This window comes from Leguminivora glycinivorella, chromosome 17 (genome assembly GCF_023078275.1).
Source record: "Leguminivora glycinivorella isolate SPB_JAAS2020 chromosome 17, LegGlyc_1.1, whole genome shotgun sequence".
Classification (NCBI taxonomy): domain Eukaryota; kingdom Metazoa; phylum Arthropoda; class Insecta; order Lepidoptera; family Tortricidae; genus Leguminivora; species Leguminivora glycinivorella.
The window spans coordinates 18,101,816-18,245,994 of NC_062987.1; the positions used below are offsets into that span (position 1 = coordinate 18,101,816).

Consider the following 144,179-nt stretch of genomic DNA (forward strand, 5'->3'; position numbering starts at 1 on the left):
TTTGGTTTTAGACATTTTGACTTTTAGACATTTTGGAAATACGGTAATTTGAGAAGTAAGTTTAAGTCATTTCAAGTTTCAGACATTATGAGACTAATCTATTTTGACATTGCGTCGTTTTAGGAATATGGTATTATACAATTTGGTTAAGGCCCCGAAGCTACCAATAAGTATTGTCTATTGCCAAACCTGAATTCATTGTCTATGCATTGGCGTTTGGATTTGCGAAGCGTTTTGATCACTTTCGGATAGGACAGCCGGTAAATTGACTATTGCATTTGCATGTTAAGCTTTCAGGTCTATTGAATGAGGATGTAACGAGTAATGGTCGATTCTCCACACAAACGTAGTTCCCATTTTATTGACTTACATAAAACTCTGTCAAAATATGTTACGTAGGTAAAGACAAGAGTTTTAACCATGTCTATGCCTTGTTTGACCCCTTCCGAATTTACAATAACAAATTAAGTGTTAGATGCTAGTGGCATTTAAAAATGATTACGGTCAGTTTATAGCTCCTAATCATTAGAATTTAACATAATATAAATAGCAAACGTGGGAAGTACGGGTTATGATTAAAGTCGGTAGGTACATCAATTGAGATGTAAATATGATTTTTTTTCCAAGGAAAATAAGTATTTGTATAAAAAACCGCTTTCGAAACGGTCGTCTACTTTCCGCGTAAGTGCGTTTTCACATTATCCGATCCGATATCGGATGCCGGGCCGATATCCCATAGGTACCTTACAGGCGCCATCTTGGATTTTTTCCATTGAAATCCTTCCGACATCCGATATCGGATCGGATAATGTGAAAACGGACTAATGCGTCGTAAATAAATAAAATAAGTAAGGTACAGCGGGACAAATCTCGACTGGGGGGCCATTGTAACTAATCCATTTTTTCCTTTATTACACTGTGATGTTGAGTTCTACCTATTATGTATCCACTGAACACACCTACCATATATAACCGGTGGACACTCTATTTATTAATGCAGACATTGTAAAACATGGAAAAAATGGACCAGTTACATTTGCCCCCCAGTCGAGATTTGCCCCGCTATACCTTAACTAATTTTATTTTAATTAATATGACCCAATTACTTCACAAACATAAGATTTAATTACAGCCAAAATTTTCATCTTGTGTGTTTAAATTTCAATTACCTACCTAGTACGGCTGCGGATTACTTTGTATGTATGTATGTATGTAAACACTTTATTGTACATAAGACAAGTTAAGACATAGAAATACAGTATAGTTATGGTGTACAAAGGCGAACTTATCCTTATAAGGGATCTCTTCCAGTCAACCTTTGAGCGAACTTAACTTTGATGTTATTTTTTGCCCTAATGAACTCATACAGCTGCTGAAAAAATTACGACATATAATTTTCATACCACACAGTATCATAACTTAATTCATAGGTATTACAAATAGCTTACATATTACTTAGACTAAATATCTAATTACGTATGTACAGTTAAGTTTGCTTAATATTGCTTTATAGTTAACTAAGGACTAAGGAGTCACAACCACAGGGGAATGCTTATAATACAAGGTTTGGGGATGCCTCTATTCAACAAGCATGGAATCAAAATGGCGATCGGACCAGATGTAGTGTGAAAGGATTTGCCTTTGTACGAAAGTGTCATGCTATTTCAGTCAGTCTCAGTACAAGATGTACTGACTTTGACTGAACTAGCATAACAAATACGAACGTTTCCGGAAAAATACGAAAGAAACCCATAACGCACTACATCTGTCTATAGTATGGAATGTCAGAAAGCAAAGAGAGAAGTAGAACAATCTCAAGCGTCTGCTGTCAATTTGAAATTATAGTTCCAAATCTCTCCGATGGCGCTAGGAGAACACCAAGGGAATGGCATGAAATTAGACTTCATTGACGGAGTGAAGTTCGCTGCGAGCGATTTAAATAAATACCACGAGGGTTTTACAGTGAGTCAGTTGTTTGTAGTTTCATATGTGCACGTAATATCAGTATATCACGTAAAGATGTTCCTCCTCTCCTTTCTAAACTCTTTAGTATAAAGGATGAACTACACTGACGCGTGACTAGACTTGTACTTGTACCTCTAAGGTCCACTTGCACCAACCACTTAACTCTGGGTTAGTGGGCTGTCATCTGTCAAATTCCATATAAAATGATGGGTTAACCTTCGGGTTAACCCTCCATTTTCGTTGGTGCAAGTGGCCCTAAGTGCCACTTGCACCAAGAAAATGGAGGGTTAACCCGAGGGTTAACCCACTATTTTATATGGAATTTGACAGATGACAGCCCACTAACCCCGAGTTAAGTGGTTGGTGCAAGTGGGCCTAAGGGCTAACTCAAGGTTAGTGGGCTGTCAACTGTCAAATTCCATATAAAATGGTGGGTGGTCCATTTTCGTTCCAAAATCGTTGTTAACTTATCTTGGACTGACTATCTAACAGCCCATTTTAGCTTGAGTGAGTGAGGAAGATACACAATTATAATAACTCTTAAGTTTTTTCTACTGAAAGTATAAATTGGGACTAGAAATGCCTTACGTTTAAGAAGTTGGAAGTATTGTCAGATTCATATAATTAAGCATGATGTGAAAAAATGTACAAGTATAGTCAGCCAAGAAAGTAGTTTACCACTTTTCGACTCTTTAATAAACACATAAGGTCGAAAAGTGGTATACCACTTTTTGGCTGTACGAGTAACTCGGGAAAAAAATATCGGTTTTAATATGAATAGCAAAGGTCACAAAGTAAATGCCTTATTTAATTATGTAATAAAAATGTTTGATAATTAGTTAATAAGATAAAACCACTTTCATATATAAATGAGAATGTATAGCACAATAATATCGTCACTACTTTAAAAAAATCTCGTATCTCACGCTGCTTCTCAAAGTTAAAACGCAGTAAGTCTATATGCATCCCATACATACTTACTACAATTTTCTTTTCATTGACAGACGAAGATACAAGTTTTTTAAAAGTAGTGACGATATGGTGCATTTTCATTCAGTTCAAGCTGAGAACGCGTGTCATATTTACGTTCTCGATTTCATCGAGATAAACTGTTTTAGCAATTTAAACGAGAATGTTTTTAGATATACATACATACCTATAATAAAGATATTTTACATACATCATGTCATCCATTAATTCTAATGACTATACTCTGTACTTTTGGATACACAAAAAACGGTAAACAAATAATTTGTACACTTTAGTTACATTTGTCGGTTAACCAACCAAACACAAAACCAAGTGAATCTGTCACTGAGCGACGTGTATTTAACCTTCTTATTTGGTCGAGTAATGTTTTCTTTTATCCTCGATAACGAGTTATTTGAGAGTAGATTTTGTTTACATTTTTTTAAATGCCTAAAGGTACAGACTATAGTAACTCCAAACATCAAGTATCACATGGAAATATACTATTCTTTGGCAAATCTAAGGATTGTTACATAATATCTAAAATTACTACGACATTACTAGTAAAGCTCGAAAATTTTGAAGAACCACGCAAAAGTCAAGCAATTTCAGCTCTTATTGACAACGTATTAAGACTTAATGTACAATGTGTGCCTTCTGCAGTGGTTCTGCTTTTACAATTAAACTTAGAAGTTTAACCCTTCCTAAAAGGGATAATTATAAAGGATACATACATGCGGGTGCGTTAAACAACCCAAATGTCATCCGTAGATATTCATTGTGTCCGGAAAATGTTTGGAAAGTTTGAAATATTTCACATTTAGGAGAGGTTGTACAAAATCATATGTATTTCAAAACATTTATCCTTTATCAAACTTCAGAACAACGTTCGTGCGCTCAATATTATTGTGTAACTGGACATCAGTCAGATCAGATAAATACTACATATGTTAGATTATAAGAATTCGTATATTGACATAGGTACTCCAAAGCTATCGGCCCTCTAGTAAAGATTTGATAAGTACTGTGCCGATCTTAATACTCTCAACTCTCAATAGCCGCTCATTGGTACATTGACGATGATGTCAACAACAGGAATGGACTAGCTTTGGATTATGCATGGTATGTATGAAAAGGAGCCATCAGACCTTCGTTCCGTGTTAACAGATCTCGATATTCCTATATATGATCTTCCTCAAATTGAAATACTGAAGAACAGTATTTTAGTCTGCTCCATCCGGTCTGCAAATAAGTGACAATTTCAAAAAATCCAGACCTATTCAAAACAATACTTTAGAGCTTTTAATAAACGGTGGATTCAGAATTTAAAAATGGAGAAATTGTATTATTTCCCAGGAATTAAAAGAATGGAAATGAATTAGTCAAAAGGAAATTTTTGAATTCTAACATCTGACTTTCTATTTCCGAAGCCAGCGTTTTAAAGTTGCAAAATTCAGCATTTCAAGAAAGAACCTATTTCAGCCAACGAGTAAAAGGGGGAAGTTCTCAAATTTTATTAGAATCTTAATGGTCTCTGAATCGAAACTGACAGGAACGAAGGTACAACTACAAGGGATCTAATCATACACGACCAGATAGTCTATGGGCTAGGTGCCGCAGTGCAGGATCTTGCGGAAGGCCTTCCTGAACTCCGGATTGAAGATGGTGTAGATGACAGGGTTAAGGAAGGAGTTGATGTAGCCCAACCACGTGGTTAGGATGAAGACAGTGTAGCCGGGACCGTAGGGGAGCCCGAGCTTGGTGCAGAGCGCGTCGAAGACTGAGCATGTGAAGAATGGCGCCCAGCAGAAGAGGAAGACACCTGGAAATGGATATTGGATTTTAGATATTTTAATTATATATATTATTGATATGGAACAGAAGTGATGGTCTTGACAACGTCCTACAAGAATTAATAGGATGAATGCAAAGAATTTAATTGAAGAGGATTTAGTTATATCCTCATCTTGTCTATGTAGAATTTGTAATTCTTGACCGTTTTGGGGCAACAACTCAGAGAGTTTTATTAGGATGTAATACCGTGTTAAATTATCAGTTTTAATAGAAGATTGTTTTATCAAGTTATCATTCTGTTAAGTTATTCATTTACTAAAGATAGTTCACCTGGCTACGTTTATGATAATACCACGATCTTTACTTTAAAGGTGTGAAATACTACAGGCGACAGTCCATTTGACAGTTCAGCCATCTAAGGCATGAAGTCTCTAGAACTTAACCAGAACTATGGCTAACGTCTGCATAGCCTTCTTCTCTTTCATGGCAAAGCTCTTGGCCCGCAGCTTGCCAGCTCAATTGATTTGAAAGATGATGAACCAGGCTGCGTTGAAGGTTTTACTGAATTTATTTGTTTGAGGCAGGAAATATCTGGAACTTACCCAGAACTATGGCCAACGTCTGCGTAGCCTTCTTCTCTTTCTTGGCAAAGCTCTTGGCCCGCAGCTTGCCAGCTCGATTAGCTCGGAAGATGGTGAACCGAGCTGCTGATGCTGCAGACCTGAAGCGCCGACGAGGAGTAGAGATGACGGAGCTTTTGCTGAGGTTGCTTAGCTTTTTCCTGGGAAGGAATGCACTGGTGAGTATTTTGGATTAAAGAGAAAATGGAATAAAAATCTCCCATGATTAAGATTCATTTTGCATAGTTGACACACAGGTCCTATCGCTCTTGGCACTCACTCGCTCTACTAGACCTTTGTTAGTGTGAGATAAAATTCATAAAATCTTATGGAGTAAAATTTGTGCTGCCTATAATGTCTGACCTGGCCATAAGATTAGATTATATTAGATATATTTATTTCACAACATGATTACAGTACAAATTACATTTAAGACAATTTATAAGAATCTATATTGTGATCGTCAATTATAGAAAATAATATCAATATAATTAAAATAAGTTAAATTTACATATATGAAATGATCACCAAAAAAGGATCGTCAAGTAATATCAATAAAAATAAACACGACAATGTCAGAATACAATAGGATAGTGAGTATAATAAATTATGCAGTTATGTCGAAAAATTCACTTATTGAATACAGTGGGTTATCCAGTAAAAAGTTTCTTAATCGACGCTGAATGTTACATCTGATGTCTCTAACCTTATTTCTGCCAGTAATCGCTCATAATAAGTCGGACCGATGACACGCGGGTTCTACATATTATGTGTATTTGTGACAAGCAGCGCCTTCTTTTTTACTATAAATGGGCTTACTCTTGGCCACAGACTAGCTAAATAGATCAAGAGCCCAGGCCCGCCAGACCTTCCTCAAATTCTCAAGGATGAAACTCTGGGACAATGTAGAGTTCACATCGGCGTTTAATGTGTGCATATTTTCTAGTTCGGCCCATCGGCCAATTTTTTGCTATCAAGTGATGAAGTTGAAATAGAAATTGGTTATCATCAATGCCAGACCGTTTCCGCCGGCCATAACTTTTACCAGACGCGACAAAGTTGGCAAAAAACGACTCTAACTTACCTCATTTTCTCAAGCCTGATTTTGATATATGATACGCAGGGACCTGTAACTAGACCATTTGTAAGCAGCCAGACCAATCGGATGGACCCAACCATCCGCCAGACCGACTTAAAGTTTCGATATGAGCATTAGTAGAATTGAAATATTCCGGGTCTATAAAAGCTAAAAACTTGAATAACGAATTGAATTTTATATTATAAATAACGTAAACGCAGTGTAAATAAAATTCATAGCTTAAAATTAATCTTGCACCACATATAAACTTTCATTTTTTTATTTCCTTAGAAGTAAAATTTTTGAAAGTCGCTTATTACGTCAAGTATACAATATACACGTAGCTTAATGTAGAAAATTCAAGTTTTTAGCTTTTATAGACCCAGAATATTTCAATTCTACTAATGCTCATATCGAAACTTTAAGTCGGTCTAGCGGATGGTTGGGTCCATCCGATTGGTCTGGCTGCTTACAAATGGTCTAGTTACAGGTCCCTGCGTATCATATATCAAAATCAGGCTTGAGAAAATGAGGTAAGTTAGAGTCGTTTTTTGCCAACATTGTCGCGTCTGGTAAAAGTTATATTTATAATAAAATACACATGTACTTACGCAGTGTAAATAAAATTCATAGCTTAAAATTAATCTTGCACCACATATAAACTTTCATTTTTTTATTTCCTTAGAAGTAAAATTTTTGAAAGTCGCTTATTACGTCAAGTATACAATATACAATATACACGTAGCTTAATGTAGAAAATTCAAGTTTTTAGCTTTTATAGACCCAGAATATTTCAATTCTACTAATGCTCATATCGAAACTTTAAGTCGGTCTGGCGGATGGTTGGGTCCATCCGATTGGTCTGGCTGCTTACAAATGGTCTAGTTACAGGTCCCTGCGTATCATATATCAAATCAGGCTTGAGAAAATGAGGTAAGTTAGAGTCGTTTTTTGCCAACTTTGTCGCGTCTGGTAAAAGTTATGGCCGGCGGAAACGGTCTGGCATTGATGATAACCAATTTCTAACAACGTGCTCTAACACATATATAAAAATCAGCCTTGAGAATTTAAGGAAAGTAAGCACTTTTTTTTTTCATCTTCATCACTTGATAGCAAAAAATTGGCCGATGGGCCGAACTAGAAAATATGCACACATTAACCGCCGATATGAACTCTACATTGTCCCAAAATTTCATCCTTGAGAATTTGAGGAAGGTCTGGCGGGCCTGGGCTCTGGGTCTAAAAGGCAAAGATGTGGCCTACGATGGAGTGAGCTCGCCCAGAAGATGCCTGCCTGCATGTCTGCTTCACGCACGTACCTAATACAGTGACACGTTACATCGTACCTAAAGTCTCATAAACTAATTAATAGGTAGGTACCTAGGAGCCTAATATCTTACAACAACCGATACAAAATACGCCGCAAAATCTAACATTACCTGAATCAATTAGCAAAGTAATCAGCTTATCGGCCCTGCTGGCGCGGGAGCGATTTATTGTCCCTATCTTTTAATTGCACGTCAACGGTTTACTCGCTTCTCTTTGTTCAGGTGTACAGTCAGAAATAATGACAAATGGCATGATTTAGGAATAAATAGGGCGCTTTTGTTAATGACTATCCTGACGAATGGAAATAATTCTTATTAACGACTTATTTATTTACTAGCTTTTGCCCGCAGCTTCGCTCGCGTTAATTTCGAAAATTGCTGAATGCTCCATACAAAATTCCACCCCCCATTGTAGGAAAGTGGGGACTAAAAAAGAGATAAAAGTAGCCTATGTCACTCTCCACCCCTTCAACTATCTCCACTTAAAAAATCACGTCAATTCGTCGCTCCGTTTTGCCGTGAAAGACGGACAAACCAACAGACACACACGCTTTCCCATTTATAATATTAATATGGATTTAATCTTTATTGCACGAAAATCTTACAGTACAAAAAGGCGGAATTAATGATTTAAGGCATTCTCTTCTAGTCATTTACAGTGCATTATTCTTGATGGTTCTAAGTTCTAAGGTACGTTTTTTTCTAGACTTTATCTGTCTATGTCGGTGCAGGAAAACATATCGTGAAGAAACTGGATTAATCCCAATAAGGCCTAGTTACCCTTCGGGATGGAAGGTCAGATTCAGATGGCAGTCGCTTTCGTTAAATACTAGTGTCTACGCCAAATCTTTTGATTAGTTGTCAAAGCGGACCCCAGGCTCTTATGAGTTGTGTGTGTGTGTGTGTGTGTTTTTTTTTATACTACGTCGGTGGCAAACAAGCATACGGTCCGCCTGATGGAAAGTGGTCGCCGTAACCTATGGACGCCTGTAACTCAAAGAGTGTCACATGCGCATTGCCACCCCAGTAGAAAGTCCTTATCTTTGCTTATTTTGCTTATCCTTGTCTTTGTATTCGCTTGATATCTAATTTGGCTTAAGGCGGCTCCACAATGCGTTTACATATATACAAATCGTCTACGTCTACGATCAGTCATTGCAAATGCATCAGGCGAGTAATGCGATTAATCTGCTCTTCTGTAAAGTGCTGATAGAATTACCTAGAGCGGGTTCTACTCAAACGAGTGATTAACATAAATTGGGACATAATAACATGAAGGGTCATGGGCCTATGCAGTATAACAAAAAAATCTATGAAATAAGACAACTTTTTATCACATTCAGTATCGGCAATTCTCGACGGGAGCTTGACAAAAATCAAAAAGGTAATCACGGTCTATATCCCGGTGAGTACAGGGAGAAATGAAAAAGGACCGGCCATACTGTCCACAGTGACTTTTGAGGTCATAATGAAAAACTTTTATTACGGGACCAATGCTGAAATCGCGAAAAAATATTGGTTGTTCCATAGAAATGAGCGGAATCGCGTCAGTCGAAATGTAATGGAACAGCCAATTTTTTTACGATTCCAGCATTGGTCCCATAATAAGAGTTGTCTATTATGATCTCAAGTCACTATGCAAAGTATGGCTGGGGCCAATTTCTCAAGAAAGTTACAATTTACAAGCGGTAGTCAATTGTCTAATATGACAAGTTGGAAAGAGACTTCCGCTTGTAACTTGTAACTTTCAGTTTTGAGAAATAGGCCCCTGGGGCCCGTTTCTCGAAAGGTACAAGCCTTGTATTACAAGTGCGCGAACTGTCAAATCGTATGGGTTGTCATGGAAACACACTTGTAATACAAGGCTTGTACCTTTCGAGAAACGGGCCCCGGTCCTTTTTATCTCACCATGTATAAGTCTAATGAAATTAACCGTCAATCATTCAAAACTTATTGTGTTCTTGGCTACAGGCCCTGAAGGGACTGGAATCCCATCTAAGTTAGAAATTGTCCCTCGGTTGAATGCCATTCATTACTACTAAATCAGGGGCGAATTTATGCGTGGGCGGTGGAATAGAAATACGACTTTTGACCTTTGAGTTAGTTTTTGACGAAATAATATGATTGGGACGGTCGAGTAGGTACACACACAAACATAATTTACAAGCGAGTATTCTAAAATATATTTACACGTCACTAAGACAATGACCAAGACATCACCATCATCACAGACCTTTGCGTTTATTGCAGACGATTTACACATTCATAATTTTAGAACAAAACGGGACTTAATCGCGTAAACACTTACATTTATATTAGGCCCGACGTTTCGAACATCACATTATGTTCGTGGTCACGGGTAGACTGGCGAGGAATTGCATCAACATCTTCTAGCCGCGCGAGTTTCTCGAACTACCCGCACTTGTTCTTGATTATTCACTTTTGCGCTAGGGTTGTCACTTCGCCTACACACAACACTCACGACATCAGCCGGTGTGATTTACACATTGCTGCTTCGACAACGGGTTTGGTGACTGTGGAGGCCGATTCGTTAGGCACCTATCTATTCCCACTAATATTCCCTGTTGTGTATGTGTGTGTTGTGTGTGTGACTGTGTGCTGTATACATTGCCTCGCAACATGCCTTACTCGGGTGAACCCCGCCTTTTGGCATGACGGCCTGTCAGCCTAGCCGAAATTAAAACCGTTGACGCCAGCCGCTGATCGAAAGGCAGTCTGACTCTGTCGTGCACGATATTCACTTCACTTTATTTGTGGTGCGCGTGCCGCGGTCGGTTCCGGGGGCAACCTACCGAATTTATACCGAGACCGAGTCAGCCGAGCCGTTACGGTCTCCTGAGTCACGCTGGTTTTATGAAAAATTATGCTACGTAAACTATGCAAACATGCATTTTGCTGGTGTTAACAATTCCTTTCCCTTATTTGGCACCTACAAACATGTACTACATGCATGCTTGCTTAATTTCAGTAGCATAATTTTGCATAAAACCAGGCGTGACTCAGGGGACTGTAACCATGGCAATAGCAGGCAATAAAAAGTTGATTCACCCATTTTGTAGTTTCATAGTGCTTTGGTTTAAACTGTAATGCTGTGATACTTTTTGTGATTAAATAAATTATCGTAACCGTTTGTGCATTTGGCTACGTGACGTGGCTATCCTTACAGTTTCTAACATTAGACTTATATTGACCGGGATATAGACCGTGATTACCTTTTTGATTTTTGTCGAGCTCCCGATATTATTATTATTGTCGGTCAATATAAGTCTAATGAAAATAACCGTGAATCATTCAAAACTCTTAGTTTCTAACATGTTTAAATCCTGATAGTTAATGTATATAAATCCTTGACACAATAAGGAAGGTCTGGCGGCTCTGGGCTTCTTATTCCATAATACGCCGCACAATTTCAATTCGCAGATACATTCTGACATACACTTGTAATGTCGAACAGTAATAAATCGCCTAATATCACGTCGCTGAATTCTAGTGTCGTACAAAAGACATACATACATATACATAAATATACATATTGGGGACACCTTACACAGATCAACCTAGCTCCAAACCACAGATGTCATATATACCATAGATCAAGCAAACGTATCTACTTAGCGTGTCAAATGAACTCAGTGAAATCCACTGAGTTGTCCGTCTTTACTCGCAGCTTGCAGCTTTCGGGCGTCAATTTTTGTAAGTTGAAGTCAACCAAAACATAAAAAATGCCTCGTTACGTGATATTCAATTGCAACAACACAAAAATTATGAACAATCAAGAGCCTGAGACATATTTAAAATTACAGGCAAGAATCAACTTCAGTACAAAATTTGACACGCTCGGCCCCTATACAGTAACAAATATATGAATTTGTTTCTTCTATCTAAATTAAGTTCTGTGCTCCAAACTAAGCAAAGCTTGTACTATGGGTACTAGGCGACGATATAAATACTTATATAGATAAATACATACTTATATACATAGAAAACATCCATGACTCAGGAACAAATATCTGTGTTCATCACACAAATAAATGCCCTTACCGGAATTCGAACCCGGACCGTCGGCTTAGCAGGTAGGGTCACTACCAACTGCGCCAGACCGGTCGTCATGTCGCACTATCTAACATCGCACATTTGGTGTCGCACATTCGTGGTAAACCCATGCTGTGTTACTTTTTGTGATACTAAATTATCGTAACCATTTGTGCATTTGGCTACGAACCTGGCTATAGTGGCTATATTTTATAGATCGTGTCTGTCGAAACAAGTAGTGAACCAAAAAGTTTTAACGACATGGTTTGACCTTTGAGTTGCAGAAGTTCTCTCTGTTTCCGAAATAATTGTTCACTTTTGGATACACATAGAAGTAGTACACGTAACTTCCAAGTATTGATACGTTTCCTACGTTATATTCAATTGTAATAACCTAACCATAAAATCAAAATTTTCAAAAAACCCCCGGTCACGGCATAGTGGACCGATTTTCATGAAACATGGCTAAGAGCACTCCCGACTAACTCAGCTTTCAGACAAAAAAAAACTAAATCAAAATCGGTTCATCCGTTCGAGAGCTACGATGCCACAGACAGACACACACAGAGACAGACAGACAGACAACAGACAGACAGACAGACAGATAGACAGACATACACACAGACAGACACGTCAAACTTATAACACCCCTTCGTTTTTGCGTCGGGGGTTAAAAGAAAAATCGAGGCAAAGGTATTCTAGCGTCGATTTCCGCTAACTTTTTTTGTCAGTCCTGCTTTACATATTGATCTCGCATCGGTCTGTAAAGACATTGGAAGAGGTACTTTTCGAATGTTACGCCATAAATTATCGGCAATAGACGTTAAGGCCAATGATGATGATGACATAAGCTTACGTCTTTATTCCCTGTTGGCAGAGCACATGAAACTGTTCAAGTTTCAGTGCCACTCTTGACAACTACCCATAGGTTCAACGAAAACGAAATTGTGATGCAATGACAGATTGCCAGACCATCGCCCGCACCATAATGGAACCCATATACTACAGTTACCTGGGTACGTAGCAGAATGGCACAAACGCTCACGCAGCTTTTGTCCGAGCAAAAAGCGCAGTGCGCCTGAGAAAAGTGGCTCTTTATAAGTTTCTTTATAAGTATCATTGTGCCTAAGTATTGTTTTTTTAATTATAAATGGGCTTACTCTTGGCCATAGACTAGAAAAAGGCAAAGACGTGGCCTACGATGGAGTGAGCTCGCCCAGAAGATGCCTCCGTTCCGCCGGCTATGCTCCGTTCGTTCACTCTTGATTTGAAGGTTCACTCAAGATTTTATTTTGTATCGTGCCTTGCCTAATCTTCTTTTGTTTGCTATGCTTACTGTGCTGCCGTTGACTGTGTGTGTGTGTATGTGGTCGGTTGTCACCAACAAGGAGCAAGCTGAAAATCAGCGCTGCAGTCCCCGTGCTCCAGCACAATGCTGAGCTTGAGCCTTTTTGCTGACACACAAACATGGTCAATTTTTTATTTTCTTTTTTTATTTGTTTCAAATTGTTTGATGTGTGTTTTTAAATAAAATATTTTTCTTTCTTTCTTTTCTTTCTTTCAAATGCTCACGAAACGAAACGCTCGTAGATAGATATCTATCTCTATCGCTCTTGCGTATTGGCGCGACAGAGCCAGACTAGCGTCGCAGAAATGTCATTCGGCTACGGTACCTGGAGAATTCCTACCTAGAGATATTGACGTTGCAAAATAAGTTACTTGATTTGAGCAAATGTTACGGCAAATGAGTTTTGTATGAAGAAACTGAACATGACTAGCCAAAGGCAAAGACGTGGTCTACGATGGAGTGAGCTCGCCCAGAAGATCACTCTTGATTTGAAGGTTGCCGGGTTATATTATGAGCTCGGAAATACCTCTATAGCCGCCGGCAAGGAATTGCACTCCTTGGCAAAACATATAAAATTATGTACATTATCTGTGTTTTTAAGCTTTCGAGGTACGTTTTCCAAAACGGCAAAAGGTCGGGGTAGTGGCTAAGGTCATAGCAATTAACAACTTTCACACTATAAACAGAATTTGTAATTGTGTAAATCTAAAGTTAAAGGTCAGACTAAGTGTTAATTGGATTAACCAATCTGACCATCAGACCCATCTGATTGCAAACTAAATAAATAATAGTTATGTGACTGGTGCATAATGAGAGGCATTAAAGAAGTATTGTTTTATGAAACGTAACGAAAAAACTGAACCGAACCTAACAGATCAGGCCCCGGTAGCCGAATGGCATTTCTGCGACGCGAAACGAAATCGAAACGCCGCAGAAATGTAGTCTGGCTCTGTCGCGCCAATACGCAAGAGCGATAGAGATAGATACCTACGAAAGATTATCGTGAGCGTTTAGTGAGCGTTTGTGCATTCGGCTATGCGCACAGGCAACCTAAATGGTCGCGCACCGTGTGGTTTCAAAGGAATTTCTTCCCGAGGACGCTCCGGCGGCTGTGGAATGAACTCCCTGCCGAGGTATTCCCGATGAATTACAGTATAGGGTTCTTCAAAAAAGAAGTATACCAGTTTCTAATGGGTCGGCAACGCGCATGTGACACCCCTTGAGTTGACGTGGTACAAAAAGGGGGAAGGTGATCACATGTATACATAGACAGTAACTATAGGACAGCCCTAGTGCCACTTGGTACAGGCTGTGGAATAATTGCATTAATCCCTCAGTGCATCTATTTATAGCCTGATAGGACGATTTAACTGCGTTAGGGGACTGCCTATTTAATACTGTCCATCTACCATGGGTTTTAACGTTTTCAAATAAGTTTCTCTCGTAAAAGTTACGGAAAATGACATTCGTTGCATGGAGAAATAGATCATTTTGATATAAGCTAGCTTTTAAATTTCTTTAGTTTCTATATTTACATTTGTACGTCATTTTTAACCCCTTACTAAACGAACTATTTACATTCAAATTCAAAGTTCTTTATTATGATACTAGCTTTTACCCGCGGCTTCGCCCGCGTAATAAAAGTATTCTTATTGAAACGTTTACAAAAAATAAGATTTTCATTTGGATCCGTAGGTTTCTTTGTAGGTACAGATGTCCGCGATTATTTCGATTAAGGTAAAGCGGGGCAATTCTCGACTGGAGGGCCATTGTAACTGATCTATTTGCTGTACGGTCCGGTTTTGGCTGACTGTACCTTACACATATTACTATTGCTTTGAAATAAATTCTTGCAATGATTGTAGAATTGTTACAAAGCGACCACAGCGTAGGTAGTAGGTACGAATATGTATGTATTTTACCTATTTAAATATTTATACTGGGGAAACTTCATACAACCCACATAGCCAGTATCTCGACGCTATGGTCGGTAGGGTAGAAAGTACTTCCTTGCATTATCGCTTACAATTTTTTCCATTTTGCTTATACTTATTGCAAAATTATAAAAGGCAAGCAAACAACGATCTTCTTACAGCACATTGAATGTAATAGTTATTACGGATGCAGGATACTCGCCGATGCCTACTTACTAATACCTTCCCACTGAGCCACCTGCATTTTATCCCCGTCCCCTATTTCTATCCCTATCCCTATCCCTAACCCTATCCCGTTCCGTCCCTGTCCCTGTCCCTGTCCCTGTCCCTGTCCCTGTCCCTGTCCCTGTCCCTGTCCCTGTCCCTGTCCCTGTCCCTGTCCCTGTCCCTGTCCCTGTCCCTGTCCCTGTCCCTGTCCCTGTCCCTGTCCCTGTCCCTGTCCCTCTATCTCTATCCCTATCCCTATCCCTAACCCTATCCCGTTCCTGTCCCTGTCCTTGCCCCTGTCAAATTATCATGCTAGGAGGTGAACTATAAAAAATCCTTTCTTAGTGCTCCTCTAAGGAACTTCCGTGTTAATTTGAAATCTCTTGAACCAGAAGTAAAGATAAAAACTAAAGCTATACTTATGGCTATTTTGGATATTTTAACCTCATTGCACAACAACAGGGGAGAATATTTCTTTTCCACCTCATTAAATTTTAAAATCGTTGTATTTATCGTGATCAGCGACCCGATAAACCATAAAAACGATACCCATATTGTGCTTTTGACTTTACCCCCTTTGCACCCCTTTAGGGGTCAAATTTCTTTAGAAATCCTCCTGTGAAGTTTCGAATAAAATAGTCAAACTAATCTTGTTTCCCCATACAAACTTTGAACCCCCATTTCACCCTTTTAAGAGGAGAATTTTGAAAAATCCTTTCTTAGTGCTCCTCTACGCCATATAAGGAACCTTTGTGCCAAATTTGAAATCTCTAGGACCAACAGTTTCGGCTGTGTGTTGATATGTCAATCAGTCAGTCAATATCTTCTTTTATATATTTAAACCCCATTGCACCACAACAGGGGAGAAGGTATTTCACTTCCGCCTCGTTAGATTTTAAAAACGTTGTGTTTATCGTGATCAGCGACCCGATAAACCATAAAAACGATACCCATATTGATTTTTTGACTTTATCACCCCCTTTTCACCCTTTTAGGGGTTAAATTTTCAAAAAACCTGAAACACGTAGTCAGCCATATGTCTTAAGGAATCTTCCTGTGAAGTTTCGAATAAAATAGTCAAACTAATCTTGTTTCCCCATACAAACTTTGAACCCCCATTTGACCCCCTTAGGAAGTGAATTTTGGAAAATTCTTTCTTAGTGCTCCTCTACACTATATAAGGAACCTACTTGACAAATTTGACGTCTCTAGGACCAGCGGTTTCGGCTGTGCGTTGATATGTCGGTCAGTCAGTCAATATCCTCTTTTATATATTTTTTTGATATTTAAACCCCATTGCACCACTACAGGGGAGAAGGTATTTCACTTCCGCCTCGTTAGATTTTAAAAACGTTGTATTTATCGTGATCAGCGACCCGATAAACCATAAAAACGATACCCATATTGATTTTTTGACTTTATCACCCCCTTTTCACCCTTTTAGGGGTTAAATTTTCAAAAAACCTGAAACACGTATTCAGTCATATGTCTTAAGGAATCTTCCTGTGAAGTTTCGAATAAATTAGTCAAACTAATCTTGTTTCCCCATACAAACTTTGAACCCCCATTTGACCCCCTTAGGAGGTGAATTTTGGAAAATCCTTTCTTAGTGCTCCTCTACACTATATAGGGAACCTACGTGCTAAATTTGAAATCTCTAGGACCAGCGGTTTCGGCTGTGCGTTGATATGTCAGTCAGTCAGTCAGTCAGTCAGTCAGCTTCTTCTTTTATATATTTAGATAAACATACATTATTTAATACATGGGATGGGCAGTAAGCAAAATTGCTTGTGTCAGGAGACATCGCTCTTCCTAAGGTTACAGTTACAGAGGTAAGTAAGTACTTAATATGCTAAAAATGTATCTATCTAACTACATGAGGTCGGACCGGGCTTCCTTTTGGGGGGTCGCGATGGGGCTATGATCCTTGGTATTGGTATCCCCATCAACAATTTGAGGGCGCATATACCCCGAGTCATTTTCGGTGATGTCTCATGAAAAGCGACGCCCTATTAAGAATAAAACATACGTAGAAAGTAACTATTATTAAAAAAAGTCTTTAGCAAACTTCTATTAAGGCTAAGATAGAGTATAGGACTAGTAAGTAATATTTAAAGAAGTCTTACTATTGCGCAGTTTTTTTCAGTACCCCGTTTTCATTCTTTAACACTGTGACATAAGGTGCAGCGCGTGAGGGCCAGCTAACACCGTCTTGGCGATGATTGATGATGATGATGTAAATATAAATGTAAATTATTTTAATTTAATTTAGTTAAATTTTTTTAATTAGTTAATTTTATGTGTTAACGTTAATTTAATTTTTAATTAATTAGTTTTATGTTTAAATGTTAATTTAATTTAATGTAATTTAACTATAATTTTAATATAAATTTTGTACACATGTAATCAAACTGTATGAGCAATAATTAGCTTGAAATAAATGTTTTTTTTTTTATTTTTTATAAGTAGGATCAGTAGGATGTGACTAATATAAAAGTAAGTCTTAATTTAGCTCCGGTTTCTTCGGCGCCCCATTTTCTTTTTTCTCCTTAGGGGACGCTGGGGGGCTATGCTCCTTGGTTTCCTCATCAACGTTTGAGGGCGCATCATACCCCGAGTCGTTATTCCTGTTGGGGTCTATCAAGGGAATCGATGCTGTCTAACACTGATATATAAGCAAGGAAGGACTACTTACTTCAGTTCTGGTTTCTTTGGCGCCCCATTTTCTTTCTTCTCCTTGGGGGACGCTGGGGGGCTATGCTCCTTCGTCTCCCCATCAAGGTTCGAGGGCGCATACCCCGAGTCGTTGTTTGTGTTGGGATCCATCATGGGGATTGGGGACGCCAGGTTGGCCATGATCCTGCAGAGAGAAAGATGGTTAGACGGCCTGGGTGCTTGTTTGCTACGCCATGCCGAGGTTAAGGTTAACACATTGTAGTTCAAGATTTATCTAAGTTATTCGTTCCATATTATTGTTAAGTTTCACTGTCATATAATATAACAGTATGTAAGCAAATGCTAGTGTCCTTTTGAAATCCTATACAATCGATGGAGTTTATGAAACAGAGAAAAACTTGTATGTATGTACTGGTATCGTTACTGTTAGTGAATTTAGTGCTAATCAGATGGGTGAATATGTAATACCTACCTATTTAAACAACTTTTAATATAGAACCAATCAAATAAAAAAAAATAATAATTTAAAAATATTGACTTGTCAAAAATTTTAAATTTAGTCAGTTCATAAGTTTGTGGCAGCTAATTTATCTCTTTTTGTCGATCAAAGGTGTTCATTAGGAATAACATTTAATAGACTACTTTTAAGGCTGCTTTCAAAAAAAACGTCAAAAGAATGTAAAATTGATAGTTTTAGTCGGTGAAATACTACACTTTCCGTTATCCAATAGATTTATTTAATTCAAGTTCCAGTTAGAGCATCTTATTATCTTGATTTTTATAAGACTGGATTTTTGAAAACTATCTCACTAAATTAATTATGAATTTTTCTCTAATGCACGTTTAGAAAAACGCACGTATAGAGCTGAATCAGTCGATCTTATTTGTAAAATTTGGACAATTTTGAATATTAAAACGGGTAAATTTATAATTCGTATATCCTGTACCACAATCATTTCAGACTAGATTTTTATTTTAGGTTTTTGAAAAAGAGTAAACTAGCCTAAGGCGAATTCAATTTTTTTCAGAAATTACCTAAAATTAAGTGACAATTTCTTTGAAAATCTACATCACATCGAAGTAAGTTTTGTACTAAATTAATCTGCAACGTTTACTTAAATTGCTGTTATGCTTTAGTGATTATAAATTGCTATTATTGATTTTTGCCAATTTTTTGAAAACGAGCCTTCACCGGTACAATTATTACCACTTTTGGACATTTTCTTATATTTTGTTAGACCACGTAGAAAAAGTCCTTTAATGTGATATATATTTATAAACTACTCGCAAAGCCCTTTAATTTGATACCACACACGGTATGATCGAGCGCTCGGTTGCGATTTCACTATTTTTAACACGAAAGCCCTCTTAAGAACTGTCAAAACGAATTTGAAAGACTTGCTAATATGGAATTAATACGAAATCGAATTGAGTGACGTCAAGGTCAATTCAGTTACTTAATATATTTCTACCTGACTTACTCGTATTAAATAGAAATTGGATTTAAAAATAACTTCTGTCCATGTTTTTCTTATAATTATCTGATGCTTTATTTCGTGCATGGTATAAAATATTTTTCTCAAACATGCAACGAAATATTGTCTTTACGTTCCTTAAAATGGGCTGGGAAGTATCGCTTTTTGGGCGCAACAACTCGAGAGGACTGTAAAGGGATTTCATATTATTTTTCAGGCCTAGGCCTGCAAAGTAACTTTTTTATAAAATATTGTCCTTTAGAGCATTTTTTTTTCATTTCATTGTATGTTTGAGAAAAGCACTATACATGCCCTCGGCGTGAAAACAGATTCCCGGCCTCGTATCCCTATTTACCCACCTCGCTCGCACGCTCGCTCGGCCGTATATACCCACTTGGCCGGAAATCCTCATTTTCCCGGCCTCTGATGTAATGTACTATTATTTTAAAGTTCCCAATGGTATCTAAATATCGATGAGACAAGGGTTAAAACACTTTGACAACTTCTTAAAAGAAAATAATCTTTCGTAAATAAACCGAAAGTTCCTAACTATTATCCAAGTAAACCCGAGGCAGTGTCGAAAAGTTTTTTCATAGTTGTTTTTAAAGTTTTTCGACACAGTCCCCAACTATGTTAGAACATGAATGAAATCTTTTGAAAAACTTTTACGACTTGGTAAGATTTCTTTGTAACTTTTTTATGTGAGATGATAGAATAACTTTATTTCTACTTTTTTACGTGTAATAATTGTTTTCTCAAACATGCAATGAAATATTGTATTTACGTTCCTTAAAATGGGCTGGGAGTATCGCTTTTTGGGCGCAACAACTGGAGAGGACTGTAAAGGGATTTCATATTATTTTTTAGGCCTAGGCCTGCAAAGTAACTTTTTTAAGTAAGCTGTCAGTAGTGTCAGTACTGTCATGTCACTTTTTTTTTTAGTTTATGTGTGACCTGGATACTTGTCACACTTGACGTTTGAGTGTATTTGTATTTTGTCACTTAATAAATAAAATATTGTCCTTTAGAGCATTTTTTTTATTTCATTGTATGTTTGAGAAAAGCACTATACATGCCTCGGCGTGAAAACGGATTCCCGGCCTCGTATCCCTACCCGGTATATACCCACTTGGCCGGAAATCCTCATTTTCCCGGCCTCTGATGTAATGTACTATTTGTCACTTTCTGCAAAAAGACACAATGGCGATATTGTCTCCTCGGCGATTGGGTCTCAATTTAATTGTAAGAAATGCGGACGTTCATGTCGCTCTCGGATGGGTCTTTATAGTTACGAGAGGAGTCTCTCGCATTCAGACGCTGTTTAAATCATCTGTCAAGATGTACGAGGCCTTAAGATGATGATGAGTCATTTTCTATAGGCACTCTGTACTTTTGTACAGTCGAGTTCATAAATATGTGTACATTTTTTCACCTTATTGCGACGAGTTAAGGTGAAAACATGAACACATATTTATGAACGACTGTACCTATGAAAAAACGTAAACAAATAATCATTTGACTTATATTGACCGGGATATAGACCGTGATTACCTTTTTGATTTTTGTCGAGCTCCCGATATTTCGACGCAGTTGCATGCATCATGATCACGGAAAACTGACGAAGGCGGGTGGATGTTAAAGTTGTATAGACAGCGCGCGATCTACCCTCCTTCGCGCGCGTCGGCTGCGTTCACTTTCAGCGTTACCACTGGTCGCGTTCACACTCGATGGTCTGTCCAAACACACTACACTCACAGTGTCACTACGTTTGTTCAATTCTGACTTCACCGGTTTTTTACACAAACAAATCACTGGATTCCATACATTAGATAGTTTGAAGCCATCCTCACGATTGAAATTTTTATATTTGTGAATCTCAATGGCTTCTCTTACCAATCTCGGTATGTAGTGGCGTTCCGTCGAAATTACCTTAGGACTATGCAACTCGATCCAATCCAGATCCAGTTCTTACATAGGGCAGACCAAGCGCACTATTGCCTGCAGAATTAAAGAACACATTGCTGCAGTCAAAAAGAACGATACTCGCAAGTCTGCTATTGCTCAACATCTCATTGAGTCGGGTGCAAATCATTGGATCGAGTTGCATAGTCCTAAGGTAATTTCGACGGAACGCCACTACATACCGAGATTGGTAAGAGAAGCCATTGAGATTCACAAATATAAAAATTTCAATCGTGAGGATGGCTTCAAACTATCTAATGTATGGAATCCAGTGATTTGTTTGTGTAAAAAACCGGTGAAGTCAGAATTGAACAAACGTAGTGACACTGTGAGTGTAGTGTGTTTGGACAGACCATCGAGTGTGAACGCGACCAGTGGTAACGCTGAAAGTGAACGCAGCCGACGCGCGCGAAGGAGGGTAGATCGCGCGCTGTCTATACAACTTTAACATCCACCCGCCTTCGTCAGTTTTCCGTGATCATGATGCATGCAACTGCGTCGAAATATCGGGAGCTCGACAAAAATCAAAAAGGTAATCACGGTCTATATCCCGGTCAATATAAGTCTAATGAAAAAACCGTGAATCATTCAAAACTCTTAAATAATCATTTGTACATTTTCGGGTAGGTAGTTACATTTGTTGGTCAACCAACCAAATACTAAACCAAGCGGATCGGTCACTAAGCGACCTAATTTTTAACCTCCATATTTGGTCGTATAATATTATCAACCTCAACTGGTTTAATTTTGTTTACATTTTTTTTTAAATAGGTACACCTAAAGTTACAAACTTAAAGTTCGGCTACACATGTGCGTTTTGAGAGCGTAAGCATTAGCGGAGCGCAATGATAGCGGTGCGCCGCCTCCGGGCGCTGGTGTTGCGCGCAGCGGACGCTGGCGGGAACTAACGATCGCGGATTGCGAGCGGAATGCGCATTTCGCTCCGCTGACGCTACGCTATCAAAACGCTCTATGTTTGGCCAAGGCTTAGAATGATCAGCCCTGGCTTCAATGGGGTCACGTGGTCAAATTATATACGCAGCCCAGGGTCAAGGGAAGGTCATGACCCCTCCCTGGATCCGCCCCTGCATCAGATGCTGTCAAATATGGAAATTGTATAAAAATAAGGCTAGGTACATGCACACCTAGAATGATTTGCAAGTTTCACTATATGTTTGAATTTCATGGTCAGCCGGATATTACGAATGGAAGAACAGCTTTGTCTTATTGAAGCTGTGTGAGAGAGAAGGATATACCTACAGATCAGTTTCCCTCCACGACGGCAGTTAGCATGAACCTCGCGTCGTTGCCAGCTCGTCTACACCCATCTCTGTCCTACTGAAGCTGTGTGAGAGAGAACGGTATACCTACAGGCCAGTTTCCTCCACGACGGCCGCTAGCATGAACCTCGCGGATCGCGTCGTTGCCAGCTCGTCTGCGTATACGCCCATCTCTGTTCTGTCAGAGCTGTGGGACAGAGAAAAACAGTATTTATATAAAAATCCTTATGGTAGGTACTATCAGCTGCAGAAGTGCATGGCGAATTCATCAATTCATTCATACATAGTTTCTCCATGCACTTTTGGAGGTAACAGTACATAATAAGGTACAAATGGCGTACTTTATGCCTCCGTATTCTCAAAAGGGAAAATTAATTGCATGTAAAAACGCAGGGGAAAAATGACAAACTGGGTACGACTGTACCCAGTTTGTAATTTTTCCCCTGAATGATGCGGAAATGATTAAGTATTTCATATGGAAGGGTGAATAGTCAAACCCAATAACTTGAAAAAAAAATACAGGACATTCTTACAATATACATGAATGACTGTCCCACGGTAAGCTCAAGAAGGCTTGTGTTGTGGGTACTCACACAACGATATATATTATATACAAAATGTATAAATACATAGGCAACATCCATGACTCAGGAACAAACATATCCTTACCGGGATACGAACCCGGGACCGCGGCTTAACAGGCAGGGTCACTACCGACTACGCCATACCGGCGGAAATTGTTTTAAACCCCGACGCAAAAACGACGGGAATCAGGAACCAAATGAATTTATTAGTGTGAGTAGCATTCAAGTTAGTGTCAAGTAATTGACGGCAGCGGCACATGTCAAAACAAATAACATCAGGAATTGGTAAAGGCTGTCACACACGTGTTCAGTAATTATCTTTTCTCAAACATGGTATGAAATATTGATGTTATGTGCCTTATAATTGGCAGCGAAGTATGACGTTGCAGGTGCGGCTAGGACGATTGATAGATAATGGAATTTCATACAAACCTTGCAGGCCAAGGCCGGCAAAGTCTTCTTTTTTAATTTCCAAACACAGATAATTGTGACATAACATCCAGGTATTTAGCCAATTAAAAAAAAACTTTAAGGGGCTTTATAGACGTGCCAACTGCAACTGGTACGGGCCCTAGACAATATTTGATTTTGGGTGCGTTTTTATACAAAAAAAATTTTTTTCGTTTTTTTTTAACTTTTTGTTTTTTTATAAGCGTATACGGGGTATCAAAGGGGAACGAAAATTCGATTATTTTTGCGCTACGACGCACCGTTTAGGAGATACAGCCATCCAAAGTTACTATTTTCAGTAGACTTTATTTATTTCATACCATGTTTGAGAAAAGCACTATACATACCTCGGCGGGAAATGGGGTTGCCCTTTGTCCCGGCCTCTGTAGTAATGTACTATTAATTTTTTAATAACTCGTTAACCGTAAGAGTTAAGACGCTAGTTTCTTAGAGAAATTAATTGTATTTGATCTAAAGAACCTTCCCTTAAAGTGAACGGAATTCAATAAAAGCAGGGTGTATAACGTTATAGTTTTTCAATAACTTCCACCGAGCCAGAAACCGCAAGTTCCCGATCACATGTGACATCAAACTAAGAGCTTTTATCCAACTTTCACATTTGATAACTTCCAGGCGAGTGGCCACATTGCTGGCTCTTATAATTTTAGCTCAGAAAAGTCAAGCGATGGTAGAGTGAATAACTTTAAAATTCTAATTCTTTACATACATACATACAATCACGCCTGTATCCCATAAAGGGGTAGGCAGAACACATGAAACTACTAAAGCTTCAGTGCCACTCTTGGCAAATAAGGGGTTGAAAGAAAACGAAACTGTGGCATTGCAGTGACAGGTTGCCAGCCTCTCGCCTACGCCACAATTTGACCCATATCCCATAGTCGCCTTCTACGACACCCACGGGAAGAAAGGGGGTGGTCAAATTCTTAACCCGTCACCACACAGGCACCAAATCAAAGGCGTCAAATTTTTTAATCCTTCAAAATATAAGACAAGACAACGTTCTCATCACTTTTTTTTAAATCTTGATCGGGGTTTTGAATACTACATTAATTAAAATAGTACCAATAAAATACACAAACGATACTCTTGATGTTTCTAGAAGACTACTCTTGGTATAACTAGCTTTTGCCCGTGGCTTCGCTTGCGTTATGATTGCGCGATTGCATGTTCTGGGCAAAAACGAGCGAGAGCCATTGCCATGTGTCCAGAAAGTGAGGATGAACTTTGTTTCTTTGTCATTTTCCCCGAACATTAAAATCGTTAAATGTTTGACTAAAATAAAACCTCGAACACTAATATACATCTCATTCTCGCCAAAAGCTCGTGTTTAATCTAACTTTCACATTAAATAATTTCCAAGCGACCTGCCACGTTACTGGCGTGTATACTTTCAGATTTGAAAAGTTGAGCGTTCCGCTTACGAGAATGAAAGAGAGTATCAATGTAGGTATTTTCAAAGATGTAGCTCAAACAATTTTAGTCTAAGAAAGTGGAATATCAAAAAGAAAGGGACTGTTAGGGTTTCCCAAAACTTATCGACGCGGAATACTCATACTCATACTCATTTATTAGGGTTCCGTACCTCAAAGAGGAAAAACGGAACCCTTATAGGATCACTCGCGTGTCTGTCTGTCCCTCTGTCACAGCCGATTTCTCCGAAACTACTGGACCGATTTACTTGAAATTTGGCACACGTATGTAAATCTGTGGCCCAAAGACGGACATGTAATTTAATTAAATGAAATTTAATCCCAGGGGTCACTTTTGGGGGGTAAAATTGAAAATATAAAATCAAAGTTATTAAAACTATATTGTGTTACATATCAAATGAAAGAGCGTTTTATCAGCATCTGAAATATATTTTTTTTATATTTTTTGTTTTGGTAATTTAGAAGTAATTTAAGAAAATAAGCAAAAAATGACCATTCCCCCCTTATCTCCGAAACTACTTAGCGTAAAATTTTCAAAAAAATACACGAGATAGCCCTCTCCCTGTAGATTACAGGAAAACCTATTAGAAATCTACAGTCAAGCGTAAGTCGGACTTAAGAGAAAAAAACTCAGATTACGAATTTCACTCACTGCCGCTGCAAGTAGTTACTAAACGTCTTAAAATTGTGTAAGAGAGTTGGACAGGTATAAAGAAATTCATTTCTGTCTTTTTCTTTTTAGAACTTGTTCAATTTTTTTTTCATTTGTACAAAATGACTTAAGTTCCTACTAAAAAGGAGGCGCTTAAGACCGTTTATAAATTGACTGATCAAAATTTTATTCAAATCGGTCCAAAAAAAGGTGTCTGTTGACGAAAACATAGAATTTGTGCCACCGAAAGCCCAAATCTGAAGTCCATTTTGCTCTATCTCTTATCGTTTCCGAGATATATACGTAAAGTTTTGAAAGTGCGAAACGTTAACTTTGCCATCATAGTCGTTCAGGCGCTCATGAGTTCTTTGTATGGAAAAGTCGAAAACCGACTCGCACTTGACCAATGTTCATAGAACGTTGTGGTTTTTTTTTATTAGCAAAAATGACTTAAGCGCCTTCAGAAGTGCAGGTGCTTAAGGCCGTTTGTAAGTTAAAGTTAGCTGTGATGGCTCAACGAAGAAAGAAGATTTCAATATCCTACTTATACATATTTCATTAATTTAACTATACAGTTTTTATTTATTACTCAAGCCAAGCGTTACGTTAGCTATTGCTATTGAAAGGAAAACTTGTGTATGAACCTTGAAACAAATTATGGGACGCGTCTGACGGACGCGGCTGACGACCGCGACTGATAAGCCGATGGCTTGCGTGGGCGACGGTCGCGCGACGGCGATGCGACGCATACGAAATCAAACCTTATCGATATGGAAGTGGAAGAAGACGATGCGATGAGACGTGACGCAAGACACGGCGTAAGTGTGCACAGTCATGGGGTCTCATCCGGAACATCGTATAATTAATGTCAAATCAAAATCATAGATGGCGCTACGTGCCACGATTAGCCATTATGACCTATTTATTCAATAAATTTAAAGGTCTCAAAGGTATTATTTTAGTCTCATGCATTAAGAATATCATTAATTTAATACACAAATCCACACAAACACGAATTCAATGCAATATTTTTCAAAATTCGAATCTAAAATTTATTACACGACTGAATACAACATCAGCAAACTCGCATTGAACGTTATTGAGTCGTCTAAGTATTATTACCTCTCGTCACTAGATGGAGTGACTGTGCATAACGTACGTGATATAATTAGAATAGCCACTTGAGTGCGGGCTAGTCATACGCTCAAAAAACCAGTGTAAGAGCGCTCTCCGGAACCATGATCTTCTTACGCGTCTGGACGGCACATTTTAGACTGGTTACGTAGCCGTATTCAACTCGTGTGCACTCCGTAACCACATGGTATAGTTAATGAAACTTATGAATGAATGGCGTTGTTGGTAAAACGAAAAGCAATATGTGAAGCCTGGCGTCCACTAAGCGATTCGTCACTAATGCACGCACTTTCATAACAAATTCAGAAGGCGAATTAACCCTTAAGAGGATACGATACCGAAGCATGAATTCAAATTTGAGATTTTTAGGTCTTTATCGCCGTCGCGCTGACGGGGGTGGAACCCACAGAGAGGCCCTGTGTGCGTGCGCGTGGCGCACGCACACAACCGCGTCCGCCGCCGGCGCAAGTAGCTACTCGCGATCGAGCGCTCTCTATATTTCTCTAGTTTCGGACTTCTGCAGGGTTAGCACATGATTGCCGCGAGAGTATGTCGCCGCGAGATAGACTACCCGTCCTTATGTCATTAATACAGTTAGAAGAAGACGCGTCATCTATCTCGCGGCGACATACTCTCGCGGCAATCATGTGCTAGGCCTACTGATGCGACCGAGCGGCACCGCCCCCGACTGCGCGATGGCAATAAACACAAAAATCACAAATTTGAATTCGTGCTTGCCTACCTTATCGTGTTAGTTCTTCATTATTAATAAATCATTTTAATTGTTGAATGTTGATTAGAACTGTTATCTGGGACATTTTTATTTTTGTCAAAGTTGTACGTCCACCCGACTTTTTTTGAATTTGGAAATTTTTATGTGGTTTCCACTCAGAATCGTGAGCTTTTTCACTCTTAATAGGAAAAAAAAGACTCCCAAGTTTTTTCCCATTCCGTTACCATTTTTAGGGTTCCGTAGTCGACTAGGAACCTTTATAGTTTCGCCATGTCTGTCTGTCCGTCCGTCCGTCCGTCCGTCCGTCCGTTCGCGGATAATCTCAGTAACCGTAAGCACTAGAAAGCTGAAATTTGGTACTAATATGTATATCAATCACGCCAACAAAGTGCAAAAATAAAAAATGGAAAAAAATGTTTTATTAGGGTACCCCCCCTACATGTAAAGTAGGGGCTGATATTTTTTTTCATTCCAACCTCAACGTGTGATATATTGTTGGATAGGTATTTAAAAATGAATAAGGGTTTACTAAGATCGTTTTCTGATAATGTTAATATTTTCGGAAATAATCGCTTCTAAAGGAAAAAAGTGCGTTCCCCCCCCCCCCCCTCTAACTTTTGAACCATATGTTTAAAAATTATGAAAAAAATTACAAAAGTAGAACTTTATAAAGGCTTTCTAGGAAAATTGTTTTGAACTTGATAGGTTTAGTAGTTTTTGAGAAAAATACGGAAAACTACGGAACCCTACACTGAGCGTGGCCCGACACGCTCTTGGCCGGTTTTTTTATAATATTGTTACATATTACACGTCACAATTGATTTAGGTACATAATTATTATATGGTATATAATAAAAATACCTATTATTTTTATTTAGGCGATTAAAATTCGCTCGGTAGTATGAAGATGCTTACGCTAAAGCTTACGCGGAAGCGCTGGTAGCCTAGCGGATGCCTAGCGGTAAGTACGTGCGACTTTTGTTCCGGAGGTCGCAGGTTCGAACCCCGGCTCGCACCAATGAGTTTTTCGGAATTTATGGGCGAAATGTCATTTGATATTTGCCAGTTGCTTTTCTGTGAAGGAAAACATCGTGAGGAAACCGGACTAATTCCAATAAGGTCTAGTTTACCCTTCAGGTCTAGGTCAGATGGCAGTCGCTTTCGTAAAAACTAGTGCCTATGCCAAATCTTGGGATTAGTTGTCAAACCCCCCAGGCTCCCATCAGTCGTGGCAAATGTCGGGATAACGCAAGGAGGATGATGAGTATGAAGATGCGTACGCGTCATAATCGTCATAATTCGTACACATGTTCATACTGACGAGCGATTTTTGGTCGGCGACAGCCTATTCTGCGTCAATATGTTTGGAGAGACCCTTAATGTGCCCCCAGCAATCAGCAAGGTTTAATTTTTTTTGTGAATATTATTTACGTTCCTGTTGGCACTACGTCCGACGTATTGGTGTAATAGAAAGGGACAAACAAACTCCATCGGCTTGATAACTTTAGTGAACGTAAGGGGGGTAAGGGTTTTGAATAATTCAGGGTTCTAGTTTCATAGACCAACGAGTGTAATGCGCCCAGTGGTAACGTTGAAAGCGAAAGCATCCAGCGCGCGAATGAGCAGACCGCGCGCTGTCTACACAACTTTGACATCCACCCACCATCTTCAGTTTTCCGCGTTCATGATGCATGCAACTGCGTCGAACGAAATATCGGGAGCTCAATAAAAAATGAAAAGGTAATCACGGACTATATCCGGTAATCAGTTTATTTGTCTGTCCGAACATTTCTTTATTTTTAGCTAGTCTCTGGTTGTCTACACAATTATTGCTTCCCTTTTTGAGCTTTGTGGCAGTTAAATGCAAAGAAGTATTAACGTTAGAGAGTTAACGATTCGTGACTGTTGATTTCTGCGCTAATATCAACATGTATTTAATGTTGCGTAAACTGTGCAATTTTGCAATTTATGTAACTTTGGTTTGTTTTATCCATACTTAACATTATAAATGGGAAAGTGTGACTCTTTGTTTATCCGTCTTTTACGGCAAAACGGAGCGACAAATTGACTTGAATTTTTAAGTGGAGACAGTTGAAGTGATGAAGACTGACATAGGCTACCTTTTATCTCTTTCTAACGCGAGCGAAGTCGCAGGCAAAAGCTGGTTATATTACAAGTTATGTTTTATAGTACTGTATGTCCTGATTTGTGGTTTGTTTAATCTGTTTTAGTACATGTGCCCGTAATTGTGTCGTTTCCGAGCCACTGTCGCTTACCATAAGGAGTATAAGGACATTTTTCTTTACATATACGTAGGAAAATATTATAAGTAGGTACAGTCACCGGCATATATTAAATATGTAATGATTCCTATACCTTGTCACATTAACGTCTTGTTTGAAATGTCATACGAAATTGTCAATCAATTAAAAGTGAGAAGGTACCTACAGAAATCATCACTTATTTATGCTGGTAATACCTTAGGTAATAACGTAATATAATCAACGTCAACATTGGCTATTGGGGCTTAAAACAAGTACCTAAAGTTGACCATTCACGAAATACGTAAACTGTTTGCAGAGGGTGAATTTTCAATAAAATATTCGGTACTTACCATGATCCATGTGATGGATAGTTTTCTAAATAAGGCCTCTCCGTAACATAGTTTTTATCGCTGGATTGACTTGGTTCCCCATATTCTATTAAAAAAAAAAACAAAATATATAAAAGGTAAACAAATATCCACAAAAATCAACGAAAGTAAATAAAATAATAATTCAAAAATCGTTAGTCCAAAATTCAAAATCAATAACGTAAATGAAATAAATATGATATGATAGATCATAATTTTACAGAACTCCTAAACGCTGATGGGTACCTAGTTAAAGTTTAATAAAAACTAAATATCTTCATTTGTTCGTGGTTGCTTGGGCCCTAAAGGTGACGGATGAAAAGAGATTGCATGTAGCAGAGATGAGAATGTTAAGATAGATGTGTGGCGTGACAAGAATGGATAAGATAAAAAACGAGTATATCAGAGGAAGCCTGAAAGTTGCACCGATGCATCGCGATGATACAAAAAGTAAGAGCGAATCGACTAACATGGTAATTATGGTATGTATACATGCAAAGTGGATCGAATATTATAGAAAGTCACTGTCAAAGTAAAATGTATAATGACAGTGCATAGACTGCCATCTCTTGACACAAGCTTAAAACTTTTGAACCTCAGTTTTGACAATTTGGCCAATATTCTTAGCTTGATATGTTTTAAAATGTCAAATAACGCCATAATAATTAGCGCCATCTAGCCGAGCGTTCGAAAGGTGTAACGCCATCTTGGCCACCGTACCTTTTTCTGTATGGCTTTGAGGTACGTTTTTTTCTTAGACCTTATCCGTCTATACGGAGTTTTTGGTACATGTTATGTAAAGGGATGAAAGTCATGTGACGAAAAAGTTATTACAGATGAATGTGGAAGGAAGTAACGGGAGAGGAAAATCGAGGGAAAGGTGAACATGAGATACGTCATGAAACGAAAGCAAGTTAATGATGAGATGACGGCTGATGGAGATAAATGGAAGAGGAAGACATGCTGCGCCGACCCCAAGTGACTGGGATAAGGGCAAGTGATTGATAGGTTGACTCACTTGGTCTTACAGCTACTAAGATCCACTATCTTAGGAGAGAAAGAGAGACAGTGTATACTCACTTGTGTCCTCCTTATCTTCATTACTGCCCGACGCCGACGCAGTGTTTACTATTAGTGGGAGGTTCTGTGCTCTGTAAGTCTGTAACCTTGGCGTTTGCGCCAAGTTTTCAATAACTACGTCTACTCTAAGAAATGGAGAGAGAGATAGACTCACTTGTCGTCCTCCTCATCTTCATTACTGCCCGACGCGGAAACAGTATTAGTGGGAGGTTCCGTGCTCTGTAACCTTGGCGTTTGCGCCAAGTTTTCAATAACCACGTCTACTCTAAGAAAGAGAGAGAGAGATAGACTCACTTGTCGTCCTCCTCATCTTCATTACTGCCCGACGCGGAAGCAGTGTTAGTGGGAGGTTCTGTGCTCTGTAACCTTGGCGTTTGCGCCAAGTTTTCGATGACTACGGCCGCTGTGCCACTAGAAGCTGATGCTATCCCAGATGATGTGCTTTTGGCTGATCGCTGCTTCTTCGCTCGCTGGCGTATTGCCTGGACACAAAACAAACTGTTGGGACGGATATTTTACAGCACAGTAAAAGGTTGTACAAAAGGCGGACTTAATGCCAGAAGGCATTCTCTAACAGATGGGCCAAACAGAGATCAATAAGAGCCTAATAGGTGCAGTAAACATAGAAAGACTAGGGGTCACCAATTAGTTTCATCTGTGGTCCTGCGGGCATAGCACACTAGTTTGATAAGCTTTGTCACATCGGTGCATCTTACAAATAGTGCGAAAAGGACGGCCTGACCTACCCGCCTGATTGTAACAATAAGACGACATAGGTTCGTTTCGGACGCAGTTTAGGTAGGTCGGCGGTCCGAATGGTGAACCCTGCTCTAGTCCGTGCTTTATGGTGACAGGCTAAGAGCTTCAGCACCCCTTTCGTGGGTATCGTAGTAGTCGACTGTGGGATTGGGTTCATATGTGGGTGAATTTTTAAATCGTACGCCAAATTATATTTAAGAGCTATCAGAGTGTAGCCAGGTTGCTAAGCCAGGCAACCAAGTTCAGGATCTTCAGCAGGCCCAGGATATGAGTGGAGTTGGCAGCGTTGGAAGATGTGTTTGGTGGCTTTTCCTATTGGTGATGGGCCTATGTACTAACTTTTACTATTTTAGATGTTTAGTATTTTAGAAATTTGATCCGTGGGTTCAATTATTATTTCAACCTACATTTTGAAATATTGTTTTGACTTTGAAATTCTGCGTTTGAAACATGATTTTAGTTTTAGACGCTAAAAGTTATTTCAACCGAAAACGATAGGATTCACAAGAATCTACATTGTTATAAGTTAGAGTCTAGACAAAGAGTTTTCGTCTGGCTCTTTGAACGTGAAGAAAGTCTAGAGATCATCATTGAAAATTAACGGCTCTACCATAGTTTATTTTGAGTTTGTATGCCTAAGTACATATTAAAATAGTCTAATGGCGTTATTAATAAATGGTTATAAACCTAAATTAGTAACTAATAATAGGAAACTTGACTGAACTTAAAAGATAATATTTTATACCATGCACGAAAAGCATTAAATATTTAATATAAAAAAAATATAGACAGAAGTTATTTTTAAATCCAATATCTATTTAATAAGTCAGGTTACCGTGACGTCACTCGACTCGACTTAATATTAATTCCATATTAGCAAGTCGTTCAAATTCGTTTTGACAGTTCTTAAAAAAAGAAGCTGATTTGACTAGATGGAAAGTAGAAGTTGTTTGTCTTTAGATATCTATCGTACCTAAGTATTCTTAGAACAAATTAAATTATACTCATAGAAAATAATTTAATTTGTATTTTTAGTAGACACACTACTATTTTAACTATAAACTGAAATAAATGTCATATACAAAGAAAAAAAAAGGAGGCCTTGCACGGGAAGCATGGTCGCGCGATAGACGATAAAATATCAGGCCGTCCCTATCGCACTTACAAATAGTGCGATAGGGACGGCCTGCTATTTTATCACTTATCGCGCGACCATAATTGCCTGCCTGGTCATTTTTTCTTTGTATATGACATTTATTTCAGTGTACCTAAGTATTATAATAAAATTAACACGAGACTTAATCGTATAACATTTTACATTTATATTTGGCCCGACTTGGCCCGACGAATAAACTATGTATATGGTTATATAGCGAATGTAGAATAGAATAAGTACCTAAGTAGAAAGACATGTTAAACATGAGAACATGGCATGATGAAATCCAAAGCTTCACTTCACTTTTTAGGGTTCCGTAGTCAACTAGGAACCCTTATAGTTTCGCCATGTCTGTCTGTCCGTCCGTCCGTCCGTCCGTCCGCGGATAATCTCAGTAACCGTTAGCACTAGAAAGCTGAAATTTGGTACCAATATGTATATCAATCACGCCAACAAAGTGCAAAAATAAAAAATGGAAAAAATTGTTTTATTAGGGTACCCCCCTACATGTAAAGTGGGGGCTATTTTTTTTTTCATTCCAATCCCAACGTGTGATATATTTTTGGATAGGTATTTAAAAATGAATAAGGGTTTACTAAGATCGTTCTTTGATAATATTAATATTTTCGGAAATAATCGCTCCTAAAGGAAAAAAAAGTGCGTCCCCCCCCTCTAACTTTTGAACCATACGTTTAAAAAATATGAAAAAAATCTCAAAAGTAGAACTTCATAAAGACTTTCTAGGAAAATTGTTTTGAACCTGATAGGTTCAGTAGTTTTTGAGAAAATTACGGAAAACTACGGAACCCTACACTGAGCGTGGCCCGACACGCTCTTGGCCGGTTTTTTTAAACACTGCACTGGCGGTGTTTTTTTGCTTTCATATTTGCCCGAATAAATAACACGGTACAAAAATACTCTTTCAATATATTTTTCTGACGTTTATATCATAACATTCGTTTGATACAACGGAAGTCACGCCAGCCGGATTTCGATTTGAAAGCATGAGACTGATTTAAAAAAAATACGGAGGCATCACATTTTTAGAATTATTTTACAAAATGCACTGAGAGAAAATACAACCAGTTTTCATGTTCGTTTAACAAGTTTTTTGGTTAAAATAGCGCCTACGTGCTCTTTGGTTCAAACAACAAGCTACTTGTCATTTGAATCGGCAATATATTTGAATCAACAAGTCGATTTTATAAAAACAACCTGACACATATTGTTTTAAACATATGTTTGGCTGATTCAAACGGATAAACCGCAACAAGTCGAACTTGTTAAATTCACAATGCAAATTTCTCTCAGTGTGTCTTCCCAAGATATGTTTATATCAGTATGAGGTATACATCAGAATAACAGCACCTTCTGGACAATAGTTGGCGGTAAGAGCGTGCGACTTTCAATCCGGAGGTCGCAGGTTCGAACTCCGGCTCGTATGTCATTTGACTCATTTGATATTTGTTTGTTGCTTAAGTCGCTTTTCGGTGAAGGAAAAGATCGTGAGGAAACCGGACTAACCCCAATAAGGTTTAGTTATCCTTCGGGCTGGAAGTGGGTTGGAAGGTCATATGGCATTCGCTTTCGTAAAAGTAGTACCTACCCAAATCTTGGGATTTGTTGTCAAAGCGGACCTTAGGTTCCCATGAGCCGTGGAAATTCCCGGTATAACGCAAGTAGGATGATGAGTATAACGTTTAGAATAGTACGGCAAGTTGATTTTTCAATCTTTTGTAAAGTATTGATTTATATTTTTTGTATTTAATTTTTTGTGTTTGGTCAGTGTTTTAGATATTATGTACATTTTTGTTATTGTAATTTTAATTAAAGACAACTAAGTGAATAATTGAACGACATAGAAATGTTAAATGACGAACTCGAGATCAGTCTTTGCAATTTTTTTCTATCGAGCCGTTTTCGTTAAATCGTATATCGAGTACGGCTATGTTCGTTGAAATATAATGAATAATAACATATAATTTATTTGCCTTACTAAAACTAATATTTTGTCTTAAAAAACTGCGCAAGTAACATCAATTTTGCGCAGTTGGGTGTTGTCAGCCCCTTAAATCAGAGCAAGTATCATGAAATGTTTTAGAATAGGTACGTTACAGCTTGTCAGTAAAGAATATTAATGGAACTATTTTTTTAACTGTCTCTTAGAAAAGTGTCAAAATCTTTAACACAGACATTTACCACATGCAAACCGTTTTTCATTACCGGTGGCGCCCCCATTATTTTTTAATATTTTGTGCCAGGCTGTACTCAACAGCGTCACATGAACTGAAAGAGTGAAGTACTTCATTGTGTGGGAAACTGGGAAACATACATATCACTCTTTTTTTGGTGACACATTTTGCGCATGTCTAATATCTAAACCACATACCCTTTTACCAGGTACCCTCAGATTTCCTAAGACTATCACCTCACATACTTGTGACCGACGTGATGACAGCCCTCACAAATGCACGTCGGGCCTATTACATCACACGTAGAGGGAATGTGGGCCTTGTTGCTTGGAGTTACGGTATAAGGGGTGCACGGGACGGGCACGTCAAAAGTGACGGCTGCTACGTGACATGCGTGGAACAGAAGGATGATGGTGGTAGTATATCATTTGGAACAGTACGGCAAGTTGATTTTTAAATCTTCTGTAAAGTACCTTAGTAAGTACACTTTATTATACTGTGGTAATGCCTGACAAGATTTTATTTGACCCTGAAAGAGTGTCGCTATAAACTTCATAATGTGCGGACGTTATAAGTACCTCCCATATAACCATAATCGGTCGCCGTTCCTACGCAAATCCTCCTATTTTGTGTACACACAGGTCTTCGGGTCTCAATGCTTAGTCGCAGTACGGTCGACGTTTAGTCGCGGCGACCCAAATGGGGACGATTGGTAACAGGCACAAATGGTCACAGAAGTGACAGAAGTGTGCACTACGCGTGCACACATTGTTACCGTTTGGCGACTACTTTCCCAAAATCATTCGTTCATTTCATTCTTTTCAAATGGCGACTGTCAGAGACGTCAAAGTAAAAAAGAAATAAAATCATTTGACATTAAAATGTAATGGCGTAAGAATTTGTTAAAGATAAATATTGTTTGCATTTGTAATATAATGTGGGCTAATTACCATGACCAATTAAATTGCTCGAGTGATTTCATAAAATAAGTCTAAATTTATCAACGCGCCATCAATTTACCTCAGTTTAACCAGTAATAATATTATTGACTACTCGGTGTTTGCGTGTTATGTATATTGATTGGTGAAGTTTTAGTGCTCTGGTGCATATACTATACTGAAATAATAAAAATAATGCCTAGAAAACCAATAAAGTTGTTAAAATATGGATTAAGACGGTAATATTCCATGTAAAAAACAGTCGCCAAACGGTCACCAAACGGTCAACAAACGGTCGCAAAATGGTCGCAGCGTACACGCGTGACCGAAAGCAGAATGGCTTCTTGTATTCATTTTTTTCAGGTATCCTCAAACTTTATAAACAATTAAATATGCCGTCGTACTCAGTTGCCCTCACTAAAGAAGATTAAAAAAAAATTGTAACGTGCGTACCGAGCTGCTGGGTTGTAAAGGATCGGGGATCATATTATTATGGTCTTCTATAGAGCAACTAGTATTGTGCGGCATTTCACAATTGACACTTGTTGAAGTAGTCTTCATTAATATTACTATCAACATTAATTTCAGCGATCTGTACTTCTTTTGTCAAGATTTTTGTATAGATAAGTGTCTACAAATTTGTAATGTTAAAGAGACATAAATAAAACGTAGTAGAGTAAATAATGTGTTTTTTTTGTAACCCAAACAAAATACTTGTAGATACGAGTGCGGAAAAGAGGAAAATCGATACGAGTAGCAAAAAATTAATACACGAACGAAGGGAGTGTTTTAAATCGACACGAGTTGTGAATGTCCTTTTCGCACGTGTATCGTACGACGATTTTCAGTCCCTAAATCTAAGCTAAGAGTTTCGACCAGACAAGAAATGAATCATTGCTTGATTTGCTCGCACTACTGCGTTAAAAAAGCAGCATCTGTACTGAAAAAACTATCATTGCGCAACAGAAATTCTATTAATATCACAGTAAATACTCTATTTCATTTGATTCCTACTTTTATTGTGTAAAGCAACACTACACTTCATTTTTATCAATAAGAATAAAAAATTATATATTTAATACATTAAGTGACTATAAAGTGCTTATCTATTTGTATTATCATTCTGCACTTTTCTTAACTTTCCCACATTTCTATAAAATGTCGAAGAGTGCTTAAATGGTCGTCGTCGTTTATTATTATTTAATTCGCTCATATTTAAATGATTCAAAGCAACCAGTCCACAACTTCACAAGACAGTTTGAGAAACTTTCGTATTTCAGATTGTCATTTGCGGATACAGTGGTTTAGGAGCAGTTCGGTAATCAGACCTACACATGTGTGTACAAATTCTGTCAATGTCACTGTCAGAAACCGTTCTGACAGTGACAATGACAGCCACAAATTCGTCCACATGTTGTTACCGTTACGTGTGCAAACGTCGACTAATAAAGTGTCGTTAAAAGTCATTCTGACAGTGACATTGACAGCCACAAATTCGTACACATTTTGTTACCGTAACGAGTGCACACGACGACTACATTTTGTTATTGTATCAATACGGTCGCATTGTTTGCACGCCGTTACCACGCGTTATGTCACATTTGACAGTTAGTTACTGATTTGAAGATTTTGCGACTGAAATGGTTGTATGGGCTAATGGGGACAGCGTGTACTGGTTACTCGTTAATATTTGTAGAAAATTAAAACAGAGTTTTGGAGAATCAAAATTTAATAAGCAAGGTTTTAAGACTCGACTACTTACTTACTTCTTTCCGCACAGCCTAAAATCCATGAATCTTGTGCCTTAATCGAAGTCGTCGATGTTTATTTTCTTTTTGCGTGGGACCTTCTTTTGTACGGTTACAATTATGGAACGGCCTCTTTATTTTTTATATTTATTTTTCATGGCAGAGCTACAGACAACTTAAATAAAAACAAAAAATATATTAGATTAAATCGAAACCAATTAATCAATACAGGAGAACCGCACTATAAACTGTCAGTACCGGACATGTCAACAACCGATTTCAGAATATTCTTATAGAAATGCTGTGAAATCCTTCATCCTTTTTTGTTGTTAGTAAATTATCACGTTTAGCATATACTAATTTTCACTTTTATTAATATTATTTTGTGCAAAATTGCGATGAAATCATTAGAAATTTAAAATATTTACTTTTTGTTTACATCACTGTCATTCGACGACTTTGGACGACGGGTGTCAAATAGTAATCCTTGCCAGTAAAAGAAATTAGTTCAGCTAAAAATGCGCGACGTGGCGCGCAGTGCGCAAATGTATCGTTGTCTGGGTATCCACAAGTCCCACATCACAAGCCTTCATGTGCTTACCGTGGGACTCAATCAATCTGTATAAAAATTTGTCTATGTCTATCGCTCTTTCGTATGGCGCGACAGAACCAGACTGCCATTTGATCGGAGTCTAGCGTAGACGATTGTCATTTAGGCTTAGTCGGCTGGGCAGTTTGACCCAATTTAAAATTGCAGTACTGTTCCCAGACTATACAGTGTGGCATTAATATGACGAGGGCAACTGTCCAAGTCAGGTGCGGGTTGTTTTGAGTTTGAGGTGGGATTAAATTGATAAACACTTCCCTGTGGCCCCTGGTAAACTCTGACGGACTGTACTTGAAAATATCAGGAATATCTCAATATGCTAAGGTACAATTTTATAAAAAATATTCCTATTAAATCAATAAATAAATGAAAAAATACTTCAGGTATGGAAGCTTTTTGGACGATTTTGTTCAAGCAACGAAGTAAAGAATTTCTTAAACATGTACAATAGGTACCTACAGTAGCGGTCTATCATACTTACTGGTTATATATGGAAAACATACATACATACAATCACGCCTGTATCCCATAAAGGGATAGGCAGAGCACATGAAACTACTAAAGTTTCAGGGCCACTCTTGGCAAATAAGGGGTTGAAAGAAAACGAAACTATGGCATTGCAGTGACAGGTTGCCAGCCTCTCGCTACACCACAATTTAACCCATATCCCATAGTCGCCTTCTACGACACCCACGGGAAGAAAGGGGGTGGTAAAATTCTTAACCCGTCACCACACAGGCAACAACAATAAGTCAATAATCAATATCGAAAACAATAAGTCAAAAATTCTTAAAATTATACTTTAATATCAAGTGAATAACTAAAGGTTGAACACGCCAAAAATTTTGATTTAAATATGAGCAAATTTAATGTATTTTAAATGCAAACCATAATTAGTCAAGGTTTCTCGACGAATAAGCCCTCGATCGTACTTTTCTTCGAACACGACTTATAAGAGTTTGCACCATCACGTCAGGATACCTCTTTGTCGCCAGGTCCACAGTTTTCGCCGCTCCTCCGCGAAATTAACCTCCCCGCCTCTCTTTTTAAGAAACCCTTTAATTATACTCCAATATTCCTCGATAGGCCGGAGTTCTAGGCAATTTAGTGGATAGCTATATTTCGGTACCACGGCTACACCATTTGCTTTGTACCACTCCATGACAGGTTTCGCGTAGTAACATCTGGCAAGGTCTGGCCAAAATAAAGGTCAGGAGTGGTGTTTCTTAATAAACGGAAGTAATCGCTTTTGTAAGCACTCTTTTTGATAGATGCTGCCCTTTATTGTTCCGGTAGTGACAAAAGAGCTGCTTCTTTTCCCGCAACTGCTAATTGCCTGTCAAAGTAGGTTTTTTTTTGGAAACTTAGATCTTTTTTTATTTGACAGTCTTTGGGAGCCTCTGTGCTACTTTTGCTAGTATAAAACTCTTGGCCAGGGATTTCTTAGAAATCGGATTTTATGTAAGTTTCACCATCCATCAGAACGCAGTCAAATTTTGTTAATAAATTTTCGTATAGTTTCTCAATCGAGTTTCTGCTGCTGATTTCTGTCTTATATTCCGATATGGTGCCGTTCTGTGCTTTAAAACTTCTTAGCCCTGCTCTACGTTTCACCTTTTGAACATACAATTGGGACATCTTTACTTTTTAGCCACGTCACGAGGTAACATCATACAATTTGAAGCAAATATCCTTAAGATACGTTCCTTCTTTTTTTTATAATTTATACCCTGCAACCCACTAATTCCTGGCTTTCGTTTTAAAGTTAGGCGTTCCCGGAACCTTTTCAATACGCAACAAACAGTGGATTGTGGGAATTTTATTCTTTTACCCACATCCCTGTAGCTGAGTTTTGGATTTTTTGTGTTTTCGTGCAAAATAAGTTCACGTTGTTTCAGTTGCCTATTCGATATCGCTACATATATAAATCTTTCACAAAAGTAACTGATATATTTAAAAACTATACTTTTTTACGATTTATTTGGCATCAAAAAAAATTCTATACCTTTAATTATAACGAAGCAGCAAATGAATTTATATGCCTCAGTTTTGGCGTGTTCAACCTTTATTGTATCATCATTACAAATATGTATTTGAATACTTAGTCTTAGTGCGATTTCACATTATCCGATCCAATATCGGATGTAGTATATTTTTTATTTTATTTTATTTTTTATTTTTTTATTGATAATGGGAAACAAACAGCGAAAATAACACATATAAAAGAATTACAATTTAGATATACTTAGGCCAAAAACAGTTTCCACTACTGAATTTAACAATTATTTCTCAGGGAAGACATGATCTACGATCAAACGAATATCATATGATGTTAAACATAACTGATTTTAGATTAAATATCCCATATATTTAAGCCGCCATCTTTGATTTTTACCTTTGAAATTCTTCCGACATCCGATATCGGATCGGATAATGTGAAAACGGACTTAGGACTCAATTAGAGACTTAACACACACCAATCGTGTATGTTACTAATATTGAAATTCTTATTATAAAAACACAAAATAGCAAAACCTACTAACAATGTAATACATATGGATTGATTTATCAATCTCAGAAGTCGTTAGTATGAAAATTGATACGTTAGCAGAGAAATTGAAAAGGGATGGTGGAATTATTGCGTCACCATAGGAAACCTTTGTTGAGCCCATCCTTTTATCCTTTTACCAAGTCGACTGTATTGAACATGAAAGTGATGTTTCTAAATATGGAATCTAAACCCTTTCTATTTATATCTGCACGTGTTATTCTCACCTGTTGTTTACTGGACAGGACCTATTTATAGGGATATCATGAGTTGACAAGTAACTTTTACCTACACAGTGTAAGTATATTTTTTAGGGATGTACCGACTATTGATTTGGCCGACTAGGCCGACTACCGACTAGTCGGCGCTTGGGTGGCCGATTAGTCGGCCGACTAGTCGGCTAGTCGGCCAGAACATAATTTTCGAGTAATTTATCAAAATTTTTGAATGACATTTGTATTTAAAAAAAAATATTTTAATAAAAATATTTTAAGCGGGTTACTCACGTATTAAGTCGATATAGCGCTCTCGACATGTAAAGGCGGGGTTAGTTAAAATGACATTTGTGTTGGCGATTTTCATTATTTTTAAAGGTTCAAAGGTCAATGAGAATATTGATATACAATTTCCATTTTTAACAAACGGTTTGGCTTAAGTGGGTAGGAATCCTGCCTATGAAACCGATAGTCCTTGGTAGGACATTTCTTTCTGTGATTACCGCAGTTGTTCTTTTGACTAACAACATAACAAATAGGTTCATAATAATCATAATACAACAATATCAGCTGTTAATTTATGTTTGTACCTACTGTTTTTCTATCACTTATAATGTGCCGACTAATCGGCCTTTTTTGCCGACTAGTCGCCGACTAATCGCCGACTACAAATGTGGCCGGATAGTCGGCTTTCCCGACTAGTTGGCGACTAGTCGGTACATCCCTAATATTTTTGTTATTACCGCATATTTAAAGGAGGTAGGGCATAGCGAATGATATTCCGCTTTGTGTGGTAGGGCACAGCACAGCGGATATCATCTCGCTCGAATCTAGAGCAGAGCCCAACTGGGGAACTACCTCCGCCTTACAGAAGACCGCAGCCAAATAGCATTAGACCCTACTCATAATGTTGTGTTCCTGCCGGTGAGTAAGGCTGCCAGAGTTCAACGAGGGTGCGGTGTGCTGGCGGCGGAAGGACCTACGGAACTGATTTGCTCCATCTATTGTCCTTTGAGTCGTCGGCAGCCCGAACCCTCATTGGAAATTGTACATTCCTTTTTGCTGTGTACTTATACTTAACGCAGCAAAGGGGAGTGTACAAGTTTCTAATGGGTTGGCTACGCGCATGTGACACCACTTGAGTTGCAGGGGTCCATAGGCTACGGTGACCGCTTTCCATCAGGCGGACCGTATGTTTGTTTGCCATTGACGTAGTATAAAATAAGGGTTCCTTTTGTGCCTTTTTGGAAAAATTAAACCCGACGTTTCGAACAGTTTACAGCATTCCCATTTTCAGCATTTTAAGTGTCAATTAGTTCCGCGTCTTGCAGATGTCAAATGGATGCACGTAATACGCTGCTGCTCTCATTCAAAATCGAAAAAATTTTATCGCTGTTGATCTGAAATTATCAGTATATTGTTAGGACGAGAACTTATAATGACTGTTTTGTTTTTGCATGTTATACAATTTACTTTTAATCTAGTTCAAAATCAAATGGTCGAATAGCAATCAGAGGTCAAATAAAATGGTTTTTTATCGATAGTTAAAGTTTGCGACGTAGCCATACCAAAACTTTTTGTATATACACTGTATTGTATAGTGTATACGGCAGGATACGAAGAAACGGAATCATTTTAACAGCGTATTCCTGGCATGCAAGTATGGTCGCGCGATAAGTGATAAAACATCTGGCCGTCCCTATCACACTTACAAATAGAGCGATAGGAACGGCCATATGTTTTATCATTTATCGCCCGACCATACTTGCCTGCCTGATCACATTTCAAGCGGCTTACATTTCATGACTAAAATTTCGTATAAAATTTGGCGGATTTCGCCTAGTTTCAGAATTTATATCATAAAAAACAACTGCCTATTATTTACTTGCAAAAAACGGCTTTTTTGGTGGCGATGATGCCGTTATGAGCCAATTGTTAAACAGTCAATGGCCCTGTCTTCTATCGGGTGAGTTGGTAAGGCCCAGGTGCCGTAGCCGAATGGCATTTCTGCGACGCGAAACGAAAACGAAACGCCGCGAAAGATAATCTGGCTCTGTCGCGCCAATACGCAAGAGCGATAGAGATAGATACGGAATAAGGGGTAAGGCTCATGATTGGATATTAAGCTATCTCAGTAATAGAAGTCAGCGTGTAGAAATCCCAAGTATGACCGGTAGTGGAAAAAAATTAACATTAAAAACTTACGGCTCTTCTTACCAACAAAATGTTAATGGTGTCCCTCAAGGAAGCGTTCTTGGTCCGCTTCTCTTTTTGCTTTACGTTAACGACCTGCCTAGTGTCTCACCTGACAAATACATATTGTTTGCTGACGATACGTCGGTAATAATTAAAGCCAACCCAGGTGAATCACTTAAGGATAATATTAATACTACATTGGCGAAACTCCATCAGTGGCTATCTAAAAATAATCTTAAGTTAAATTTAGCTAAGACTAAAATTGTCCAATTTAAAACACACAAGTCTAATCCGTCTCCAGTTGACATTGAATTTATGCAAGAAAATATAGAAGAAGTCGACACTACAACGTTTCTCGGATTAAGGCTAGAAAACGTGTTAACATATAAATCTCACGTAAAATACGTTTGTGACAAACTACACTGGTTCGTTTATGCATTAAGACGCTTAAAACAAATTGTTTCGCAGAAAGCAGCTATCACCGCATATTACGGTTATGTCTATTCGAGCCTTACCTATGGATTAATAATCTGGGGTAACTCAACCGAAATTGAAGATGCTTTTAAAGCTCAAAAGAAATGTGTTCGCGCTATTTGTAGTGGTGGACATAGGGAAAGCTGCAGGCAACACTTCAAAACATTAAACATTTTGCCCCTAGCTTGCATATATATAAGGAAATCTGTATTTTTGTAAAACAAAACTTGCAATTATTTAAATTACAATCTCAGGTCTCAAATCGTTCTTATAGGTATACTTATAAACTCGCAGCACCCTTTTATCGCCTAGTATGTAGCCAAAAAAATGTATATTATATGTGCATTAGAATTTATAATAATCTACCGTTTGAATTTAAAGAACACTGTTTCCATGTCTTTAAGAAGAAAGTCACAGAATGGCTTCAGCAAAATTGCTTCTACAGCCTTAAGGAATATTTTAATTGTAACGCAATGTAATTATTTAATATTTAATTTAATATTGTATCATGTTTCAATCTTAATCTAAATTTGACATTAGTATATCCAGACATTAATAATTGACTTGTGTAGTAAATAATAATTCTTAATTTTGCAATATTTAAAATTCTGAAATCATGATAATATCTAGACATGTGTGTAATAAATAGTGTAACAATCTTTTACTTGTTAGGACCTTGTATATTTGTATATTTATTAAGTTAGATTAAGCACACCTTCTTTGCATGCTTTGATAAGCAGAATGTATTGGGTTGGTAAGAAAGTAATGAGCGAATCATAACCAATATTGTAATTTTTATTTAATTTATTATTTTAATCATTTATCAAAAATATAACGGCCTTCGTTATCTACTACTTGTCGCCCTCGTTCTGGTAAAGAATGAATAGCATCGGCGAAGAAGTTCTTAGGTTTAGATTCAAAAAACTCAGCTATGTACTGTCGTAGATGGGCTTGATCATCGAACTTTTTTTCATTCAAGGCATTGCTTAGCGATCTGAACAAGGCGTAATCCGTAGGTGCCAAGTCTGGAGAGTACGGTGGATGAGGTATCACTTTCCAACCTAGCTCCAATAGCTTTAGCCGAGTCACTTTTGCAATGTGTGGGCGAGCATTGTCGTGTAAGAAAAAAACTTTAGCATGCCGTGGACGATTCTGACAGATTTTTTGGTTTAAATTTTTAAGCTGATTACAGTATACTGATGCGGTAACAGTCATTCCACTTGGTAGGAGTTCCCAGTGAATAATACCATGAATATCCCACCAAACGGACAGCATAACTTTTTTCGGGTGAGGCTCTGTTTTTGGTGCCTCTATTCCTTTTTCGTTTGGAGCTAGCCACTGACGTTTGCGTGTGTGATTTATATATAAGACCCATTTTTCAGCTCCAGTGATAAGATGGTCCAACCAGTTGAATGTGCGGCGAAAAGACAGAAGTTGTATGCAGATATCGGCACGGCGGTTTAGTTGATCTCTATCAAGTTCGTGCGGTATCCAAACACTGTATTTGTAGTTTTTTCCCAACTCGTGTAAATGTGTTTCTATGGTGACATGAGAGCAGCCTAACTCGGTAGCAAGAGTACGACTCGTTAGCCTCGGATCTCCTTCAATTAAGGTTTTTAATTTGGCTACATCAATCTTCACCGGTCGGCCAGACTTAGGTTGATCTGATAATGAAAAGTCGCCACTACGAAACCGCTGGAACCATCCTTTCGCCGTGGCCTCAGACACAACTTCAGGAGCAACACGCTGACATATATTACGCACTGCTTCAGCGGCTGAATGGCCAGACTGAAATTCATATAGTAAGCAATGCCTTACATGCACTTTTAATTCGTCCTTTTTCTTCTGCTCGGCGACAGCTAGTGAATGACTGACGAGAAACTGTGCGACTCGCCCTTTATATACTTTCGACCATAGAAGATTCTAGAACTCTCTCAAAAATTTTATGTGGAATTCAATCGATCGCTCATTACTTTCTTACCAACCCAATACTATGGGACATAATGTATACTGTAAGAACTTGTTTTGTGTACTACATTCTTGCAAATGAATAAATGATTATTGATTATTGATTATTGATTACCCAGGGTACGTAGTCGAATGGTATAAACGTTCACGAAACGAAACGCTCGTAGATATCTATCTCTATCGCTCTTGCGTATTGGCGCGACAGAGCCAAAATACCTTTCGCGGCGTTCCGTTTTCGTTTCGCGTCGCAGAAATGCCAGTCGGCTACGGCATCGTCCAGTGCTCTTATGAGGCACTCTATTCACTTAAGAGTCTAATAATATACACATAATAATTGTTCACATGAAGTTTAAACGGACTTACCTTAAATATATTATAATACAGGAACATCATAATAACACATGGCAGGTAAAAACTGCCAAGCGACGAATATATGACGTAGTCCGTGTTGTTGAACAGACACTGGTTTTCTATGCGATCTGGCGAGTTGTTAAGGCCCAGCACGACGGGACTGCCGATGCCGCAAGAGACAAGCCAGGCTATGCAGATCATGGTCCACACTCGGGCGTTGCTTTTGTGTTTCGCGTATTTGATTGGTTGCGTTACTGCTATGTATCTGTGGACAAGAAAATGTGTCATTAATAAATAGGATTACCGATGTGCCGACGGAAAGTTTCCAGAATTCTGAAATCCAAATCGGTTCATCCGTTCGGGACATACAGATAAACAGACACACAGACAAACAGACAAACCCCGCCGTTTTTGCGTCGGGGGTTAAAAATAGCGAAACGGATTATATCGCGTAGGTATAGTTACACACACACTTACAAGAACAGAAATATCTGGACAAGCATTATTTCAGATATTCGAATATTTAATTACGCAGATATTAATAAATAAAGGCGTGTACGATACGAATAAGTTTATCAGCCTGAGAAACTTTTTCTTTTTTGAGAATAACCGAGACGACTAAAAAAAACTAATTAGTCCATCAATTACATTATCAAAGAATATTAGACACGTATTTTTTCTTTTTTCTGGTAAACGAAAAACAACGACGGTACAGTACGTTGAAGTTTCGCGTGACGTCACGTCTAGGTACAATTTTTACTTAGAAGTGACGTCACAAGCCCCCACTCCGGAACTTTGATGCTCTATATCTTTGTATTTTTTCATTAATTAGAAAAAGCGAAAAATACGTGTTCAGTATTTTTGGACGATCTAACTGACGGACTAAACAGAATGCCATTCTTTTAATGTAGTCGTCAAGTAGGTAATGTATTTTTTTCCAGAGGCCGTGAGTTCAAGTCTCACCCAAGGCAGACATTTTTCCACTTTTAAATTTATTCTAAGCCTAGTGGCATCGATTGCAGACGTTTCTGCTAATCAGAAGTTAAAATTTAGCATGGTTAGCGCATCGTAACTGGTGAATTTCCAATATGACTTGGAACTCCGGTTGCCGTTTAAGAAGTTTAACACTCTTACGGTAGATGTCGCTACGGGTCCCATTGACCTTAGTAGTGGAAAATTTCGCTGGCTTGGTTGAAGTCTTGGTGGCTCAGTTGGCAGAGCGCTGGAATATTTATCCAGAGGCCGTGAGTTCAAGTCTCACCCAAGGCAGACATTTTCCACTTTTAAATTTATTCTAAGCCTAGGTAATGTATTGTATGCAATTCATAGTCATATTGGGCACGTATGTTACCTATGTAAATTGCAATGGAGCTGAACTAATTTGTTTTCAGTATCTCCAGGTAGGTATAATAACACTAACTCACGATGAAGGAGAGTCCAGACACGTGTAATTGCTTTTTGCATACAAATGTGTTTCGTCTGGAGGTGCCTCTGTATTTTCAATCAATATTAGAATAGGTTTAGCTAAAGATACTTAAACTATAAATTTTGATTAATTGTCTATTGAGTTTTTTAGTTGCACGTTTAACATTAGGCACGTGCGTACGGTACGCAGCAGAGAACATAATATCCATACTAATATCCATATCCATACTCCATACTAATATTATAAATGCGAAAGTAACTCTGTCTGTCTGTCTGTCTGTCTGTTACGCTTTCCCGCTTAAACCACGCAACCGACTTTGATGAAATTTGGAACAGACAATCTTTAGACCCTGAGACAGAACATAGGCTACTTTTTATTTCGAAAAAAAAAAAGGGATGAAGGGGTTGAAAAAGAGGTTGAAAGTTTGTATGGGATTTCTTAATTTTAAAAGATAAAACCATGAAACTTTATATTTTAGCACTTGATAAGAAATCATTGAACATCTTGATAACGGATAGGGATAGGGATAGGGATAGGGATAGGGATAGGGATAGGGATAGGGATAAGGATAAGGATAGGGATAGGGATAGGGATAGGGATAGGGATAGCGATAGGGATAGCGATAGCGATAGCGATAGCGATAGCGACAGCGACAGCGATAGCGATAGCGATAGCGATAGCGATAGCGATACGGATACGGATACGGATACGTATACGGATAATATGGGTATCGTTAGAGGGATACGGATAATCGGTCGGCGGTCTCTTACAATCAATGCGCTCTAAGACGATCGTTGTTTGCTTGCTTGAAGATTATGTTTGCGATAAGTATAAGCATAATGTAAAAAAAATTAAGGGATAATAGAAAAAAGTACTTTTTACCCACCGATCATAGTGTCGAAATACGGGCTATGTGGGATGTTTATAAAGGTTTCCCCAGCGTATATAGAATTACCTACGCTGTGGTCGATGTGTAATATTTCTACAATCATTGCAAGCAAAAGTATTATGTGCAATCGAAATAATCGCAGAGAAATATACCTACAGAGAAACCTCCAAATGAAAATCTTAATGAATACTTTTATTACGCGGGCAAAGCCGCGGGTAAAAGCTAGTATATTTATAATTATCACAATATATCTATTGGTATTCTACTTATATGAATTGTATCGTATGTTCGGTTTAGATACAAATGTTTCATTATACAGTGGAAACTGTATAAGTGGAATCGCAAGGGACCGGCTGTTTAGTTTCGCTTATCTAGGTTTTCCATTTATCCAGTTTTCCACTTAACTAGGTTCAAATGAAGCGTTTTCTCACTTACAGAGGCTCTCGCTTAGATGGGTAACTACCCAGGTAAATACCCGACGGTGGGTATTTACCGGGTAAATACCCGATATTTACCTACCCGCGGGTAAATATTGACGATTTAAATTGGTGTTTGGGCTAAAATATATTCATTTAAGTCAGTCTTTGTAATTGTACATATAATGTTTATTCAAATTGAGAACAAATAGGTTGCTTCTTAGTAACTTAGATAAAATGTGATTTTAGTGTATCACTCCAACTATAAAAATCGTGTAATATCATTCTCTGACATACGGAAATAATTTCAAATGCTTTTAATATAAATTATAAGTCTGATAAATTAAAATTGTAAATAAAAATATGTGAATAAAAAATATTTTAAAAGTCTCTTTTTGAAGCTCATAACTCATACATAGTATGTTTTATGACAAAAATGCATATAAACTTTTTTGTAGGAAATTGTGTCTACTTTAGTTCGTAAATACAATACATTTCGATATTAATGATAGTTTCCATGAAATATGAAACCCCCCCCCCTAACCCCACCATAACCCCCTCCAACCAGTATTAGGAAGTTTATCGTTATCGTATAAATACGACTATTTAATGCAATCTAAAAAGCACACATAAAACATATTTTTTTTAATTATTTTAAAAAATATACATAAAAACTTCTGTAAACTTTATTGTATATTTGACTGAACAGTTTCGTTTTAAATTGTGTATAATAATTACAACCACTAACTTAGTATTTATCTCCATTTTAACACAAATCAGCATGTGCAACATGAAATGAATCTACCCATCAATTTGGGTAGATACGGGTAAATACCGGGTAAATAGGTATTTACCGGGTAAATACCTGGGTGGGTAGATTGGGTATTTACCCACGACCCATCTCTACTCTCGCTAATAGAGGTTGTCGATGCTAGTCATGTCGCTTATAGAGGTCACGTATATGGTCAAATAAATATGTATCTTTTATTTAATATGCATGTATATAAAAATTAACAAAAAACAGATATGTAATCCTGACTTCAAAAAGCAATACTGTAAATAATCCACAATACTGTCATACAAAAACAATATCTTTCCTTTTTTATGAAGTAACTTATATTTAAACAAAATCACTCCTAATTAATATTTATTTATGCAAGAGAAACCAGTATGGTTAAATAAATCAATATACTGATTGTACTTTAATGAAAAAAATCCGATTTTAATCTCAGGGTCGTGGGTTCGGGCCCCACGTTGGGCGCCAATGAAACGTTAGGTTCTTTACTAGTTATATAAATAAAACAATCTTTTCAAAAATAAAAATTATAATACAAAAAAATTACTTTTAAAAAAAAAAAATACAAATGTAGGGTAGGCAGCCGAAAAGATTAAAAATAGATCTCAGGAGTAAGTCCGAACAATTTAGATCGAGCTCGCATTCACTTGAAGACGCTTTAGAACGAGTGGCACTTCCCTGACTATCGCTCGGTGAAGCAGCGGAAGGCGGGCATGGCAAGGTGTGACGTCACTTCTTCCCGGTGTTCAGGGTGCGGCAGAGCAGTAGGTGGTCTCCGGAGCCAGTGTTGGGTGGTAGGTGGTAGGTGGTAGGTCCCCCGAGCGGGGGAAAACACTCACACACGAATTAAATTAGGTTCTCATGTTTAAATGAATGTAAAACCCTTCGAACGCCATCGTCCGAGAGTGCTTTTTTTAAAAAAATAAAATAAGTGGAGCGGGCAACTCGCGTCGCCGCGCCGATCCAAATGGACGAGGTCTATCCGTTAGTCCCCTCCGCGCCCCGCGGTGACGTTACATACTGGTTGTACGATCTTTAAACGCCTATATCGCCGTGCGTGTGGACTTACGTTTGTCATCAAGTAAACTTCAGTATTCGGTCAGGCGTTATTTCTATTGAAATTTATTAGGTTAAAAAGGAACTTCCTTTACGCCTTCCGTGACAGGACTGATTATTCAAGAAGCGTTAAAACGCTAACGTTACAGTACTTTAATGAAAAAAATCCGATTTTTTTTTAATTTATCCCGAAGAGATAAACACTTGATTGTGTGCTTAGGCATTGCTTATCTAACAGCACGGCACCGCACCGCAGCTAAAACCAAACTGAACGAAGTGTAATACAAATAACCTTTAAATAAATAAATAGATATAAAAACATTAGTAATACCCGTGAGATTACAAAAGACCTTTTGGTTTTTTAGTGATATCGGACGTAATAGTAAAATCGACACTGACTTTACTTATTCCCGTATTATTACGAAGACCCTTTTAAGGGATCACGCAGTATACATACCCCACATTATGGAGATATTTGAATTTGATTCCAGACTGTTACTATTTGACTTCACTTTAGCATTAGCAGCTAGAGTGTAGAATCTACGAACGAGAGTGCAGTGATTGCATAAACGTTCAGTAGGTATTAGAGTAAAATATGCAAAGCGTTTTATAGAGCTTAGGACTCTGCTAGCTACATCAGATTAGTGCAAATTCGCACTTACGAGATTCGAACTTTAAGGCGATGTTTTAAGTATCGTATACACGACCAACTGCATACTATTAGTCGCGGCTTTGGACCGCGTACGTCCGGCGGTTTTAGTGTGAGGACGCCATATGCACCTATCTTGGGTTTGCGTGCAGTGCCTTTAAAAGTATGTATGAGGGCACCGAAGGGCGCCGAAGGGCACCGAAGGACGGCCGGTTTTGATTGCGTGTAGTACGCCACATAACTCGGGCTACGCGGATGTAAGAACTCAGCTGAAAATACTAATCGCTGAGCATATCATGCCCACAGCATCATTAAAAAAAACAAGTGTTATTACATACAGAAGGGTGAATCAACTTTTTCTTGCCTGTTATGGCAATGGTTACGGTCCCCTGACTCACGCTGGTTTTATGCAAAATTATGCTACTGAAATTATTCAAGTATGCATGTGGTCCATGTTTGTAGGTGGCAAATCAAGGAAAGGGCTTGTTAACACCAGAAACATGCATGTTTTGCATAGTTTAAGTAGCATAATTTTGCATAAAACCTGCGTGACTCAGGGGACCGTAACCATGGGTATAACAGGCAAGAAGAAGATGATTCACCCAGAAACATTTTCAAAATATTTTATGCGGGTTACTCACGTATTAAAGTCGATATAACGCTCGATGTGTTTCGATCCATTTCCGAGGGTTTTCGCCGTGCTCACGACGAGTAAAAAAAATCCTCGGAGATGGATCGAAACATGTCGAGCGTCAAATTATCGACTTAACACGTGAGTAGCCCGCTTAAAATATTTTAAATGTGTTATATAGAAACGTTTTTGATTAGTTTTAGCTCACCTGTCTACAGAGATGGCAACTAAGTTGAATATGCTAGACGTGGAGCATGTCACATCCATGGCGATGTAGCAATCACATACTACAGCTGGCAGTCCCCATGCACCATTAAACTGAAACCAAGCACATAAAAATACATTAGGTATAATCAAAATAACCTAAGGAACTGGTCCCACCGCGAGCTAGTAAACTATGAGCTATCGGCTATAAAAACGAACAAAAGATAATCACTCCCGTATAGAGATGGGCGGCGGGAAAATACCCGGGGTAGATATCGGGTATTTACCGGGTATTTACCCAATCTACCCGATATTTACCTTTTCTACCCTAATGGGTGGGTATAAATAAATATTGTAATAAAATGGGTCATAAATTGAATTTAATCGTGAAAAAATGTTTTCTTGGTATTGTATAATATATTTATATTTTATTAATATAGTTCTATAAACATATATCGAAGTATTTGTATTGAATAAGGAATTTGTTAAATATCATTGACATGCTTGTGTGTTTGTTACCTCCTCCTCCTAAACGGCTGAACCGATGGGGATGAAATTTTGTGTGCTTATTATAGTTCCTCTCAAGTAACAATTTCTGGTCCTATAGTGGTCGAGGACATCAAATTAAATCACACTAAATGGTCCTATAAATAGTCTATATTGGTACTGTAGAGCCGATTTGGCGCAATTATGCAGCCATTTAGTGATATAATAGGCCTATAGCAGTATCATCCGTGACGTTTAAGGTCTATAATGGTGATGTAATGATGACTATTGTGCTAATTTGTTGACATAGAGGACACAGTAACGCTATTATAGTATCAATTTATGCTATAGTAGCATTTGAGATTCCGTTATACAGGTTATTTTGTTCTATAATAGCAGTTACCGTCCCTTTTAATGCGAAATTTCTAAAATAATTTAATGTGTGTAATATTTAACAAAAACTGTTCTAAACGAGGAACTTAACGAAAAGTGGCGTGTGAACTTGTGAAGTTTAGTGTCAATTAACAAATTTTTGGATTTCGTATACTTCCATCATTACTGCAAAAAGGTATGCGATGGAAATTTTACCAACTGAAATAAACTGAAATAAATGTCATATACAAAGAAAAAATGACCAAGAATAATATAATTTGATTTAATTTGGTCTTAGAGTGGAAATTTTACCGTTAAAAGAATATTAGTTTAATGGAGTATTTTAAATGCGCCCTCGATTTAAATATGTTTTGAATAAAATAAATAAATATAATTTAATACAATAAAATTATTGGCACCATAGTTTCTACTATGGATCCAAGAAGTAAAACATACGCTTTTATAGTTCGACTATATCACTTATCATACGCATTCACTGCCATAAGCCCGCCATCGTGGATTCAATTAGGGTTGCATGAGAATTTAACTATGATCCAGTTTAACTTATAAGTTCTTTATATAGAAAACAATACTTGTTTTCAATGTTTTACTATAGAAAGATCTTTTAAACAGTATTAATAAATGTTGTTTTCTTTTTAGTATGACAAATCTAAACTACAATTGGAGTTAATTTCTAGAAAAACACTGTACGGAACCAGATACCGCATCTTTGGCCTGATTTCATAATTACGATGTATAAACACCATAAAGCAGCCTTTTAAGGTCAAAATTGTCATTTAAAAGTAATCGTTTTCTACTCTTATATATCTGATTTGGTTTATAAAACATATAGTAAACTCAGCTATAACGCTATTGTGTTTTAAAAGAGATACCGAAACCATTATTCAACAGGTCTGTGATATTTAAAGAGTCATTGTGGCGTATACGGCGATGAGATATAAAAGGCATTAGAAAACGACTATAACCTTTCCAAAGCTATATAAACGTATCCTGAAAACTTAATGATACAGCAAAATAGCTCTATAATGGTATTCATATCACTACTATACAGTGTTAAATACTATAGCAGTGTTTTCCAAAGCCACTATATCCCAAAATAGTGGTATAGTTAGGTTTTAAATCTGTTAAAACACAACTACTAAAAATACTATAAGCGGCTTGTTGGTAACCTTAATAGCGCAAATTGATAGCATAACAGTGATTCCTAACACTATTATACAATAACATTGTTCTTATTTGATCCTGTTATAGACCAGGCCTATAGCGGCTCTATAAAATGGTGATATAAACGTTTACATCACTTCCTAATAACACCTTTTAGCTGTATAACACAACAACTATAGCGGCTTGTCGGGAACCTTAATAGCGCAAATTGATTGCATAACAGTGATTTCTAACACCATTATACAGTAATATTGTTCTATAATAGTCATATTTGATCCTGTTATAGACCAGGCCTATAGCGGCTCTATAAAATGGTGATATAAACGTTTACATCACTTCCTAATAACACCTTTTAGCTGTATAACGCAACAACTATAGCGGCTTGTCGGGAACCTTAATAGCGCAAATTGATTGCATAGCAGTGATTCCTAACACTATTATACAATAATATAGACCTATAGTAGTCATATTTGATCCTGTTATAGACCAGGGCCTATAGCGGCTCTATAAAATGGTGATATAAACGTTTACATCACTTCCTAATAACACCTTTTAGCGGTACAAGCTTATAGAGCTAAAAGGTGTTACTGGAGGCTTTTATACGACAGGCGGTCACGCCGAAAACCTTTATACGACATCTATAGTAGCTTTTAGCGTCGAAAACCAAAATTATAGCACTAAAATGTTACTTGCTGTTTGTTTGGTAAAGCCTACTATCTAGCCGAAGTCCAGTATCTAGCCGAAGTCACATAGAAGGCATTATTACAGTCCGAATTCAAAGCAAGTGTTAATTAAAATCACACATGGACGTAGCGCTTGTTTAGCTAAGTACAAACTAAAGTATAAGTATCCCATAAATAAAAATAAAAAAAAAGTAACTGACCGGTCAAGTGACTTATTGCACCCTTTCAATACGGATGCACCTACCTGGCGTTTTGCAAAGCTGTGACCTCATTGGCTAATGAATTTGAATTTGTCTGTCCACCGTGTTTAAGTTAAGTAAGTTATTTGAATACTTAGTGGGCCTAAAACATCTGGGGAATACAACTTTTTAATTGAATGTGGTAAATTACACATGATATATGGAATATTTGGAATCTCTGTTAACATTTTAATATTAGTTAGTCAAATATATATATTTATTTTAGTAGAAAAATATATTTCTGTCATTTAAATTAAGAATAATCTTTAATTTCATAGATTATTTTTTATACCCGCTCATTTGGGTAGATACGGGTAAATACCGGGTAGATTGGGTAGATATGGGTATTTTCCCGGTATTTACCCGTCAGCGCCCATCTCTACTCCCGTATAAATAAAAGAGACGGCGATGTTTATAGCTACTCGTATATTATATTATTATATACCTACAAACATATTATGTAATTAAAATGAATGCCATCTAAATAGGAGTTCCCGGTTTCTATAATTAGCTTTAAGTAAGTTCAAAACATTTAAAAAAATCCACTTTTTATTTTACCACTTTGTCAGCGTGATTGATATATATATTGGTACCAAATTTCAGCTTTCTAGTGCTAACGGTCACTGAGATTATCCGCGGACGGACGGACGGACGGACAGACATGGCGAAAATATAAGTGTTCCTAGTTGGCTACCGAACCCTAAAAACGGAAGAACAGTGGGTTAATTTACCACAGTGACATTGACACTTGACACTGACAATTCGGTGCCTATTTAAATATAAATATTATAGGACAGTCTTACACAGATTGACTGAGTCCCACGGTAAGCTCAAGATGGCTTGTGTTGCAAGTACTCAGACAACGATTTATATAATATACAAATACTTATATACATAGAAAACATCCATGACTCAGGTACAAATATCTGTGCTCATCACACAAATAAATGCCCTTACCAGGATTCGAACCCGGGACCGCGGCGTAGCAGGAAGGGTCACAACACGCTAGGCCAAACCAGCAAAGTGTCACTATTGTGAAATAGGCCACAGCTGACAATTCGTAATAGGCTTATGTTACACTACCGGTTAGATTAGAGCCTTAAAAAATGGACGTAAAAAACTCATGTTCATTCAGATCACGTAAATTATTGCGATGTAAAATGTTGCCCAAACATCATTAAATGTATTGGAAAACGAGAACATCGGAAAATATTCCAATCGTTTTCTTGAAAACTAGTGACATGAACACTGGCATATTTTTATCCCCGACGATACTTGAAGAATAGAGACCGATTATTTGTGTATTTCATTGATTTGTTGTAGTCATGTACAATAAAATTAAGATGTTACATAATAAGATTTTGACGACCGGTCTGGCGCAATCGGTAGTGACCCTGCCTGCTACGCCGCGGTTCCGGGTTCGAATCCCGGTAAGGGCATTTATTTGTGTGATGAGCATAGATATTTGTTCCTGAGTCATGGATGTTTTCTATGTATATAAGTATTTATATATTATATATATCGTTGTCTGAGTACCCACAACATAAGCCTTCTTGAGCTTACCGTGGGCCTCAGTCAATCTGTGTAAGAATGTCCTATAATATTTATTTATTTATTTAAGATACAAGTAAGGCCATGAAACCCTGGTAGGGCATGCAACAGAGGATATCGCGCGGTTAAGCCTGTGCGGGCAATCGCGCGATTGCGTGTTGTTATATAGTTTTTTAAACTTCACGTTCTTTCGCGCGCGTTTTGAAAGAGCGTGCGTGTAAAGGCTAATCATTATTTATTTGTTTATTATTCATTTGAAAACCTATTTCTATGACATTACAGATAAATACAATGCGTCATGAAACTTAAATTAAAATAAAACAGTAAATAGGAACATGAAAAAGAAAAAAACAAACAATGTTTACAACTAAACAATTGATTTGGGCGATGACGTAACAGCGTGGCTCCGTTGCGTCGTTTGCCCCGGTGTAGGATCACAGAATATATAATAGTACAAGTACAGAAGGCCCACTGCTTTGATGTTCACGTAATGCCGCCTTTTTAAATGCCTACAAAATTCTAACAAAGAAACGAGCCGCACGTGCGCAGCGTCGGACGATAGGGTTGCTTATGGATTAAAACGAATTCATACTCAGATAAAATGTTATAAGTACTATTATATTCAAGTCTTGGGTACTTTCTATATACAGTATTTATATATTTTTGTTTAAGTCCCAACATCACAAGCCTTATTGAACTTTTCCGTGGGACTGAGATCTGTGTAAGATTGTCCTATTTTATTCATGATGTCTATTTAACTAGGCATTATTAGTCATTCCACATGCAGACATCGCATATATGAACCTTAAAAAAACTCGCGACGTAAAGTAACAATAGAAAGTGCGATCGTGCGTTCCGTAAGAAGGCGCGCCATCCCTGATTAGGCCGCGAACTCGCGGCCGCCAGCATGTACTTGTAGCGCGGCGATAGAATCGCGGAGTGAGTCGCCCTTGGTAGGATTCGGCAGGTTGACCCGGAATGCGCGATAGACCTCGTGCGGCGTGATTCTGGCGCGTGTACAATTCACACAGTTTTAGTGAAGTATTTATACGCGGTATTGGTTTAGTCCACGAGCGTATATCCGCCATCTTGCGCGCGCAAATGAAAGTACGTGTAAAGACAACCTCAGCCATGCGATTGCTCGCCCGCACTTTCCCTTCCCCTCCCGCCAGCTTCACACGCGATTGCTGTATCACGCGCGATAGAGCGCCTGTGTAAAGGTGGCTATAGTGTCACTCGAACTGTCAAAGTGTTTCTTGTCAAAATGTAATAAGGTGCATTAGGGTAATTCCGAATGACAGAAATGCTCGGATAATTCCGAAAGGGGAATCTTGATATGATGGAAATAATGGTGATTTGTATGCGACTTTCCTATTTAGACGACTTTCGGAATTACCTTAACGCACCTTAGTTGTTTTAAAGTTTGTATTTTGGTATAAAAGCTAGTTCATAAGACGTGCAATGTCGAATCGCGCCCCTTTCGGCCCTCTTTGATCAATGTGCTCGTAAACTGTTTATTTTGCGCTATAAAATTACGTTTACGTTTATTACGGGCCCAGGATTTTGGGGGGGTTTGTAGTTTCGCCACTTCCGGACTTTCTGGGGTATGAAATATAGAAAATCGATGTTGTTGAAGTGTGTTGACACGAGCTAAGCGGAGCTCTGTGAGAAATTTTTACTACACACTACATATACTATAACTACGAATGGACTTGTTGAATCGTTTATTAAATTGTACGGTTGTCTAGATGTTAATATGGGAAAAATTGTAATAAATCGGTTCATCCGTTTGGGAGTTATGATGCCACAGACAGACACACAGACAGACAAACAGACAGACAAGTCAAACACATAACACCTCGTCGTTTTTGCGTCGGGGGTTAAAACTGATGAGGCATGCAGGAAACTGGGGCCTATTGCATAACAATTGATGACGACCGGTCTGGCTCAGTCGGTAGTGACCCTGCCTGCTGAGCCGCGGTCCTGGGTTCGAATCCCGGTAAGGGCATTTGTATGTGTGATGAACACAGATATTTGTTCCAGAGTCATGGATGTTTTCTATGTATATAAGTATGTATTTATCTATTTACGTATGTACATCATCGCTTAGCACCCATAATAGGGTAAAGGCACCAGTAGTCAGCCTCAAATAAAAAAAATCTATTTTCAAAGCCGTCTAATTTGGTCTCCAATAGACCGATTTGGATGATTCATGTTTTTATAGTTCAGGAATTTAATTAAGTTTAATTTTTGAAAAGAATAAACCTTAACTTATTGTTTGTTTTAGAAATATTTCGTTAAATATAATAAAAGGGCGTTTTTGCCAGTACTCAGCCCCTGAGCACCAATATACAGCCTACTAAGTATCCAGTTCCCATCAGCCCTCGGCTGACTAGTGGGTTCTGTGTTCCGTGACCTCAGTACCCAGTGATCAACCATGGGCTGACTACCGGATATTTTATGTATGTCAAGCAAATATAGTTATAAGTGCATAAATATTTAAGGGTCATTGATTTATAGACTTAAGAGGCCTTATTCCTAAAGACGAGCGTTTTTTGCAAAATAGAACCTTTTTCATTCAAAATTATAAAGAAACTATAAATGATTATTAAAAAAATGATAATGTTCCTAAAAGTACATATCTTAAGCTAGAAAGTCAATTGGTACTACTTTAAAATATGTCTTTTTATACTTCCGAAAAATCAGTTTTTTCGGAAGACGTTTTCAAATTTCGTAGTGGAATAGCTCGTTTAGAATCGTGATTGTGCTGTTAAAAATGTTATTTGGGGTAATAAATGATCACAATCCTATTTGTTATATCCTGTACGAGTTAGCTAATACTTTGACATTTTAAGATTTACTTGAAATGGTGGATAAATAACCTTCCGTATCCTCCCCATTTTTTCGATAAAAAGAGGTTTACATTATGTATTTTTCCTGCGATTCCTGCATTTTTTGTAACTCTTAAATAATATTATCCTAAACTAGAACTTCTTATTGACCTATAAAAAAAAAAATCATACATATAAGACATACCTTTCTGTCGATAGATATGTTTTTAAAACACCTAAAATTCGAATAAAAGACACTGTGCTAACGCGAGCCCGCTCAGTCTGCGCCGAGCGCTCGAAGACAACGGACCTGCGTTTGATCGTCCGGCGCACCTAGCTTTCGTAAGCAGCGCGATAGTTCCGAGAAGTGCCGTAAACTGCGACTAAACAAATCTTGATCCTTTTTACACCTTATGCAATTTTAGCATTCGACATGCTTTTCATATGATTTTGGATTTTAAGTTATACGTGAAGTTTGTTGAGAGTTTGAATTATTATTATATTTTGGGACCAGGATGAGGTTCTGGTTCTCATGATGATGGAGTCAGGCAGGAGATGTTCAACAGAACTGCTATTCTACTTATCATAACTCCACCATGTTTGGGCTCATTAGATTTGGGCTGATGAGCACCATCGATCTAGATGAGGTCCAAGGTCTCATGATGGAGTCAGGAGGTGGTCAACAGAACTGCTATTCTCCTCATCATAACCCCATCATGTTTGGGCTCATTAGATTTGGGCTGACGAGCACCATCGAACTAGATGAGGTCCAAGGTCTCATGACGGGGTCAGGAGGTGGCCAACAGAACTGCTATTCTCCTCATCATAACCCCATCATGTTCGGGCTCATTAGATTTGGGCTGACGAGCACCATCGAACTAGATGAGGTCCAAGGTCTCATGACGGAGTCAGGAGGTGGTCAACAGAACTGCTATTCTCCTCATCATAACCCCATCATGTTTGGGCTCATTAGATTTGGGCTGACGAGCACCATCGAACTAGATGAGGTCCAAGGTCTCATGACGGGGTTAGGAGGTGGCCAACAGAACTGCTATTCTCCTCATCATAACCCCATCATGTTCGGGCTCATTAGATTTGGGCTGACGAGCACCATCGAACTAGATGAGGTCCAAGGTCTCATGATGGAGTCAGGAGGTGGTCAACAGAACTGCTATTCTCCTCATCATAACCCCATCATGTTTGGGCTCATTAGATTTGGGCTGACGAGCACCATCGAACTAGATGAGGTCCAGGGTCTCATGATGGAGTCAGGAGGTGGCCAACAGAACTGCTATTCTCCTCATCATAACCCCATCATGTTCGGGCTCATTAGATTTGGGCTGACGAGCACCATCGAACTAGACGAGGTCCAAGTTCTCATGATGGAGTCAGGAGGTGGTCAACAGAACTGCTATTCTCCTCATCATAACCCCATCATGTTTGGGCTCATTATAAATATGTGGAAGGTCGTTAATAATAATAAATGTTTTATTAGGGTACCCCTACATGTAAAGAGGGGACAGATATTTTTTTTTTATCTACTACTTTTTTTATCTGTATTCATATACATTCAATAAATTTTTTTTTAATCGGTCCAGTAACAACGGAGATATCGAGGAACAAAGATAAAAAAATTAAAAAAATAAATAAACATACAGACGAATTGAGAACCTCGCCTCAAATCTCTCAGATTTGAGGCGACGGTTAAAAAGTGACACATCATGAGCAGTTCCAATGCACCAAATGTCACTGTTCTGGACGTAAGTGCATGCTGTTCTTATAAAAATATGAAAGTCACTATAACTGTGATAATTTCCGAAAATATTAATATTATCAAAAAACGATCTTAGTAAACCCTTAGACTTATATTGACCGGGATATAGACCGTGATTACCTTTTTGATTTTTGTCGAGCTCTCGATATTTCGACGCAGTTGCATGCATCATGATCACGGAAAACTGACGAAGGCGGGTGGATGTTAAAGTTGTATAGACAGCGCGCGATCTACCCTCCTTCGCGCGCGTTTGCTGCGTCCACTTTCAGCGTTACCACTGGTCGCGTTCACACTCGATGGTCTGTCCAAACACACTACACTTACAGTGTCACTACGTTTGTTCAATTCTGACTTCACCGGCCAAAGAAGCCATTCAGAGAAGCCATTGAGATTCACAAATATAAAAATTTCAATCGTGAGGATGGCTTCAAACTATCTAATGTATGGAATCCAGTGATTTGTTTGTGTAAAAAACCGGTGAAGTCAGAATTGAACAAACGTAGTGACACTGTGAGTGTAGTGTGTTTGGACAGACCATCGAGTGTGAACGCGACCAGTGGTAACGCTGAAAGTGAACGCAGCCGACGCGCGCGAAGGAGGGTAGATCGCGCGCTGTCTATACAACTTTAACATCCACCCGCCTTCGTCAGTTTTCCGTGATCATGATGCATGCAACTGCGTCGAAATATCGGGAGCTCGACAAAAATCAAAAAGGTAATCACGGTCTATATCCCGGTCAATATAAGTCTAATGAAAATAACCGTGAATCATTCAAAACTCTTAGTAAACCCTTATTCATTTTTAAATACCTATCCAAAAATATATCACACGTTGGGGTTGGAATGAAAAAAAAAATCAGCCCCCACTTTACATGTAGGGGGGGGGTACCCTAATAAAACATTTTTTTCCATTTTTTATTTTTGCACTTTGTTGACGTGATTGATATACATATTGTTACTAAATTTCAGCTTTCTAGTGCTTACGGCTACTGAGATTATCCGCGGACGGACGGACGGACGGACGGACGGACGGATGGACAGACAGACATGGCGAAACTATAAGAGTTCCTAGTTGACTACGGAACCCTAAAAAACAGAAATCACTATTAAACTATTCTCTAATTTCAAGTTCCTAACTAAAATTTTCCTAATAAAAAAAAAAAAAAAAACAAATTGATCCCGCTACAAACTTTCACCCCCTTTTTCCCTCTACTAGGGGTGTAAATTTTCATAATCGATTCTTATCTCTTCGAAATTTTGTTAATGCAATCTATACAAATTTCGACTTTCTAGCTTTCGTAGTTTCGGCTCAGCGGTGTTGGTTGTTGAATCAATCAATTAGGAAACCTGAATTTAATATATGTACATGTAGACTAATACTATACTTTTACTACATTCATATACCTTATTTACTACTACCATACCATGAATATGAAATTAAATAAAGAGTCCCCCCATATAAAATTGAAAATTATGTTATTAGCAATTTAATTCAAAACTATCAAGATTATTCGTGTCTGCGTTGAAACGCGCGTTGAGTTGCCGGTGCTCGCGTACCGAGCGCCAACGCCATCTATCGATGGCCGTTTCGTGAAATTGATGAGCGCTCTAAGGAATAAGGGGTCTTACGTACAATTTGAAAACAAAAAGAAGTCTTAAATCCTATAGTTAGCCGGGGATGCTGACTTCTGGAATTGTGACGTATTTCCTTGAACCCAGTGGTCAGCCGCAGGTGGCTGACTATAATTAGATTTTGTGTAAAAAAGTAGTTTCCAATAACCAGCCCCCTTAAAAATCTGGTTTTCACATACATTTTTATTATTTTTTTACTTTATTCAGATAGTTTAAGTATTAATTAAGCGAAAAAGTTCTTCTTCTTTAACCAAGAAATCATAATTTGGCTGCTAACATCTTAGCAAAATACCATGTGACACTCTAAAAAAAAATGGCGAAAGCACATAATGCTTCATGTCAGAAGATTGCACCTCTTTGAAATTTTTTTGTGCTTAATTCTTGAAATCAATTGTAAATCTTGAGATATTTTACAATTACCATATTTAATCAATCTATGATTTTATCAAATTTTTACACGAATTTCACAAAAACTTTAATAATTACAGCCCGAAATGTACAAAAAAGGCTGACCACTGGCGCACGGCTGGGCACTGGTGCTTTTACCCTACAAGCTTTGCTTAGTTTGGGGCTAGGTTGATCTGTGTAAGGTGTCCCCAATATATATAATTTACAGCTCATATTACAAGCAGTAGTCCCCATCCAATTCCTATTATGATCCTTGTATTTTCGGTATTTTTTAGGGTTCCGTAGTCAACTAGGAACCCTTATAGTTTCGCCATGTCTGTCTGTCCGTCCGTCCGTCCGTCCGTCCGCGGAAAATCTCAGTAACCGTTAGCACTAGAAAACTGAAATTTGGTACCAATATGTATATCAATCACGCCAACAAAGTGCAAAAATAAAAAATGGAAAAAAATGTTTTATTATGGTACCCCCCCTACATGTAAAGTGGGGGCTGATATTTTTTTTCATTCTAACCCCAATGTGTGATATATTGTTGGATAGGTATTAAAAAATGAATAAGGATTTACTAAGATCGTTTTTTGATAATATTAATATTTTCGGAAATAATCGCTCCTAAAGGAAAAAAAAGTGCGTCCCCCCCCCTCTAACTTTTGAACCATATGTTTAAAAAATATGAAAAAAATCACAAAAGTAGAACTTTATAAATACTTTCTAGGAAAATTATTTTGAACTTGATAGGTTCAGTAGTTTTTGAGAAAAATACGGAAAACTACGGAACCCTACACTGAGCGTGGCCCGACACGCTCTTGGCCGGTTTTTCTTGCTCGTATCAGGCTTGCGTCACTCGTTCGCGGTCGCGCGTTAAGTACCTACCCGCTAGCAGTTGCCTCGAGGTAACGTGGCCGAGCGGCGCCACGCGCCCGCCTGTGTAGTCGCGTGGCACGTACCTACTATTCTTCTGAGTATTACGTAGGTATTTGTCGTTTTGCGGGCAAGTAAAGGATCTGTTACGTTAGTGGGCCATTTTTTCAAAGTTGTCTACCCCACTGTTTTTTTGGATTTAATATTTTTATATGTTTTCCACTCAGAATCGCGAGCTCTTTCAATCCTAGTAGGAGAAAAAAAGTGTCCCAAGGTTTTTTCCCATTCCGTTACCATTTTTTCATACATTTTGTATGGCGGTAACGGAATGGAAGGTTTGAAAAATGTATGGCAATCTTGGGACATTTTTTTCTCCTATCAGGATCGAAAGAGCTCGCGATTCTGAGTATGAATCGCTTAAAAAATACCCATGTTACAAAAAATGTGGGGTGGACAACTTTAAAAAAAATGGCCCTAGTAACTTATTAATAATCTGTGCCCGTAGAACGTGCTACGCGCTACGATCGTAGCCGATAACATGAAGAGATGGGTATGTAGCGAAAAGCGCCTACAACAAGCGCCTCTGGCCCCGTAGCCAAATGGCATTTCTCCGACGCCAAACGAAAACGAAACGTAGTCCGGCTCTGTCGCGCCAATACGCAAGAGCGATAGGGATAGATATCTACTAGCGTTTCGTTTCGTGAGCGTTTGTGCCATTCGGCTACGGGGCCTGTGCAGAGAAATAAGTAGTCAAGACGATTGCGTCACTGGTATTGTGTGTACCTCTGTCACTCAAATGTATGCTGCATGTAGTCTTATATGTAATAAAATGTGTTTATAAATAAAATATTCAACAATATCCACATTTTGTTCAACAAAAAACGGGATATGTATAATATTTATTTAATAATGCGTACGCTCCGAAGGACTAAAATAACATTGATTTACACTGAACACTTGTCGTAAATTCGTCGTTAGCTATCATACAGTTATAAAAAAAATACAAATCATTTTTTTTTTAAACCTGATGTTTTCTCGCAGTTTCCCCCCTCATTCATTAGGTATGGATAAGGAAATGGAGTGTATCGTGAGATATGAGGGAGTGTGTATCTGCTAAAGGGACCGTTATTGTCATAGCTGTGTAAGTAGGTCTTATAAATATTTGCAACGTTCATCAGCTTGCAGATTTCATATAAACTATTTTGATTTGCATTTTTAAGTAGACACACTATATATATACAGTGTGTAAACCTTATACGGTCGATATAATGAAGCTTCTAAGTTAGGTACCCTTCATTTTCACCTCATGGAACAAGAACTCAGCGTACGTAGCCGAATGTACAAACGCTCACAAAACGAAACGCTCGTAGATATCTATCTCTATCGCTCTTGCGTATTGGCGCGACAGAGCCAGACTACCTTTCGCGGCGTTTCATTTTAGTTTCGTGTCGTAGAAATACCATTCGGCTACGGGGCCTGTGCTGCCAAATCTTCCTAAAGCTTTTTCTTTGGAAAGTTTTCGTGATCATGATGCATGCAACTGCGTCGAAATATCGGGAACTCGACAAAAATCAAAAAGGTAATCACGGTCTATATTCCGGTCAATATAAGTCTAATGAAAATAACCGTGAATCATTCAAAACTTCTTTAGCGATAAGACCGCCTGTTGTCTGCCTCAATTTATAATCATTTGTTTTGTCTCCACTGTATATTTTTTCTGTATCTTTTGCTGAGGTGTGCTAATAAGAGTATTCTATCTATCTATCTATCTATCTAACTTCCTAATGTTCTAAAGGGAAACTATGAGAAATAGGTATAGAGTTAGTATCGACAATTAAGCCCTCGATCTAGGAAAGCTTTATAATATGTATGTGTTCAATAAATGACCGACTCTTTGAGAAATAGTGCGAATGCCAACTCTCTTTAGTGTTGCTCGAAAAAAATATATTACTCCCAAGTGCTACTCACTCGGCCATAACTCCTCTCCCGTTTTCTCAAAAGCAGTAAACCACACAGCCATTCATGCTCGCGAGGTTTTTCTTTCAAAGAAAAGGTGACGGTGGCTTCACTGTACAATCGTTGATCCCATTTTCCTCTTTCGGTATTGACATTAAGGTACAGCGGGGCAAATCTCGACTGGGGGTCAATTGTAACTAATCCATTTTTCCATTATTTTCATAATTGTAACTAATCCATTTTTCCATTATTATTTATGTTGAGTTCTACATGTATCCACTGAACACGCCTACCATGTATAATAACCGGTGGACACTATTTAATAATGCAAATATTGTAAAACATGGAAAAAATGGATCATTTACATTTGACCCCCAGTCGAGATTTGCCCCGCTCTGTACCTTGTACACGTTAAACTTTCGTGAGACATATTCAAATAATTAATGAATCTACGGTTGTACTCACTTTATTATATCGCTATTGCGTCATGTGCATTGATATTGATATTGTTGAAAATGGTTTTACATCACTTGTTTTATTTTTAATCATAGCGACTAATGTACGTTCAAAGTGCGTAATGGACAATATAGTTCACGTCCTTTATCGTATTTAATCAATATATGATTTATCAGTCGCCTTCTACGACACCCACGGGAAGAAAGGGGGTGGTGAAATTCTTAACCCGTCACCACACGGGCAAGTTAATTAGTTTAGTTAATTTAATTGTTACAAAATGTAATTTAATGGATGACTGTTATTGGCCTTCTTTTATGTAAGCAGTAGTATATCTTATATTTACGGCTGGTGTTATCCTGAATAGTTGAATACCAATAAAATAAAAAATTAAGTTTCACTACTTGATGCTATAAACAGACAGTCAGACGGACAACAGGAAACCTGCAAGGGTTACGTTTTTCCTTTTTGAGTTATGGACTAAAGTTGACAAACAATCGAGTTTTGATTTATGAATACAATACATAAATCAAGAGGAAAATGGGCAGTAAGTTTGTATGGAATTACGGTTTCGTGGCCCTTTCGATGTTTCCCTCAGAGACGCCACAAAAGATATCGCAGTAGCGGCACAAAGCGCCCTGAAAGCCCGAGACCTCGTTTATTTAGAGCTTCTTGCTCTTACTTACTTTTCTTATTTATTTGTTATATTAAAGTCATTTCTTGTAAATAAATATAATAAATATTGGAGGACACCTTACACAGATAGGTCCTACTCCTAAACTAAGCGTGTCAGTAGGCGTTTGCCATGAACAAATAATAACTTACCCCCGGCCGGAAAGCGTCAAATTTCAGGCTACTGAGCTAAACGAAGTTATCGTTTCTCGGTTCCGTCAAACAGAAAATGGGTCTGTACACACCTTGAACAGTAAGTAAGAAAACCTCAGATCACATGTTTGATTACCTCGGCTCCACCTCGGTCGACAATTAAATATGATCTCAGGCGTTTCTTAACTTGCTGGCCTATTAGGTATCTAGAATTGCTCAACAATACTGATAATGTGCAACGACTGAAAAGAATGTAATTGATAGTAGTGGTTAAGAGAGACAATGGTCTCCAAAACCAAAACATTTCATTCCACAAAACTGATTACGCCGTGTCTTGCGTGGGCGACGACCGTCGCGCGACCGTCGCCGTCGCGTCTCATACTTCCATATCGATAAGGTTTGATTTCGCATGCGTTGCATCGCCGTCGCCCACGCAAGCCACGGCGTTATAGTCGATACCGACTGATGGCAGTTCCAACAAAAAAAAAAAAAAAATTGTTATCTAATGTTGCTTACGTGAAGTAGGAATCAGTATTTTACACAGACACAGACACAGGAAAATATTTCGATTAGTTAAAACGTGGTTAAAACCAACGACAATATATATCGGGACTGACAAAGCCCATACAAAAAAAGTGCCTTTTAGGGACAAAACTAGATGGCGCTGTTTCGCAGTCTGCAAAAATCATATTTTCCCCAATTATTTTTGCGTGTTTTTATTTTTTATAATAAGAACAAATGACATATTTCTTTATTTTAATATAATGATATCACGTCAATAGTCAATACCCATTTGGAAAAAATAAATTTGTAGGCATCATCCGTAGTGTAGTTATGATAGTAATGGTGGCGCTAAAAAATTGAGGTATGATTCTTTAGTATGAAGATTATCAATCCTATACAGCATGTGTATTCCATACGGGCGAATATCTTAATAGCGATTAGTATCGGACCTAAGGAGCCTAACTACATGTTTAAGGGTTCCGTACCAAAAAAGTACAAAAGGAACCCTTATGGCGCCGCTCTGTCCGTTTAAATAGATGAGATTTTTTTTCATATATAATAATTCAGCACGCAATGCATTATGTCCACATCAATTAGCATTCCTACCTAAACGTCATTATGATATGACGTTCATGTCATGTCAAATTAAGTTAGTTGGACAGCGTACATTGCTGCTTGGTCAGATAAAAAAAATATTTACTCTTAATTAATAACACTTTTTAACAAAATGGTTATCCTATACGGTTCGTATGATCAGGGTGCGTAGCCGAATGGCACAAACGCTCACGAAACGAAACGCTCGTGCGTATTGGCGCGACAGAGCCAGACTAACTGGCGCGCCGTTTCGTTTTCGTTTGGCGTCGGAGAAATGCCATTCGGCTACGCACGCAGATACTATAACTGGATAGATTATTCGACCGTATGGAATCCACACGCTGTATAAATCATCCTTAGTTAAAACTAACCCACAGTCAGAATTATCCCTACAACTTTACTCAAAAATAAGTATAAGTACGTACGAGCACACTTTACGTAAGCAAAATAAGTTTTCCATTATATAAAGCAAGATATTTCTGGCTCATGACAAGCCTGTGTGCCCTTAATTGGCATGATACAGGAAGCCAGCTAAATAAGGGAACAATTTATGAAACATCCTATCGAATTAACTTCAGTATGAGACTTACATCCTTTTAGAACTCGCGGGCAACCAAGACTTGCTACATCGTATTCCGTTGATGGTAAGGAACAGCGGGACAAATCTCGACTGGGGGACAAACGTAACTAATAAATAATAAAAAAATAAATATAAATATTATAGCACATTCTTACACAGATTGACTGAGTGCCACGGTAAGCTCAAGAAGGCTTGTGTTGTGGGTACTCAGACAACGATATATATAATATACAAATACTTATATACATAGAAAACATCCATCCAGTGCTCATCACACAAAATAAATGCCCTTACCGGGATTCGAACCCGGGACCGCGGCTTAGCAGGCAGAGTCACTACACGCTAGGCCAGACCGGTCTACAAAACTAGTCCATTTTTTCCATGTTTTACAATTTTTGCATTAATAAATAGAGTGTCCTCCGGTTATAAATATATGGTAGGCGTGTTCAGTGGATACATGTAGAACTCAACATCATAGTGTAATAATGGAAAAAATGGATTAGTTACAATTGCCCCCAAGTCGAGATTTGCCCCGCTGTACCTTATAGGTTTTGTATGGAGAAAACCAGTATAGTTTTGAGCTCGTTATTATTAGGTACCTCGGTTAATAATAAGTAATGTAGGGTTGTAAGGTGCCCCGTGTGGTGACGGGTTAAGAATTTCACTACCCCCTTTCACCCCGGGGGTGTCGTAGCAGTCGATTGTGGGATATGGGTTAAATTGTGGCGAACGCAAAAGGCTGGCAACCTGTCACTGCAATGTCGTGATTTAGATTTCATTCAACCCCTTTTTGCCAAGAGTGGCACTGAAACTTGAGTGGTTCATGTGCGTGATTATATGTATGTGTGTATGAATGAATGTATGTAAGGTAAGGTTTATTAGCATTAGAAATACGCGTCTGTGTGTTTTTACCGAAAAGCAAATGAGAAATTTAATATCGAATACCATTTCATATGTGTATTATTTTCTTAATAATAATAAATGGGCTTACTCTTGGCCTCAGACTAGCCAAAGGCAAAGACGTGGCCTACAATGGAGTGAGCTCGGCCAAAAGAGTAATGAAAATTAACTATCTACAAATTAAAAAGTTGTCCCTAGCAGTAGTTCCGAGCTAACTCAAATAAAATCCAATTAACGTCGTTTTACTATTTCCTTCAATTTGCTTTCCACAAACGTCACTGGAGCCAGTCTCGTGTAATTTCACGGAAAATCTCTACAATGGAACTAATTTCACGATGTAATAACTTGCCATTACTCTGAAGACGTACATTTCTCGTATTTAAAAATAAAACCGGCCAAGTGCGAGTTGTACTCGCGTTGCAAGCGGCAGGGAGTGAAATTCGTAATTTGAGTTTTTTTCTTTTAAGTCCGACTCACGATTGACTCTAGATTTCTAATAGGTTTTCTATAATCTACAGGTAGAGGGCTATCTCGTGTATTTTTTTCGGGGGTAAAGGGGAGCGAGAGGGATGGTAATTTTTGCCTATTTTCTTAAATTACTTGACTAAAAATTTTTTTTTAAATACTTATAAAAAGCTCTTTCATTTGATATGTAACGCAATATAGTTCCAAAACTTTATTTTTAATTTTCACTTATACCCCCCAAAAGTGGCCCCTAGAATTAAAGTTTCTTAATTTAAATTACATGTCTGTCTGTGCGGCACAAGTTTTAATATTTGTGCTAAATTGCAAGTTAATCGGTTCAGTAGTTCTGGAGAAAATTGGTGAGCGTCAGGACCCCTGGACCACTACAGATATTTGATGTTTAGTACATACTAAAATTTAGTACCTATTTGATACTATTTGGTACCTGAGTACATATATTTGGTACCTCCACTGATATCGAAAAATCGAGCGAATAAAGTGGCCAGACATTCTGACGTCAGGATGTCTGGACCATTTTTGGTTTACATAGTTCTAGACAACACTACCAATTGATATATTAGTCAATATTTACTACCTATTTGGTACCTGTCAATATATTTTTTTCAAAATTTTTTGGCGTATCAGAAAAAAGTTATGACGGAATTTAAAGTTGTGAGCCCGGCCGTGCCGTTGAAGTATGTAGCGCCTGTCAAAAGTATAAAGGCAAATCCGCCTGCCCTCCTGCGCGCGTCAACCTAAATAGGAATTTAGTTTTAGGCACTCGGCATCCGTTTTCACATTATCCGATCCGATATCGGATGTCGGAAGGATTTCAATAGAAAAAATCCAAGATGGCGCCTGTAATGTATGGGATATCGGTCCGACATCCGATATCGGATCAGATAATGTGAAAACGCTTTAATGCTTAAGCGCTCACGAAACGCTCACAATCTATGCTCGTGTAGGTGAACGCGTACTATGCTTGTATGAGTGAAATATGACAGGCCGTCTATTCGCCTTTTTGACAGGCGGTAACTGTGAGGTAACCGAGAGGGGGTGGGTATAGTACTCTTTATTATACTGTGCTTTTGGTGAGAGTAGTGGCTGAGGGACGAAAGGTTTAGACTATTCAGTAGGAAATTTAATGTATTCGTTAAAATCTTATGGTACCTATAGCCACAGAATATATAATAGTACAAGTACAGAAGGCCCACTGCTTTGATGTTCACGTAATGCCGCCTTTTTAAATGCCTACAAAATTCTAACAAAGAAACGAGCCGCACGTGCGCAGCGTCGGACGATAGGGTTGCTTATGGATTAAAACGAATTCATACTCAGATAAAATGTTATAAGTACTATTATATTCAAGTCTTGGGTACTTTCTATATACAGTATTTATATATTTTTGTTTAAGTCCCAACATCACAAGCCTTATTGAACTTTTCCGTGGGACTGAGATCTGTGTAAGATTGTCCTATTTTATTCATGATGTCTATTTAACTAGGCATTATTAGTCATTCCACATGCAGACATCGCATATATGAACCTTAAAAAAACTCGCGACGTAAAGTAACAATAGAAAGTGCGATCGTGCGTTCCGTAAGAAGGCGCGCCATCCCTGATTAGGCCGCGAACTCGCGGCCGCCAGCATGTACTTGTAGCGCGGCGATAGAATCGCGGAGTGAGTCGCCCTTGGTAGGATTCGGCAGGTTGACCCGGAATGCGCGATAGACCTCGTGCGGCGTGATTCTGGCGCGTGTACAATTCACACAGTTTTAGTGAAGTATTTATACGCGGTATTGGTTTAGTCCACGAGCGTATATCCGCCATCTTGCGCGCGCAAATGAAAGTACGTGTAAAGACAACCTCAGCCATGCGATTGCTCGCCCGCACTTTCCCTTCCCCTCCCGCCAGCTTCACACGCGATTGCTGTATCACGCGCGATAGAGCGCCTGTGTAAAGGTGGCTATAGTGTCACTCGAACTGTCAAAGTGTTTCTTGTCAAAATGTAATAAGGTGCATTAGGGTAATTCCGAATGACAGAAATGCTCGGATAATTCCGAAAGGGGAATCTTGATATGATGGAAATAATGGTGATTTGTATGCGACTTTCCTATTTAGACGACTTTCGGAATTACCTTAACGCACCTTAGTTGTTTTAAAGTTTGTATTTTGGTATAAAAGCTAGTTCATAAGACGTGCAATGTCGAATCGCGCCCCTTTCGGCCCTCTTTGATCAATGTGCTCGTAAACTGTTTATTTTGCGCTATAAAATTACGTTTACGTTTATTACGGGCCCAGGATTTTGGGGGGGTTTGTAGTTTCGCCACTTCCGGACTTTCTGGGGTATGAAATATAGAAAATCGATGTTGTTGAAGTGTGTTGACACGAGCTAAGCGGAGCTCTGTGAGAAATTTTTACTACACACTACATATACTATAACTACGAATGGACTTGTTGAATCGTTTATTAAATTGTACGGTTGTCTAGATGTTAATATGGGAAAAATTGTAATAAATCGGTTCATCCGTTTGGGAGTTATGATGCCACAGACAGACACACAGACAGACAAACAGACAGACAAGTCAAACACATAACACCTCGTCGTTTTTGCGTCGGGGGTTAAAACTGATGAGGCATGCAGGAAACTGGGGCCTATTGCATAACAATTGATGACGACCGGTCTGGCTCAGTCGGTAGTGACCCTGCCTGCTGAGCCGCGGTCCTGGGTTCGAATCCCGGTAAGGGCATTTGTATGTGTGATGAACACAGATATTTGTTCCAGAGTCATGGATGTTTTCTATGTATATAAGTATGTATTTATCTATTTACGTATGTACATCATCGCTTAGCACCCATAATAGGGTAAAGGCACCAGTAGTCAGCCTCAAATAAAAAAAATCTATTTTCAAAGCCGTCTAATTTGGTCTCCAATAGACCGATTTGGATGATTCATGTTTTTATAGTTCAGGAATTTAATTAAGTTTAATTTTTGAAAAGAATAAACCTTAACTTATTGTTTGTTTTAGAAATATTTCGTTAAATATAATAAAAGGGCGTTTTTGCCAGTACTCAGCCCCCTGAGCACCAATATACAGCCTACTAAGTATCCAGTTCCCATCAGCCCTCGGCTGACTAGTGGGTTCTGTGTTCCGTGACCTCAGTACCCAGTGATCAACCATGGGCTGACTACCGGATATTTTATGTATGTCAAGCAAATATAGTTATAAGTGCATAAATATTTAAGGGTCATTGATTTATAGACTTAAGAGGCCTTATTCCTAAAGACGAGCGTTTTTTGCAAAATAGAACCTTTTTCATTCAAAATTATAAAGAAACTATAAATGATTATTAAAAAAATGATAATGTTCCTAAAAGTACATATCTTAAGCTAGAAAGTCAATTGGTACTACTTTAAAATATGTCTTTTTATACTTCCGAAAAATCAGTTTTTTCGGAAGACGTTTTCAAATTTCGTAGTGGAATAGCTCGTTTAGAATCGTGATTGTGCTGTTAAAAATGTTATTTGGGGTAATAAATGATCACAATCCTATTTGTTATATCCTGTACGAGTTAGCTAATACTTTGACATTTTAAGATTTACTTGAAATGGTGGATAAATAACCTTCCGTATCCTCCCCATTTTTTCGATAAAAAGAGGTTTACATTATGTATTTTTCCTGCGATTCCTGCATTTTTTGTAACTCTTAAATAATATTATCCTAAACTAGAACTTCTTATTGACCTATAAAAAAAAAATCATACATATAAGACATACCTTTCTGTCGATAGATATGTTTTTAAAACACCTAAAATTCGAATAAAAGACACTGTGCTAACGCGAGCCCGCTCAGTCTGCGCCGAGCGCTCGAAGACAACGGACCTGCGTTTGATCGTCCGGCGCACCTAGCTTTCGTAAGCAGCGCGATAGTTCCGAGAAGTGCCGTAAACTGCGACTAAACAAATCTTGATCCTTTTTACACCTTATGCAATTTTAGCATTCGACATGCTTTTCATATGATTTTGGATTTTAAGTTATACGTGAAGTTTGTTGAGAGTTTGAATTATTATTATATTTTGGGACCAGGATGAGGTTCTGGTTCTCATGATGATGGAGTCAGGCAGGAGATGTTCAACAGAACTGCTATTCTACTTATCATAACTCCACCATGTTTGGGCTCATTAGATTTGGGCTGATGAGCACCATCGATCTAGATGAGGTCCAAGGTCTCATGATGGAGTCAGGAGGTGGTCAACAGAACTGCTATTCTCCTCATCATAACCCCATCATGTTTGGGCTCATTAGATTTGGGCTGACGAGCACCATCGAACTAGATGAGGTCCAAGGTCTCATGACGGGGTCAGGAGGTGGCCAACAGAACTGCTATTCTCCTCATCATAACCCCATCATGTTCGGGCTCATTAGATTTGGGCTGACGAGCACCATCGAACTAGATGAGGTCCAAGGTCTCATGACGGAGTCAGGAGGTGGTCAACAGAACTGCTATTCTCCTCATCATAACCCCATCATGTTTGGGCTCATTAGATTTGGGCTGACGAGCACCATCGAACTAGATGAGGTCCAAGGTCTCATGACGGGGTTAGGAGGTGGCCAACAGAACTGCTATTCTCCTCATCATAACCCCATCATGTTCGGGCTCATTAGATTTGGGCTGACGAGCACCATCGAACTAGATGAGGTCCAAGGTCTCATGATGGAGTCAGGAGGTGGTCAACAGAACTGCTATTCTCCTCATCATAACCCCATCATGTTTGGGCTCATTAGATTTGGGCTGACGAGCACCATCGAACTAGATGAGGTCCAGGGTCTCATGATGGAGTCAGGAGGTGGCCAACAGAACTGCTATTCTCCTCATCATAACCCCATCATGTTCGGGCTCATTAGATTTGGGCTGACGAGCACCATCGAACTAGACGAGGTCCAAGTTCTCATGATGGAGTCAGGAGGTGGTCAACAGAACTGCTATTCTCCTCATCATAACCCCATCATGTTTGGGCTCATTATAAATATGTGGAAGGTCGTTAATAATAATAAATGTTTTATTAGGGTACCCCTACATGTAAAGAGGGGACAGATATTTTTTTTTTATCTACTACTTTTTTTTATCTGTATTCATATACATTCAATAAATTTTTTTTTAATCGGTCCAGTAACAACGGAGATATCGAGGAACAAAGATAAAAAAATTAAAAAAATAAATAAACATACAGACGAATTGAGAACCTCGCCTCAAATCTCTCAGATTTGAGGCGACGGTTAAAAAGTGACACATCATGAGCAGTTCCAATGCACCAAATGTCACTGTTCTGGACGTAAGTGCATGCTGTTCTTATAAAAATATGAAAGTCACTATAACTGTGATAATTTCCGAAAATATTAATATTATCAAAAAACGATCTTAGTAAACCCTTAGACTTATATTGACCGGGATATAGACCGTGATTACCTTTTTGATTTTTGTCGAGCTCTCGATATTTCGACGCAGTTGCATGCATCATGATCACGGAAAACTGACGAAGGCGGGTGGATGTTAAAGTTGTATAGACAGCGCGCGATCTACCCTCCTTCGCGCGCGTTTGCTGCGTCCACTTTCAGCGTTACCACTGGTCGCGTTCACACTCGATGGTCTGTCCAAACACACTACACTTACAGTGTCACTACGTTTGTTCAATTCTGACTTCACCGGCCAAAGAAGCCATTCAGAGAAGCCATTGAGATTCACAAATATAAAAATTTCAATCGTGAGGATGGCTTCAAACTATCTAATGTATGGAATCCAGTGATTTGTTTGTGTAAAAAACCGGTGAAGTCAGAATTGAACAAACGTAGTGACACTGTGAGTGTAGTGTGTTTGGACAGACCATCGAGTGTGAACGCGACCAGTGGTAACGCTGAAAGTGAACGCAGCCGACGCGCGCGAAGGAGGGTAGATCGCGCGCTGTCTATACAACTTTAACATCCACCCGCCTTCGTCAGTTTTCCGTGATCATGATGCATGCAACTGCGTCGAAATATCGGGAGCTCGACAAAAATCAAAAAGGTAATCACGGTCTATATCCCGGTCAATATAAGTCTAATGAAAATAACCGTGAATCATTCAAAACTCTTAGTAAACCCTTATTCATTTTTAAATACCTATCCAAAAATATATCACACGTTGGGGTTGGAATGAAAAAAAAAATCAGCCCCCACTTTACATGTAGGGGGGGGGGGTACCCTAATAAAACATTTTTTTCCATTTTTTATTTTTGCACTTTGTTGACGTGATTGATATACATATTGTTACTAAATTTCAGCTTTCTAGTGCTTACGGCTACTGAGATTATCCGCGGACGGACGGACGGACGGACGGACGGACGGATGGACAGACAGACATGGCGAAACTATAAGAGTTCCTAGTTGACTACGGAACCCTAAAAAACAGAAATCACTATTAAACTATTCTCTAATTTCAAGTTCCTAACTAAAATTTTCCTAATAAAAAAAAAAACAAATTGATCCCGCTACAAACTTTCACCCCCTTTTTCCCTCTACTAGGGGTGTAAATTTTCATAATCGATTCTTATCTCTTCGAAATTTTGTTAATGCAATCTATACAAATTTCGACTTTCTAGCTTTCGTAGTTTCGGCTCAGCGGTGTTGGTTGTTGAATCAATCAATTAGGAAACCTGAATTTAATATATGTACATGTAGACTAATACTATACTTTTACTACATTCATATACCTTATTTACTACTACCATACCATGAATATGAAATTAAATAAAGAGTCCCCCCATATAAAATTGAAAATTATGTTATTAGCAATTTAATTCAAAACTATCAAGATTATTCGTGTCTGCGTTGAAACGCGCGTTGAGTTGCCGGTGCTCGCGTACCGAGCGCCAACGCCATCTATCGATGGCCGTTTCGTGAAATTGATGAGCGCTCTAAGGAATAAGGGGTCTTACGTACAATTTGAAAACAAAAAGAAGTCTTAAATCCTATAGTTAGCCGGGGATGCTGACTTCTGGAATTGTGACGTATTTCCTTGAACCCAGTGGTCAGCCGCAGGTGGCTGACTATAATTAGATTTTGTGTAAAAAAGTAGTTTCCAATAACCAGCCCCTTAAAAATCTGGTTTTCACATACATTTTTATTATTTTTTTACTTTATTCAGATAGTTTAAGTATTAATTAAGCGAAAAAGTTCTTCTTCTTTAACCAAGAAATCATAATTTGGCTGCTAACATCTTAGCAAAATACCATGTGACACTCTAAAAAAAAATGGCGAAAGCACATAATGCTTCATGTCAGAAGATTGCACCTCTTTGAAATTTTTTGTGCTTAATTCTTGAAATCAATTGTAAATCTTGAGATATTTTACAATTACCATATTTAATCAATCTATGATTTTATCAAATTTTTACACGAATTTCACAAAAACTTTAATAATTACAGCCCGAAATGTACAAAAAAGGCTGACCACTGGCGCACGGCTGGGCACTGGTGCTTTTACCCTACAAGCTTTGCTTAGTTTGGGGCTAGGTTGATCTGTGTAAGGTGTCCCCAATATATATAATTTACAGCTCATATTACAAGCAGTAGTCCCCATCCAATTCCTATTATGATCCTTGTATTTTCGGTATTTTTTAGGGTTCCGTAGTCAACTAGGAACCCTTATAGTTTCGCCATGTCTGTCTGTCCGTCCGTCCGTCCGTCCGTCCGCGGAAAATCTCAGTAACCGTTAGCACTAGAAAACTGAAATTTGGTACCAATATGTATATCAATCACGCCAACAAAGTGCAAAAATAAAAAATGGAAAAAAATGTTTTATTATGGTACCCCCTACATGTAAAGTGGGGGCTGATATTTTTTTTCATTCTAACCCCAATGTGTGATATATTGTTGGATAGGTATTAAAAAATGAATAAGGATTTACTAAGATCGTTTTTTGATAATATTAATATTTTCGGAAATAATCGCTCCTAAAGGAAAAAAAAGTGCGTCCCCCCCTCTAACTTTTGAACCATATGTTTAAAAAATATGAAAAAAATCACAAAAGTAGAACTTTATAAATACTTTCTAGGAAAATTATTTTGAACTTGATAGGTTCAGTAGTTTTTGAGAAAAATACGGAAAACTACGGAACCCTACACTGAGCGTGGCCCGACACGCTCTTGGCCGGTTTTTCTTGCTCGTATCAGGCTTGCGTCACTCGTTCGCGGTCGCGCGTTAAGTACCTACCCGCTAGCAGTTGCCTCGAGGTAACGTGGCCGAGCGGCGCCACGCGCCCGCCTGTGTAGTCGCGTGGCACGTACCTACTATTCTTCTGAGTATTACGTAGGTATTTGTCGTTTTGCGGGCAAGTAAAGGATCTGTTACGTTAGTGGGCCATTTTTTCAAAGTTGTCTACCCCACTGTTTTTTTGGATTTAATATTTTTATATGTTTTCCACTCAGAATCGCGAGCTCTTTCAATCCTAGTAGGAGAAAAAAAGTGTCCCAAGGTTTTTTCCCATTCCGTTACCATTTTTTCATACATTTTGTATGGCGGTAACGGAATGGAAGGTTCGAAAAAATGTATGGAAATCTTGGGACATTTTTTTTCTCCTATCAGGATCGAAAGAGCTCGCGATTCTGAGTATGAATCGCTTAAAAAATACCCATGTTACAAAAAATGTGGGGTGGACAACTTTAAAAAAAATGGCCCTAGTAACTTATTAATAATCTGTGCCCGTAGAACGTGCTACGCGCTACGATCGTAGCCGATAACATGAAGAGATGGGTATGTAGCGAAAAGCGCCTACAACAAGCGCCTCTGGCCCCGTAGCCAAATGGCATTTCTCCGACGCCAAACGAAAACGAAACGTAGTCCGGCTCTGTCGCGCCAATACGCAAGAGCGATAGGGATAGATATCTACTAGCGTTTCGTTTCGTGAGCGTTTGTGCCATTCGGCTACGGGGCCTGTGCAGAGAAATAAGTAGTCAAGACGATTGCGTCACTGGTATTGTGTGTACCTCTGTCACTCAAATGTATGCTGCATGTAGTCTTATATGTAATAAAATGTGTTTATAAATAAAATATTCAACAATATCCACATTTTGTTCAACAAAAAACGGGATATGTATAATATTTATTTAATAATGCGTACGCTCCGAAGGACTAAAATAACATTGATTTACACTGAACACTTGTCGTAAATTCGTCGTTAGCTATCATACAGTTATAAAAAAAATACAAATCATTTTTTTTTTAAACCTGATGTTTTCTCGCAGTTTCCCCCCTCATTCATTAGGTATGGATAAGGAAATGGAGTGTATCGTGAGATATGAGGGAGTGTGTATCTGCTAAAGGGACCGTTATTGTCATAGCTGTGTAAGTAGGTCTTATAAATATTTGCAACGTTCATCAGCTTGCAGATTTCATATAAACTATTTTGATTTGCATTTTTAAGTAGACACACTATATATATACAGTGTGTAAACCTTATACGGTCGATATAATGAAGCTTCTAAGTTAGGTACCCTTCATTTTCACCTCATGGAACAAGAACTCAGCGTACGTAGCCGAATGTACAAACGCTCACAAAACGAAACGCTCGTAGATATCTATCTCTATCGCTCTTGCGTATTGGCGCGACAGAGCCAGACTACCTTTCGCGGCGTTTCATTTTAGTTTCGTGTCGTAGAAATACCATTCGGCTACGGGGCCTGTGCTGCCAAATCTTCCTAAAGCTTTTTCTTTGGAAAGTTTTCGTGATCATGATGCATGCAACTGCGTCGAAATATCGGGAACTCGACAAAAATCAAAAAGGTAATCACGGTCTATATTCCGGTCAATATAAGTCTAATGAAAATAACCGTGAATCATTCAAAACTTCTTTAGCGATAAGACCGCCTGTTGTCTGCCTCAATTTATAATCATTTGTTTTGTCTCCACTGTATATTTTTTCTGTATCTTTTGCTGAGGTGTGCTAATAAGAGTATTCTATCTATCTATCTATCTATCTAACTTCCTAATGTTCTAAAGGGAAACTATGAGAAATAGGTATAGAGTTAGTATCGACAATTAAGCCCTCGATCTAGGAAAGCTTTATAATATGTATGTGTTCAATAAATGACCGACTCTTTGAGAAATAGTGCGAATGCCAACTCTCTTTAGTGTTGCTCGAAAAAAATATATTACTCCCAAGTGCTACTCACTCGGCCATAACTCCTCTCCCGTTTTCTCAAAAGCAGTAAACCACACAGCCATTCATGCTCGCGAGGTTTTTCTTTCAAAGAAAAGGTGACGGTGGCTTCACTGTACAATCGTTGATCCCATTTTCCTCTTTCGGTATTGACATTAAGGTACAGCGGGGCAAATCTCGACTGGGGGTCAATTGTAACTAATCCATTTTTCCATTATTTTCATAATTGTAACTAATCCATTTTTCCATTATTATTTATGTTGAGTTCTACATGTATCCACTGAACACGCCTACCATGTATAATAACCGGTGGACACTATTTAATAATGCAAATATTGTAAAACATGGAAAAAATGGATCATTTACATTTGACCCCCAGTCGAGATTTGCCCCGCTCTGTACCTTGTACACGTTAAACTTTCGTGAGACATATTCAAATAATTAATGAATCTACGGTTGTACTCACTTTATTATATCGCTATTGCGTCATGTGCATTGATATTGATATTGTTGAAAATGGTTTTACATCACTTGTTTTATTTTTAATCATAGCGACTAATGTACGTTCAAAGTGCGTAATGGACAATATAGTTCACGTCCTTTATCGTATTTAATCAATATATGATTTATCAGTCGCCTTCTACGACACCCACGGGAAGAAAGGGGGTGGTGAAATTCTTAACCCGTCACCACACGGGCAAGTTAATTAGTTTAGTTAATTTAATTGTTACAAAATGTAATTTAATGGATGACTGTTATTGGCCTTCTTTTATGTAAGCAGTAGTATATCTTATATTTACGGCTGGTGTTATCCTGAATAGTTGAATACCAATAAAATAAAAAATTAAGTTTCACTACTTGATGCTATAAACAGACAGTCAGACGGACAACAGGAAACCTGCAAGGGTTACGTTTTTCCTTTTTGAGTTATGGACTAAAGTTGACAAACAATCGAGTTTTGATTTATGAATACAATACATAAATCAAGAGGAAAATGGGCAGTAAGTTTGTATGGAATTACGGTTTCGTGGCCCTTTCGATGTTTCCCTCAGAGACGCCACAAAAGATATCGCAGTAGCGGCACAAAGCGCCCTGAAAGCCCGAGACCTCGTTTATTTAGAGCTTCTTGCTCTTACTTACTTTTCTTATTTATTTGTTATATTAAAGTCATTTCTTGTAAATAAATATAATAAATATTGGAGGACACCTTACACAGATAGGTCCTACTCCTAAACTAAGCGTGTCAGTAGGCGTTTGCCATGAACAAATAATAACTTACCCCCGGCCGGAAAGCGTCAAATTTCAGGCTACTGAGCTAAACGAAGTTATCGTTTCTCGGTTCCGTCAAACAGAAAATGGGTCTGTACACACCTTGAACAGTAAGTAAGAAAACCTCAGATCACATGTTTGATTACCTCGGCTCCACCTCGGTCGACAATTAAATATGATCTCAGGCGTTTCTTAACTTGCTGGCCTATTAGGTATCTAGAATTGCTCAACAATACTGATAATGTGCAACGACTGAAAAGAATGTAATTGATAGTAGTGGTTAAGAGAGACAATGGTCTCCAAAACCAAAACATTTCATTCCACAAAACTGATTACGCCGTGTCTTGCGTGGGCGACGACCGTCGCGCGACCGTCGCCGTCGCGTCTCATACTTCCATATCGATAAGGTTTGATTTCGCATGCGTTGCATCGCCGTCGCCCACGCAAGCCACGGCGTTATAGTCGATACCGACTGATGGCAGTTCCAACAAAAAAAAAAAAAAAATTGTTATCTAATGTTGCTTACGTGAAGTAGGAATCAGTATTTTACACAGACACAGACACAGGAAAATATTTCGATTAGTTAAAACGTGGTTAAAACCAACGACAATATATATCGGGACTGACAAAGCCCATACAAAAAAGTGCCTTTTAGGGACAAAACTAGATGGCGCTGTTTCGCAGTCTGCAAAAATCATATTTTCCCCAATTATTTTTGCGTGTTTTTATTTTTTATAATAAGAACAAATGACATATTTCTTTATTTTAATATAATGATATCACGTCAATAGTCAATACCCATTTGGAAAAAATAAATTTGTAGGCATCATCCGTAGTGTAGTTATGATAGTAATGGTGGCGCTAAAAAATTGAGGTATGATTCTTTAGTATGAAGATTATCAATCCTATACAGCATGTGTATTCCATACGGGCGAATATCTTAATAGCGATTAGTATCGGACCTAAGGAGCCTAACTACATGTTTAAGGGTTCCGTACCAAAAAAGTACAAAAGGAACCCTTATGGCGCCGCTCTGTCCGTTTAAATAGATGAGATTTTTTTTTCATATATAATAATTCAGCACGCAATGCATTATGTCCACATCAATTAGCATTCCTACCTAAACGTCATTATGATATGACGTTCATGTCATGTCAAATTAAGTTAGTTGGACAGCGTACATTGCTGCTTGGTCAGATAAAAAAAATATTTACTCTTAATTAATAACACTTTTTAACAAAATGGTTATCCTATACGGTTCGTATGATCAGGGTGCGTAGCCGAATGGCACAAACGCTCACGAAACGAAACGCTCGTGCGTATTGGCGCGACAGAGCCAGACTAACTGGCGCGCCGTTTCGTTTTCGTTTGGCGTCGGAGAAATGCCATTCGGCTACGCACGCAGATACTATAACTGGATAGATTATTCGACCGTATGGAATCCACACGCTGTATAAATCATCCTTAGTTAAAACTAACCCACAGTCAGAATTATCCCTACAACTTTACTCAAAAATAAGTATAAGTACGTACGAGCACACTTTACGTAAGCAAAATAAGTTTTCCATTATATAAAGCAAGATATTTCTGGCTCATGACAAGCCTGTGTGCCCTTAATTGGCATGATACAGGAAGCCAGCTAAATAAGGGAACAATTTATGAAACATCCTATCGAATTAACTTCAGTATGAGACTTACATCCTTTTAGAACTCGCGGGCAACCAAGACTTGCTACATCGTATTCCGTTGATGGTAAGGAACAGCGGGACAAATCTCGACTGGGGGACAAACGTAACTAATAAATAATAAAAAAATAAATATAAATATTATAGCACATTCTTACACAGATTGACTGAGTGCCACGGTAAGCTCAAGAAGGCTTGTGTTGTGGGTACTCAGACAACGATATATATAATATACAAATACTTATATACATAGAAAACATCCATCCAGTGCTCATCACACAAAATAAATGCCCTTACCGGGATTCGAACCCGGGACCGCGGCTTAGCAGGCAGAGTCACTACACGCTAGGCCAGACCGGTCTACAAAACTAGTCCATTTTTTCCATGTTTTACAATTTTTGCATTAATAAATAGAGTGTCCTCCGGTTATAAATATATGGTAGGCGTGTTCAGTGGATACATGTAGAACTCAACATCATAGTGTAATAATGGAAAAAATGGATTAGTTACAATTGCCCCCAAGTCGAGATTTGCCCCGCTGTACCTTATAGGTTTTGTATGGAGAAAACCAGTATAGTTTTGAGCTCGTTATTATTAGGTACCTCGGTTAATAATAAGTAATGTAGGGTTGTAAGGTGCCCCGTGTGGTGACGGGTTAAGAATTTCACTACCCCCTTTCACCCCGGGGGTGTCGTAGCAGTCGATTGTGGGATATGGGTTAAATTGTGGCGAACGCAAAAGGCTGGCAACCTGTCACTGCAATGTCGTGATTTAGATTTCATTCAACCCCTTTTTGCCAAGAGTGGCACTGAAACTTGAGTGGTTCATGTGCGTGATTATATGTATGTGTGTATGAATGAATGTATGTAAGGTAAGGTTTATTAGCATTAGAAATACGCGTCTGTGTGTTTTTACCGAAAAGCAAATGAGAAATTTAATATCGAATACCATTTCATATGTGTATTATTTTCTTAATAATAATAAATGGGCTTACTCTTGGCCTCAGACTAGCCAAAGGCAAAGACGTGGCCTACAATGGAGTGAGCTCGGCCAAAAGAGTAATGAAAATTAACTATCTACAAATTAAAAAGTTGTCCCTAGCAGTAGTTCCGAGCTAACTCAAATAAAATCCAATTAACGTCGTTTTACTATTTCCTTCAATTTGCTTTCCACAAACGTCACTGGAGCCAGTCTCGTGTAATTTCACGGAAAATCTCTACAATGGAACTAATTTCACGATGTAATAACTTGCCATTACTCTGAAGACGTACATTTCTCGTATTTAAAAATAAAACCGGCCAAGTGCGAGTTGTACTCGCGTTGCAAGCGGCAGGGAGTGAAATTCGTAATTTGAGTTTTTTTCTTTTAAGTCCGACTCACGATTGACTCTAGATTTCTAATAGGTTTTCTATAATCTACAGGTAGAGGGCTATCTCGTGTATTTTTTTTCGGGGGTAAAGGGGAGCGAGAGGGATGGTAATTTTTGCCTATTTTCTTAAATTACTTGACTAAAAATTTTTTTTAAATACTTATAAAAAGCTCTTTCATTTGATATGTAACGCAATATAGTTCCAAAACTTTATTTTTAATTTTCACTTATACCCCCCAAAAGTGGCCCCTAGAATTAAAGTTTCTTAATTTAAATTACATGTCTGTCTGTGCGGCACAAGTTTTAATATTTGTGCTAAATTGCAAGTTAATCGGTTCAGTAGTTCTGGAGAAAATTGGTGAGCGTCAGGACCCCTGGACCACTACAGATATTTGATGTTTAGTACATACTAAAATTTAGTACCTATTTGATACTATTTGGTACCTGAGTACATATATTTGGTACCTCCACTGATATCGAAAAATCGAGCGAATAAAGTGGCCAGACATTCTGACGTCAGGATGTCTGGACCATTTTTGGTTTACATAGTTCTAGACAACACTACCAATTGATATATTAGTCAATATTTACTACCTATTTGGTACCTGTCAATATATTTTTTTCAAAATTTTTTGGCGTATCAGAAAAAAGTTATGACGGAATTTAAAGTTGTGAGCCCGGCCGTGCCGTTGAAGTATGTAGCGCCTGTCAAAAGTATAAAGGCAAATCCGCCTGCCCTCCTGCGCGCGTCAACCTAAATAGGAATTTAGTTTTAGGCACTCGGCATCCGTTTTCACATTATCCGATCCGATATCGGATGTCGGAAGGATTTCAATAGAAAAATCCAAGATGGCGCCTGTAATGTATGGGATATCGGTCCGACATCCGATATCGGATCAGATAATGTGAAAACGCTTTAATGCTTAAGCGCTCACGAAACGCTCACAATCTATGCTCGTGTAGGTGAACGCGTACTATGCTTGTATGAGTGAAATATGACAGGCCGTCTATTCGCCTTTTTGACAGGCGGTAACTGTGAGGTAACCGAGAGGGGGTGGGTATAGTACTCTTTATTATACTGTGCTTTTGGTGAGAGTAGTGGCTGAGGGACGAAAGGTTTAGACTATTCAGTAGGAAATTTAATGTATTCGTTAAAATCTTATGGTACCTATAGCCTTTCTAAAATGACTTTATTAAGGCTAGTGGGCGAGCCCAACGTCATCGGCGAGAGTAAAGCTTCTCGTCTGCGATGGCTCGGCCATGTGGAGAGGATGGGAGAGGATCGTGCGGCCAAAAGAGCTCACTTGTGGCGATCTACTGAAAAACGGCCGGTCGGAAGGCCCAGGTACCGATGGATCGACGAGGTCCAGAAAGACCTGCGTGACCTTCAAGTGACTGAGTGGCATCAGATTGCACAGGATAGGAGCGAATGGCGGAATCTAGTGTCGGAGGCCAAGATCCACTTCGGGTCGCTGAGCCATCGCAGTAAGTAAGTAAGTAAGGTTAGTTAATAGTTATCCTCACACACTCTTCTAACCAATGGTTATCAGCTAATTTATCGTAAACTTTACATAGTAATGTACATAGGATCGTTTTCCGATGCCAAAAGGGAGCTATTCTGGGTAAGTGACATTCGAATAACCGCCTAATAGGGTTACCGAAGTCGAGTAATACGACCTTCGCTCGAAATTGGGCACGTAGACTGGGATTTTAAGCAATTTTAAATTAGTTTATCAACTCATATCATAAACGGTACAACGCTCTGCGCGTTCAATATAACAACGCGTACAGGATGCTGATGGGGCTGTCCAGATTTTGTAGCGCGTCAGGGATGTTCGCAGAGGCGCGGGTAGACTGCTTCTACACCACTATGCGTAAGCGAGCCACATCCCTGGTGCGCAGGATACGGGCCAGCTCCAACAGCATCCTGACCATGATTGCGGACAGGGTTGATGGCCTATACCTAAATAATTGCTGCATGACCCATGCACTTAGGAATAAGTAGATTTAAGTTAAATGTAAATAGTTACGTATACTAACACTAGTCTTAAGTTGTTCTATATATTATGTTACTAACAATAAATTAATAGTTTAAAAAACACTATAAAACACGCTTTTATAAATGCACGTAAAAGCCAAAAATAAATTATGGATCGTTCAAGTTGTCTCTATTTGTGAGCTGAAGTTTAAAAACTATGTGCTTTTAATTATAATATTTGATTGTAAAAGGTTTCGTGAGCATTTGAAAGAAAGAAAAGAAAGAAAGAAAAATATTTTATTTAAAAACACACATTAAACAATTTGAAACAAATAAAAAAAGAAAATAAATAAATTAATAGTTTAAAAAACACTATAAAACACGCTTTTATAAATGCACGTAAAAGCCAAAAATAAATTATGGATCGTTCAAGTTGTCTCTATTTGTGAGCTGAAGTTTAAAAACTATGTGCTTTTAATTATAATATTTGATTGTAAAAGCGTGGGGCGCTGGAACAGGAAAGACTTTTTGTATAACTTGCTGATAAATCAAATTAAGCTATGTTAAGGGAAGGAGGTTACACAGATTGACGCGCTAACTGGAGTTGCTATGACTAGTAGGTTCTATATTAAACAGTCAAATCAATTAAAAGTCAGTGTTCAAAGTAGGTACCTACCAGTTTGTCGAACTCAGACAAAATATGCGCTAGTAGCGAGGAGAGTCGACAGTCACCGACACTTAGAACGCCGCTTTTTTCCGGTAATCAAAGTACAAAAGGGGAAAGTGTCTACAGTGACAGGATGCAGAGTTCTTGTTCGTGGACGAGATATCTTTGGTTCTCTTTGGTAACCCTTAGGCGGCATATGTAAACGTTATGTTCTTATGCAACTTCATTCGCCAGGAAGTTCGGATTAGTATTTGTTTACAAGAAAGTCTTTCCTGTTCCAGCGCCCCACGCTTTTACAATCAAATATTATAATTAAAAGCACATAGTTTTTAAACTTCAGCTCACAAATAGAGACAACTTGAACGATCCATAATTTATTTTTGGCTTTTACGTGCATTTATAAAAGCGTGTTTTATAGTGTTTTTTAAACTATTAATTTATTTTATACTTTTAAGTCATTAATAATGAAATACTTTTAACATTTATACATAAATTTATTTCAAGTAGGCGGATTTTACATGCCATTTGTGGCTTAACGTGTACTTATTGCTAATTGCTACTTAATAATAACTAGTGGCTACCTTCTTATTACGGTATTATCATAAAAATGTTTATACCTAGTAAGTTATCCGTAAAAGATAGACAATATAGACATGTGCCATCGCGGACTTTTTGAAGACATTAGAGAGACATACTTTCGCCATACATTGTTTTGAAGCTCTCAGCTAGTGGGATTTTGTTTGACTCGAATAGAAAATATTGTCACATTTCAACTAATTCAAACAAAATTTAAGTATTTCTTTTTTGCCGAGCCCCCCTTTATTTGGTCTTAAGGGTCACAGAAAAACCATTACCCAACTTATTTTAAATACAACGTTGATCTTTCTTTTATGCGGGGGGCTTCGCCCCCCGAGCCCCCCTTTGTTTGCTCTTAAAGGTCACAAGAAAACGCTAACCCAACTTATTTTAAATACTACGTTGATCTTTCTTTTATGCGGGGGGCTTCGCCCCCCGAGCCCCCCTTTTCGTTACTCTTAAGGGTAACAAGAAAACCCTAACCCAACTTATTCTAAGTACTACGTTGATCTTTCTTTCATGCGGGGGGGCTTCGCCCCCCGAGCCCCTCTTATCTTTACTCTTAAGGATCACAAGAAAACCTTAACCCAACTTATTTAAAATACAACGTTGATCTTTCTTTTATACGGGGGGCTTCGCTCTCGAGCCCCCCTTTTCGTTACTCTTAAGGGTCACAAGAAAACCCTAAAGCAAATTATTTTAAATACAACGTTGATCTTTCTTTCATGCGGGCGGCTTCGCTCCCCGAACCCCCCTTTGTTTGCTCTTAAAGGTCACAAGAAAACGCTAACCCAACTTATTTTAAATACAACGTTGATCTTTCTTTTATGCGGGGGGCTTCGCCCTCCGAGCCCCCCTTTGTTTGCTCTTAAAGGTCACAAGAAAACGCTAACCCAACTTATTTTAAATACTACGTTAATCTTTCTTTTATGCGGGGGGCTTCGCCCCCGAGCCCCCTTTTCGTTGCTCTTAAGAGTAACAAGAAAACCCTAACCCAACTTATTTTAAATACAACGTTTATCTTTCTTTTGTGCGGGGGCTTCGCCCCCGAGCCCCCTTTGTTTGCTCTTAAAGGTCACAAGAAAACGCTAACCTAACTTATCTTAAATACTACGTTGATCTTTCTTTCATGCGGGGGCTTCGCCCCCGAGCCCCCTTTGTTTGCTCTTAAAGGTAACAAGAAAACGCTAACCCAACTTATTTTAAATACTACGTTGATTTTTCTTTTATGCGGGGGGGCTTAGCCCCCCGAGCCTCCCTTTTGTTCGCTCTTATAGCTCACAAGAAAACGCTAACCCAACTTATTTTAAATACAACTTTGATCTTTCTTTTATGCGGGGGGCTTCGCCCCCCGAGCCCCCCTTTGTTTGCTCTTAAAGGTCACAAGGAAACGCTAACCTAACTTATCTTAAATACTACGTTGATCTTTCTTTCATGCGGGGGACTTCGCCCCCCGAGCCCCCCTTTGTTTGCTCTTAAAGGTCACAAGGAAACGCTAACCTAACTTATCTTAAATACTACGTTGATCTTTCTTTCATGCGGGGGACTTCGCCCCCCGAGCCCCCCTTTGTTTGCTCTTAAAGGTCACAAGAAAACGCTAATCCAAATTTTTTAAATACTACGTTGATTTTTCTTTTATGCGGGGGTCTTCGCCCCCGAGCCCCCCTTTTCGTTACTCTTAAGGGTCACAAGAAAACCCTAACCCAACTTATTTTAAATACTACGTTGATCTTTCTTTTATGCGGGGGGCTTCGCCCCCCGAGCCCCCCTTTTCGTTACTCTTAAGGGTCACAAGAAAACCCTAAACCAACTTATTTTAAATACAACTTTGATCTTTCTTTTATGCGGGGGCTTCGCCCCCGAGCCCCCTTTTTTGCTCTTAAAGGTCACAAGAAAACGCTAACCCAACTTATTTTAAATACTACGTTGATCTTTCTTTCATGCGGGGGCTTCGCCCCCGAGCCCCCTTTTCTTTGCTCTTAAGGATCACAAGAAAACCTTAACCCAACTTATTTTAAATACAACGTTTATCTTTCTTTTATGCGGGGGGCTTCGCCCCCCGAGCCCCTCTTTTCTTTACTCTTAAGGATCACAAGAAAACCTCAACCCAACTTATTTTAAATACAACGTTGATCTTTCTTTTATGCGGGGGCTTCGCCCCCCGAGCCCCCCTTTGTTTGCTCTTAAAGGTCACAAGAAAATGCTTACCCAACTTATTCTAAATACTACGTTGATCTTTCTTTTATGAAAACGCTAACCCAACTTATCTTAAATACTACGTTGATCTTTCTTTCATGCGGTGGGCTTCGCCCCCCGAGCCCCCCTTTGTTTGCTCTTGAAGGTCACAAGAAAACGCTAACCCAACTTATTCTAAATACTACGTTAATTTTTCTTTCATGCGGGGGGCTTCGCCCCCCGAGCCCCTCTTTTCTTTACTCTTAAGGATCACAAGAAAACCTCAACCCAACTTATTTTAAATACAACGTTGATCTTTCTTTTATGCGGGGGCTTCGCCCCCCGAGCCCCCCTTTGTTTGCTCTTAAAGATCACAAGAAAATGCTTACCCAACTTATTCTAAATACTACGTTGATCTTTCTTTTATGCGGGGGGCTTCGCCCCCCGAGCCCCCCTTTTCTTTACTCTTAAAGATCACAAGAAAACCTTAACCCAACTTATTTCAAATACAACGTTGATCTTTGTTTTATGCGGAGGGCTTCGCCCCCCGAGCCCCCTTTGTTTGCTCTGAAAGGTCACAAGAAAACGCTAACCCAACTTATTTTAAATACAACGTTGATCTTTCTTTTATGCGGGGGGCTTCGCCCCCCGAGCCCCCCTTTGTTTGCTCTTAAAGGTCACAAGAAAATGCTTACCCAACTTATTCTAAATACTACGTTGATCTTTCTTTTATGCGGGGGCTTCGCCCCCCGAGCCCCCCTTTTCTTTACTCTTAAAGATCACAAGAAAACCTTAACCCAACTTATTTTAAATACAACGTTTATCTTCCTTTTGTGCGGGGGGCTTCGCCCCCCGAGCCCCCTTTGTTTGCTCTGAAAGGTCACAAGAAAACGCTAACCCAACTTATTTTAAATACTACGTTGATCTTTCTTTCATGCTTCCCCCTCGAGCCCCCCCCCCCTTTTTTCTGTTCTTATCTTCCGGCACCATCATCAGGCCTTGAAACCTAATCGTAGTCATAGTTCATTACAAGACTTTTCTAAGAAGCCCAAAAACAGCTATGATACGATGTTCAATCATGTAGTTCCAGTTCATATCTTCCGGCTCCATCATCAGACCTTGAAACCTAATCGTAGTCAAAGTTCATTACAAGACTTTTCTAAGAAGCCCAAAAACAGCTGTGATACGATGTTCCATCATGTAGTTCCAGTTCATATCTTCCGGCTCCATCATCAGACCTTGAAACCTAATCGTAGTCAAAGTTCATTACAAGACTTTTCTAAGAAGCCCAAAAACAGCTGTGATACGATGTTCCATCATGTAGTTCCAGTTCATATCTTCCGGCTCCATCATCAGACCTTGAAACCTAATCGTAGTCAAAGTTCATTACAAGACTTTTCTAAGAAGCCCAAAAACAGCTATGATACGATGTTCCATCATGTAGTTCCATTCCATTATTATTATTATTATATGTATTTATTTTATTTTCTCGGCTTTCACCGGAGGACTGTTATGCACGGGCCTAGGCCAAGTGCATATCAGGTAGATATTATACCTCTCCTTAAGGTACATCAGGTTGAGCAGTCGTATTCCTACGAATCGTCAGAGTATCTAAATTTACGGTAAGTGGTTCAGTAGTAGGTGGTGTAGAATGGTTTAAGTCTGCTTGAGTCGGTAATAGCGATATTGGTCTGGCTGCAGCAACAGGAGGTTCTTGATCTGTTTGTAAGAATTTTCTTACAATGCGGCATGTGTTGAGGATAACAGCTTTCTGAAGAAGGTGGAATGTTTTGGGTGGTAATTTTAAGGTCTTTAAAGATTGATGCAACTGTTTAGGTATTACACCTGTAGCGGATAAAACAATGGGTACTATTATAACTTTCTGTAGATGCCATATTCGGGTTATTTCGTCTTTCAGTTCAATGTATTTGCTAAGTTTTTCGGCTATGGTGCTTTGTAAGTTATGAGTATTGGGAACAGCTATATCTATGAGGTATCCAGTTTTGCAGGTTTTGTCTATGAGTGTGATGTCGGGTCTGTTATGATGGGTAGTTCGGTCAGTGAGGATGGATCGGTCATAATACATTTTGGCTGTCGAGTTGTCTAACACATTCTCAGGCTTATATTTGTAATAAGGTTCTATATCTGTAATAAAATTTTGTTGATAGGCAAGTCTTTGATGAATTATATTTGCAACTTGGTCATGTCTATGCTTATAGTCGGTCTGGGCTATTGTTTTACATGCACTTGTGATGTGTTGTATAGTTTCCGGGCAGCTATTGCATTTTCTACATCTGTCATTGGTTATAGTCTTTGTTATGTGTCGTTGGTAGTTTCTTGTCTCTATTACCTGGTCTTGTATCGCCATCATAAAGCCTTCAGTCTCCGGGAACAGCTCGCCACGGCTCAGCCACGCGTTCGACGCCTCCTTGTCGACATTAGATTGGCATAAGTCGTGATGATGTCTGCCGTGGAGAGACTTTCTAGCCCATTCGGCGTGTTTAGTTTTGTCGTCTGTTAGGTGCTCATTCTTCTGTGTTACTCTATCTTGTAGATTAAGCGGTGTCAGTTTGCGGTCGTTGTGTGTTGTTGCTCTGTGCAGAGTAGAATATTCGGCTTTGGTAAAGAAATAGTGTCTTAGAGTAGTGATTTGTTTATTATGTAGATTTGTTATGTCGATAATGCCCCTCCCTCCTTCTTTTCTAGGTAGCGTTTGTCTCTGTATACAAGCTCTGGGGTGATGTTTACGGAGTTTGGTCATCGTCGTGTTTATTGTGCGTTGCAGTGTTTTAAGGTCAGATTTGGTCCAGTTTATTATACCAAAAGAGTACGTGAGAACGGGTATGGCGAATGTATTAATGGCTTTGACAGTATTACGGGAATAAAGCTGTGATTTGAGAATTGCGTTTAATCTGTGTCGAAACTGTTGCATTAATTTTTGTTTGGACTCTTTATGTTGTATTTGGCGCAATTGGTTATATCCTAAATATTTATAAGTCTCTTGTTCGTCAAGTGGTTCAATTAATTCACCGGTTTCTAATGTGTAGTTGTGTTGGTATGTTTGTCCATCTTTAGCTGAGTTGATTTTGCATTTGTCTATTCCAAATTCCATTCTAATGTCATTACTAAATCTTTCAGTCATGTCAGTCAGTTGGTAAAGGTCAGTTTCATTGTCAGCATACAGTTTTATGTCGTCCATGTAGAGTAGATGGTTTATATTCTCTGTTTGTCTGTCAATGTCTGTATAATGTAGATGATATCCTGCTGTAGTTGAATTCAAAGTATTAGAAAGTGGATTTAAAGCTAAACAGAACCACAGAGGGCTTAAGGAATCTCCCTGAAATATACCTCTTTGTATTCTAATTGGTTCAGTTTATATAACGGCGGTGGAAGTAGTGAGTCTGAGGCGGGTAGTCCAAGTACTCATGGCATTTTGTAAAAAGGTAATAATTTTGGTATGTATTTTATATATCTCTAAAACTTGTACCAACCACGAGTGGGGAACGAAATCATAAGCTTTTTTGTAGTCTGTATACATGGAGTACAGGTCTGATTTGGTTTTACTAGCATGTCTCATAATTACTGCATCTATCGTCAGCTGTTCCTTACACCCCTGGCTAAATTTGCGGCATCCTTTCTGTTGTTCGGCCAGGATGTTATTTTCGTCAACGTGTTTATATATTAATTCAGAGATACAGGCTGTCAAAATCTTATAGAAAGTTTGCAAACATGTAATGGGTCTGTATTTCGCTGGGTTGGTAAGGTCATCTTGGTCTTTCGGTATCATGAATGTAGTTCCGGATGTCAGGTAGGCTGGTATTGTTTCAGGGTCCTCAACAAACTTATTTAGGTGGTTGTGTAGATAGGGATGGGCTGTCGTAAATTTCTTGTACCAGTAGCTGTGAATGTGATCTGATCCAGGTGATTTCCAATTATGTAAGTTACTCAGTACCTTTTTAAACGTTATTATTATAAGTTTTCTATAATATGAGCAAATGACCTATTAAGAAATCTGTATCTGCTAGCGCATCGTAATTTTTACTTTACGATATCGGCAACCGATACTTTAATTACATTCAAATTTAGAACGTTCTGTTCATATTTGCGATGATAAAATTCATCGATCAGTCATTTGTTTCGTTTCAAATTCGAACGCTTTAAAATAAAGTGACAATCAACTAGTGATTGACTGTAAATTCACTTTTAAAACGTTCGAAATTTGAAAAGAATTGCAACATAATGTTATTAATTTCAAGTAATCAAGTAATCAAGTAATTTATTTGCTTTCATGTAGTACATTACGTTGGGTCTTATAGAATAAAAGTTTCATTAATTTAAGTTTAGAGTATCGGCACAGTATAATAAAGAGTACTATCGTACAGTATGGCCACTCCCGCTCCCCGCTGAAAGTGTCGCCCACCCCCTCTCGGTTACCTCACAGTTACCGCCTGTCAAAAACGCGAACAGTCGACCTGTCATATTTCACTCATACAAGCATAGTATGCGTTCACCTACACGAGCTTAGACTGTGTTGCCTCTTTCTTATATTTGATCGCCAGTGTCCGAGGTGTCAGTTGCCGATATCGTAAAGTAACAATTACGATGCACTAGCAGATACAGATTTTATAATATTTATAGGCCATTTTGCTTATCGCTCAAGTGTTATTATAGAGTAAATTATGATGAATGTATATAAATGTAATAATGATAAATGTAATGATGATGTATATAAATGTAATAATGTAGTAATGTATATAACTGTAATAATGTAATGTATAGAAACAGTAATAATGATGTCGCGATTGACATTTATTAAATCTGATACCGCCTTTAAGACATTTGAATACAAAAGACGAAAAAAGTAATAACCACACCATGTTGCAAATCAAAAACGTTGTATATCCCAACAATTTTCCATTACATTGCGAAATATATTGCGTTACATTGTTATAAAGCTTATTTTAAACGTTGTACAGTTATAGTATTAATTATAGATGCGGACAAAGTGCCAAAAATATATATACACAACCTTAACGTATAAGCGACTAGCTTTTGCCCGCGGCTTCGCTCGTGATAGAAAGAGACAAAAAGTAGCCTATGCCACTCTCCATCCCTTCAACTATCTCCACATAAAAAATCACGTCAATTCGTCGCTCCGTTTTGACGTGAAAGACGGACAAACAAACAGACACACACACTTTTCCATTTATAATATTAGTATGGATAAAGGCATATACAGGGCGAAATAAAAAGGACCGCTCATACTGCATAGTGACTTTTGAGGTCATAATAAACAACTTTTTCTACTCCCGTGTTGTTATTCGTCATTTAAAGTGTCGTGCATAGATCGTTAAAACCCTACATAAAAGATGCCCCGCCCGGCGCCCCGCGCACCCACGCATACGATATAGTTCTTAAAGCATTGTTAGGAAGCCTTTAAGGCAGCGGTTCTCAAACTTATTTCCCTTTGGAACCCTTTTAGAAAGCAAAATATCTGGCGGAACCCTTAAATTAAATAAAAAAAAATAGTTGCAATCTTTATTTTAATAAGTAATCCTATTAGTAAAATCTGATCATTAGATTCTAATGTGAGGTATTACCTGAAACTGTTTTTTTTTACAATTGGTGAATATTTGGTTTTATGGAAGAGAGTTGAAGTTGCATATCAGGTAACGTAACGTAAATTCACACGGAGCCCCCAGAGAGGCTTTGCGGAGCCCTAGGGGTCCGCGGAGCACACTTTGAGTATGGCTGCTTTAAGGGATATAGTGTGGGTGTGCGGGGCGCCGGGGGCTGGCGGCGGCGGCGGCGCGGGGGAGTGCGAGCGACAGGGTGAGTGCAGGAACAGAGGGGAGGCCGACGCGTCAAAATACAGGAAATAGTGCGAATTTCACGAAAGGTATTCTAGAAAATTATTAAAAAGTAAGTGCATGGTCGTAGAAAAAGTATTGTATGCAACGGTGTTTAACTGAGTCAAAAAATACTCGTGGCGTCTTTATTAACAATTTTCGGCTTCGCCTCAAATTGTTACTCACGACATTCGTCTTTTTTACCTCACTTAAACGCCAGTTGCATAAAATAATATTTGTTATGGGACCAATGCTGAAATCGCAAAAAAAATTATGTTTCATACATTTTGACTGTCATATGATGTCATGATGGTAAAATTTGTATGGAACAGCCAATTTTTTTTTGCATTGGTGCCATAATAAGTTGTTCATTATAACCTCAAAAGTCACTATGCAAAGTTTGAACGGTCTTTTCATTACACCATGTATACATATAAACTTGACTGTACCTACCAAGAAAATTGAAATGCACATGTACTTTAAGCTTGTTGCACGCGAGTCGGACAAGTTTGTGTGCAAAGGGCAAGTGGCGTGAAGAGTTAAGTAGTTAAGTTTGTGAGACAAGTGACTTGCGCTGGAAAGAGCTTTTAACTTAGGCGGTACAATCACCAGACCATACAAGTGAGTATGACAGCGAAATAACTATATTTTAAGTTTTTTTTTTATTAGCCTCTTTTAGTGTCCCACTGCTGGGCAAAGGCCTCCCCTCGTTTTTTCCACTCGACCCTAAATTACCCTCCCCCTACCTCTATTTACCCCCCGCCTGTTGTTTGCCTCTATTTATAATCATTTGTTTTGTCTCCACTGAATCTTTTGCTGAGGTGTGCCAATAAAGAGTATTCTATCTATCTATCTATCTATCAGCGTTTTCCCACCAGTTTGGGTAGAATGCGTCTAGGTCGTCCCGCCATCTCCTTTTTGGTCTGCCCGAACCCCGGCCTGCATCGGCTATGGTATTCCGCGGGTCCCAGTCTGTCATATTATGTATAGAGGACACAGTTCAGATAAGAAAGCATATCAAAAATTTTATATTTTATGTTGTGTAGGTAAATTACATATTTAATGATATTGAGATTCATATTATCTTTTTCTTCTGTGACAATTTGATATGTTTTCTCTGAAGAAGAACGACGTATTATTAAGCAATAATATAATTTATTGAAATTAATTTCCATAGAGTACCTAGTCTGTTCATATTCTTTGATGAATACTTTTGCATGTTAAATTGTATCTTGTTATTTAATGCATGTTAGTTATAAGATGTAATGTTTTGAAAAGAAGTTGCCCGCCGAGTTTCTTGCCGGTCCCATAGTGGATACCCCCCTCCCAACTGAGGGGGGACTGAAATCTTCTCGAGGCTGAGGCGTAGGGTTAGAGCCGGCGTAGCTTTATTTGCGCATTGTAATATGCGGCGTAGCTTTATTTGTTCATATGCGCATTGTAATATGCCTACTTGAAAAATAAATATTTCATTTTCATTTTCATTTCATTTTCACCATTTTGGCCCACCTTTCCGGGTGCATACGGCAGACATGTCCAGCCCAGTCCCACGTTAGCGGTCTTGACGCCCACATCTACAACTCCCGTTCCGGAGCGTAAAAAATATTATACAAACAATATAATACTAAAAACATTTGACAGGTTTTGGTAGGACCTAAATAACCTTATGTCATTCTGTACGCTCTTATGAAGTACCTACAGATATACTAGTGCGAAAAGCTCTTCCTTCGTAATTTTCCGGAAACGTTCATATTTTATATGCTACATAGTACATAGTTCAGACAGTGTCCGTACGTCTTGCAACTGAGACTGACTGAAATAGCATGATACGTTCGTACGTTTCCGTAAGAATATGAAGGAAAATCTTTTCGCATTACATCTGTACACCATATGATGAAAGAGACAGACAAATCGACTCTACATAATCTTACATCACTATCACCAACAAGTTAATATTTTTATAAAAATTGTATAAATGTTTGGTGACCAATTAGCTATCAGTCATATATTGTCGTAATGGAAAAGTGGATCCATGATGACATCGACCCGCTGACAAATACAGGGTGTCTAGCAAACGTCACAATCGCTCACACTTCGAAATCTCATCTAAGCTAGCTAATTACATGGCGACCCAGCCAGTGCGGCTTTGCGCTGCACTAACGGCGCGCTGAAGCCGCAAGTATTATATAATAATGTTCAAAATAAAATTACTGTTCTGACTTGAACAGATAACACTTCTCCACACGTTTGTGTGCCTTGTCTGCCGTAGCGATGTGTGCCAAGCATGAAGCCTTCATTAGAATCATTTCAAAACTTAACCGACTTTTACATTTAGGAGCCATTACAACCTGTCACGTGTCGCTCTCAAGTTAAGCACAAGTGAGCAAAGTTTAATGTTTAAAAGCTGGTGCTTTCCAGCCCTCCAGAAATGGTTTTCCAGCCCTTTAAAAGTTGACTGACGTGGAAACTTCGTGTCAAGATTGTTTCTAAAATTTGACGAGGATTTCTTCTTATTTTGATACAAGCTTTACTATGAGTAGGTAATTGTAGTTAGGTAGTAATACTACTTCATTGATGAGGAGGAATATATTCTTCTTTATTCTTGAGCGAATTAAAGAGTGAGAGGGCAAATATGACGCCAGACAACAAAAAAGTAGTAGTATAGTAAAACACTTAATTCTACAAAAAAAGTATACAAAACAGGAAAAAATATGCTTGTCTTAATACTTGAGCAATTTAGGAAGAATTTCAAATGTATTTTGCTGCATCTATCGCAATAAGTTAAGGGCCTTAACACACTTGCGATTTGCGAGCGAGTTGAAGGCGAAGCGAACGCGCAGCGAGTTCGCCGCGAGTGCGTCACGATATCCATTGCAACAGTGTTTGAATCTTCCGACGGTGCCTGTTGCTTATCCATCTGCCCACATTCGTAGATATTTTTTTTTTATTAATGGCTTTTACTCCTCGGTCTTTTTTCCGATGTGAATTTTGCCAATGACGATGTTTGGTAAGTACGACAGTGCTAATTTTTACAAGAGCACGTGGACTACCGGCCGTTGACGACAAAAAAGTGGCAAAACGCGTTTCGAGATTAATACTTCATCAGCTTCTCACTACAGCATTAGTTTACTGCATAGTAAGCTATCGTTATAACACTTTAAACAACACTAATATGAGCAAAAGAAAAATAGATTATTTCCGACACGAGACCGCTAAGATGGCGCTCGAACCGGAAGTCCATTCGTAGATAATAAAAAATTAAAAATTACTACAAATATCGACTTAAACTAGAAGTGGGTAGAATAGAAATGAATTTTGCTGACCAATATACAGCCTGACGTCTCAACTCTAGCTAGACGCGGCGAACTCGCGGCGAACTCGCTGCGCGTTCGCTTTGCTTTCAACTCTCCCGCAAAACCTAAGTGTGATAGGCCCTTAAACATTCTTGCGCTTAAAATGTCCGTGACATCCCCAAATTTGGTTTACGACGCCCTGCTAAAAACTGCTTCTTCCTTAAGTAACAGACAACCAAAGTTTACTCATTCTCATTTCACTTAGCAACTTCGTGACAATGTATTAGCTACAATGTTACTCAATGTGTGTTACATGTTAGTCCCATAACCCACATATTACAAATACAAGCACATTGTGATATTACTGATATTAAACTTACCAAGGTTTTATATCTAGTGTTACGTCACGCTATGCGTTACAAATGACAATGTAACCACAGAATATTATAATTGTACAAGTACAGAAGGCCTGCCTTGATGTTCACGAAATGCCGCCTTTTTAAATGCCTACAAAATTTTTACAAAGAAACCAGCCGCACGTGCGCAGCCTCGGATGATATAGGGTTGAATATGGATTAAAACGAATTAATTACTCAGATACAGTTTTATACTATTATATTTAAATATTGGGTACTTTCTAGGTATATATACAGTATTTTGGTTTAAGTTCCAACATCACAACTATCACAAGCCTTATAGAACTTTCCCGTGGCACTTAATCAATAGTAAATCTGTGTAAGAATGTCCTATGGTACATATTTTATTCATGATGTCTATTTTAACTTAGCATTGTTAGCCATTCCACACGCGGACATCGCATAACTTGTAGCACGGCGATAGAATCGCGGAGTGAGCCGCCCCTGATGTAACCTACAAATATTTCAGGCTTGTTTGTACCAGATTAACTGACACAAACGACAAAGCGTTATTCAGAAATTAACAATCTCATCAGGATAATATCTTATCAGGGTTTGTAGCCGAATGGCACAAACGAAACGCTCACGAAACGAAACGCTCGTAGATATCTATTTCTATCGCTCTTGCGTATTGACGGATGGAAAAATGGATCAGAATGCCCCCCAGACGAGATTTGCCCCGCTGTACCTTATCAGTAAAGCAACTACCATCAAGGCCGTTTCGGGACCTTATAGGCACTGGGCCCCTTTAGGAGGCACTCTACAGTAAACTAATGATCAAATCAAGAATCAGTTTTGTAAAGTTTGAATGCCTCTCCCAGTCTCATGTTTAAACAGGCGCTTTTAACGAAATGAGCCTGTCATGTCGACTTGTCTCATTTCATAGTGCTGGGCGCAGAAATACGTACTGGTAAAATACTAGGTACTAAATACTCTCACCGAAACCATTATCCGATGCTTTTTTTTTCGAGTTTAGCTAATATTTGCAGTTCATTATATGCTGAGATTCTTGGGTCTAACATTTGTTTGATGTCCCGACTGAATAAGATATCTTAAATATCTCTAGAGATATCCTAGACTGCATCCAGCATTGTAAAAATAAAAATACTAAATTAAGGTCTGAAACTCATAGTTCTAAATTTAAACCTATTTTGTAAAGTAGTAATTCTTATCACGTTTACTTTAGGTAATTATGGCTTTTATAAAACAACTAAAATTCTATGAATATTACTAAATTCCTAATACGTAATCCTATGGCAGTCGCTTTCGTAAAAACTAGTTCGCCAAATCTTGGGATTAGTTGTCAAAGCGGGCCCCAGGCTCCCATGAGCCGTGGCAAAAATTTAACGCAAGGAGGATGATATGACTAAATCCCTAATACACTTAACTCCCTTTAATAGTTATTTGTTATACAAGGGGGCAAAGTTGTATTTTAACACACGAGAAGTAAAATACATTTGCACCCGAGTGTAATACAAAACTTTTCCCCTCACTATAGCGAGGAAACTACAACGCAAAAATGCGTTTATCACTGCTTCCAGTAGTTCCACAGGTGGTAAATCATCTTTATTACTAGATTCACCTACTTTTATCAATTATAAAGCAGTTAATTTGACTTTATTCAAGGTCAAATTATTTTACCCACTAGTGGATAAAATGCGTTTTTACCCGCTGGTATTAAAGGACAAAACACATGTTTCCGAGCTAGTGAGGGGAAAAATTAATAAATCCAGTCTGTAAAGTTATCAACCCAGGTACCCAGGGCCGGCTTGTTGCTGGGCGAGAGAGGCCTGATGGTATAGCGGTGCGCCACTCTCCCTACCCCCTGCGACCTTGGCGGGGCCGCAAGGGAAGAGGAGTGCCGGTATTACGGTGCGCCGCTCTCCCTATCCTTTGCGGCCGACTTGGTTAGCGGTGGAACCAAAGACCATTTCCACCGCCGGGCGCCGGAACTCTTCTGGCGCCCATGGCCTCTTTGTGGCGGACTCGAGGGGGTCCGTCACTGTACCCATAAGTGACCGAGAAGGAAGGTGCACCCTGACATCTGGCGCACTCATTGTGGAGGGCCGTTGAGCATCCGCGTAGGAGCTGCACGTGGGCGGCTGCCGCCGGCGGGATCGCCGTTGTGAGTGCAAGAGTGTTCCGGTAACCCCGCCAACAAAGCGGCGAGGTGGCATGTGGGGGGGTTTTTAGTGGGTATACCGTGGCCTCATTAGCCAATACGGGAGTCCCACATAACCGCTCGGGTCCCCCCTCGCACCCGAGTGGTATGCGGAACGCATTTTCCCCCCTAAACAAAAAAAAGGGTAGTCACAACATGCTTCTATTCAAAGAAACGACTTTCCGTTTAGGTACCTATCAAGAACTACATTCATACAATAAGTAGTAACAAACATGATCTTTAGCGATAAGACCGCCTGTTGTCTGCCTCTATTTATAATCATTTGTTTTGTCTCCAATCAATCAATCAATTATTTATTCGTGATAACTACAAAATACACAAGTAAGAAAACAGAAACAGCAAATAAAATAAATTAAACATATAAGTTACCACGAAATGGTCCCGACTCAGCATAAAATGCTAACCCGAGGGTCGCTGGTCTTCCGTCGGGACCATTTTGTTGGTCACGAACGCAGCTGTACGACGCGGACCTGTGACATAGTGAACGCAGCGCAAAGATAAAACTCCACTGTATCTTTTCCTGATGTGTGCAAATAAAGAGTATTCTATTCATATATCTATCTATGATCATAAAGAGAAAGAACGCTAATTTATCTCAGAAACCCAAGAAATTACTACACAATAAAGGAGAAATATGTAATACAAGGAAACTGCATGAATTTATTCTGCGAGGCCATTACTGCCATTATAACTTACTTATTGTATTTACAGGAAAAGGAATATAGGGGCTCGTTTTCTCACAGTGATAGATAATCTCATTTTATTTTCATAACAGCGTAGGAATTTGATTTAAGAGGGGGTAAAAAGTCAGTAAATAGGGAATAAAGGACGTCGTAACGTCAACACATAATATGGGGCAAAACGGGGGATATCTGACTTCCGGGTTGCCACACGAAATAACTGGTAATAACAAAGAGGATCAAGTATTATAGAGAGTTACTGTCAAAGTAAAATGTGTAATCACAGAGCATAGACTGCCATCTCTCGACACAGGCTTAAAACTTTTAAACCTCAGTTTTGACAATTTGGCCCGTATTCTTAACTTTATATACTGTTTTAAAATATCGAATATCAATATTACGCCGTGGCTTGCGTGGGCGACGATCGCGAGATGATCGCGCGACGGCGATGCGACGCATACGAAATCAAACCTTATCGATATGGAAGTATGAGACGCGACGGCGACGGTCGCGCGACGGTCGCGCGACCGTCGCCCACGCAAGACACGGCATTAGCGCCATCTGGGCGAGCGTCCCCCAAATGTGTAACGCCATCTTGGCCACCGTACTTATTTCTATATGGTTCTGAGGTACGTTTTTAGGGTTCCGTAGCCAAAATGGCAAAAACGGAACCCTTATAGTTTCGTCATGTCCGTCTGTCCGTCTGTCCGTCTGTCCGTCTGTCCGTCTGTCACAGCCGATTTACTCGGAAACTATAAGTACTACAGTGATGAAATTTGATGGGAATATGTGTTGTATGAACCGCTACAAAATTATGACACTAAATAGTAAAAAAAAGAATTGGGGGTGGGGCCCCCCATACATGTAACTGAGGGATGAAAATTTTTTTTTCGATGTACATACCCGTGTGGGGTATCAATGGAAAGGTCTTTTAAAATGATATAAAGTTTTCTAAAAAACATTTTTCTTAAAGTGAACGGTTTTTGAGATATCAGCTCTCAAAGTCGTAAAAAGTATGTCCCCCCCCCCTCTATTTTTATAACTACGGGGTATAAAATTCTAAAAAAAATAGAGGTGATGCATGCTAATTAACTCTTTCAACGATTTTTGGTTTGATCAAAGTATCTCTTATAGTTTTTGAGATAGGTTGATTTAACTGTAATTTTGGTTAAGTTATTGGTTTATTATATTTGCTGCTACGGAACCCTTTGTGCGCGAGCCCGACTCGCACTTGGCCGGTTTTTTTAGACTGTAGCTGTCTATACATATGTCTTTGGTAATAACGATTGAATTAAATTAATTTGAAGCTTAGACAAGATTGTAGTAATGTAGCTCAGCGGTATAGTAAATCAACTTTTTCTTGCCTGTTATTGCCATGGTTACGGTCCCCTGAGTCACGCTGGTTTTATGCAAAATTATGCTACTGAAATTATGCAAGCATGCATGTAGTCCATGTTTGTAGGTGGCAAATTAAGGAAAGGGCTTGTTAACACCAGAAAAATGCATGTTTGCATAGTTTAAGTACCTAGCAAAATTTTGCATAAAACCAGCATGAATCAGGAGACCGTAACCATGGCAATAATAGGCAAGAAAAAGTTGATTCACCCAGGTATATTTGTTAAACGTATGTCAAGATACAAAAGTATACATAGTTTTCTTCAAACCTATTTTAGCTATTAATGATCTCGTTTTCATATTTCATTTTCGATTTAGAACTAGTTCTAGTCAAATGCAAACTATAAATCTTGATATAACAGGCGCAAAGCGTTGTCTCACTCGAATTTCGGAATTTTTAAGAATTTCGAATTGGATGCAATTTTCCGAGTTTCTTAACCCCCTCTTAAAGCATCTCTAACATGAATCCCCAGAGGTATACGATTGTAAAAGGGTTTATAAGACACAGCATATGACAGACAATAGATTGTTCGAAAGTTAAAACAATCTTACTTAAAAATAGCGAAGGGTTTTTGGCTGTCAGGGAAATGGAATAGGAGTTTGTTGCGAACGCAACCTTTTATTTGTATAGAGCTTACTTATCGCTCGGCTACTTCCGTAAGATTTATCTAGAGCCAATAGGAGCGCACCACATACGATGTATCGCGGCCAATGAGGCAACTAAAACTTAACCAACGTTTTTAACAGCTCAAATCTTGCAAATCACTCTTTCATCATCTTCGCTACCTTAAACACCACTTCCATACTTAACCGTTTAGTCAAGTCACCCTTTGTAAACCAGCACCTATTTAAAATATATTATAATCTACTTATATTGAAGTTTTTATAAGTCGTCGGCTCCTGATCCTGCACGGCGGCTACAGAGTTCAAAAGTTACCTTTTTTCACTTACTGAAATAAGTATATAACACTTTAAGTTCTCGCGCTTTGTACACATATTTAAAGTCACATTCAAGTCGAACGCGATTAATTAACATTATTTTACCTTTTTTCCCAACGTTTCGTCCAGGTTGCACTGCCACGCAACCACGCCCACAACACACATAGTGCAACCTGGCCGAAACGTTGGGGAAAAAGGTAAAATAATGTTAATTATCGCGTTCGACCTGTATGTGACTTTAAATATGAAATAAGTATGTATTCATCCTTTACGGTTACTTTCAGTTAGTGATGTGCAAGTTGCGGAAACTTTTAAAAAAAATCTTAAATTTCTTGAAAATTTCACGAAACTTTCACGAAAAATAAAGGGAATTTAAATTTATGAAATGGAAAGTTTCCATCCATGCAATTGTCCATACAAAGTATGGAAAGTTTCCGAAGTTTTCCTATGTGAAAATTTCAGAATTTTGGAAACTTTCCGTCGGCACAACAGTACTTTCACTAGACTTACTTTGACCGGGATACGAGTATACCTCAGTACGCACGGTCCACAGATAGAACCTGTTATTTTTCCCTGTTATTACATCAAGTACGTATTTCTGTCAGTTACAACGTAATGGACGGGCAATTAAAATTGAGCGTCGGTTTTGTCAACCTGATTGATAGTAAAGGCGAAATATACTGGTAAATAAATATAAACATGGAATGTATTGTGTGAGAAAACGTTTGACAACGATGGAGTTGTATTTTTAATTTTCATCCGAAATTAACAAAAAGTGAAATACCAGTTAACTTTCATTATAAGCCTAAGTGCGTTTTCACATTATCTGATCCGATATCGGATGTCGGAACGATATCCCATACATAACAGGCGCCATCTTGGATTTTTTCTATTGAACTCCTTCCGACATCCGATATCGGATCAGATAATGTGAAAACCGACTAACGTCCTGTCGAATTTACCGCAAATAAAAAAAAACACTGTGTAGACGTTTCATCCACGAAGACGCCCAATTTGGTTCGTATTGTCATACCTTTCAAGGTTAGATTTAAAATATTGGCGCGTCTTCATGAATGACACGATTTATAACATATCAAAACCTTAAGGCAAGGACACATATTTAAAGTCACATACAAGTCGAACGCGATTAATTAACATTTTTTTTACCTTTTTTCCCAACGTTTCAGCCAGGTTGCACTGCCACGCAACCACGCCCACAATACACATAGTGCAACCTGGCCGAAACGTTGGGGAAAAAGGTAAAATAATGTTAATTATCGCGTTCGACCTATATGTGACTTTAAATATGAAATAAGTATGTATTCATGATTTACGGTTACTTTCACTTAGTGATGTGCAAGTTGCGGAAACTTTCCAAAAAAATCTTAAATTTCTTGAAAATTTCACGAAACTTTCACGAAAAATAAAGGGAATTTAAATTTATGAAATGGAAAGTTTCCATCCATGCAATTGTCCATACAAAGTATGGAAAGTTTCCGAAGTTTTCCTATGTGAAAATTTCAGAATTTTGGAAACTTTCCGTCGGCACAACTGAAAAAAAAAACATGAAAAAAAAACCGTGAAAAAAAACAGTTTTTTTTCTGGAGTATGTTTTTTTTCTAAAGTACGAAATCTCAAAATTTGCAAAGTAGTTAATACTTTTATACGGTTTTTTAGACTTAATGTTAACTATTAAACGAATTTAATCAAATAACTTTAATTTCTGGTCTTATAAAAGTAACATTTACGAAATCTGTAGTTTGTAGTTATCACTATTTACTGTTGGCAACACCACCGCCTCTCCACGCTACACGCCGCATCGGGGATTCCCCAATAAACGTTTGTATACTGAATTAAAATGTACGTTATTGTTATTGAAACACGTTACAACTCACGAAAAACCGTTATTGTCGTATTATTTGTTCATCTGAAAAAAAAACCATATTTAGAAAAAAAACCAAGGTGCTCGGTTTTTTTTCATGTTTTTTTTCATAATTCTGAAAAAGAAACATTTGGTTTTTTTTTCTATTTACAACCCTAGGCACAACAGTACTTTCACTAGACTTACTTTGACCGGGATACGAGTATACCTCAGTACGCACGGTCCATAGAACCACAGATAGAACCTGTTATTTTTCCCTGTTATTACATCAAGTACGTATTTAGTAAATAAATATAAACATGGAATGTATTGTGTAAGAAAACGTTTGACAACGATGGAGTTGTATTTTTAATTTTTATCCGAAATTAACAAAAAGTGAAATACCAGTTAACTTTCATTATAAGCCTAAGTGCGTTTTCACATTATCTGATCCGATATCGGATGTCGGAACGATATCCCATACATAACAGGCGCCATCTTGGATTTTTTCTATTGAACTCCTTCCGACATCCGATATCGGATCAGATAATGTGAAAACCGACTAACGTCCTGTCGAATTTACCGCAAATTAAAAAAAACACTGTGTAGACGTTTCATCCACGAAGACGCCCAATTTGGTACGTATTGTCATACCTTTCAAGGTTAGATTTAAAATATTGGCGCGTCTTCATGAATGACACGATTTATAAGGTATATCAAAACCTTAAGGCAAGGACGATATAATACCGGGGGACAGACAAAACCCGTACAAAAAAGCGTACCCCTGAAATGTACGGGCCTTTTGGGCTTAAAACTAGATGGCGCTGTTTCGCAGCCTGGCCAAAATCATATTTCTCCAATCATCTTTGCGTGTTTTTATTTTTTATAAGAACAAATGACATGCCTTCTTTATTTTAATATCATGATAGGTATCACGTCAATACACATTTTGAAAAACGATGCATAATAATAAATTTTTAGGCATCGTCAGTGTAGTTATGATAGTATATAATAGGTTGCGCTAAAAAATTGAGTAGTATGAAGATTGTGAATCCTATATAAATCATGCTTGCCTTAAGGTACCTAACTAGAAAATGCAAAGGTGTCATGACATGACACATCATATTGGTGGGTAATTTTTTTTTTTTTAATACTACGTCGGTGGCAAACAAGCATACGGCCCGCCTGATGTAAACCGGTCACCGTAACCTATGGACGCCTGCAACTCAAACAGTGTCACAAGCGCGTTGCCACCCTATTAGAAACTTGTACACTCCCTTTTGCTGTGTTAAGTACACAGCAAAAAGGAATGTACAAGTTCTAAGGAGGGTTCGGGTTGCCGACGACTCAAAGGACAATAGACGGAACGAGTTAGTTCCGTAAGTCCTCCCGTCATCAGCACACCGCACTCTCGTTGAGCTCTGGCAGCCTTACTTACCGGCAGGAACACAACACTATGAGTAGGGTCTAGTGCTATTTGGCTGCGGTCTTCTGTAAGGCGGAGGTACTACCCCAGTTGGGCTCTGCTCTAGATTCGAGCGAGACGATATCCGCTGTGCTGTGCCCTACCACACAAAGCAGAATCATTCAAAACAGAATATCATTCGAATATCATTGTGACCCAATGTTCCAAACGAAAATTGATTTATCGATGGAATTGAGGAATCTTATGTAGTATTGCTTATTTAAAGTCACACACAGGTCGAACGCGATTAATTAACATTATTTTTACCTTTGCTGCCCTTAACTGCTCATAATAATAAATATTTCATCTCACCATGACTAAGCAATACTAACACTTTAAGTTCTCGCGCTTTGTACACATATTTAAAGTCACACACAGGTCGAACGCGATTAATTAACATTTTTTTTTTTCGAAACGTTGGGAAAAAAGGTAAAAATAATGTTAATTAATCGCGTTCGACCTGTGTGTGACTTTAAATATGTGTACAAAGCGCGAGAACTTAAAGTGTTAGTATTGCTTAGTCATGGTGAGATGAAATATTTATTATTATGAGCAGTTTAGGGAATATTGATTTAATTTGTAATTGGAAATTGATGAATCATCCATACTTAATATTATAAATGGGAAAGTGTGTGTGTCTGTTTGTTTGTGGGCCATTTTTTTCAAAGTTGTCCACCCCACTTTTTTTTGGATTTGGAAATTTTTATGTGTTTTCTACTCAGAATAGCGAGCTCTTTCAATCCTAATAGGAGAAAAAAAGTGTCCCAAGGTTTTTTTCCCATTCCGTTACCATTTTTTCATACATTTTGTATGGTGGTAACGGAATGGAAGCTTCGAAAAAATGTATGGAAATCTTGGGATATTTTTTTTTCTACTATCTGCAGGGTTATCACATGATTGCCGCGAGAGTATGTCGCCGCGAGATAGATCACACATCTTCTTCTAATTGTATTAATGACATAAGGACGGGTAGTCTATCTCGCGGCGACATACTCTCGCGGCAATCATGTGCTAACCCTACAGGATCGAAAGAGCTCTCGATTCTGAGTATGAATCGCGTAAAAAATACCCATGTTACAAAAAAAGTGGGGTGGACAACTTTGAAAAAAATGGCCTATGTCCGTCTTTCACGGCAAAACGGAGCGACGAATTGACGTGATTTTTTAAGTGGAGATAGTTGAGGGGATGGAGAGTGACATAGGCTACTTTTTGTCTCTTTTTAACTCGAGCGAAGCCGTGGGCAAAAGCTAGTATATAATAAATATTCGATAGTTTTATGAACAGTCTTATGTTTCAAAAGCTGACTGTGGATGTTCGATTTTTAAATCGGTTAAAATATAGCTGTTCTTATCCGGTCTGGCGTAGTCGGGAGTGACCCTGCCTGCTACGATAGTACTCTTTATTGTACTGTGGCCGCGGTGTCGAGTTCGAGTCCCGGTAGGGACATTTATTTGTGTGAACGGCACAGATAATATGTATTTCGTCACTACTTTTAAAAAATCTCGTATCTCACGCTGTTCCTCAAAGTTAAAACGCAGTAAGTCTATATTCATTCCATACATACTACAAAATTTTTTTCATTGACAGACGAAGATACAAGTTTTTTTAAAGTAGTGTCGATTTGTTCCTGAGTCGTGGATGTTTTTTATGGATATAAGTATTTATATATTATGTATATCGTTGTCAGTTACCGTGAGACTCAGTCAATCTGTGTAAGAATGCCCTATAATATTTATATTTATTTATTATGCATCACGTTTAGACCCATTTCTACTCCAAAGCCACGCATAGAGAGAAGAGAGAGAAATGTATTTATTAAATATAATTTTTGTTACAATTTATGTCCGCATTGCGGGTGTGGATGAAATTACATATAAACTGAAATAAATGTCATATACAAAGAAAAAATGACCAAGGCCTCCAAGTGTCCGATGCTGGATTCGAACCAGCGTACTCCGTTATAGCCACGGATGCCTCAAACCACTCGGCCAACCGGTCACGGCGGCAAGGGTCGAAATTTTCAAGTATATGACACAATTATTATTATTATAGCCTTTTTATTCCTTAAAAATTCATACACATTATTCACTATTTAGTTACATGCTTTGCTTACATAATGCTAACAACATCAATTCAATTCACAAATGAATACTCTCATTTTTTAAAATAAAATTTAAAAAAAGATATCTATCTAAAATTCATTCAATTCATTAATAGCTCCAATTTGATGTCAATATTTTAAATTTATTCAATTGTAAGAAGATTAAAATTTGGTTTATATATGTATAATTAATAATTTTATGATTATTTATAATTTTAGCATTCGCATAAAGTAAATTAAAAATTTATTAATATTAAAATATTACGCAATATCATTATCAATTTGGGTCTACATTTTAGTTTATAGTAATTACTGGTAACATTAGAAAAGTAATAAGATTATTATGTATGTGTATGTGTAACAAGCAGGTTATTTTAATAAATTTTATTTAAAATAATTTCTAAGGACCTCTTCGCGAGTAAAGGCCTCCTCCATGCTCTTCCATGCGTCTCTATCTTTCGCTTTATTTATCCAGTTTGTTCCCGCCACTCTGATAATCTCATCATTCCACCTGTCTTTCGGTTTTCCTCTCATCCTTTTGTTGGGCGGACCTGTCCATGTGGTAATTTTACTCGTCCATTTGTCGGGGTGCATGCGGGCAACATGACCGGCCCATTTCCACTTTTGTCTCTTGCAAAATTCTACGGCATCTATAATATTGGTTTTTTCCCTGATTTCGGCGTTGCGCACTTTGTCCTTCCTTTTAATATTTAAAATACTTCTCTCTTGAGCTGCTTGACATGTTCGAATTTTGTGTTTAGTACTGTGACAATATATCCATGTTTGGCTGCCGTAGGATAGGCAAGGAAGTATGCAGGTATCTAAAACTTTTTTCTTCAATTTTATAGGTATTTTAGATTTCAAAATTTCTTTGTAACTCCGGAATTTATTCCATGACATGTTTATACGTCTATTTATTTCATCTTCATGCCTGTTTTTAGAAAATGACACCTGTTGTCCCAAGTAAACGTATTCTGATACATATTCGAGTGCAGCGCTGTTTACGTAGATGGGTATTTTTGTAGAGTTCGTCATTACTTTTGTTTTTGTAGTGTTTAACTCCAGGCCGATGTTGAGACTGACTGATATGACACAATTACCGAAGGCTAATTAATTAATTAATTGGAGGCCTTGGTCATTTTTTCTTTGTATATGACATTTATTTCAGTTTATAGTTAAATAATAGTAGTGTGTCTACTAAAAAACACAAATTAAAATATTTCCTATGAAATAATTTAATTTGGTCTTAGAGGGAAATTACATATGTCTTAAAGATCTAGTAATTTTATTTATGTGTATATTATTAATGATAAGTTATGGATGAATGTATAGAATCCACTCATAACAAGGGAGCTCGAGGAGGCTCTAGTCGCTTACTAACGAACTTATTCCTCTTGGGCTTATTTATATAGGGCACTTCACCGATTCTTGTGCTAAGCAACATTGGGTTGAATTGGCCATGCCTTGTGTATGCTTGACCTGGAGTATCTAACCCTTGAATGCGCAGCTTATCCAGTTTCTGTATCATGTCATGGTGTAGATCATGTATTCTTATGTGCCATGGGTCTTCGTCAAGCATTTCCCATAGGGTAGACGTCGATAGTGATCTAGGAAAACTGCCAGCCGACTTTAATGCCATTCTATATTGACGCTCAATCGACTGAAGATTCGTCTTGCTAATTCTAGGAAGTAATTGTACTATACCGTAATCAATGATAGGTAGGTGTGCTTGAATCACGGTTAATTTTGTTTCTATGTTGACTTTAGAATACCACCCGATTATTGGAGAAAGTATTCCTCTCACAATCTTAGCTTTAGCGATTACCTTTTTTAAATGCTCGTTCATACTAAGTCTCTTATCCAATATCACGCCCAAGTATCTTACACTTTCCTTATATTCTAGTACTGACCCTTTAAGCTTCACAGTTGGTTTATAGCCTCTTCTCGAAGTACTTCTGGATTGTTTCTTTGTAAACATTATGCATTCAGTTTTATCTACATTGCACTGTAAACCCCATCGATCGTAATAGTCTATAATTTCTTCAGCTGCCCATGTAGCTCTTGCCGTGGCATGGTCAGGTGTTTTAGATGCGTTCAATATGCAAAGATCGTCCGCATATTGTGAAAGCATTTCTCCGGCGATTTTGGTATTTGGTAAGTCATGTACATATAGATTAAAAATCATTGGACCCAATATAGATCCTTGGGGTACTCCATTAGGCACTGATTTTTCTTTGCCTGTAGTCGTCCTGTATTTTCCTCTTATTTTTCTATTACTAAGATAGTTTTCAATTAGCTTGATAACGTTATTTGGTATGTCGGCTTCTTGAAGTTTACGTGTCAGTCCTTTATGGTTTATAGAGTCAAAGGCTTTGCTTAGGTCGGTTGATATCATGGCGACACTGTTACCTTCAGCGAGTGCGTCACAAATGAACTTCGACGTCCTGAGAATCTGAGTGCTAGTTCCTTTACTAGCATATAATATTATGTTAGACTCCTGAATATAATAACCTATAGGTAATAAGATAGTTTCCTATCCTTAAAATAAAATATTTTATACTCAAAATAAAGGACCACATACGTTTAAAAATATCTAATTAAAGTAAATGAATTGCTCCAGACGTCAACTCAGTACTTATTTCATAGTTATTCCGTATTAGACTTTTTGACTAGAGCTACGTTTAAAATATCCACAGTCAACTCACAGACTTTTGAGCTGTGTACAGTGTGTTCCCAGCTTTAAGCTTTGTGGTCACCTCTGTAAATAAACTAGGAGACTAAGGAGACTAATTCAGATTTGGCAATCAGCCGCCGATTTTTGAGTCTCACGTATTCGAATTCAGAAAATTGTCAAAAATAATATGCAAGTCACCGTTTTCAACCGGTATTTTAGTGACAGTGAGACTCAAAAATCGGCCCCCAGTTTTGGATTTGATATTGTATTGATACGACCTTCAAGTTATGAACAGCTACGGTTTAATTAGTATTATATGAAACTAGCTTTTGCCAGCGGCTTCGCTCGCGTTAAATTCGAAAATTGATTACTGAGGAGACGTTTTTTAAATTACATTCAGGCGGCGTGGCGCTGACGTCCGTTCCGCGTCGGCGGACACGCGTCTCTTGAGTGTGGACGGTCCCTAAGATGGTCGTCACTTTCATAATACAGAGTGTAACAAAAATGGTGGTAATCCGTTTAAGGGCGTACTCAGTATCGTATTCTTATCAGGAAAAAGTAGAAGAAAATTTTTTTTATCGCTAAAAAAATTTTCACTTTTGTATGAGCCGGGCCGCGCGAATCGGTCGAATCTCCATACAAAGATAAAAACATTTTTTGCGAAAAAAAATTTTTATCCTACTTTTTCCTGATGAGAATACGATACTGAATACGCCCTTAAACGGATCACCACCATTTTTGTTACACCCTGTATATCAATATCAATTCCCAAATATCAAATTATGAAATCAGAATCCTCTAGGCTTTAAACCCGCATAATCATTAAGCTTAGGACAAACAGCACAAATACCTACATACCTACAAATTACGAAGTTGCCAACTATGATTACACCTGCCGGTGTAGCCGAGTGGCTATCGTCGACGCCAGACACCGACAAAAATGCAGTCTGCCTCTGTCGCGCCAATACGCAAGAGCGATAGAGATAGATAGCTAGGCAAGGAGATATTATCGTGAGCGTTTGCTGCATTTGGCTACGCACCCTGGCGGCCAACGATAGGGCCTTTGGTTTTTATTGTAGTTTAGGAGTTTGGCTACTTTAAGCCTGGAATACTAAGGTGCTAGCAATTATGCAAAATAGGTGTATTAAATAGGTGTATTGTTTGCCCGTGTGGTGACGGGTTAAGAATTTCACCACCCCCTTTCTTCCCGTGGGTGTCGTAGAAGGCGACTGTGGGATATGGGGTAAATTGTGGCGTAGGCGAGAGGCTGGCAACCTGTCACTGCAATGCCACAGTTTTGTTTTCTTTCAACCCCTTATTTGCCAAGAGTGGCACTGAAGCCTTAGTAGTTTCATGTGTTCTGCCTACCCCTTTATGGGATACAGGCATGATTGTATGATTGTATGTATGAGGTGTATTAAAATATTACGTTTTGCTGCGATTCAAAGCTCGGACCAGGCTTTTCTCAATATCTCGGTGCGCTTATAAAAAATATTGAATTGGTAATCGCTTGGATAGTGACACCGATTATCCATACTAATATACTTAGAATTATAAATGGGAAAGTGTGTGTGTGTGTGTCTGTCTGTTTGTCCGTCTGTCACGGCAAAACGAGCGACGTATCGATTTTTTTAAGTGGAGATAGTTGGAGGGATGGAGCTATTTTTTGTCTCTTTCTAACCCGCCACTTCCCTTATTTTGATTATTTTCGATATTCATTTCGATATACACGTGCGAAAAGGAAATTCGAAACAAGTGGCGATAAATTAAAACACGACCGGGAGAAAGGGAGACCTTTTTTACTCAATTGTATCGTAAACTATTTAAGGTGTCTCAAAACTAACAAATAAAAGTTCCAAATAAAGTGAGTTATCGCTTTCAGTATTATCTTACGAGTATCTTATACTTTTAAACGAGCAATTCTTGTATATTTATTTATTTATTTATTTATATATATATTTATTTACACTGACGATCTCGGAAACCGCTCTAACGATTTCGCAGAAATTTGTGATGTGGCGGTTTTTGGGGGTGAAAAATCGGTCTAACTTATCCTTAGCGCGCCATCTCGTGTGCAGTAGTTGTACTGTTAAGACAGAATTCTTTCGGTCGATGTAAGTACTATTTATTGCAAACACTAGATGGCGACACAGGTCAAGGCTAAAACGAATAGAAAATACACTATTTGAGTTTTTGTGGCGAAATGCGCGCCATCTCGTGTGGAGTAGTTGTGTTGTTAAGGCTGAGAATTCTTTCGCTCGATGTAGGTACTATTCATTTTTGAACTAGATGGCGACACATGTCAAGGATACGAAACAGAACCGAGCGAAGCTCGGTTGCCCAGATATTTATAAGTTAAACTCCAAATGAACTCCAACCGTATTCGACTCCCTCCAGACCTTTGGGACACCCAGTGACTCAGAAAAACGGCAATAATCCTAGCTGTCTGAATATATTCCAATGTAGGCCAATTTATACCCCAAATATGGTCCTGGGGGAGAGCCTGAGATACATAAACATGCAAATTATGCCGCGTGAAAAAATATTTCTACGGTTTTTTAGAAGTGTGACGTCTGTCGCCTTTAGGCTGTTTATGTTTTTTACAAGCTCTTATTTACTTTTACCTACTGATGTGCAAGTTGCGGAAACTTTGAAAAAAAAAATCTTTAATTTCGTGAAAAATTCACGAAATTTTCACGAAAAATAAAGGGAATTTAAATTTATGAAATGGAAAGTTTCCATCCATACAATTGTCCATACAAAGTATAGAAAGTTTCCGAAGTTTTCCTATGTAATAATTTTAGAATTTTGAAAACTTTCCGTCGGCACATCAGTACTTTTACCTGTCCCGTTGTCTGTCTGTAATCAAAACTTGCAACTTAAATTTGACCCACTTCCCGGTTTCCGATTTTTTTTTAATACCAAGTCGGTGGCAAACAAGTATACGGCCCGCCTGATGGAAAGCGGTCACCGCAACCTATGGACGCCTGCAACTCAAGGGGTGTCACATGCGCGTTGCCGACCCATTAGAAACTTGTACACTCCTTTTTTGAAGAACCCCATACCGATATCCGATTGCGCTGACATTTTGCACACATATATATATTTTTTGATATGTAAATCATGTGACAATGGCATCATGGAGCTGATCTGATGATGGAGCAGAAAGATGACCATAGGAACTGTAATGAAATGTCATATCCTCATCGGGTAAGAGGTTTTTAAAAACGTCTCAGAAAGCAGTAGTAGATGACTGTTGAAAGAAAAGTACAGTCGGCGATAAAAACTTGTGTTAAAAATGATTCTTTACGAAAAAAATGTATTGCACACATTCTAGCGGAGGCATGTAGGCATAGATAATCGAGTTTATAGAGACTTACTGTGAAATTAAAACGTGTACGTCGCAAAAATACCTAATTCCTTTTGAAAATTTATAGTAGGTATTACATTTTGGAACGAGGGTGAGAAGTTAAATATTACAAACGAGGGTGAGTTAAGTTAGATTAGTATAAAAGTTACTTAAAATGGTAGTTGAAATCTCATAACTCCTGGGAGAATGGTGCACATATACTGTGCTAGTGTGATGAAAAGTTCTTTACACATAATATCAATGAACTCGTATTCAAATAGTTCCTGTTTTGAATGCGTACACAAACTTCATCTCACTCTACACCCGACAATAATCGAACCAGGTCACTAACTACATAAACTTCCATGTAAACGACTCCGTTTTATTTGCTTCCAAGTGTACATTTTAATCAAGCAAGCGTTCAGGTGTTTAAATGTTGAGTAGCGATGCAAATTAGTCGACTGTGTAGTTTGAGCGAATTCGTAATGTAATCAGAAGGCGACACAGGATTCAATTACTTTTTTTTTAATATATGTTTTATGTGCAGAGTTTTAAGTCGTGGTAAGTCAAACGTGGTAGGCGCGCCTCGGCGGAGGCAGTGCTGCGTGCGTTTTGCTCAGCCGAGCAACCCGTCTCGGCCGATTCGCGCCTACATTGGACATTTGCTGCGCGAGCACTTTGCCTCGCGACCTGCCTTGCTCTGTGTAGACCTGACTAATAAATAAATTATCTAATAGGATTAATCTGTGTTAACTTTTAGTATTCCAATGTTTAAGGTGAGATTCTTTTAATAGGTACTGCTTGGCAAAATGAGTAAAAATTGAACTATTTTTTCATAGCAACACTTACTTTACTCAATACAACTGACTCAATAGTTGCCACATGTAAACCAGTTTACATAGACGCGCCACCGTCCCTGTTTTTTTCTACTTTTGTTTGCCAGCCTGTCTTATACAGTTTAAAATCTATTATTTTATATACTTCCCAGAAGACGTGGTATCAGCACAAAATGTGAATCAGTTTAAAAATAGACTAGACAAGCACATCACATCTACAACTCGGCTATGATCACTGTCATAATGATCACTGCCTGCTTATTAAATAATGATAATAATTACCACTCACCAAATAATAAACGCCAAACGGCATCACGACGACTGCCACCAGCAAATCGGCGACCGCCAGACTCACTATGAAATAGTTCGTCGCTGTTTGCAAACTACGCTCTCTAGACACGCTTATTATCACCAACACATTCCCGAACAACGTCAACAGTGGAAACACTAGCAAAGACAACGCCCAGTAATTATAACTCACATCACTACACGTTCCATTTTCAAAAGTACAGTTACTCTCGTTCAGCGTTCGAAAAAAGAATGTGTCATTCAAATCTAGAAGCATTCGTAGCCCCGTTTCATTCACTAGTGTCGTATCTGGCGGTTCGATTTTCGGCGTATTCATTTTATTATTCAGTTGGCAGCGCGTACATTTCTGCTCGCCGATCTGAAAAAAAAAAACGTTTGATCAGGTTTGATTTATTTAAAATATACATGTAGGGATTAATTCAACAAATTCGCATGGATTAACTAAACATACGCTTCGGTTCGTCAAAATTGGAATTTGTTCGATCCAGTTTTAAATCAGATTTCAGAATTTTGGTGGGTCAATGAACACAAACTCGTAGATTTGGCTACTCTAAAACCTGGGATTTTACGATAATAGAAAGTGTGTTGTAGTAATTTATCAATTTGCAATTGATTGAATGATATGTATATGTAATATTATTAATATATTCCCCAATAAGTCATGAGAGCTTTTTCAAGCGTTGAGTACATGCCTAATAGCAATTTGTTCAGATTAAATTTTCAATTCTTTATCATTCGCTCATCAATGGACATCATTCGCTCGCCTTTATCCCAGTCACTTGGTCTCGGCGCAGCATGTCTTCCGCTGCCATAATCTCTATCACCCGTCATCATTAACTTGTTTTCATTTTAAAGCATCTCTCACACAGTCTATCCACCGTATTCTCGATTTTCCTCTCCCGTTTCTCCTACCCACATTCATTCGTGGTAAACATACAAATCAAAAGTATCCAAATATAAAACTTCATATTTTCATACATCGTTTAAAACAGGCAAGATAGCGTTATACTGAATAGTTTACAACGCCAAACTTTCCCGAAACTAAACGCAACAGATTTTCATAAATTTCCAAAGTTTCAGCGCGCCGTCTAATTTGAAAGGCGGTCGTATTTTAAGAACAATCCTTGTTTATTACTGATGTCGAGCGGTATTACGTAAAGCAGTTAGTTAATGAAATTCTAGGGACTAAGTGTCGTGTTATCCGGTATCGGACATATCCGATTCATATTGTATCTCAATCTTAAATCAGACGTGCCTTTAATTAGTGAATTAGTTTGAATCGGGCCAAAAACCAGTATTATGACTTCAAAACAAAGCCAAATAAACTAGGTAGGTTTAGAAATATACATCAAAATTAAATAAAGGATAAAACTTGTTTGATCGTAATAGTTGCATCAACTATATTTAACCATCTGTGTTTGATAAAGATCTTAATAATATAAGGCTTTAAAAATTATTTTATTATTTATTTGTTTTATTAAGAGCCCATATTGTCCCACTGTTGGGCTACTTGAATGGCGACCATGGGGAGAAGAACGCCGTCAAAAAAGACCGCAGATGCGCTGGTCGGACGATATCAAAAGGACAGCTGGGAAAAAGTGGCTCCAGATCGCACAAAACCGTGACGAGTGGCGCATGTTGAAGGAGGCCTACACCCGAAGGGTAGAATCAGGCTAAAGAGAGAGAGAGAGATATTGTCCCACTGTTGGGCAAAGGCCTCCCTCAAATTCCTCCACGCATCCCTATCCCCTGAAGTCTCCCACCAGTCCTCGTCAAAGGCGTCAAGCTCGTCACGCCATCTCTGGCGAGGTCTACCGCGACGCCTTACAATTTTGGGTACCCAACGTGTGGCTATCTTGGCCCACAGGGCACCCAGCACCCGGCAGACGTGTCCCGCCTAATCCCATTTAAGCTTGGCGGCAGTTGCAGCTAAAAATGTATATCAAAGTTAATTATTTTTTGACACATTAACGCCACGCAACAGAAGTTTTGAAATTCTCATTAATAGTTATTTGTTATATAAGGGGGCAAAGTTGTATTTTAACGCCGAGTGTGGAATTGAAAAACGAGCAAGTGAAAGGATTCTATAGTTGAACCACGAGCGAAGCGAGTGGTTCGAGAATATTATCCCGAACTTGCGAGTTTTTTAACACACGAGAAGTAAAATACATTTGCACCCGAGTGTAACACAAAACTTTTCCCCTCACTATAGCGAGGAAACTACAACGCAAAAAATGCGTTTATCACTGCTTCCAGTATTTCCACAGGTGGTAAATCATCTTTATTACTAGATTCACCTACTTTTATCAATTTTAAAGCAGTTAACTTGACTTTATTCAAGGTCAAATTATTTTACCCACTAGTGGATAAAATGCGTTTTTACCCGCTGGTATTAAAGGACAAAACACGTGTTTCCGAGCTAGTGAGGGGAAAAAATAATTGCGAACGGTGTAGCAGACGGCTTGGACGTGCAACCGGCCCTGAGTGTAATACATAATAACATTGCTAATCCTTTATTTCAAAAACCTTTGTACGCTGAAATGAAATATAAACAACGGTTTATGGGTACGGTATAATATAAATATAAAAGTTTTAATCTTATTACGCACGTTCCAAAATTTATATTATGATAAATATTGTGCCCGATTCTGTTGCAACAATTTGATTTAGTTTTCATTTTATTTTGATACGAACTTTAGCTGCGACATCAGAACTTCTATCCCATAAGAAATGAGTAACTTATACACCCTGTTTTTATTGAATTCCGTTAACTTTCAGGGAAGGTTTTTTAGGTAAAATACAATTAATTAATTTAACTACTGAACACGGGTATGGCATCCCTTACCACTGGTTTACCCTTGAATCGCCGACAGACACTTCTTCGAATATTATTTCAAAGACAACGTTTCAAATAATTTCATTTCATCGACAGTTTATATCGTAGAACAATCGATACAGGTAAAATCAAACCGTAGACTTTTATTTCGTAGATAAGTTATTCCGAGTATAGTTTATATCGCGGTATTTCGTTTCGTGTTTTTTCATTTCATTTTTCACGCGATCGGTTGGTTGCGTAACCTGGATGTCGACTTATAATAATATTAATTGTCTGCAAATATACGCCATACGCTTAAATAAATAATTTCATTTTGTTTTACATTAAATACAATTCATTACGCATCACATTATATTACAAACATGATTTTTTCTAAAATTTTACAATTTGTCAACTGTTTGATTGGTCACAGTTCTAACCTAACCTAAACCTACTTTAAATAAAAATCGTTATTGTGTGTGGGGTCGCTGTTCTAACCTAACCTAAACCTACTCTGAAAAATGTTTGTTTTTGTGTGTGGTCACAGTTCTAACCTAACCTAAACCTACTCTGCAATACGTTTGCTTCTGTGTAAATCACAGGTCGAACCTAACCTAAACCTACTCTGTAAACTATTTGTTTTTGTGTGTGGTCACAGTTCTAACCTAACCTAAACCTACTCTGCAATACGTTTGCTTCTTTGTAAATCACAGGTCGAACCTAACCTAAACCTACTCTGTAAACTATTTGTTTTTTTGTGTGGTCACAGTTCTAACCTAACCTAAACCTAATTTAAAAGCCATTCGTTGTTGTGAAGGTCGCATTCTAACCTAACCTAAACCTACTTGGTAAGCCGTTTGTTTCTGTGTGATGACACTTCTAACCTAAACCTACTCTAATATAGGATTTAAACCAATGGTCATAGTTTAATTATGGACGTATGTGATGTGCTACGATGAAATCGACAATTTGAAGTTTCCTAGAATAAAAACATCTATATGTCGGAGAATGACCAAAATGTGGTTTAAAGTGGTGAATCTGTGATGAGATGAGGGGATGGAGCGAGTCGGCGGCATGCGAGTGTGGAGACTCTGCGCAGATTATACCTACATCACCAAGTACAACGGGCCCGCGGAAGAGGTCAAAAACCTAACAAATAATGCGAGTTTTCATCTCCAGAATTGTAAATTTTAAATAGTGTTTAATTTAATAACTACATGTAATAAATTTTAACCATCGATAGATGGCAGCACCATCTCTCTCGCTATATCGTAATCCGGGATTCATATAGGAGGTGCAAGCACAAATTTCTCGCCCTTAGAGTTGGTCAAAGGCGCCTAGCCTTCAGAGATAACATACACTAGAGAAATTTCGACGGCTACCTCGGCGGTCGAGGTGGTGTAACGGTTTAGAACGTCAGTCGCGTTAGCTGGAGACCCGGGTTCGATTCCCAACTTCGCCACCAGTAGGCTTGATCGTTTTTTCTTCAGTGTATGGTATCTGATCTATTTCAGTTTATAAGTTTTAACCAGTGTGTAAAAGCCATACGATAAATAAATAACTATGCTACCGATAGTGATTTTAACTAAATGCCAGACTGTTAACCAAGCCATAACATTACCGCAATGGCCTTAAATCACGAAAACTAATTTAGTTTTCAGCTAAATCAGATCTGAGCGGCCGGAACGGGGCGGTAAAAACTTGTTTGCTCGGATTTAACTGCTAAAACATTGGAATTAGTCGCTGTCCGCGTTTAATTAAAGTTATGTGAATACTTTTTAAGCTTGAAAAAGTATGACATTAAATTACTATAGGTACTGGGCTTAAACAATAACCACACAAATCTTACAAATGAAACCCGGGATCACGGCAAATGACGATGTGGGGTTAGCATCAACTGGGTGGCTAGCCGAATGGCACAATCGCTCACGAAACGCTCACGAAACGAAGCGCTAGTAGATATCTATCTCTATCGCGCTTGCGTATTGGCGCGACAGAGCCAGCGGCGTATCGCTTTCGTTTGGCGTCGGAGAAATGCCATTCGGCTACGGGGCCTGATTGTATAACATCAACTGATTGTATTAAGGGAGAGTCGGCTTGGCTATATCATACCGCCTTTTCATCTAGATTTCCCATTTAGCAACCTATTTCATATAGGCATAGGTACGATTTAACCGACCACGTATATTTTAACCGTATCTCTAGTCTCTAGTTACCACTTAAGTGTGTCAAATGTGTTGCTATAAACATTTTGGTAAGTATTCGCATCTAAATTAACCAATAAACATGTTAAATTCTTGAATAATACAGTTTAACTGACTTGGCGGCTAAATAGTACCAGTCTTTTCGGAAAACACATATTCTGGTAACGTCTAGGTAATCCTAGAAAGCCGAATTCGGTATTTAGGGAAGCCAAAAACTGAAGTTTTATTTTAATATTTTTAACATACACTAGTTTATATTTGTAATTACTTGTAGAAACAAAATATCCACGTTTAAAACGGATACGATATATCCCACTCTCCTCTACAAATATCATAATCGGGTATTAACAGCTGTCCGCTCAGTTCTCAGAAATCTGCGATCATATAGATAGAATAACGTAATAACGGAGCTGCCCAACGATTTCACTATTCCATATATACAATCATACATACAATCACGCCTGTGTCCCATGAAGGGGTAGGCAGAGCACATTAAACTACTCAGGTTTCAGTGCCACTCTTGGCAAATAAGGGGTTGAAAGAAAACGAAACTGTGACATTGCAGTGACAGGTTGCCAGCCTCTCGCCTACGCCACAATTTAACCCATATCCCACAGTCGCCTTCTACGACACCCACGGGAAGAAAGGGGGTGGTGAAATTCTAAACCCGTCACCACACGGGCAACGGCATATTCCATATAATGGCAAAAAGACAAAACTATCTTCAAAAGATCACATCACTCATTGCACCTCAACGCCAAACGGTCAAGGCGCTAAGCCGGTTTAAGGCCGCACGAGACCTGCCAACTTGTTAACTCCGTTGACAAACATTTCGAGATCGGTTGATCTCCCTAAGCTCTAAACGGGATTTGAACAACTTTGGGCAGAAACTAAATGTGACGAGTTTAGTGTTAATTCATTCTTAGCTTGATTTTGTGGGATTACTGACGATTCGCCAAAAAACGTTTCCCAAAGTTTCACATCCCAAACTATTATTCCCAAATTATCATTTCCCAAATAAACGTTTGGCAAAACAACTTATCGCAAATTGACATTTAGCGAAACTTTTTTTGGCAAGTATTTGTTTCCCAAAATATTTACTTGGTCAAATCTCATTTTACCAAATATTATTTAGTCAAATGTATTGTTAGGCAAAATTTCCATTTCCCAATATTGTAGTTAAATGGCGCACTAGAAATTTGTTTGTTGATTTTATACTTTGTGTCCAAGATTTGTGTGAAATAATGTGTGTGTCGTACTTTTTTTCCTCCTGCTGCAAGTGTCAAGGATGACATTTTCACTTACATGTACGGAGACATTTTATTTAGGGTAAATGCAGCTATTAACGCCCCCCTTAAGGCAATTTTTCAATCGACCCTTATTTTTAAGTGTACAGGTTGCCCTAAAATATTGTTTTGTAATTTGATATGCTAACTGAATGCTTATGAAAGATAAATATTAAGTGACTTGTGCTTAAATCGTAAATTTAGATGTAAAAAACATACTTTAAAGTTAAAGAGTCGATTGTTACTATTACCGCCCCATAATAATGGACGTGAGGCTATTAACGATTTTTAAGCAGCTATTTCCGATCGTATATAAGAGAAGGTATTTGTGCTCAGTGTAAGTCGTATATACTTACCTGTGTAACTGTAGGTGGCATAGTAACCCAATTATATACCTGTTATACCTACCTATGGACAAATAACTTATTTTTCACGTTTAAAAAATAGTGCAAGGGTGGGTAAGTGAAACAGCAACTAAAACACTTTAATATATCTCCCATGTCATAATTTCAGTAGGTAAGCTGCACAAAAAATGTAGTATATGAAATCATCAAAACAATTTAATATAAATTAAAATATTTGCTGACGTATAAATTATTATATTCAATACTTAATAATACATTGTATACCTACACTGCAATTTTTTTTAATTGTAACATTATACTTTGCATCAACTATTTTCCGAATTTTCAGGAAAAAGTGATTGATTGTGTTTTTTAATGGTATGAATATAAATGATCTGCAATACATTCATGTGGCTGTTGTTAGAGATTCCTATGAGTCGGTAATAAAATGTCTAAGTGCGGACGGAAAATCTATTACCGACTTATAAAAAAAAATGTTTTATTTATTTTATTGGCCTTCCATTAATAAAACCGTTTGCTGTTTTCTTACATTTTAAATAGGAAGCACATTTACGTGGTTTTAAATAGTAAAAACTTATCATAAACTTTGGTGTTTTTAACATAGTTGCTTCGAAAATATTAGAAGTTTTGTCAACTTTACGACATCAGAAAAAGAAAATTAGATGACAAAGTGTAGGTCGTTAATTATTTTTTCATTAGATTAGCCCGTTTGGATTTGTAAAAGTCCATAAAAACACTTCTCTTCATATGATATAATAATATAAAAGAAAGAAAAACTAAACATAACGTTGATGTTATTGCCGACTCACGGGTCGTTGATAGCTGCTACAACTAGAAACGGTGAAGCTATCACCGTCTTGTTTTAATTTCATGTTTTAAGGCAGTAAATGCCTTTTTTCTTATACATTCTCATATAAAATTAAAAGTTTATAAATAAGTAATTACATTTTGTATTAAAAAGTAAATGACAGTCCTCAATTTTTCAAATAAATGTCTTAACAAGATATGTCACAGGCTTACTTAAAAGCATAAGCGTTACTATGAGATGATCTACGTTCTCGCCCCTTGGGCCTTTATACGAGTAAATTATCCTTTTATCGAAGTACCCCTCAAAGTAATGTAAATGTATTCGATACTCAAGAAACTTTACTTGCAGAAGATCATCTACCCACTACTGCAATATTTCTGGCAACTGCAAAATATCGAATTAATAAAATAGATCGGTAATACCTTCCGATTTTCGATGGGGCGTTAATAGCTGCGTTTACCCTAAAAGAAACCTGATGTTTTCAAGACCATTTTGTTCTATTAATTTTTAATTACATTAAAAAGTCATTTCCGGTTTGCTCACTGTCAACCTAACACGCTCCTCCTCGCTTCGCTCGTCGTCGCACCTAAACTGACTCTGTCACACACGAGTTTTCTGTTACAATACTAATAAAATTATTACATCACATTTATGCCTTATATTTATTGTCAAACATGGTTTTGCATGGTATAATTTGAAGAAACATTTTTTGACAAAAAAAAATAGTTGACAAAATAATTTTGTCCAGTAATTAATTTGACAAAAATAAAGTTGAGAAAACTTTTCTTGTCCAACACTTGGGAATAAAACAGTAAAAAACATACACACATACAATCACGCCTGTATCCCATGAAGGGGTAGGCAGAGCACATGAAACTACTCAAGTGTCAGTGCCACTCTTGGCAAATAAGGGGTTGAAAGAAAACGAAACTAAAAAAGTTTGGGAAATTATCATTTGACAGATTTTAAGTTTGTCAAATGTTAATATGGGTAGTTGGCAAAATTTGTTTGAGAAATGAAATTTGACAAAAAAATCTTCGGTAAATTAAATGGATCCCGTAGTAATGAAAATGCAAATGCCTAAATATTTTCGAAATTTGCGATGTGATATTTTGACCAAACATGTTTTTGGGATATAAGTTTTGCCATTAAAAACGTTTGCGAAATAAAGTTTTGTCTAAATAAAATTTGACTAAGTAAAATTGTGCCAAATGATAATTTGACCAAATAAATTCATTGCGAAACATACCTTTGCCAAACAATGATTTGGGAAATGAAACTTTTGCGATATGATTATTGGGAAATGAAATTTGACGAAACGTTTTTCGGCGAAACGGCAGGACACCGATTTTGTGTCACTTTTGAATAAGATGTATGTAAAAAATTATTCACGGGAAAGTTTTAACAATAAAAATGTAATTGATTTACTTTGCCTTATCAAATTATTTTTTGTTCCGGTAGCCATGGAGACTAGTGGGTGCTGGTGTGCGGAGGCAAAAACCTTCCTCTGGGAGCTGGGGCGTCGTCTGCAGGAGAGGGGCCTCAACCCCCGCTCCGGGTCGTTCTTGGCGCAGAGGTTGTCCATCGCGGTTCAGCGTGGAAACGCGGCCAGTGTGATGGGCACTTTAGCATCGGGAATGATGCGGGGTGGGTTATTTGACTAATTTAGGTAGTTTGTTAAGGTGTTTCTATAGTTAAGGTTTTTATTAATGTATTAAATAGTTAAATACTTATAAAAACATGTTGTATTGCGTAGCGTGTATTAGTTTAATATTTTGTCGACCATTATATCTCTAAATATGTTATAATAAATATTACAGCTATTGATGAATACCTACTATCGATAACTAAATTGAGTATTGTGTCACAGCAAGCGGTGTGCCGTTGCCTAAGATTCTGAATGACCCAACACTCACATGGCTGAGTATATCTAGGCTACTGATGTGCCTACGGAATGTTTCCAAAATTCTGAAATTTTCACATAGGAAAACTTCGGAAACTTTCCATACCTTGTATGGACAATTGTATGGATGGAAATTTTCCATTTCATACATTTAAATTCCCTTTATCGTTCATAAATTTTTCAAGACACCACTACTAGTATTAGTGTAGTAGGTACTAGTAGTAGTATAATTATGGACATGTAATAAATTATTATGAATTATGAAATTTAAGGTTCTTTTGGAAAGTTTCCGCAACTTGAACATCACTAATCTGGGCACAAGCATTCAGGATCTATATGTCAAACAATTTGGGACGACTGGGTGTGCCCTAGTGCATGGTGATCCTGCCTACTATGCCGATGATCCTGGGTTCAATTCCGGTTAAGGGCATTAACTTCTGTGTAATGAGCACAGATATTAGCTTCTAGATCATATGGATGTTTTCTACTTATGTATTCAAGAATAGGCTACTAGACTCGTATCGAATTTGGCACAAAAAATGATTGTTTCCTGTAGTATTTGACATAAGAAACTAATTTTTATATATTTTGGGTATTAAAGTGTACGGTGGCTGCGTATTTTCGATTAAAAATGTGTGTAATATTTATTTTAACTTTGGCCACCGAAAACGCTGTCAGACGTGTAGTGACGTCATAGAACCTAACTTAACTTCATGCGGAGTCAATCACTGACATGATGAACTTTATGCCTCATAACTTAAATGTCAGAAAATTTTGTGCTCAATTCGATTTACGTCATGCGCAGACAATCTATAGATTAACATGGCTAATGATGTTTTTGCCTAATTAGGTAAGTTAAAGTAAACTTTATAAATGTTTTTTTTTTGTGGTTTTGAAGTCGTAATAAAATATGGTAGTATTTTTTTTTTTCGGTTAATTGGACAGTAATAAATAATATAAAATAGACTTTAAAAAAGGGTCAAGTAGCCTATTAGTTTAACAAATACCTATAGGTAAAGTTGTCTAATACTCATACCCACACAAGCCTTTTTGAGTTTATCATGAGGCTTACTCAATTTGTGTAAGTCCTATACTTAATATTGAAAATAAACAAAGTTTTTGAAGAAGGGTTGAAGTATTCTCGTTACGATGTTCTTCTCTCAGACGATTCGGAAGACTGTTTGGTTGATTCCCTTCTGTATAAATAACAGGAAAACAAGACGATTTTCGCATTCATCAGACAGTGGGGCAGTAACATCTTAATTAGGGCTACCCTATATATTACTAAATTAAATGACTACTCATAGTGTTGTGTTCCTGCCGGTGAGTAAGGCTGCCAGAGCTCAACGAGGGTGCGGTGTGCTAACGACGGGAGGACTTACGGAACTAATTTGTTCCGTCTATTGTCCTTTGAGTCGTCGGCAACCCGAACACTCCTTGGAACTCGTACACTCATTTTTGCTGTGTACTTAACACAGTAAAAGGGAGTGAACAAGCTTCTAATTGGGTGGCAACGCGCATGTGACACTCTTTGAGTTGTAGGCGTCCATAGGTTACGGTGACCACTTTTCATCAGGCGGACCGTATGCTTCTTTGCCACCGACGTTGTATAAAAAAAATGTAAGATTTGGTTGACTGTCTATAATATGAAACAGATTCCTATAGCATTTCTACAGAAAATCTCCTGTGATATGGCAACCCTACCGTAAATGGACCCCTAAGTCGTTTTAATTCGCTCTTCGATTGTTTTATGGCCGAGATTCTGGAGATTTGCACCAGATTTATGAGTTTTCGTTGTTGTGCAAGCTTTGTGATATATTTTAACAGGAAAACGGGGAAGGGTGGAAAGGGGACAAGCCCTCTAGCCAGGCTCCGTAGCCGAATGGCATTTCTACGACGCCAAACGAAAACGAAACGCCGCGAAAGGTAGTCTGGCTCTGTCCCGCCAATACTCAAGAGCGATAGAGATAGATATCTACGAGCGTTTCGTTTTGTGAGCGTTTCGTGAGCGTTTGTGCCATTCGGCTACGCGCCCAGGGGAGAGAGATCGTTGACTCTTAGTATAGTTTCTTACCTTCTATAACTAAAATGACAAGACGGAGGTGAATTGTAACAGAGGCGAGTTGTGAGAACGTCGATTTATGGAAACTTAATAATAAAAACTATACCTAGATATTTTTCTAGCACGAACGAAGTGACACTAGTGACTTCATTTCGATATTTAGTTCATCGATAACTTACATTGTGATATGTCATTAATTATTATAATTATGTCATTAATTATTACCGTGGCCCTGAATCTTGAGTAGTTTCATGTGCTCTGTCTACCCCTTTTAGGGAATATAGGCTTGAATTAAGTGTCTATAACATTAATGTTTTATACAAAAGTCACATGTTTGAAAATAAATGTTCAATAATAATAAAACGAACCATATTTTAATAGTTTACATAGTTTCTTACATGGTTATTCCAGATTTTGGAAATTATTATTAGGGGTAATTAATAAGCTTGTGTGAAGCTATTTATCGATAAAAGGATTATCGATATTATTTTGTCAATCACTAACAACTTCACGTTCGTGCTAGAAAAATATCTAGGTATAATAATAACCATCGGCAAATTCGCAATAAATAGCGCGCGTTTGCTAGACCAAGATTGCAAGATTTTAATTAAAAAATCTGCGCTGTTGCGAACTTGTTTAAGTTCCCTAAAATCGATGTTGTTACAACTCTCCTCAGTCACAACTCGCCTCGGTCTCATCTACATTTTCCGTGACGACCACGTAATCGGAAGATCAGCGCTGGAATTCGCCAGGAATATGCCGTGATTAGACCATTTCGTGGCACCTTCTATTTTTATGTCTTTATGCTTGTATTGTTACTAATGTTTTATTTGGTGTGTTTACAAAAAAATGGCTGTAACAGACGGACAGACAGACACACGAGTGATCCTATAAGGGTTCCGTTTTTCCTTTTTGAGGTATGGAACATTAAAAAAACTCGTGCTCTATCACTGGGGCGGCTCATTCCGCGATCCTTTCGCCGAGTTACATTACATGTATGCAAAGAGGATCGAGTATTATAGAGAGTTACTGTCAAAGTAAAATGTGTAATCACAGTGCATAGTCTCCCATCTCTAGACACAGGCTTAAAACTTGTGAACGTCAGATTTGACAATTTGGCCCATATTCTTAGCTTGATATGTGTTAAAATGTCAAATATGAATATTAGCGCCATCTAGCCGAGCGTCCCCCAAAGGTGTAACGCCATCTAGGCCACGGCACCTTTTTCTCTATGGCTTTGAGGTACGTTTTTTTATTAGACTTTATCCGTCTATTATATGCCGTCGGCAGCCGCGTTTTCGCGGCCCATTCAGTGGTGACGACCTTCGCGCGGCGCAATAGAACTCAATGTCGTCTGCCCGCGTGTGGTCCGTTTGTTAAGGTAGGTAAGAATGATGAAAGGCGGTATTTTTAACCCTCGACGCAAAATCGACGGGATGTTACAAGTTTGACGTGTCTGTCTGTCTGTCTGTTTGTCTGTCTGTGTGTGTGTCTGTCTGTGGTATCGTAGCTCTCAAACGGATGAACCGATTTAGATTTAGTTTTTTTGTCTGAAAGCCGAGTTATTCGGGAGTGTTCTTAGCCATGTTTCATGAAAATCGGTCTACTATATCACGGTCAGGGTTTTTTCAAAATTTTAATTTTGTGGTTAGGTTATGTCAACATCAAAGCAGTGAGCCTTCTGTACTTGCACTAGGTACTTATTATATATCGTCACTACTTTTAAAAAATCTCGTATCTCACGCTGTTCCTCAAAGTTAAAACCACTAGATCAAGCAAACGTATCTACTTAGCGTGTCAAATGAACTCAGTGAAATCCACTGAGTTGTCCGTCTTTACTCACAGCTTGCAGCTTTCGGGCGTCAATTTTTGTAAGTTGAAGTCAACCAAAACATGAAAAATGCCTCGTTACGTGATATTCAATTGCAACAACACAAAAATTATGAATAATCAAGAGCCTGGGACATATTTAAAATTACAGGCAAGAATCAACTTCAGTACAAAATTTGACACGCTCGGCCCCTATACAAATATGTATATGAATTTGTTTCTTCTATCTAAATTAAGTTCTGTGGTTAAAACGCAGTAAGTTTATATGCATTCCATACATACTTACTACAATTTTCTTTTCATTGACAGACGAAGATACAAGTTTTTTTAAAAGTAGTGACGATATTAGGTATATTTTCTGATAGAGGCTTTGAAAACTGCAATTTATCTCAAGTGTGACTTGTAATTAAAATACTCTGCCAAACATAGACATTAAATGTAATTCCTATTCTCCTTGCGCTTGATATCTCAATTATTTTAATACAAATGCCCAGCATAGCCGCCATGTAATTATATTCTGAATTTGTCATTAATGGGAGGAATGCATTCTGAATTTGAATTTCGCGCTGGCTGGATATAATCGGACGGAGATATTGTTTTAATGTATAAGTAATATTGTAATATTTGGAGGCGACTTAGTATGCGTGATGACACTTTGATTTATGAAGATAATTATTATTAGGTATGTTTAGTCACCTAGGTACATCACACTTCGGATACTGGCGATCAAATATATGAAAGAGGCGCGGTGAACGCGTACTATGCTTGTATGAGTGAGATATGACATTGACAGTTCGACTGTTCTCGTTTTTGACAGACGGTAACTGTGAGCTAAGGAGCGGAGAGCGGGAGTGGCCATACTGTACGATAGTACTCTTTATTATACTGTGCCTACATTATAACCGCTTGGGGTTCGCTTTGACAACAAATCTCAAGATCCGGAGACACTAGTTTTACGAAAGCGACTACCATCCGACCTTCGAATTATAAGGGTAACTAGGCCTTATTGGGATTAGTCCGGTTTCCTCACGATGTTTTCCTTCACCGAAAAGCACTCAAATGACATTTCGCAAATAAGTTCCGAAATACTCATTGCTCAAACTCACGATTCGAACTCGCAACCACTGGATTGAAAGTCGCATGCTCTTACCGCTAAGCCACCAGCGCTTTTCGCAGTTCATTTTTGTACAAATATTTCTGTAAATTTTATGTAAAAAATTTGAGGCAGTAAATTACAATAAAGTGATTACTACCACTACTGTACTTACAGTGAAGTAAATAAATAATAATAAATATTATAGGACATCCTTACACAGATAGACTGAGGCCCACGGTAAGCTCAAGAAGGTTGTGTTGTATACATAAATACTTATATACATAGAAAACATCCATGACTCAGGAACAAATCACACAAATAAACCCGGGACTGCGGCGTAGCAGGCTGGGTCACTACCGACTGCGCCAGACCGGTCGTCAAAATTATTTTATTATATTGAATATCTTTATTTCAAAATATTGTCTTCGGTTACTGCGATAGTTACTCATGAAATAAAACTATGACACGCTTTACACTTGACCACGAACGCTGTAAAGTGTTCGAAACGTCGGGATGAATTGTAAATTCATTATACGCGATTTAATCCGTTTCCATAGTTTTATTTCATCTTTATTTCAAGCTCATCTATGTACCTACTCATAAAGTTTAGTACATTACGATACAAGTGCGTAAAAAAGGAAGTTCGAAACGAGTGGCGATAAATTAAAACACGACCGATGGGAGTGTTTTAAATCGACACGAGTTACGAATTTCCTTTTCGCACGTGTATCGTACGACGTTTTTCAGTACAGATGGCACTCCGAAGTTTCGACCTGTCATATAATGAACCACTTCTCGCACTAGTGCGTACAAAAAACACCATCTGTACTGAAAAAATATTAAATTGATTTAGGTGTTCCGAGAGATCCGATGGTCGCTCCGATTGGGGAATACGTCCAATTTCGCCCGGAAAGGAAATGTCCAATCTTGTTAAAACAGCCATTTATTTTCGATTTTACTAATTTGTTTTGAACGAAATATTTGAAATCTTTTGAAACGTATCGCTTGGTTGAAAATAATAAAATCATTGTGTTTTCTGCCCCGCTGCCGTGCCGTTGCGTTGCTTTTTTTCTTCTTTACTATATTAATTCTTATTGGTAAGATTTGATTTTGAAAGAACTTTAATCTAGTCAATGAATCAAGAATTTCTAATTAAGTACTAAAGTATTACGCCGTCCATTTTTAATCTCTGGCCTTTAATTAACCACCTAATTGCCATTTTGACTCGAATTATGACCGCTAAGGCTGCCTAAAAGTAATCTTAAGATTTTTAATAAAAGTTAGACTTTATGATTTATCGGATAAGAAATTCAAAGGTGTATGTGAATGTGAAGAAACAAGGGCCACTGGTGGTACCCGACGAAATTTCTCTAATGTATGTTATCTCTGATAATAATAATAATAATAATAATAATTTGTTTATTTTCGAATATCATGATCCATACATTACAATAACAATATTAACATTGAAAAAAAAAAAAAAAAAAAAAAAAAAAAAAACTAGAAACTAATTTCTTAATTCTAACATACCTTAATAACACACATCATCAAACCATAACATATAAATTAAAACATCACTTTCTACATATAAATTAAAAAGAAAGAATTAAAATCAAATAAAAATAAAAATCAAATAAAATAAATATTTTAATACTATGATGTCCCAATTTAAAATGTCACGATTTGTAAATACATGCAATATCAATTCAATAAAATTCAATAAAATGTACTAGCACTCGTATTGTCCATGTGCATGGCATTCCACTTAACAACTATTGGACTATGGAAATCGTCAATAATAGTGTTCAGAAGGCTGCTGGGGCTGTCCCTAACACGGCGCATCATGGAGGCCACTCTTTTGCGCATTATGGCGTGAAAGCCATCCACTCGGGCCTCGGTAAACATCCCCGATGCGCTACAAAATCTAGACAGTCCCAACAGCACCCTGAAACCGTTATTATACTGAATGCGTAAGGCATTGAGAGATCTCTGCGTACACTTGACCCACAGGCTGCACGTATAAAAAGACTGACAAAATGCCTTAAAAAGGGTTATTTTGACACTCCTCGTACAACGGACAAACCTGCGTGCCAACATGTTGCTTCTCACCGCCAATGCCCTACGCTCCCGTTCCACGTCCAAGTCGTCAGAGAGGTCTTCGGTAATCCAGTGTCCCAGATACTTGAACTGAGTGACAGTTTTCAACTCAGCTCCTCCAAGTTTGAGTGGTGGTACGTGTTTCGGTTTTTTAGAACCGGCCTTAAAGACAAGAAGCTCACTTTTTTTTGAGTTGTATCTGAGACCATGGGCCCCCGCGTACCTCTCACAAATACCAATCAGAATCTCAAGACCTCCGATCGACGGGCTCAGCAGAGCCATGTCATCGGCGTAGCTGATATTATTCATAACTTTACCACCAATTGAGCACCCAATGCCGGCGCCACTGAGCTCCTCAATCAGGTTGTTAATGTACAGATTGAAAAGCCGCGGAGATGTCAAACCTCCTTGTCTTACTCCGCATTCCAACCTGTACCCCTCTGAGTATGCACCAGCCCATCTTACACTGTTATTCTGGTTCTGATACCAATACTTCATGATGTGGATTAACTCTCTGGGTGCAGACGTTTCCCTCAAGAGCTTATCCCACAGTACATTGTACGAAACAAGGTCAAACGCCTTCGACAAGTCCAAAAAACACGAGTATACTGGCGTACTTCGCGAAGTATAATATTGAACCGTGTGCTTAAGCCGCAAAATTGCCGTTTCCGTGGACAGTCCTGGCCTAAAACCGAATTGCGCCTCATTCAAATGTATATGACGAGCAAATTGCAGATCAAGCAGACGGTCCAATACCTTCGCCACCACCGTCGCTAACGAAATTGGCCGATAATTGTTCTTGTCGGAGGCATCACCTGTCCTGTTCTTTGGTATCGGAACAACTATGGTTTTCATAAGCTCCTGAGGAAGGTAACTATGGCCAATACACAAGTTGTATAACATTGCTAACACTCTGGGCAGATGCGCACCCGCGAACCGCCTGGCCGTCATGACCAGGTGACTTACCTTTAGTCATGTCTCTTATTACCGTAGCGACTTGCTTGGGACTCACAAGAGTGTAAGCACCTCCCACCACAGCCCCAGCATCGAACGACTCTGCTGTCCTCACACCCAAAGGAGACTTCACCTTAAAATGTTCTTTAAAGAGCTCAGCTATGCATTTAGGCTCACATTGCCCTTCCACACTAGCAGGCACGCATGTCCCTGTTCCCAGGCTCTTAGTATGATTCCAGAAACCCTTAAAGTCCTTAGTTGAGTGCCGAGTCGCTAATATATCCATCTTTATTTGCTCTTCGTTATCCTGACACCATTTCAACTTGGACTTAAAGAGCCTTCTAGTGTCACACATCCTATCATACACATTACCGTATCTAGGTCTTCCGTGCAATACCCAGTTCTTAAAACTAAGTCTAGCCTGCCCGTGCGCCTCCTTTACATGTCTATTCCATCCTATTATCTTCCTACGCCCCGCACGTGACCTTTTAGCATCATAACTGATTTCAGCTGACCGGCTTAAGATTTTAATAATAGAACAGTACAGTCTATCAATGACTAGTCTATGCTCAGTATCATTGCACATCACATCTGCACATTGTGAACACTCCGCTGGAAACTCAATGAGTCTTAGGTTCTCCTCACATGCTGTATGATAAGTACTAATTTGAAAATTGTCTCTTTCGCCCCATCTTACTTTGTTTACTACGTTTTCCTGATAAACAACTTTAGGAGTTAGGCAACCCATTCTACACTGAATTTCAAGCGGAAAGTGATCTGACCAAAATACATCATGACATACCTTTATATCTGTAATACATTGCGACGCCGCCTCTGTTACCACATAGTGATCAAGCCACCTCCTGGAACCATGACTTTCGCTGACAAACGTGTAAGTATTCGAAACCAGCTTAACCACATCGGCACAGAGCCACCTTCGCTCATCACAAAAACTTATTAATTCATTATAAAATAACTCGTTTGGATGCGCGTTAAAATCACCGAGCATAAAAACAGATTCAACTTCACAACTGTCAATTATTGCACTTAACTCGCTTAGCACCTCCGTAAATTCCGGTAAATTATCCATACCATTTGTAGGCATATATATCGAGAAAAACAACGCACTACGGTCTCCCGCGCACACTTTAATGGCCACCAATCGATCACTCTTACAGGAAATACTGGAGACTGACGTAAAAACACCTTTCCGCCACATTAACGCAACACCGCCATAAGGACGCCCTCGGAATACTCCCAACGATGTATCAACGGCAGACTTGCTGATAAATTCAAAGTCCTTGTCTATCGTTCCGATGAAGCTCTCTTCGTGAGGTAATAACCACGATTCTTGAAGAGCTACTATGTGCGCAGTTTTACACAGTTGCCTCACTCCGTCTACAGATCTTTTAACAGACTTACAATTAAAACTTACTATTTTTGTTATTATATCCATATAACACAATTATGACCTTTTTTGATTATGTCCTTTTTTGATTTGCCTCAGGAGTTCCACATCCTTTCCTTAATTTATTTTCCACGAAACGACGGCATCTAATGTCCTCCGGCCACAGGTTCTCATCAAGAAACGTGTTTAACTTACTTTTAGGTATAAACATTTTGTAAGCTTTATATCCCGTTTGCCGCCTCATTTTTATAGACACTAAGTTAACGGACACCTGCGTTTTTTCCATTAGGTATTCCGAAATATCAGCTGTAGAAACGCCACTATCCACATTCGTAATAAAAATCGGAACGTTTATATCTGCCGCCTTAAATTTACCCGACGGATCTGTCGCCTGCCCTTTCACGCCTATAAACTGGTTCCGGTATCTCTTCGACTCCGCTAATCTCCAGCTGTTTTCCTTATCAGTTGACCCAGTTTTAAACGCGCCTCCGCTCCGAGCGACATACGAAAACGATCGCGTAGGCGTATTTGTCTCAGGTGGACCGCCATTATTACTAGAACTCGGCTGCGACTGCAATTGAGTCGTCAACAAGTCAACCCTTTTTTTATTTTCAGGCCGAGAACTGTCTTGTGTGTAACGTTTCGAGACACTAACACTCGTCGCCTCCGGGTTATTTGTTATCTCAGGAGTGCCTTTATTATTATTACTAGGGCTCGGACGCGCCAGCGACTGAGCTGCACCCAAGTCAACGCAAATTTCAGGCCGAGGAGTCCCTTCAGTACTAACTTGTGTGTTATTGTTCGATACATTAAAACCAGACTCTGCCAATTTACTCATTATCGAAACATCACCCGTATTGGCCCCCAAACCATCAATGTTTACATTCTGCCGCCCAGGTGAAACTGCCTGATTTAGTGAGTTCTTCGGAGACATACTATGAGTAGCATCCAAATTAAAACGCTTCGGCATTTGTGACTGGTCTTCTATCAAATCCTGAGACCAATTTACCATACCGTTTGGCCCGCTGTCCATATCTAATGTTTGATAATTTAGGTGATTTCTCTGACTACCTCTTATTGTATTAACAAAATTATTGGCGTCAAAAACGTTAACCAAAGAGGCTCGTTTTAAATTCACTAACTCCGCTTTCACCAATTCTAACTGCTCACTGGTCACATATTTTTCCTGGACTACTCTTAACTCCTCTCTTACTACAAGGATATCTTTAAGTAGCCGTGAGACATCAATATGATCAAAGCTGACCGCGGGTAGTTTGCGCAGATCTCTCGCTACAAATATAGGCACTAAGTCAGTGGGTGTACATTTCATTAGCGAAATAATATCCTGCATGTCTCTCCGCACCTTATCCTCAGCTTTGCCTTTCCGTAAAATCATTCTCTCCTTTGTCGTAACAGATTGATACAACAAACACTTTGCCTCTTCAATGTCTTTCACAGAAAATGTTGTTACACACAAACGGATTATACAGTCTTCATTCATTATATTAATTTGATTTTTAACAAATGTCAGAAGCTCATTAACCACCACATTACAACCATTACACTTAACCACAGTATTACTCGTCATGATAGCTTAAGACGGTCGATGAGTCATCGATAACACATGCGAACGCATCGGCGCGCGTCAGCTGACTGATAAGGCTAGGCGCCTTTTTTTTTCTTTCGTGTATGATATCTATTTCAATTTATCCATACTAATGTTACAAATGGGAAAGTGTGTGTGTCTGTTTGTTTGTTCGTCTTTCACGGCAAAACGGACCGACGAATTGTCGTGATATTTTGAGTGACATAGGCTACTTTTTGCCTCCTCCTAACGCGAGCGAAGCCGCGGGGAAAAGCTAGTAATTTATATTTAGTAGTGTGTTGAAAAAGAACAAATCCAGAAATATTCAATAAAATAATTTGATTCGTTCCCTAGTTGTGTGTATGTGAAGTCTATACAATACAGTTCGTCGTAGCCTGTCATGAAAACTATTTAGGGTGGCTATTTAATAACTACATACATTCCCGTTGCTAGGGAGGTTTTTCGGCTCAGAGTAGGCCCCCTGGGTGTTTTGTTTCAATCATTTCAAGTATTGGAAGGGTCGAAAAAATTCGTAGGACGCTTAAGTTTTGTAAGGGTAAACACAAAACGTTTCACTAACACTATAACAAAATACTAACAACAAAACATCAAAATTTAATACAATATTTATTTATGATCCAAAATCACCATTTATAGGTAAATTCTAACGAGACAGCCTAAGTTAAAATTTGTATGAAATTACCGCGTACTCTTGGGAATAAAATTCAATTTTTTCTATCCGTTTTCGAAGAACAAAGAGAGCCTTTACCAGTTGGTGAGGTAAATTAAATTAAAATTAAAATTTATTTATTTCAAGTAACACAACTCATAATTTACAATAAAATATAAAAATACACAGACACAACACACATACTAAAAAGTCAAGCAGCTGTGATTGACACACTGATAGGATAACCCTTATCTATAGTTATTCCTCACTGTGTCAACCACAGGTGCATGAAGCCCACAACAAAATGCGACATAAGGGCAAAACCTGTTCGCAATCATTGACATGACGCTGTTGGAGCTGGAGCGCACACGCCGCACCAGAGATGCAGCCCGCAGGCGCATAGTAGCTTTAAAACATGCCACACGCGCCTCCGCGAACATCCCCGATGCGCTGCAGTATCGCGGCAGCCCCATCAGCGCCCTAAATGCATTATTATATTAAAAAAAAAAAAAAATATCAGACATCGAGGGTTTGGAAACGAACTAACAAAGATATAAGAGGATTGTCGTTTAGTGGTCAGAGACAAACCGGATATTGGCACGGATAGTCAATTGTAGCGCAGCGCGCGAAGAGTTGCAGCTGGACAGCTGACGTCACAACCAACCAGTTGTCCCCCTTCGTGCGCTAGGACAGAGTCGGGATACCTGAGACCCAGCACTCTCTGGCGGACCTCGCTAGAGACACAGTATAATAAAGAGTACTATCGTACAGTATGGCCACTCCCGCTCCCCGCTGAAAGCGCCGCCTACCCCCTCTCGGTTACCTCACAGTTACCGCCTGTCAAAAACGCGAACAGTCAACCTGTCATATCTCACTCATACAAGCATGGTACACGTTCACTTACACGAGCTTAGAGTGTGTGCTAGGAACGCGCCTTTTTCATATATTTGATCGCCAGTGTCCGAGATGTGCTAGAGACGAGAAGTCTTAGGAGCTACATCGGAACTGTCCACGCTATAATTGTTCTAAACCCTAAACCAAATTGTTTACCTATCAGTTATTGTAAAATTGAAAGTGTGTAAAATAAATCATTGATTACCGCAAACCCCGCTGGCTCCACAGAAAACCAGCGCCGTTGACCACGCTAGCCGTGTCATCTGCAATGCTGAGTGGAGACCATTTTAGGCCTCACATCGTTATTACTACTTTTTACCTTGTGCAACTTTTTGTCCTATTTTATCTATTGATGTTTGATGTGTTTTATCCTACTTTATTAATTGATTTGTACTTTGTGTTGATGTGTTGCCTGAATAAATGAGTTCTATTCTATTCTATTACTATCGTCGTCGTCTTAATTCTCGACCTTCCCGGTCTTCGATCCTTGCCGGCGGCTATATTTCCGAGCTCATATAACCCGGCAACCTTCAAATCAAGAGTGAACAGGCATCTTCTGGGCGAGTTCACTCCATCGTAGGCCACGTCTTTGCCTTTGGCTAGTCTGTGGCCAAGAGTAAGCCCATTTATAATAAAAAAACCGGCCAAGAGCGTGTCGGGCCACGCTCAGTGTAGGGTTCCGTAGTTTTCCGTATTTTTCTCAAAAACTACTAAACCTAATTAATTTTTATTAAGCAGAAACGTCTGCTAACGATTCTAAACATTTTTATATTAAAGGAAAAAAAAAACCCCAAGACGTGTGTACAAAAGGATAGGCATGGAAAGATTTGCGAAGTCCGGCGTGGCTTCCGTAGCTCAATTGGTAAGAGCATTGCACGGATTGCAAAAATGGTGCGGGTTCAAGTCCCGCCGGAAGCGTAAATTTTTCCATTTTTTCCTTTAATATAAAAACTACTAAACCTATCAAGTTCAAAACAATTTTCCTAGAAAGTCTTTATAAAGTTCTACTTTTGCGATTTTTTTCATATTTTTTAAACATAATTATGGTTCAAAAGTTAGAGGGGGAGGGACGCACTTATTTTTCCTTTAGGAGCGATTATTTCCAAAAATATTAATATTATCAAAAAACGATTTTAGTAAACCCTTATTCATTTTTAAATACCTATCCAAAAATATATCACACGTTGGGGTTGAAATGAAAAAAATATCAGCCCCCACTTTATATGTAGGGGGGGTACCCTAAAAAACATTTTTTTCTATTTTTTATTTTTGCACTTTGTTGGCGTGATTGATATACATATTGGTACCAAATTTCAGCTTTCTAGTGCTAACGGTTACTGAGATTATCCGCGGACGGACGGACAGACGGACAGACGGACAGACGGACAGACGGACAGACGGACAGACGGACAGACGGACGGACAGACGGACGGACGGACGGACGGACGGACGGACAGACAGACATGGCGAAACTATAAGGGTTCCTAGACCTAAGGGACTACGGAACCCTAAAAAGATGACTCACTAACGCCCTGATGTCTGAAAAAATAAGCGCATTACAAAACACGGAGAAACTAAAAAGCCAAAAATAATAAACCTTTCAATTCAGATTTCTTATCGTATTGCAATAAGCTAAACATCCAAATTATAAACAAATCAATTATTTTTGTAGTCGGTACCAGACCTGTTCGTCGCCTTGCTATTGCTTGTTTGCCCCACCCAACCATACACAGGCTGGTACCGACTCCAAAAATAATTGATTTGTTTATAATTTGGATGTTTAGCTTATTGCAATACGATAAGAAATCTGAATTGAAAGGTTTATTATTTTTGGCTTTTTAGGTTCTCCGTGTTTTGTAATGCGCTTATTTTTGAAGGCGGTTTTATTTTTTGTTAAAAAGTTTATTTATTTGTTGATTTTTAGTGGTTCCTAGTGATATTATATGTATCAGTCCGAATACATGTACAGTAGTGAAAGAATTATCCTTTAACTCCTAACTATTGAGGAGTTGACCTTCCATCATCAGCTCAGCCACATAAAATTATTACCATCAGACGTAAATACTGGTGTACCTTTGAAAAATAGACTAAAAACATTACATGTGCCTATAACATTTGAAGAGTTCCCTCGATTTCTCCAGGATCCCATTATCAGACCCTGACTTGGTGCCAATGGGACCATCTCGGGGTTATACCGGTTCGATCAAAAAAAAAATTTTGAAAATCGGTCCACGATTCTCGGAGATATCGAGTAACATACATACAAAAAAAAAAAAACATTCAGTCGAATTAATAACCTCCTCCTTTTTTGAAGTCGGTTAAAAATGGTGGCAATCCTGACTTATCCCCGTCATATTCATCATCATCATCATACAATCACGCCTGTTTCCCCTAAAGGGGTAGGCAGAGCACATGAAACTGCTAAAGTTACAGTGCCACTCTTGGCAAATAAGGTTGAAAGAAAACGAAACTGTGACATTGCAGTGACAGGTTGCCAGCCTCTCGCCTACGCCACAATTTAACCCATATCCCCTCCTCACGTGTGAAAGTCAACGCTACGATAACACCAAGCCAACACTGACATTGGCAAATTCACCCTGTGCAAATTGCCAGGGAGTAAAAGCCAAAGCAAAAAAAAAAAAACCCATATCCCCGTCATATTGATATTGATTAAAAGCTTGTTACAAGCACTTTTTCCCAAAGCCCATTCTTTGTTCGCTTTAATAGTAATCCTGACTCGTTAACGCTTTCAAAAAGCTCCACAAAGCCTTTTTTGCATCAGATAAAATGCAATTTAAATGTAACCTAGATGAATTCCAAGTTACATCCCTACCAGTATTATAAATGGGAAAGTGTGTGTCTGTTTGTTTGTCCGTCTTTCACGGCAAAACGGAGCGACGAATTGACGTGATTTTGTGTCAAGTGATATAGATGAAGGGATGGAAAGTGACATAGGCTACTTATTGTCGCTTTCTAGCCCCCCACTTGCCTAAAACGGGGGTGGAAGTTTGTATGGGAAATTCTTCAATTTTCGAATTTGACGCGAGCGAAGCTGCGGGCAAAAACTAGTGCTACATAATAATAAGAATCGAGGATATTAAAATGACGGAATGAAATAATATATAAACAAGTAAACATATTTTTCTCAAACATGCAATGAAAAATTGTCTTTACGTTCCTTAAAATGGGCTGGGAAGTATCGCTTTTTGGGCGCAACAATTCGAGAGGACTGTAAAGGGATTTCATATTATTTTTTAGGCCTAGGCCTGCAAAGTAACTTTTTTAAGTATGCTGTCAGTACTGTCATGTCACTTTTTTTTAATTTTTGTGTGACCTGGATACTTGTCACACTTGACGTTTGAGTGTATTTGTATTTTGTCACTTAATAAATAAAATATTGTCCTTTAGAGCATTTTATTTTTTATTTTATTGTATGTTTGAGAAAAGCACTATACATGCCTCGGCGTGAAAACGGATTCCCGGCCTCGTATCCCTATCCTATATACCCACTTGGCCGGAAATCCTCATTTTCCCGGCCTCTGATGTAATGTACTATTTCTGTGCATCCGCAAAATCCTATATCAATTTCCTATTCCAAATCCTTTTACGGTTTCAAAAACCCATTACTTCCATTATAATTTCGCTTACAAAGAGAAGAATATTAGGAGACTTCAATAACCTGATTGTTGGTGAAATGACGAAATGTCAGATAAGCTGTGTACGTAGCCAAAGCCCAAACGCTTACGATAATATTATCGAAAACGATAATATTATTTTTAACTTCTGATTAGCAGAAACGTCTGTAATCGATGCCACTAGGCTTAGAATAAATTTAAAAGTGGAAAATGTCTGCCTTGGGTGAGACTTGAACTCACGGCATCTGGATCGATACTCCAGCGCTCTGCCAACTGAGCCACCAAGACTTCAACCAAGCCAGCGAAATTTTCCACTACTAAGGTCAATGGGACCCGTAGCTACATCTACCGTAAGAGTGTTAAACTTCTTAAACGGCAACCCGGAGTT

The 144,179-nt window shown here is 38.4% G+C and overlaps 1 protein-coding gene across 1 annotated transcript; it reads right to left on the reverse strand.

Moving 5' to 3' along the window:
- Positions 1-3,017: 3,017 nt before the first annotated feature.
- Positions 3,018-118,991, reverse strand: LOC125235622 (dopamine D2-like receptor). The gene is made up of 9 exons (XM_048142220.1): positions 118,959-118,991; positions 118,160-118,537; positions 52,629-52,738; positions 46,570-46,822; positions 31,700-31,887; positions 22,781-22,867; positions 17,992-18,156; positions 5,331-5,509; positions 3,018-4,756 (listed from the first exon to the last, which is right to left on the reverse strand). Exons 1-9 carry the CDS (start codon positions 118,989-118,991, stop codon positions 4,542-4,544), a joined length of 1,608 nt encoding a protein of 535 aa, XP_047998177.1. The 3' UTR covers positions 3,018-4,541.
- Between the last annotated feature and the right edge of the window lie 25,188 nt (positions 118,992-144,179).

Coding starts and splice junctions, on each gene's coding strand:
- LOC125235622 (XM_048142220.1), bottom strand. CDS start 118,991: ATGGCAGCGGAAGACATGCTGCGCCGAGACCAA. Junction 22,868..31,699: donor GAAGATGAGGAGGACGACAA/GTGAGTCTATCT, acceptor CAGCTCTGACAG/AACAGAGATGGGCGTATACG. Junction 18,157..22,780: donor GTCGTGGAGGAAACTGGCCT/GTAGGTATACCG, acceptor TTCTCTCTGCAG/GATCATGGCCAACCTGGCGT.